The following is a 144,179-nucleotide window of genomic DNA, read 5'->3' as shown; positions in this document are numbered from 1 at the left end:
ACCATTTCTTCCCTCATGATGTAATCTAGTGGCGTAGAGTTTTAAATAAATTGATTCTTACCTTCTTTTTAAAATTTAATTTAAAAAAACCCAAACCCACCTATTCCCCGTTTTGCTCTAGGACCTTTTGGAAAAGTGCGATAATGATGTTAAAACAGACAAAACTTAATCTGCAGCTTTCTCACTCTTGGGTACAGGGATACAGAGTCTTTAGTTAATGAAAACATACATATATATATATATATATACACACACACACTATTTTTTTTTAATTTATTTTTCTGAAAGGACAGCATCAAAATGAAATTCATGTTGTGAACAGATTTTTCTTTACCTAGCTTATTATTATTGCTTTTAGTTACCAAAGGAAAGAAATAAAATAAATTGCGGTTTACTTACCAATAAGGTTTGTTTAAAGGGCTTCAGGTGGCTGATGTTATTTTAGGCATTACAGGTCTCTGATCAATTTTTAACATCAAGTTCCTACTAACCCTTTGTTTAGTTGTCCTTATTCTGCTGCTACTGGGAGAGTTAAGTTAAGGAGAGTTGAGAAACCCTGTTTTAAACTTTCCAATAGGGAAAACCAGTGCATTTAGTAGTAGAAAAGGGGGGGTGGGATGGTGTCATAAAACAGAGAGTGTGGTGTTTACGGCCTCTGAGTTTGGTTGTTTGCCGTGCACGCTTGACAACTTACTAATCCACTAAAAACAAACAAAAAAGCCTGAAAACGAATTCTCCAGCAACGAATTCTCCAGATACAAAACCAAGTATCCAAACAAAAAATGACCAGTTGAAAAGAAAACCACATTTCTTAGTGCTTGTTTGACCCAGAGCAGCTGCAGTGGTAATGGGAAGGCTCCGTGGAGGCTTGGCCTCTGACTTGCACGAATGTCATGCTGCACAGGGAGTAATATTGGAGGAAACCTGACCTCCTTTCTGTCTCGGAAATCTCTTGTTTAACTTTACGCTAGAGTTACTTATTTAGATATATATAATCTCAAACTCAAAGTTCATCCCAAAAAAATAAATCTAGTTTCATGTTGCTCCATGAATACCCCCCAACAATGTTGGGATTCCCAGGTAGAGCCCCTTGTGTGAGCTATATATGCTTTGAGTTATTTATTCTTATCTGAAGTAAACGTTTGATTTATATTGATTTACGAAAATCCCGCCCCTCCTCTCATATGCATGTGTAAGAATATTCTGAACTCTCTGTAATGGCTGAGCAGACTCAGCCCCACATGGCTCAGGGTCAATTATGTCGCTCAAATCCAGTATAGAAAAACCTTGTTAGCCAGCAAAATGAAATCTGAAACACGTACACGCAGTTGCACAACTGTTTGTTTTTTGTTTGTTTGTTTCTTTTCTTTTCTTTTCTTTTTTGTGGTGGGGTTTTTTTTTCCCTCAGGGAGACACACTGGCACAACTGTTGTGACACAAATTGTTTTGGCCCATTCCCATGTTGACCCTTTATTCTGGACTAATTGATCTGCTCTCACAGCAGAGTAATTATTCCCAAATGAAAATTTACTTCTGTTTTCCCAGAATAAAGTGCCTTTTCCCAGAACAAAGTGCTCACATGAATGGCTGGGGAGGCTGTCAGGGAGGCTGTCCTCTGATTGCTGAACTGTATTGGAATAAGCACTCTCCAGGGTGTATAGGTCCTTCCTATATGCTGGTTCTGTAGCAGCCCCCGAGTCCATGCAGCGACAGTGGATTACTAATGCTGTACATAAAGAGCTCCAACCTGTGAGTTTAAGGAACCAGCTTTGAAGAAAGCAGGTATTCAAAGGTCTTGGAGCTCTATTGAAAACATTAACCATAACACACCGTAAATGAATTTAAAATAATGCAATATCAAAAGTATGGAAAGGGAATGTATACATTGGACGAAACAGAGTTCAGATCCCTGTATTTCTAAAAATACATAAGTTATTATTCATATATGGCCATATTTGACATCTTTGCATCTTTGAGCTTGGATGGGATCAATTCTTGCATTGCAAAGACGTGAAGGCCTCACTAGTCTAGAATTGTATTAATAGAAATACAGAAATCAGCTGAATCTAAACTGTCTTCCTGTGTCTGGGAAGAGTAGAGATCCAGTTCTTCAAACTAATGTTGTTGCCTGTGTTTACCTGAGCCTGTCAGATCCTGTGCCTTGTACTTAGCTGCGGCTTTCAGGGGTGAGAATCCGCTGTGCCTTCTGTTTCTCAGTGTGAGCTCTTCTCTTGATTCTTTTCTTTCACTACCCTTTCTTTTTTTTGCCTTTTTTATGCTAAAAGATTTATTTTTCTAAAGCCTTTAGCTTAAAAGAACATACTTCATAGAGAATAAGTTGTTTTAAGGCCAGCTGAAAAGGTCTACAAAAGTCACGTGACTGCTACATCACCTCTGCCTTTCTTTATACATGATTACTATTTGGGAAAGATCAGCCCTTCTAATCTGCATTTGCAAAGCACCTGCGGGGTCTTAATGTGTGGCTGGGACTCCTAACTAGTGCGAGGTCTAGGCTGCTTATACCGAGCTTCTGTGCCTAGTGGGGGGATTGATGGACAGTTTGTGCTTTGCCTGCTTGTGGGGGAGCGTTCTTTGTGCTCACGTTTAACTTGTCAGTAGTGATCAGACGTCTTGTGGGATCTGAGCCACACATTTCTGTCACTACTGTGAATGTAACTACATAGAAATGTGAAGAAAAAAAAATCTTGTGGTGTTTGATTTGGGGATGACTTGATGAAAACTGATTAAAACAGAACTGATGCTGGGTTTTTGTTGTAAACTTCTGTGAACTGCTCACGATGTTATTTGGGAAACAGAATGCAACGCTGAGTGTGCCTGAAAAAAAACATAAAAAGGAAATGAGCTATTAATCCTAGAAAACAGAGAGAAAAGGGCACAAAATAGACACTTTTTTCCCATACTGCTTCTTCAAAGTGATTCTTCTTTAAGCCATTTGATGTAATTTTGGCGCTAGCTGAGGTGATGTTTCCAGCAAACCACTTCATTCTGTGTTTTGTTTTCCTCTTTTTCATCTCTGATTGACAGTCCCACCAAGAAATAACAATGAAAAATTCATGAGGTCAATCCCCAAGTGATTCAGAAAGGACTTTCATGGGATTAGATAGAGGCAGTTAAATTTCCTGGGGCACAAGTGTGTTTTGAGGAAAGGGATAAAAGTGTATTATTCTCTGGATAATCCTAGCTGAAATATAAAGGATCCTGGCTGAAATATAAAGGACCATTTTTGGTGAATAATTAGAGAAAATGTCCCCAAACTACCTTTAATTGATAGAGCATAAAAAACAGTATTAATAGAGATGAGAGAAATATTTTTGCTTTGGCTCCAGATAAGTGAACAATGTGTCTTCTCTCACTTGCATTGGATCGTAACTTGTATTATTGGTTCTCTTTAGTAAGAGTGGTGACCCAGTAACTATGACTGAATGAGTCAGAAGAGAACAGAACTATTAACTGAGTGTTAAGGTGCATTTTTATTTTATGGCGTAACTGTTAATTCTTGTATTTTCCTTCATTTTCTTCCTCTATAGGGAAAGGGTTTTTGTTTTGTTTTATTTGTTTTTTTTACTGCCAACAAGGAAATATCAAAATGATATGTATGACTGACATTAATTTGTGTTTATGATCTGAATTGCTAGGAGGTAAAAAGCTCTTTGTTCCTATCTGTTGGAAAGCATGCAGAAGTATAGCTACAGAAAAACTAAGCAGCATTCACTTCCTTCATATAAGTCAGTGTTTTGTGCTGGGAATCAACCATAGGGCTTGAACCAGGAGAAGGTAAACATGCTTCAGGAAACCAAATACTTTTTTGTGATGATCTGCTGGTACTTTTAGAGGGACTTCCTGAGGATGGCAGAGGCAACGGAAGTTCAACTCTTGTGATGACATATACCCAGAGAAAAGCTAGTTCATGAGCTCTGGAAATAACCATGCAATATTTCTCATGATGCATGGGGAAACTGATCTGTTTTCAGCCTCTTAGGATACTGAGAGAACATCAGCACCAAACCGTGTGTGCCCAAGGGGTCTGGCCAGGATCCGTGTGTGCAGCCCACAGGACAAAGGTGCTGGGTGTTGGATCCTCACTATATATTTTGGATTTCACTTGGATTGTGGTGATGAGCTGAGTTTTGGACAGGTCTTTTATGTCCTTTAGGTGTCAGCAGTTACACCATGAGACTTCTCAATCGTGCTTACTTTATCCTCCATGCATCTTACGCTGCCCATTTTCTTTGTTTCTCTGTTTTTTGGTAACTTTATGGTTGCAGTATGACCTTCTGTTGGGCTAAGAGGAAGAGAAATTAATAGTTCGCCTGATCTTGATGGAAACAACATGCTCTGGTGCTTACCAGTTTGATTGCTGTCAGTCAGGTCATCAGCACATGTCACTGTTCTGACTCATCTTCTGTTGTTTCTTCTGGTGCTTTTACACACAGATGTTTCCATTCATGCTTCATTCAGACCAGTCTTAATGTCTCTGTTGCAGATTTTTACATTAATGTTTGCTGCTCATTGATGCTATGTTCTGCTTTCTGTGATAAAATTACCGTTTTCCTCTCAGATGCAGTCACTGGAAGCAGGCAAATTATTGATTAAGAGTGATTTATTGGAGTGTTAGTTTAAGAAGGCATTTACCTCTTTGGGCATGATCCATGTTGTTAGTACCTGTTAGCAAAATTTTATTCGTTATTAGTATCGGTAGCTTTGGAGAAACTTTTTTCAAACTCTTGTAATGATTTGAGCAACTGCTGCCTTAGTCCCGGGGGTGTCTCTGCACCTTTAGCAGTAAGCTGCCGATGGTAGAAATGCTAGAAGAGTGAAGGAGCATTAGTAACTGTGAAGAATCACTTCAATGCTGACAAGTTCTTTTTCATCTTCTTGCTTTCATTTATCTCAGCGTCATATTTCATTTTTTACAGTGTGGATGAGAGCTTTTTAAACATGAGATTGAATTTGGTTCTTCAGAATCATTGTGCTTAGATAGTTTGTTACCATGATAGCAGTAAACCCTTCACAAACTGCTTTGCCCAAAGGAAAAATGTACATTTATATGGAGAATTCGTACGGAAAATTGGTATTTAAAAAAAAAAATCTGTAGTTTTTATGACAGTTGTTTAAAGTAATTTTGGGCAGTCTAGACAAGTTGTGGCAAAGTAATTACATGAAGGTTAGTGCTTTCTTTGTGGTTTACTTCTGTGTATGTATACATTTATCTTTGTGTTTGTTATGGCTGAAATAGGTTTTGTGTCTTTAAAGTTTTGGTTTTAATAAAGAAACAATGTGTCCCTCTGAAAAGATTATAAATATACTCCCTTCTGATATCTTCAGTGCACGTTCTCTATCCATCTACTTCTCACTGAGAATTGTCCCTGCTCTTCAGTGTGGCTATTTTGGTTCTGCTGAGATTGCCTTATTCGAATGAATGATTTATAAATAACACAGAGCAAGTTTGCAGGGTTTAACTTGTTTTGGGGAAATTTTTGGGTTATACTGAAAGAAAAAGTTACAAAGTAACTTCCCTGTTACCACTCATGTGGCACTTAGTTTCCACGATTGCTTAGTTTAATTAGATCTAAGATAACATATACAAAAATGAATCTTTTTCTGATTAGCGCATGATTCCTTAGTGCTCTCAGAATGTGTGGGTTGCCTGTTGCTGTTTTACCCAAACTCATTTTGCGCCTTTCAGCTTGTGCTTCAGCTCATTCATTACAGGGAGGAGCTGAATACATTTACCTTTCTTTAAAACGAGAGGCAGCTGAGGGTATGAGCACTTTGATACTTTGAGCATTAACTCAGCTATTTCACAGAAAGCCTCTGGAGAGGTGTTGGAAGGACTCTGAGTCTGCGAGGTTCCACAGTTGGGTGGTCTGCGAAACAGCCCACCTAGAGCCTGGGTGAGGTAGGAAAGGAAAGAATGCAATTACAGCCAAATTAGAAATCCAGATTCTCTTCTGCAAAATGTGAAGTTTCCTTTTCTGCCGCAGAAGTGAAACAGACCTTTCAAGCACTTGAAAACAAACTTGCCAGCAAAGAAATGACATAGTCCAAAATAGCCAGTAACCACTGGTTAGATTTTCTGCTCGATTCACGTCTGCAATCCCCAACCACTCGCCTATTGGCTACTCTGATGGGAAAATAGAGCCCAGTCATGACAAATCTCTCCCACAAAACCTCTTTGAGATGGGTATGTTCCAAGAAAAAGGTTCTTTTTCCCCTTTCTCCTCCCCCCACCCCTCAAGTGAGCATGTTCTGACTAAAAGACATTTTTTGGAATATCCCTAACACCTATAACTAACGCCTGCTGAGTACTTTTTTGCTGGTTTTGCTACACTGCTGAGGAGTGAAATAGCGTGCTCTGAGCAGTATGGGAACTGGCCTTTCTAGAGAAAAGGCAGTCTCTTATGAACGTGATTAATGACAAATCCATGCTGTGATGCTGACTTGGTACTTGCTTTGGGTGGTGTCTAAGGAATTTGTTAGTGGGTAAAAACAGTTTGCAGAAAGATCAGTTTACTAAATGGGTCTAGCAGAGGTTTTTCTTCAGATTTATTACATGTTTTAGGATTGTAGGAAAGCATCTCTCTTCAAATGTGTCATTAGATTCCTAGTGGAAATATTTGTCAGATGTTCACAGTCAAATTTCATTCTCAATTTAATGTCTACATAAATGTTAACTAAATTTTATTGATTATCTATGTTAATTATACAATCAATAACCTTTTAAAATGTCAATTCCCCAACTGCACAGTTCTCAGATCATTTAGAAGCTATATTGTTGTCCCATTAATTTGAAAATTTTTCCCTTGACTTAGTCATCTCTCTTGAATCTAACCAAGGAAAGCAGAAAGCTGCAGTATTGCATGGAGCTGTGTGAATCACAAACACCAAGCAAAATTTGACCTTGGGGTATCTTTCCTTCCCTTGCAATGTCTATTTCACTGTCAAGAGATGAATTATCTATGAGTCCTGTTAGAACCAAGTTGCGGATAATGAATTTCCAGAGCAGAGAATGACTCAATACTTTCCAACGGCTGATATAGGAAAGAGCAAAACAAATGAGAAAGATCTGCTGTAAGGCCCAGTCTCTCAAATCTGAGTCAGATATGTCTGGCTTGGGCTTCTATTTCAGTATCCTTTTAAAGCATCTGTTCCTCTGCTGAGCACCATCCAGTTGAGGTCGTTTACAGTGATGCAAGCAGATTTTGTGAGCTCTTAACTAAGCCGAGATGGGGAGAGTTTGCAGACTAAACTGGGACAGGGGTTCCACTTACCTGTGTTTCCTTCCCGGAAGATTTTGCAAGAGATAATGTGGATGAAATTAAGTTAAAAAATTTTTTACATAAACATGGGTATTTTGTCACCATGTCGGTGATTGGTGTACTCCATATTGGTAACTGACTGGTTTTGAAATAAAAATTGAACAGCTTAAAATATTTTAAGATGGTGAACGCACAAAGATGAGGATGCCATCTGAATGCCACTGGGGCAGATTGGGAACAGAGTAGGCAGCAATCCCGGGCAATAGTAGAATCATGGGAAACAGGGCTGCACAGGATTTTGCAAGGTCATCTAATCTACTTCCATGCTCTAGGGCAGGATTAATTTAATCTTGTGGAGTTTCAGATAAAATGGTGTATAAAATGTTCATTTACACTGCCCGGCAGAATTTTAGTTTGCCCAGGTTACTGAACTAGCTGGTGAATACAGCCTGAAGGAATGGAGGAACCTCTGCTCAGAGTGCTAGTCTGGGATTTGATACCTGCAAACCTAATTCTGCGGTCCATCCAGAACTTTTGGTCATTCTTTCTCTATTGTACTGCACGCAGCATTATAAAAAGGACTGAGCACCTCTTAGGCTCACACAGAACAGCGGGGCCATACAAAGATACTAGTTTTCATTCTTTGAAAGACGATGTAGCCTCAGTGGCAATGTATGTGACTTACTAAGCTCTGCTGATGTGACTGTGCTGCTTTGTTTTACCTACTTGTAGCTCAAGTGTCTTTTTGCTGTTCTTTATTACATGATGCAGGTATACTCTGTGCGGTAGCGGGAAGCTCAGTAGGACAAGGTTTATAAAGGATCCTAGGTCAACTCACACATATAGGCACCTATATGCAGAACTACTTGTTTGTCTTGTAGGTACTTACAGCCCACAGATACCTACGTGTGTTATATATGCCTCTGCCTACCTGAATGTATATATTTACCAGAGCGTTTGTCCCTGTTCTGCTGGATTTTTGTGTTTTATCCCAATAGGTGTCCCATCTGTGAAATAAAAATGGCTTTCTCCTGTCTCACTGTGGTGACTGTGAGGTACATGGTGACAAGGAGTTTAAAATACCCACAGCAGATGAAAGTTCGGGAAATCTATACCAGTGTAAGAAGTCTCTCGGGTCGTTTGTCCCTTTGCTTCTATGAAGTTATTCCCCATTTATATATAAACATGATAGAATGATCAAGTCTCGATTGAAAATAACAGGTGAGTCTAGCATGGCTGACAGAAGAGTTTTGAAAATTAGTTGCATATGTACACAAACTCTCACACAGTTAAATCACAGGCATAGTAATACAAATTATGCACAATGGCAGTGTCCTGTTTCACTGACGGCGTTGTTACTTCTCAACCCCATCACTGGTTTTACATTTTGAAATCTCACAGTCAGCTTTGAGGAGCGTTTGATCTTTGTTTTTTTCAGTGCGTGACACTTCCTAAGGGTATTGCCAGAAATACATAAAGGCATCTGCTCATCCGTAACACATCTGAGCGCAGCATGGTGCCTTCTAGTTACCACCTGTTAACAAGGACAATGCTCATTTGCATTTCTAAGGATAAATGTGAAGAGCTGTGTTTGAGTTTTGGGTGGTTTGGGGTGGTTTGTTTTGTTTTGAATTCTCTGCACATACTAGCCTGGTTTAGCTTCTTTATGTTGTTTTTTCAGCAAAGAAACTAAAACAATATTGAACCAGGGTACTTAAACTACTAAGTACCTTTCACTCCTTTTATTGAAGTCTGCTGGGTTTGACCTGAATCTGAGGCTCTTCTGCACTAATTCAGGTTATTTTTAATGAACACATTTTATTTCTCCTGTATTCACTTGCTGTTAAAGTATGTTTATATATGTGCTATGTCAGACCCTGTAAAAGCTCCTTTTAGAGAGTTTCAGAGATGACAGTACAGTATGAAACTGTTACCTATAGTACGGCTTAATCGCATTTTTCCCTTTTCTTTTTGATCAGCTGTTATGGGTTCTGCCAGACGGTCAGCTTAGTGTCACCATTCATCTAGAAATCTGCCTGTGTTGTTCTTTATCCTCTCTTCCTAAATCAGGGTACCCTAATGGAAGAGCTCTTCTTCTATTTCATATTTATGTAATCGTTGTCCTTTAGAAGTCTTTCATTTTCCAGCATTGTTGTCTGTCTTAAAAACAAACAGGAAAACCCCACCAGTGTTGGTGATGGCCCATTAAGCAGTATGGACACCAGTAAATTCAGCATATGCCAGCAGTTTGCTGCAGTTATTCCTCATTCTAATTATATCAGAGCTTGCCAGCCTAGTCAATACATGACAGAAACTCTTCCTGTTACTCACTAGTGCTGAATCTTTTCTCTCAAGCTGAATTTAGCTAGGTTCTTGTCTCTTCTCTCCTTTCATCCTTTTTAAACAGGCATCATAAGGTACATTAGTAAATGGCTCGCTTTACCACTTCCATCGTTAATGAGTACAAGGCGGATGGGGGTGGGTCCCCTAAAAGCTCAGTGGTGAATTGATTGATTTCAATCCCCTTCAAAAGAGACTGTTTTGTAACTATGCTAAGTGAGGCATCTCATTCTGACCAATTCATGTAAGCATAGTGCAGTTCATGCAAGAGACACGTTCTCAGCTTGGTATAGACTGGTAGTGGCAGTAGTATAGTAGGTTCATTTGAATTAACTTAGATGCTGATCCTATATACAACTCCCTGTGAGAGAATAGATTTTGCAGTGGACAGACAAGGATTATGTGTTGCAGCAGTAATTAATGTGGTCACCTGGGTTTTAAGAAAATATCCATGGGTGATGGGTATTGTTTTGGTTTGGTTTTTTACATAAGTCATCACTTATGAGCAACACATTTAGATATTCTTCAATATGCCTCCAGTCCCACAAAAAAAAACCCAAAACAAAAAAACCAAAACCAAGCCACAACAACAACAAAACACCACCAAAACCCAACAAACTAACTGATATAGAGTTTCAAGATATTTTGTACGCCTAGAAAAGGTGGGAAAGGTGGATTGTGGTGGGGTTTTTTTTTTTGGTTGGTTTTGTTTATTGGGTGGAGGGGTATTTTGTTTGGTTGGTTTTTTCAATCTGTCCAAAAACTGGGATGATAGTAGCACTTTAATTTTTTAACTATACACCAAAAGCAAATCTTGAAACTTGAAATCAAAGACAGAATTCCCACTGATTTTGCTAGTTGCCATTACATTCTAGGAGTTAAGCTAACCAGAGTAAGGTAGGGAAACCTATAGAGAGCACTGTGCAAATCCTAGCTCTCAATGTGTCTGAGTGAGATGTAAAATATTAAACCTGATTTTTTTTTTTTTTTAATTGATGAGTAAGACTTCAAGACTAGTTTACAATAGACAAAGGTTTACTTTTTTCTATGCTCATAATATCTTTATTTCTAATATTGGCACAATCTTGACAGTTTTCTTCACTTCAGTTATTTCCCCTTAACTCAGTATTGGCGATTCATATCTCATTTGTTTGCTTGCAAGCCTCAGGAATTTACATACTTTTCTGGAAAACAAAAAAGCTCCAGGCTAATAAGAGTTTGTAGACCTTACATTAATTAAAAAACAGATGATAGAAAATAAAAGTAAAAGAAAAACTCCAACTTGGCTGCTTCTCTATAAGATCTCATGGAATTTGTGGCCTGACTCATCGTCTTTGAACACTTGGATTTGGTAGTACTGCATCATCTAGAACTTGTCAGCAAATCAAAAGATGACAGTTAAGAAAAACAAACAAACAAAACCCCATAAACTGTTCATTTAATTTGCACTCCATGTTTAAATTTTAAAATTCACTTTTGTAGTGGTAAAGAAAGTGGTCAGGAAACTTTTGAGAGCGTAGTGGGTCTTGGCGAAAACAGTACTGCTCTCTCTAATAGACATTGATCCCAAAAAAGGCTAAAACCAATGTAAGCAGTTTTAGGTTATGAGCAGGGTTCTTGCTTCCTTTACAGCACTTACTAGCAGAGTGCCTTTTGCCACTCCATGGAAATCCTCCAGCAATATTCAGATTAGTAAAGAGTTTAATAAAGGATGAGCTCTCCTGCCTAGAAGGCAATGTGTTAGCAGTAGAAATTTTACCGATAGCAAATATTTTGAAAATTTAAATTCATGCAAACACATGGAGCAGGTAAAAAAATGTTATTAAATTTTTTTTCATGTGCTGTTCTTTTTCATGTATAGTTTTTCCTGTACAACTTCTGACATTCTTTCACTTTTTTTAAAGCATTTTCTAAAAGGAGAGCAAATAGAGACCTTTTTCCTCCCGGATTTCTACCCTAAACATTTTGATGTGCAGTTTACTATAGGTTAAACCAAACTAGCTACCCTTTGTGTGAACTTTCACTGGACTCAGATACAATCAGGAGGAACAATTAAGTTCCTGTAAACTACATATTAATTCTTATTGATTGCTCTAGTTTGAGAGCCCCTAAGGATTTACAGTCTTATCCTACAGACAGATATGTCCACATATATCTTCACCTTCCGTGAGAAGTCATTTTGTCCTGTGGCTGGAAACAGTGGTGATGCTCCTCACCAGCTGTAGCAGTGGCCCCTGTGGCTTCATTTTATCTCTATATATATTTTATCTATAATTTAGCAGAGTCTAGGTTCTGTTCTCTGAACTGGCAAAGGAAGCAGGGGAGGAAAGGGTTAAGAAATGAGCTTTAACCAGGCCACACACAAGCTGTAGGCATTCACACCTCCCTGTTAGTCTGATCCAGATAGTGGAGAGACAGGGAGAGGTGTCAGCCTCCTGCCAGGGTTAAACCACAAAATCCTCCCACACTCTTGTTGACAGGCTTCAAAGGTGGCTGAGACCCAAGCCAAAAAAACACAGAGGAGAGACAACCTGCAGACCTAGACTGGGCAAGTTGGAGGAAGTTTAGGAAGAAGCTAAGGCTAGACTTATTTAGATTAAGACCTGTGGAGCAGAATAAGGTGTTTTGGGTGTACTGAGGCAGAGCTTGCTAGTTGGTATTTCTTCATTACGTTCTCTCAATGGTTCTAATATTGCAAGGTGATAAGTAAAGTAGCAAAAATGTAACCATCTGCGTTAAAGCAAATCATCTTAATTACTCATCCCTTTTTCAGCGTGACACACTTGCAGATGGCTGCTAGTGGTGGCTGCAGTATGATTAGTTAGCAAATTGGCTGTCCGTATGCAGTTAGGTTTGACATGCTGGTCACTGAAGGAATGCTACCATGGACTGCTCATGTGTCATAGGAAAATATATATGTTTAATGGGAAGTTTCCAGAATTACAGAATTTTGTCTTAATAATATGTAAGGAGATTTTGAATCCCTCACAGGGTTTGCAACTGTTACTTCCTAGAAAGTTTTAACTGCAGTTCAAGTCATGAGATATATAAACCAAGGAAAGAAAATAAAGAAATAGGTGAGGGGAAGGTAGGAATTCTTAAAGTAAGGGAAAAATTGTCTTTTTTTGTGTACAAACTCTTTATTTTGTTTTATTGCTAGTCATTTTTGTGACAAGCAGTTTTATAAGCAGCTCATCAGTGACATGTTGTGCTGCAGGAATTGAGATGCTCAAGATGTTAGTAAGTAATTAAACACAGTGCAGCCCTGCAGCTGAATCTTACTGGCAGGTAAAAAACTGAGCTGTAGTAGCTGTGTGTGTTCAGATGCTTCTCCTGGACTGGCCATGTGGATGGTTCGGTGGTTATTAACACCGGCCTAGCCATCAGATAGGACATGCCACATAGCTTGTTCCTTGTTTATGCTGCTTTCTCCATCAAAGTAGTGTCTGTAGTGGTGAATAATGACTTCCAAATTAATCTCACTGACCAGTTTGTCCAGATGTTTATCTGAAAAAAGGGCCAACGCTTCGGTAATTTTTCTGTTACTACAACAGAGCATGGAGTGGTTCCTGGTTTACTCAGTGTTAGGCTGCTTACAGAATTTTCCATGCAGAAGGAACTCAAAGAAAGTAATGCTTTTTTTTCTTTTTCTAACACCTGTCTTAATAGCCTTTTATGATTAGGAACCACATATTAATCGGAAATAAACGCTAGGGACAAATCTAAGTTTAAGATTGTTTTCAATAATACTTTTGCAGACATTGAGAATAAATACAAATTCTCCCTGAAAGAGTTTTAAATCTTCATATTAAATTACTTGGGAATTCTAATTGCTGTAAATGCATAATTGCAGTTGGCTGTGCAATCTGCAACTGATTGACAGTGCATTTAGAGACTCTAAAAACGGTAATGGCCACATGCACTTCTTTATGCATGTAAAAGATGTATAATTATGAACAGTTAGTGTGAACACTGGGTTTCTTGCTTTCTGAGAGGACTCGAGAATAAATTTTATGGTAAACATATGATGTTTCTATGAATTTTTACAGTAATTGTTAACAGGAAATACCACAAAATTAAATAATGCTTGAAATATCAGAACTACTAATGTGTACATCTTTCAATACAAATTTTTATACTCTTAGTGTTTGTACTTAGGCGGTACGCATGTTCTCAGTTTCCTTCTTAATTCCTTTATCTTCATGGGTTGATTGATTGTGTGTCAGATGATGAGTTATGGCATGGGAAACTAATTCTTACGCAGGTTTCTTTCAGAGAAGTCCTACAGAAATTGTTTTTTTCAATGAAATCATTATAATGGGGTTGACATTTAGTAGTAATGTCTTATAAATTTAGAATAAGTGTTATTCTTTCCTAGACATTTTAAACTTTTCTGAAGAAAATGCATTCATGCAACAGAATCCATAGGATAGTTTTGCATAAAAAGTAATGCATAAAAACTACTCTATTTTTATTATACTATTTTTTATTAAGTTTTGATAGCATACAACCCTCCGGGGTTTCTACTGAAAAATTAAGAAAATTCAGAATTAACTATGTGTGTGATTGCTGGTCTGCTTGTCTTTTGAATTTAATTTAGTATCTAATGTCTTTCTTGCCTTTTAGTGAAAGTAGCAGTATAAGAGCATGTTGCTTCAGCCTTAATTTTAACTAATATTAACAGAAAGGAAGGATTCTGTAAATATGTATGCACTTGAGTCCCACTGGAAATTCATTTGTGTAGAATTACTCAGGTAATGTTAGTGTATGAAAAATTCCATGGAAGGGAAAAACAAATTAACTCCAGTCAGCAATTGTGCCAACAGCGCACTCTTTTTTTTTTTTTTTTTTAACAGCACATGGTAAACTTAAAAATTGTGGGTATATAGTTACATGACATCATTTATTTATTTAAATACATTTTTAAAGGAATCTTGTAAACCTTTGTTTTTATGCTATGGACTTCTTAATTTGTTTATACAAATGTTGAAAGTTTAGGCTCAGTTCAACTCAGTTCAGCTGAAGGTGATGAAAGTTGTGGGTCTCTTGTAAAGAGCTTCCTTAATGGCCTCTTTTTTTATATGAATTAGATATCTTTAAATTATTTAAGAATTCAATTTAAAATGTTTCTTTAAAAAATTTGGAATGAGTTACTGTAGCACTGATTGTCTAATCTGGGATGCTATTGATTGTACTCTGACGCTGACAGAATTGTTTTTCTTCCCTTTGTGGCTTTTTTACCTTCAGAACTTGCACAAGGTGACTCTGATATCCACAGCCACATTCAGTGATATGTAAAATGGATGAATTCAAAATCTCCAAGTAGAGTCTTAAGTTATAATTAAAAAGAAATGGTTTTTTCACCCAAAGTTTGTAGATATTCATAGGTAGTCAAACATGTAGAAGTTAAGTTCTCTGAGGTTTGCAATCCAAAGGTCTGCCTGTGCCGTGGTTCAGAGTTCACAAAGTAGGATCCCTTCCTTTATTATTAAGATACAAAATGAATATAAAAAAATCCAATCACATTTTTCTTAGTCTTAGTTGAACCCAATTTTCCCCTGGCTCCCTCTTCTTCTTTTGTCCAAAATAACTACCTTAAACTGGTTCCTAATTTTATAGCAGGACCTTGCGATTCATGTTACTCACCACCATCCTGATTTGAATAATCCCATGAATTTTCTTGTTTTTAAAGAACAAGCAAGGAAGTAAGCAAATGTTCAAACTTTTTCTTAGCCTGGGAGCAGTTAGAGATACTGTTGCCTGAACAGTCCTCATTTGGATTTCTTTATATGTCAGAAGTGAGAAGAGTTATTTTTAGCATTCCCATGTAGCTGTATGTTCTTTATTTCCATGATTCCTGCACTGTTAAAGATACTGTTGAGCAGGTGTTTTATCCATCAAAATAGCTTATGTCTGTCAGGCCATTTCTGTGCCATCAAGACGGTGTCAGCAGCATCTCCTGACTCTAGCTTAGAGTGGCCCCTCCAAAGAGATGGGGAAGCAGGACGCGCTCCTGGACTCGCCGAATATCGCTTCCAGCCCTGGAGGAGTGTGGTGCAGAGCTGGACCTGGCCGGGCTCACGTTGGCCCTTGTGAGCTGGCCAGAGGTGCTGATCCTCCAATGCACCCTTGCAGCCCAGCATGGAAATGGGAGCTGCTGCCATCACTGTCAGCAGGTAACCAACCCTGCTGCCCTATTTGAGAACTTTTGTCTCATATAGGAAGGTTATGCCACCAGTTTAGCTGGGTGCTTAGACCGTCGTATCAACTGCCCTTCAAGACGCTAACTCATTCTAAAGATTTTTTTTTTTTTCTATTTTTTTAACTGTCTTAGATTTTACAGGAACTTGCGGTTCACAGAAATGCGAGGTATGGTATAATATAGAGTATACATAACTTAAAAAACCCCCAACTTCTAATGTTTATTTTGAGGCTTATGCTAATTACTATATGACATAAATATATGCACTGTTATTAGCACAGACTGCAAATACACAACTGAAAATCCCCTATCTAGTTGCACTTTTGTGCTTGGGTAGGAATTGGTCCAAATTTAAAAACAACAAGCAAGTGGACGAAGTAAACAAGAAAATGATCCAAACTCCTACAGCCATCTGCTTGGAATACTATATTTGAAATCTATGTAATGGGAACTGCCAGTATTTGCTTTTCAGACTAAAATGCCATTGTAACTCAGTGAATAAATTAGTAGTTGTGAATTAGTGAATGAGTTGTGGCTTTTCTATCTTTCTTTTTACCCATTGTTCTCAGGTAGATTGTGGAGAAGTTTTTGTTTATTTTGGTTTTTGTTTGTTATTCACAGGTTATTTCAGCAAATCATTGCTGGTTGGCAAATCATTTGAGTCCTTTGCTGTGAAAATTTGCTGTTCCTTTTATGATGGTTTGGGATTGTGTTCCACAATATGTTTCATATGTATAGGGTCTTCTTTACTTTGATGCTCTTATGTGAAAATTTAGGAAGAGTCATATAGCGAAGTGAGAGTAGAAAAAGAAATTAACATCTCAAAACTGTCAGAATCGAGGTATATTTTAATGTATGTTAAGGGACCTTATATACCTATATATATACCTATATATAGTTCTTGAAAGAACTGTACAAAATCAGAGATAGAAGTTGTTAGAGCAAAGGAAATGATGCAGTAATTTTTCCTATGTATAATTTTCATTCACTAATAGTCTGAACTACTTTGGAATCATAGGTTATTTTTAAACTGCAGAAATAAATAATACAAGTGAAAATGCAGAAATCTTGTCACACAACTTTTTTTTCTGATAATTTTCTATTTAGAAATAGCAAGGGAAACTTTAGTGTGGCACAGATTTTACCCAGCATGTCAGCAAAGAGTGGGACAGTTGGTACTAGAGGTGTAACATAATGCTCCTTATTTCATAGTTACTGCTGCATATTTGGGGATTTGGAGGGGGAAGGAAAGAATTTGTACAGCTTGATGGAGCGTTACTAAGCATTACAGTCTATGTTTTGTACTGTACTTATAATCAATAGATTTCTTTTTTCTATAGCAGATGGTCAATGGTCTCTACCTCTTTCAGGAATTCGTATTTTATGTTTTGATTTGCATTCTGCTTGCATGAAGCAGAGGAGTTTCTATCGTTTACTTTTTAGACAGAAAAATGTGATTTAAATACTGTCTTGGGTTTTTCCTTCTTTGTAGAAGGTGCAATTAAGACGTAGCTTGCTTTTTTTTTTGTTTAATTTTTTTGCCAACTTATTGCCACCGCTTTCAAAAGCCATCTGAATTCCTGGGGAATTAAAAATTGACCTCTCTTTAGTGCTAAGACAAAGTCTTTTAAATTAGTGGAGGCCTTATAATCCAACCACTGGAGATGTTAGGAAAACACCAGTGTTACACTGCAGTGGAACTTGACATAGGGCTTATCGGTTATACATGAAACATCAAATGAAAAAAAGGATCACATGAGTCTTGCACTAACTTGCATGTCTCACTGCTTTGAAACCATTTTTAGACTTTTCCATCCTCTACTCGGAGATTGGCCGATATAGAGTGTTTTACTGACAGCATGTTTTCACTGTGTAGGCGGCTGTGTAACTTGCTTTTAATTGTACTCTGATTATGCTCTGCAGAGCTGGCATGCTATTTGTTTTACTGCCGAGCTGTCATAGAGCTAAATCCCGTGTTTGCCTTTCTGAACTAACCAGCAGTAAGATATCCTTTGGGCGGTATCTTCTTGCATAGCTACTCTAGGTTTCACACTCTTATCTGGGGTGTAACTGGTAGCGGAGTTCGCATGCAAACTATGAAAATGTTTGCATTTTTGCCGACTGAAAAATTGCTTAAGACTAAGTGGCAGAAAAAGAAACTGGTTAATGCCTCTGCAAAGAGTCCTACGCTTTCTAAATGTTTGAGAAATCAGGATTGTCAGCACTCGCACAGATGTTAAATAACATGTATGATTCACTGGGAGATCACTATCGGAGGCAAAGCAGAAACTCAGTTATTCAGCTAGACTTTTGCTCTGCCCTTTAGACTCATCTGTTCAGACGGAGCGGCCATTGAATCCTTCATCACTGATACTCACACTTGCTTACAAATATGAAATTTATTTCCTTAAGATGAAACATCATGGTAATGTTTTAGAATATTATCTTGTTATATAGAGTCTTAGTGGTCAGTAGTTAACAGTTAGTACTACTACTTATTAGTATTTAGTCTTACAGTCTTAGTGTATGTGTGCTGTTTTTTATAGTGTGGATATTTAATACATGATCCAGAAATAACATTTATTAAATGTATTTACACTGGTGACTAGCCTCTCTAGAGAGTAACAAACAGTCATTAATTTTCCATTCCACGTAGAACTGCAGAAGCATCAGGTTATAAGAAATACCTTTGGAGTAAAAGTAATCCTCTCTCTATGTCTGTCTTGATATTATGGAAATTAGCTTACTTGGGGCTGGCTTTGTGTGCTGGTTTTGGCTGGGATAGAGTTAATTTTTTTCATAGTAGCTGGTATGGGGCTGCGTTTTGGATTTTGCTGGAAACAGTGTTGACAATTCCGGGATGTTCTCATTACTGCCGAGCAGTGCTTACACAGAGTCAAGGCCTTTGCTGCTCCTCACCCCACCCCACCAGCGAGGAGGCTGGGGCTGCACAAGGAGTTGGGAGAGGACACGGCTGGGACAGCTGACCCCAACTGACCGAAGGGATATCCCATGCCATATGACGTCATGCTCAGCGTATAAAGCTGGGGGAAGAAGAAGGAAAAGGGGGATGTTCGGAGTGATGGCGTTTGTCTTCCCAAGTAACCGTTATGTGTGATGGAGCCCTGCTTTCCTGGAGATGGCTGAACACCTGCCTGCCGATGGGAAGGAGTGAGTGAATTCCTTGTTTTGCTTTGCGTGCGTGCGTGCACGGCTTTTGCTTTACCTATTAAACTGTCTTTATCTCAACCCACGAGTTTTCTCATTTTTACTCTTCTGATTCTCTCTCCCATCCCACCGGGGGGAGCGAGTGAGCGGCTGGATAGTGCTGAATTGCCGGTTGGGGTTAACCCACGACATTTTGCATTAAAAAAAAAAAACAACCCTTTAGTCTGCTAGAAATGCCCATTATTTGCATATACTATTGATTTAAAATCTCTCAGTAGAATAACATGGATAGATTCTTGAGGAAACACAAATACCTGCCTGTGACAAGTTCACAAAGTCATGATGGTGAAGGTGAAACATTTGTCCATAGTATCTGCAAATGCTTCCCTCGCCTGCAGGTTGTGTTACTATCACCAGGTGTGGCCAAATACCATGAAACTGCTTTGTTTTCTCCTCTTTTGGTGTTGATATGGTATCTGTCCCATGTGTGAGGAGTATCTGTCAGCAGCAAGTGTGGCACACAGAGGACTCATTTACTTCTAAAGTAAACTAGATTGCCAGGTCTAACCTACGTGTGACTTTTACTTGATATGTCGGTTGTACATGTTATATTCTCAAAAACTCTTGTGCGATTATGTGTTCTTGAGCGGAGGGTTAGATGAAGATTAGGGAGAACATCAAAGCTGCAGTTAAAATGAAGAAAGATGAGTTAAAGCCAAGTCATTAGAGATCCCTTTGAAGTGTTTACAGATTAAGCCCTGTCTCTTTTAAGTGGGATACTTATCTGCGTTTCAATATTTAAATAATAAGACATGACAGGCAGTGCTTTTCTGAAGGATTATTGTATGCCTATGCTGCGTTGTAAGGCATCAAGCCAAAGGCAAGTGCCTTCAGTTGTGGAAAAACTGTAGTAATCCTTTAAATTCACTGCTGGAATATCTTTCTGCCAACGTTAAGCAGACATTTCGAAGGTGAGAAGACCACACAGTAATGCACTTTCAGAGGAGTGTTGTGGATGATAATGTAACACTGGCATTGGGTAAAGTTGGGTATGGCTTTGAATGTGGTGTTTACGTTTTAGGATAGATAACAGATCTTCCTGTAAGATGTTTTAATGACGTTTTACAAGAAACAAATTTATTATCCCTTTATCAAATTGAAACGCTGCCTATTCCTGCTACCTGTGCTAGTCCATTTTGGCCCGCCAATCTTAATAAAGTTGTTAGAACAAGCACAGGAGACCTGGTGGACTATAACCATGTATATGTTAATGCAAACGAAGGCAAACTGAGTCTGCGAGTGCTTTTCTGCATAGAAAGTGACAGCTGGCTTTTCCTGTGTGTATCTACACATTCAGAAAACTGTTAACATTTCCACAAATAATTCTACATAATCTGAGCCATACCCAGAATTATTATTTTTGTAGTGTGAAATAAAAAATAGTTTTTTGGTTTGCTCTCTGTGCAAAGTACTTTTTCCCCAGAGAACCTGCAGTACAAAAGTTCATGGAATCACGGAATAATTTATGTTGGAAGGGACTTTTGCAGGTCATCTGGTCTAGCTTCCTGAGATGAAATGTAACAAGAGAGACAAACGGGAAGCAGGGATGGAATAATCAATATAAATACAAAAAGTGTGCAGTTCTCATCCAGGTCCGTATAGGTCCAGTCACTGCCTATGAGCCGGTGGATGCAGTCTGTGTATTAACAAGTAGGGGTGAGTTTTGACAAGTCCTTTGAGGGACAGCTTGATCGGTAGGTGCACTGATAAATGAATGGCACTGATGGAGAAGGGGAGGGAAAGGTAGACCTGTTTCTGCTTTCCACTGTAAAAAAAATATTCACCATTTTATAAAATTAAACTTACATTGTATTGAAAGGTTTCTGTGCTTGGTTTTAAAAGCAAGATACTACCTGTATGTACTGGAATGAGATATACAGTTCTGTCAAGTAATGACATTTATTAGGAAAAAATAATCATAATAATGGCTTTGCATAATTGCAACTGCATTTCATGTAAACATGGTACCCTAGACAAATATCTTCTGTGCAGTCTTATTACAGCGTGTGTATTCATCCTTTCCCTTGAGAGCTGTTGCCTGTAATTTCTATTGAGTCACCTCACAGACTGTTGTAGATGGGAGTGTGTTAATGGCTGGTAGTAGTTGGTCTTTCAGTAGGAGATTGGCATTAGATAGGACGTTACCTTAATCTGAGCTGGGGGGAACATGTTTCAAAAATAGTAATTGTAAAGTAAAGCTTCCTTTGTTTGAAAGGATCTTGAATACGTACATGAGCCTGTGGTGGGTACGAATCCATCCTGGCTGCTTGTCAGCAGAATCTCCTCTCCTAAGGATCAAAAACTCTTCTTCCTGATGATGCGAAGACCGAGACCTGATAACTGAGATGTTGCTAAGCAGCTGGCATGCTCACTTGGTTCCAGAAGTCTTTTTCAAGAGGATGAATACAACAAAACGATTACCTGTTCTGAGAAGCTGAATATTTTCCTTGCTTGACAGGATATAAATATATCCTGATATAAAGGTATCTGATATAAAGAAAAACTAAAAAAGATGTTACACAGCAACATGACTAGCAAATTCGTATTAAATTTAATATGTATCTCTGATAATGCTAGAGCTCTCTAGGAAAAAGTGGTTCTTGATTTCCCAGACCTCACAGTCCCGTCAGAGCAACAGCCCCTGTGACCTAAAGCAGTGGCTGAAACGTGCGGGCAGTGCTGCTGCACGCGCACAGGTTGAGTTGGTCGTGCTGAAGCAGGACCGGTGGTACCAGTCCCACCCTGGGAATCGCTCCCTAGGGATGCGTCAGTCTCCCTGTGCATGTGGAAGCTGTTATATAGCTTGTGTGTGCGTTTCCGCTTGTGCCGGGGCTCTGAGCCTGTGTGGCTGTAGCCATGGCAGTGTGGGTGTTTTTCCTTTTTGGAGGATATTTCAGTTTTTCTTAGAAGTAATATTTTCAGTTTAGCAAATACTCTTTGCTGAAAGGTTCAAGTTAAATTCCAAATAAAATTGCTGTATCATAACAAAATCTCCTGAGATTTATCCTGGCATAACAGTAGCTGCACAACTGGCAAATACTTTCCTCTATGCAGAAGGTAATTTTTCGGTAATATGCACATGACACACAATTTTCAAGTTAATGCAGCCTTCTACTTGCAACAATTAAAAGCACAATATTTGGCAGTATTCCTGCTAAGAAATACAACCTGCTCTTTAATATTTTTGTTTTAAAATTCAAAGATGTATTTGGATCACAAGTTAAAGAAAATGATAACTTTATAACATACCTTTGGAAACTATACCCAGACACAAACTTCTAGCTTCTCCCTGTCAAACACAAAGGTGCCATGCAAGAGGTTCTTTTATGTCAGGGAAATAGATACAAAGAAATTAGAGAATTCTCACAGATGTTTAAAGGGGAATTGAAAAGTCTCTGCTGTTTCAGAGCCTTATGGGTATCAGATGTTTTACTATATCTTGTGTAAAATGTTTTCCCCAAACGTGGAGATAACCATCAGTATCACATAATATGAAAGCTTATTAATCATTCATGAATCTTGTATTGACTATTTCTAAATGTACCTTAATATATTATCAAGAAGACACAGGCAAAATAATTCTGAAGAAGGCAGTAATTTATGGCGAGAATTCCTATTTTTGTCAACTGCAGGTTTTAAGCCTGCTGTAAGCTCTCCTTGCTTAGGGGACAGCTGAGTGTCTCTCAAGCAGTTTCCTGACGAGTAGCATTTTCAGTTTCCATTCTTTTTGCCGTTTGTCTCCAAAATTATCAATATGTTAATTTTTTTTTTTTTTTTCCCCTCAGTGGAAAGCAGGAGAGTGCTTGTGTTTCATTGCTAGGTTAGGTGGATTGGTAGATGAGTTGCTTATTATGTGTCAGGTGAGAGAAGTCCACACACCGTCTTCCTGGGCAACAAACCCGGAGAAGGAGCCTCCTGCTCTCGGGACAGGGGTCAATAACAGCTCAGCCTGAGAAGAGAAGGAAATAATTGCTTGATGAGAGTAGCTGTACCGCAGGGTGGGACAAGAGGGGCTTCCAAGTTGGTCTGCCCAAGGTGTTTGGGTGGGAGACCACTTCCTTGGAACAGTTATTAAAAGCTGTGGGACTGTTGAGTTGGATTTAACACAGAGCTTCTATTTTAACTTGCTCTGTTTTACTGTTCAGCTCTGTAACAGGATGTAAGTGAGGAATGCTGTCTGTCTGTATTCCAGTTCCCAATCTGTTCGGGATTTAGCTGTTAGGGGAACGTACAGGAGATGATCTTGTTTAAATAGAAAGTTTTCCTCTTTTGGTGCCTTGTGTTACTCTCGTTTTGGAACTAATGGAGGATGCCGCTTACCCGTCTGGAGCTTTCTCTTCCAATTATATTTCTAAAAATGAGTTTCACAAACATGTCAGACTTATTATATACACAGTAAAACTGTTCCCTCAAATTATAACTCATACTACTAAAATCTGTGGCTCTCAGATATACTTCGTCTGCCTGCTCTTTTTGTTTCACTTGGCAGATAGAAGGTGGTAAGAAAAGTCTTTAGGATAAATCTTTAGATTGGAGTTGTCAGAGCAGCCTAAGGGAATTCAGGTGTCCAAATCCCTGCCCCAGCCAGAGGCTTTAGAACAGTATTTTATTCCTGCCTATCAGCTCATCAGCAATGATGGGGCCAGATTAAGTCTTCCCATTCAAGCAGTTTTTGTGGGCTAATGTTTACTAAGTGGTTGACACTGAGCCACTGGCTTTTTTCTGCAGCACCTGCTGTTACACCCCAGGGGTTTCCCTTTCAACCCAAGTGATGGTCAGGCCCACGTTGGCTTCGCTGTAAGGTCAGGTACGGCCAGCACAGTATGCTGGGCTGTGTGTCTGTAAAATATCATTTGCCAGAAATACACTTTTTTTGTAAGATTGAATTTTCCACTATTGATTTTTATTGTAAAGAGGGATTATAGTACCTAAACAAAAACTGGTAGTGGTTAAAATAAACTATCGCTGAGGATTGTGCCTATAAAGATTTTTATTGACTACAGCATTGTGGATGTCTCATTAAAAACCTTCATCATTGCACGCTGGCATCTTTTATTATGTCTTAAAACTGCAATGCTACATAATGTCTGATTTTTCACCCTACCGTGGTATAAAGTTAAACCCTGCTTTCTTTTCAAAAGGTAGGTAGGTAGGTAGGTAGTTTTATACTAGCAAGATTAGTGCTAAATGTTACCAACCTCAGCCATATTCCACAGGGGAAGATGAAACAAAATTCAGTGAGATGGTTTTGAGGTGGAATTCTTCGTTTTAATCATAGTCTCTACCATTCCATAGATAGTGTAAGGCAGGAAGTCTGTTAACGGACTTAAAGAAAAAGAGCTGCCTGGTTTAAATTTAAATTGTATTGTTTAACAATGTCGTGTAATTAGATGGGAAAGCAGGGAAGTCCTTTTATTAGAGATGTCTTTGTAGACAGTAGCCATGAAAGCCACAGTGGTTGATGCTAATTACCATATTTTGTTTAAACTTCCATCTAAATGAAAGGATCATTCAATTCAGAAGCTGCAGCCATACAAAAACCACAAGTGCAGTTGAATTGCTGCTGCCAAGCAGATGGGGCTTTGATCAGAATAAGTTATTTGCAACTTTATTGTCTGGCTGCCAGGGTGGGGCTTGTATTGAACCACCTCGCTCAGAAGAAGGGAAAGGGGTGAAATAGGTCTTGCTGATCTGAGATTAAGTTAATGGGAGAATTTTTCCATTCTTAGATTATTTTTGCGGATGAAAATCGAGGCTTGAAAAGAACAGCAGTAAGGTACTCGATATTGGGCTACTCTAACATGTAAGATGGTTTTGGTAGGAATACGTTGGTATGTTTATTTTTGTTTTAGTATGGGAAGAGGGGGAACAGAGAATGTTGAGCACAGCTGACTGCATATTTTTCCTGGGATCTATAGGGGGACCTTTGATTACAGCAATTTGCTGATACAAAAACTGATTTCCAACAATGAGTGGAGAAGGTAGGAAACATTACCTGGCACTGTGTGGATATGAGGTGGGAAATCTGTGTAGATGGAATATACTAAAGTACAAAAGTAGAAACTAAAGTATAAAAGTAGAAAAGTGTAGAACAGGACTAGCCTGAGCAATACATAGCAAGCTTATTTTCTGTTTTTAAATTGTATTGATTGTCCTCAGTCTTGCCTTCCGGTGAAAGTGAAAGCCTAAAAGTGAGAATTAAGAATTGCTTCTGTGATCTTGTTAGTCAAAAAGGATAACTATGAACATGGTCTTATTTTGACCTGTACTATAACTATTGACATTCAGGCATTGAAGCTTTCTCAAGTATAGAAAGTCTTTCACATGCAAAGACAGAAAGGAGAGGAGTGAGGGGTGGGGGAAAAGCCAAACCCAAACCTGATAACTCTGAATTTCTTCAGTGTTGCACTACAAATACTGTGGCAGAATAGTAGCATTTCCAGGCAATTACAATTGGGAATATTTGGAGGCCACTTCAGAATTATGTTTTTTTTTACTTTTTTCTGAGATGATAATCCTGTTTGTGTGCATGTTAGTACATGCTGGTGCTCAGAGTCTTTGGGATTTGGCCTTCACCATGTGTATGAAGCTTGATAATGGTTTACCCCCAAATAACAGTGCATGGTCTTAAGTGGTCTAGATGTTGAGATCTGTGTAATTAGTACAGTTGAAGTGGATTCGAGATGAAACTGTAGACTTGCTGAGACTGACTTCCATTTTCACTTAGTCAGTACAAAACCCAAACAAAACAATAACCACAAAAAACCCCCAAAACCTCCAAACCCAATCGTTTTGATATATTTTGCTTTTTTTCCTAAAGTTCTTTCTCCTTCTTTTACAATTTCATTTCTTGTCATCCCTCTGAAAAAAGATCTCCATGGTGCTTTACACATAAGAGGGTTTCAAAAGAAAACCTTATAACAATCTAGTCTTTGTGTCAGACTATCTTTAAAAAAAAGCATGAGACAGTTTAAAGTCAAAGGGTAGTTCTTAGCACTTAGAAATTTTAATCACATTTTATAAGTCAAGCTTTGTTTTAGAAGCACGGCAACACAGATGTCTTTGTTCTAACTAAATTGAGTGCTCTTCCTAAAATAAATAAATATGAAAACTATTTTCGTAGCAAAAAGAAACCCAGATTTGAGATGCTGTGTTAAATCAACCAGATTTTGGATGCAAATTCCTATGCTTGTTTCAGAATTTTTACCCCCCCACCCCCCCTTGTCTCCCAAATGAAACCATAGTAGAGAATATGTTTCAGTAGCTTATGCGGTAGAGTGTTATCATTAACATCAGCAATCTGCTTTTTTAAGTGTAGTGAACATAGAGTTAAAGGAATTTGAAAGGATGTCCCACTGTCATAAGTGGTATGGTAACACATGAATGAGACACCCAACAAATCTCCAGCTCTTCTGCAGAGGTGACATGCCGTAACTATACACTTATGAGTAAGGCATTCAAATACCTGGTCCAAGATTGTATTAATCTGATTTTCTGAAAGATCTTAGAGGAATTTGAAACCTCCCAGGAAAGTCTGTTAAACTGTAGGACAGGCTTTTTTTTTTTTCTTCCTCTCCCTCCACGAGTGGTAGTGGATAAGCAAAACCTTTTTGTCATATTTTTGGCAGTAATATAACTTTTAAAAAAAAGGGGGGGAGAGGGGAAATCCTTTAAAACCTACTTTCTCTAAGTTTTGGCTTTTCTCCAGGTACAGAAGGCTTCAGCGGTGGTGGAGAGGGAAGGCACTGGTGGCAGGCAGAGAGCAGAGACTTTGGAGGTTTTGGTTGGTTTTTTTCATCATGATGGGAGAGTTTTGATTTCACTCATCTGTAGAATTTGGTCTAACGAGAAGGTATGGATAAAAGGCTCATGTTTTGATCATACACAGCTTGAATTCAGTGTGCTGCCAGCATAATGAAAGAGTTTTATTCTCTTGCTCTAGAGAAACGTATGGTAGACTACATAGATAAGGGGAATCCGGTGTCTGCTGAACTCTCATGCTCAGGGTTGGATAGTAGGACACATATGAATTGCTCCAAGAGATGAGCCTGCTGCTTCTCACTCTGTTACTGCCTCATACCAGTGAAATAATTGGTGTAGACTGGGGTATATGTAGACAATCGTGGTTGTTGGCTCTTCAGGATTTCAGCACAATGTCAGAGAGCATTTCTTTGATCAGTAAAAACTTTTTATCAGTAAAATGCTCAGATCAGTCCTCAAACTGAATTTGCAGGTTACATGTTACTGCATAATTGAAATACTTTTTGCTATTGAAATAATCCTTGACATATAGTAAGATGCAGTTCTGAACTTCTCAAAAGTGAGATCGAAAATTTTTTAATGTCGAACTTGTTGTGGTAAAGAGTAATATGTCTCCATATACTTTATTGTTTAAAGACCTGTGCAGATGGCTAGCCTTTCCACTGATCCTGCGCATGACACTAAGGGCAGACGTTGCAATTTGTTATCTTGACAGTACAATGAGTGTTGCAGTCTAATTTGCAGTGATAAGAGGTGATAAAGATCATAATCTGTGTGAAGTAACAAGGACCAGGACAGAGTTGTGTCATTTACTTTGATGCAAATAAGGTATTTGTTCGGCATTGCTCTGGTGGTTCAAATGAGGTGAAACGAATGCAGAAAATCTGGGAAAGCATGTTTATAAACAAGAGTATTTACCATAGATGTCCATTTATCACCAAGTTATGCTAGAGACCAATATATTTCTTGGCTGGTTTGTATCTTTATATTTGGATATTTTTACAAGAATAAAATAAAAAATTCTTAGCTAAAGAGCACTATACTTATGTAGTTTGTTTTCTTTTTGCTTTCTTTGTTGAAACTTCAAGGTATTTCATGAACCGTTATCATAATGACGTTTTGATTCACAAGTTCCTGTTCTTATTAGTGGTTAATTAAAAAATATAAGGTGATAGCTTTGTGGCTGCTCTAGTGATGGTTTGAAAATAAGAAATGCAGCCTTTTTTTAACCAGGAAGGAGTAAAAAGCAAACCAAATTCCTGATCATGTGTAAATAATCTAAAACTGGCAGCAATTCGGACAATAACTTCCCAAATTGTTAAGCGTGGATTACAGCCATTTGGCATGTTTTTCTCAGTTGTGCAATGTCATGTAATACAGTAGCTGGATGATTTTACCATATTTTGGGAGACTATGTAAGTACTTGAAAGCTTTCATGTAGTGACTTCAGTCTTTTCAGCCTCTCAGGAAATAGTTCTATTTTTGAGTATTCGAGTTTAATCGGTGTCTGTGAAAAGCATTAAGGATTACTAAAGCAAAAAGCTCTCTGGGTTACGGATTTCTGTTCCTTAGTGTCTGCAAAGCTGGTGGTGGATTTTGGGACTTTTTCTGGTTTATTGGGGAAATGAGTGTTCCATAGGTTGAGGGTGAAATTACAGTGTACTCATGCTGTTGTACAGAGCTTCTATCTTTAGACTCTTCATAGAGGCTCAGAGGATTCCTATATAGCTAAAGGTAAGACATAGGTACCCCCAGCAGGTGATTTATAACATAACTATAATTATAACATAACTCTAATTGCTCTCTAGAGGAGTACGCCCATATCCATATAGGAGACACCCTGCACATGTCTCAGTATGGGGTTGTGAGGAGAGGAGACTCCTAACTTAGGTACATAAAGTTAAACATCTGAAGTAAGCACCGTGAGTATCCCCCTTTGTGTCTAGTGGGTATGGCTATACAGGGGCATACAAACCAATCCCACGCTGTAAATTCACACCGTTACCTATTATGCGCTGTCTTCCATGGGCGAGCGCTCAGAAAAAGGACGGGAGCGCTGGCTGTCCTGGTTTTGAACACGCTCAAACCTTGTGGGCTCTGGACTTTCAACCACCCCTCGGCAGTTACGCTTCTTCAGACTTTCAGAGCTTTTGATGATCTCATTTTATAAACGTACTTGTTAACGCCTCTGAATCACGACAATCTGAGAACCTGTTGATGTGGAAAGGTTGCTCCATACAAGATTTTTATCTCAATGACGTACTTTAATGTAGATTTTGTTTATTCAATGACTGTCAGTTGCCCCATGTGTAGTGAGTTATGATTAACTTCTGTTTTCTGCTAGTAGAATTTTCATTACATAATGTTTAAAGAACAATACTTGTGCAAACTAATGTTCCTCATATTCATGGCAACTCATTTCAAAGTGAGCCTACTTATAAAACAAGTCTAGGAAACAATTAAGGAAATAGTTTTAAAAATACCTCTCCTGACAGCTCGTAATAGTTTCGTAAACTTTCACCAAAACTTGAAAATTTTACAGGGAAAACTTGAATAGGGCATCAGTAGAGCATTTAATCTGGATGTATGGTTGTGTGATAGTTGTGTGAAAATGCATGTTAATCTAACTTTTTAAAAATAAGAAATAAAACTTAAAATAACAGATCCTAATCTAAGAAGAAGATTTTCCTGCATATAACTAAAACTAATCTGTTTCAGAGTAGGTTCACTAGAACACTGAATAGTTTTAGTAAATGGATCCTTTTTGCTCTGCTAAAAGAAAATCTACATGGCGAGTTGCTTAAAGAATTGTAGTTAACTCATACATTGAGAATTACTTTCTTCTAGAGAGAACCTAATTGTGCATTTAACCAATTTCAGGACAATTTCCTTATTTAGAGCAGAACTTTACTTTTGCAGAAGAGGCCTGGAGGGACAGACTGCAAAGGAAACGGGGAGAGCTTCCTCTGGGTTGTTTTGTTAAGATGGTTTTTCTCTTACAAGACTTTCTCCTCTCTATTGGCTCAAGGTCAGCAGTGACTTTCCTGGCTCGCTTGAAGCTCCGCAGTAATGAGAACACACTTCTGGAAATGTCTTTGTTGTCTGTTGCCCTTGGAACTAGTCCTTAAAAAGCGGTTTGTCCTTAAAAGTGTGGAGAAGCAACATTCAGCCTTAGCTAAATTACTTTCCGTTAGATTCATAGTTTGTAGGTTGGGAGACTGCATACCTTACTTATGCTCCCTGAAGATTTCTTCCTCCTCTATCCCCTCCCTTGCTGACCTTGCAGAAGTATTTGGCTGGAGCCAGAGCCGCAGTGGGGCTGGCTGACACATGTGAATGGAAGAGGGGGAGACCCGAGCCTGAACCGCACCACTATTAAAGCTGCTCTTCAGTATTTCCACTGGAGTTTTACATGAATTAAGACTTTGGTACATTGTCTTGAAGATTAGTTAATCCCATCATTGTTTTAGTGCTGCTTACTGATACAATTAACAGATATTAATCCCTATGCTTTTTAAGAAATGAGCAATAATAGAATTTCCATATCAGCTTGTTTTTCGCAAGCATCTTTTCGCATGCATTTATGGCAAGATAGTATTAAATGTAGCTATCTGCAGTTCTACTAGGTTCAATTTGAAATGGTTTAAGGGGCCCTAAAAATCCATTTTAGTTACAGGCAGCTTCATAACTTCATATTTCAGGTACCACATCTCATTTCTTTTTTTTTTTTTTTTTTAATTTCCATATTCTCAAAGCAACACTACTTCAAATTACAAGTTCAGTTGTCAACAGCAGGAATTAATGTTATCAATCAATCTTCCTTCCTCCAGATAGTAATTTTCTAGAGCCTGCATTTTGCTATGTTGTAATGAAAATAAAGTTGATGCCTTATTTGGCTAAATGATGGTTGAGATTTTGTTATGTATATGGTTTGGCTATTTTTCTATTTCTGGTGACTCAAATCGGTTATAATGGGTCCTACACTTAATGTTCTTTAATTATTTCCCATCAACATTTTAAGCTACATGTCTCATGGTCTCAATGTTATATTAAATATTATAATAATGTTATATTAAATGTTATATTAAATATAATGTTATATTAAATCAGATCTTAATATAAATGGGATCTTAAAATTATTTAATTCAATTTTTAATAGATATATTTAGCATCTTCATTTTAGTAATCCCATAAAGAGATTATCTTTTACTAAGGAATCAAAAATGTTTCTGTTATCTTGTTGGTAAAAGTCTGTAGATCTGAATTGGGCTTTTTCTTAGCTGGAATTTTTTGAGGGTGTCATTTTTTATTCTTAGGATAATTCTTTTTTTAATGAGAAGTATCAACGCTTCTTTTGTGTAGTGAACAAACTTTTTTGCTGTAGTGAAAATCTGTAAATATATATAGTTTAACTAACATTTTGAAATGTTGGTTGAATTGTTTTTAATTTTTTCAGTTATCTGGATCCACTTTCCGGAAAAAACTAAGAACCTTCTCAAAAGTTCCGTATTCAAAGTCGAGTGTAACTACCTAGCAGTCCAGAGAGAGAAACGCATTCACATGGAACCATGTCTCAATAGCAAGATTTCAAATGTTTCAAAAGCAAACAAGCAGTTATTTAAATAATAAAACAAACACCTGCTCCTTAAAAACCAAAAGCAAAGAAAATCCAACCCCCCCCGGCAAAAACCCAAATCCAGAAGCACACTCTCTGGAAGAAAATGAGTTAGTGCCTTAGGAGTTTGCTGAAGTGAAAGGTGATTCTAAGCTCACCAGTTGAACAATATAGTCATGTTTATAGCGTTCACTTTAAATAAATGTTCTTTGGGGAATGCCTCCTTTACTGAACATGCTTTTTGTTGGTTTTAGTTTTTCTGTAGCATCCTCCTCCTTTCATCTTCTAGATTTTGAGTCCATTTTTGACAAAGTGTGATTTATGTTTATTTTAAAAAAAGAAAAAAGAAAAAAGAAGCTTTATGTATCTCATACATGGGACTTTTTTTTAAGCTAAGAAAATTGTGAAGGTTCTTGTCAAAGTTGATTTCTTTGTGTTGATCTAAAGAACTCGAGTTAAAAGCTTTTTGAAGTGTGTAGCAACTGCAGCAGCAATTTATATGGATGGGAGATCAGAGCTATATAATAAATAGCTAGCTGCATATATATAACTTCTAAAAGCCTGCTATCTTGTCCATTAAATAACTTTTTTTTTTTTTTAATTAAAAAAAGCCTCTAATTAACCATGTGGTAATATTGTGGTATGATTAAGGGAAGTTTAATTTGAACTAGAATTCATTTATTTGCCAATGTGAACACAGTTTGGCAACATACTATTTAACTCCATCTCTGAATCGAGCTTTCTGCATCGTAGTAATATTATTACAGTTTAATGATAGAGCTGCTGACTTACAATTTAACTAGCATGCAATTACAAAGCTTCTTGAGCAGCCTGTTCTCATCCGCAGCTCTGCTTCCATGGATGACAGCCCCAGAGATGGCTGACGCTCTGCGGCCATGGTTCGCTTCAGCATCCCACTGCAAAATATCTGGGGGAGAGAGGCCCATGTTCCTGAATTATTTCTGGAGGGAAGGATTGAATAGCCCACGCCTGCACTGTTGTATCAGGTTTTAACAGGGAACACTGAAGTTCTAAAACTAACAGACCATAGCGAAATCTTCCTCCACGCCCTCCACCATTGCCTCCTGTGACCGTGTGCTCAAGCTTTGCTTTGCTTTCCTCCTGTGTAGCTGAGGGAAAGGGCATCCGTGTAAGATCATTCCCCGTTTAGGAACAGACGGGTGGTGAATGTGGTTTCATGCTCCTCTGACGTGCCTCACGGGGCTCTCTCGAGTACCAGCCACCCAGCGAGGTACTCGTAGTGCGGCTGGCAAGGTTGGTTTTCCTTCCTGCTTTGTTTTCTCTGGGCCGGTGGAAGGGAGGAGCTGCACTGACTTACTAAAGCCCACTGGAGGTTAGAGCCTCATCGGAAGCAAGGGTCCATTTGTGCCTGCTCCTGCTGGAGGCACCTGGATGTTCATGCCCAGCCAGTACCAAAAATATTGAGGACGTGTGCTAGGACGATCCCTCAAACTGTCTCTGATGTCTAATGTTATGCTGCTGAACGTGATTATTTCAAGTCATATTGGAACGCGAGCTGATTTTGTGATAAAGTACCTGTGTAGTAGACGTCTGAGCATGATCTGAAATTTAGAAGCCACAGAAATTCTCTAATCATGTGTTTTGGGATTGGACTGATCGCTGCAGGATATGAGAGGGAACAAAATTCATTTGAACCCTCCTTCCAGACCTAAGTCTCCTAAACCTAAGTTTCCTAACCCGTGATTGAAATAGTTGTCTTTAATGCTTTCTTCATGTGAAAACTCTATGGCGAAAGTAGTTAAGCATATGATCTCCAGTAACATATGGGTTATATAATTTTGATTTGGCTCATGCTGATGGTGTTCTGTCTACTGTGTGAAAACAAGGAGAGGTGACAAGATGACAATCTTTCCTTCCCTTTTTCTGAACAAAGAGGATAGTTTTTCCATACGTGTTTCATACTAAACATTTTAGGTCCCATGTCTTTTCTCATCAAATGTTCAGTCCTGCTTTTTTGTACACCTGAAATAGACTGCGTCTTTTGTTTGTAAGGGATGCAGCTGACTGTACAGAAGGGGTAAGAAAATGTCTTTCTGGCAAAAATGTCCTAGAAATTGGGCTTAAAACAGGAAAGTGCAGTTTTATATGTCTGTGTATATATATATTTAAGTATCATCACTGATGTATATGTGTGCTTTGAAAGATCTGCTGTTTTGTTTTTCAAGTATATGATACGGTGGGTAGGTCACGTAAGAAATGCACGTGGCCTCGCTGGCTGAGAGGGCTATGTCGGGCGATGGCAGGACAGGGCAGAGCCAGGTAAGCCAGCACCCGCTGTGGCACTGAATTGTAACTTGCTCTGTTCAGATCAAAACCCAGCAAACGAATGTTTGGGAGCATATTAGCATTTTTGGTGCTGAGTTTTTTTCTAAATGGTACTTCATAGGCTTCTAATAAAACAGAAGGTTTTATTAGAAGGGAAACTGTACGTAGTATCAGTTATCCCCAAATATGTTGCAGAGTGAGTGAGTTTGCTTTTTTGGAAGGCGATTCTGATGAGTTTTAGTATTCTGTGTGTCTTCAAGACAGGTTTTATTGTTCTGGCAAACCACCGGCATGTCTGACTGCTTGAATATGCTGTTATTATCAGTTAACTTTCTGAACTCAGACAGTAATAACATAAGATTGCTGTTACATTTTCTTTTTCTTTCTTGGCCAAATTGTTCTTCTGTCATGTGACAGAATTGGGAAGAAGTTACCGTTCAAACATATCCATTTTTCTTGACAGAACAATCTGCACATGTAGATATTAAATGTTCCACCTCATAACATCTATATAGAATGCATAAGATTTTATAATATATTTTGGAGTATACCCGGAGGATATAGTTTATTAATAGAGCTAAACAATGACTAATTTGTTTCCATTAAAGATGTCTTTTGATAGGTTTCTGATTAAAAGGAAGAAAAAAAAAAAGAGTAGCTTTCTCTAAAAAAGTGAAAACAGCTGAAGTGCATGCAATTCAGCATTATGAAATGCATAATACCGTGCAATTATTATTTTAGATACAAACCAGTTAATCTTTCAAAGGAAAGGAGTTCTTGGCATATCCAATTTCACGTACTGGCTGCGTTTCCTGGTGTCACCGAGCGAGGTGCGTGACAGCACTTCTTCCAAACAAGCGGTTCTCCTGTTAAAATGTTTGGATCGTGGCATCCAGGAAGGAATCAGTTAGAAGTTAATAGCTTGTAGGCAGGAATGCTGTGTTGTAGACAATGTGTTGATCCAATTAACTGGGAAGAAAATCAGAGTTTATGAAGTCCTTGTTTGACTTCCAGCACAGAAATGTGTTAATTTTTCCTCTCTCTCTCTCCACAGTTTCCATTAAATGTCCTTTTCTCCCAGTGAATTCAAGGAAACTCAGGCTTTTAACTAGCTTATAGGATGGTGTTTGTAGCATGATGGAGTTTGTCTCAAGCTAAATGCAGGCTAAAATTTGGGAAGCAGACTCACCTTAGAGATTAAATATACAGTAGCATTAACGCCTAAGAAAAATAGGTTGATATAATGGAAATTCTACCTAGCTCTTAGCTACATCAATATGAACAGGACCATTTGATTTATGACTTCATGTATAACTCCAAAGGTGGAAAAAAAAGCACGTTTCCAACTGCACATGCACTTCATTTTCATTTTTGAGGGCTGCAGCTCTGCCGTGATAGAGATAAAAAAAAGAAATCCAGGGTCTTAAGGTTTAGGGGCTTTTACACCAAAATTGCAGATAACAAAGGAGACTCTATATTAGTCCTGAATAGCTTTTCCTTCTTTCCCTAAATAAATGAACATAGTCTTGTTTGATTTCTTTTTTACATCTTTAAACTTGCATTGTGTCTTCTCTGGGCTGATATGGCAGTGACACATTCCTATATTTGCTCATCTCGATCTCATTCAAAATTCACACGCTTCCTGAATATTAGCTCTCCTCATCCTTATTCTGTGACCCCCTGTACTTGTCGGAGCAGCTGTTACTACGATACTACCTTTTCCCCCATCTGGAAGGCAGATGGGCTAATCCACAAAGAGCCACTATTTGTTCATGGATCAATTTTCAGAGAGTCTAAAGTGAGCAACTGACAACCTTCCCAAAGATGCTGAACATGTCCATGCCTGGGCAATGTTCCACAAAACAAGAAAAGTCTTTCAAGACTTTTATATATTCCTCTCTCTATATATAGGAGTAGGAAGAAAGACAGACCATGGTAATTTTTCTTAAATTAGGAGTCTGTTTTGCACACGCCCTTATGCAAGTGCCTCTGCATTTTTTTTTCCATTCAATTTTTTAAGAGAGAAAATATTACAAAACAAAAAAAGAAGGACTTATTCTCCTCTCCTGGACAACAGCAACTGCAATAGTTTAAGTATTTTACAAATCCAGCAAGGATTCTGTCATATCAGAAGACTAATGCTCATTTGTATTGACCTATGATCTCTCAGATTTTTCAGTTTTCCTGCTGGCATCCTGCTCTTTATTTAAATATTTGGGCTTTGTTGCCTGGAAATTCACTATATCCTTGCTGTTTAAATATGATATAAAACTATTCTCTGTTTTTGGAAATTTTGGAGAAGTACAAGACGGGCTAGAAGTACACTTACTCTGTCAGAGTTTAGTTAGCAGTGGCATGTATGCCATAGTATATCTGACATCACGTAGACTGCATATACATTACCATAAGAAAAAGCTCTGTTGGAGGGCAACTTGTTACTTTATAAATCCTACTTTTAAATCAATCATGACAGATTGAAAAATAAGTGAATAATGGTTTTCAGGTGTATTTTTGGGGTAAGTTAAATGATGAGATTGTTTTCTTTGTCTCCTCAGACCTTGAGTTTCTATTCTAAAAGACAAGCAGTGAGATGCGTTCCCCTTGACAAACAATTATGCCAGACCAGTATCTCTACTGCAGTCAATGTTGTTTTCCTGCACAGAGATTGCGTCTCTCGTGAGCCCTGTGCATTGTCCCAGGTAGGGTAGGTAATACTTCGAGAAAATATTAACAGAGAGCCTGCATATACTGTAAGTTGCTGGAAAGTGGCCCTGTAGGTGTGACAGTCCCATAAAGAAAATGATACATTTTCACTTCACAACACAGGATGTCACAAGAGTTGTAACACATTTTAATTGACGAGTGGAACTGCTTTCTTGTATAAGCTGGCCCATGCGCATTGTGTGCTTTTCACCTTTGTTCACCATCTGTCCTGGCTGGAGCTGACGTCTGCCATCTGAGGGCTGCCTCCCTGATGCTTAATTCTCTGATTAGATGCTTATGGCACCCTCAAAAAAACCCCCAGAAAACCAAAGACAATCGGGTGTCTTTGTATGGTACACACTTCCATATCCCCATGGTGCTTTTGTGCGTACACCCTTACGAACAGCCTTTTGTGTGTCCAGACCCCAGATGGTTGCCTGCAGTCACAGCCTTTAGTAGAAGAATCATATTCAAATTGTCTAATGGATAATAAACTGTACTGACTTTGCTTTTGATGTGAATGGATGTTTTCAAGTTGAAGAAACAAAAGATCTCCTGGGGAAAATTGCCGAAGATATGTATCATTGTAAAGCTTGAAGAGGGGGGGCAAGCTGAATAAATTACAACTACTTACTGGGTTTGCTGAGGAAACAGGCACTGCAGAAGTTGAAGATTAAAACCCAGAAAATATGGTAGAGTTAGTAGAATATCTCTTAAATCCTGTTGTCTAGATTATTGCAGCTAAGCAACTAACACAGACTTTTTTTGTATGTTCTGAATTCACACAGGCTATATTTGATATCTGGAATACTTAGCAGTTTCATTTTACTGAAACAAAATGCTTTCAAGAAGACGACTTTACAGTTGCTAGAGTATTTCCAGAAATTTGCAATGGCAATAACTGTAAACCTTTAAGGCTCTCTCCCCTCCCGTGTGGCCTTCAAATCAGGGAACAGAAAAATGTGACACATCCTGAGAGTTTCAGATGGAGTTTCCTGGAGTTTCAGATGTTGGTAATCAGTCTGAGCAAAAAAGAGCCCACATGGATATTAATCAGACTTAAGGGGTATCTTTGAGTAAGTATTCCAGGGCTGGGAAAACAAAGTTGTGGGGTTTTTTTGTTTGTTTTTTTTGTTGGTTGTTTGGTTTTTTTAACATGATGAAAAATGTATTAATGTAAATTTCTTTTTAGCTCTCTGAGGCATGTTGCTAAAACATGTTTTCCTAACAACTAAAGAGTATTTTCTATCTTTTTAGAAGTAGTAATTAGCACTGGACTTTTTTTTAACATAGAAAGTAAGATTATGAAACAGTAAAACTCTTAGATACATCTAATATTCCTGGAATATTATATGTATATATAAAAAACCCCCTATAAACCAAAGGTGAGTGTCTGGAATATGCTGGCTAACAGCAGTAGTGTATTTTTATAGAGAGGATGTGAATAAATCCATCTTTGATACAGTTTCCACAAGTTTTGGAAAATGCGGGGTTTTTCTTCCAGAAGCAAGGCAGAATGCAGGGTAAATTCTGCCTGTTCAAAGAGGAGGATCTTTTTTGGACCTACCTCTTAATTTGTGATAGTTATATTTTGAAATCTCATGGAAATTATCCACTAAGTAGTTTAGGAAAGCAGTTTTGAAACAAAAAGCAGTCTGTTTCGGTTAAAAAATTTCTGGGCACTGTGTATGAGAGATACATTATTACTTATATTTCCAGAAATACATTGTGGGGAAATCTGGGTGACAGATCTACCCACATTAGCTCCTCATGACAGGATTTGAAAGAACAGTTAATGTGCTATGGTTTTGCACGCTCAAGTTGCCTGTGATCCAAAGTATGCGTCTTGTGGCTTTCCGCAAGTAATTATTTTGGGATGTCGTATTCACGTTGCAAGAAAAAGATAGGAGAGAATGGTCATCACAGTCACTTCTTGCTAACTATAAAGTCAAAAGTTTTCCGATGGGAGGCCATAAAGACCTATTATCTCACTTGACTGGCTCAATGTACAAATACCAATATTATCAAAAGCATCATTAATATCTAATCTGAGTTTCCTTCACATGTGTAGTAGCTGATGTAACAGAATGAATACACAGTGACCTAATGATCCAGGGGGTTGGATCAGTCATGATTCAGTCTAAATCAAGCTAAGGTGATATTGATGCATTGAGAAGACTTAAGTGAGCTAGTGAGGAATCCACTTGCACCCCAGACTCATCATGTCACTGTCCTGTTGCAAAACAAGCACATTATGTACTGCAGCATCAGCAGTCTTCTATACTGACTTGGTTTGAGGTGTTCCTGTGACAGCCGTTGTCCCAGACTCTATATCCCTTTCTTCCTACTGAAAATTTTGTGTTTGATTTCTCTCCTGAAATGGACCTTCCTATAGTTGCATTTGATTGCTATAATATACTCTGGGAAGTGCTATGTAGTAATAGCACTTAAAAATTAAAGCTAGTGCAAAATACGATCATGTGCATTATTAGATTTCCAAGTGGAGACCACAATGCCAGAGTCTTGTGATGTGGACTAGCTGCCAGTCAGGTTCTGATGGGGTTTGTGGCATTGTAATGACTTGAAAGGGTCTAATGTAGTTTCAAAGCAAGTTCTAAGAAAATGCCTCTTTGTACTGGACTGCAGCAGCCAGTGGAGGTACGGGCTCTCTGGGCTTCCCAAGCAGGAACTACCTCCTCAGAGATCATTCTCAGACAGAGGTTTCTGTGTTGGAATCTAACCACTGCAGTTTGCCCTTTAGGTTGTGCAGAACCCAAAGTAAGTAAGTAGGATGAGTTTTGGATAGTTTTCAGTGCTGTAGTAACTATTGCTGTTGTTTATCAATTTATTCTGTTGCATCTTCTGAGATGTCCCTATCTTGTTTACTGCTGGCACAGGCCAAGTAGTCATTACGGTGTTTCAGAAAAAACCCTTCCCTAAAAACCTTGGACTGTCTTGTTTCTGTGTTCGTGAGAACTTATGGCTGTCTATGTCCAACTAAATTTTGCATGAAGGGAAGACTTGAATACCAACTCCACAGAGCAATCAGTCACTTCAGACAGCCCTTGAGACCATGAGCTCTAGTGAAGATAATACACAAGCAAAACCAAAGGGGACTTGAGCTGCTCTCTTCTTACCTGAGAGTATCGTGTGTGTATAGTCTGAGTATTTTTTCCCTTATCTGATGTGTTTGGGGAAAAGACTTGACTATGTTATAGGATGTGAAGTATATAGTAAGCTTTGGAAATACATCTGAGAGTGTGGGTAGCTCTGCTTTTGGATAGGCGTATTTTTGACATTTTAAAATACGCTAGTTTTGCAATGTTAAGTATTTCTGAATGTCATCCTTATTTCTCAAATGGGGCATGCAGAATCTTTATCCTCTGTTTAGAATCTTTTAACTAGTGAAACATTTATGCAAGTGCTGATTTCCTAATCTCTGTGGGTTTTCCTTGTTGTGCTTGTAGGGGGATGTACTCCAAGAAGGTAAATTCTAACTTCTGCCCAATGGCTTATGGGAGCAGATCTCGGTCTCAGTAGCAATTTGTCAATTCATTAAGAGATGCACGTATCCTAGATTCCTGGTTAACAGTTTTGGTAGACTCCAAGTATCAGTGATAAAGTCTGAATTCAAGTTACAAGTACGTGGCCGGGTCAGAATGAAAACACCCATGTAGAGAAGCTCTGTCACCAGATGGTGCTTTGAATGGTTAGAGGAAGGTGTATGCTTCTGTGTTTCTCTGGATCCTTTGATACAAATGTCCAGCATTCATGGAAGCAGAGCTTTGGGACTGGTGTACTCCTAAGATTTAAACATCTTGTGTGGGAATTCTGTGAACTTTAGACAACTATAGGTAAGGTCAAGTGGGTATCTAAAATGCGTGAAAACAAAGATTTTCATCATAATTCTCAACTTTGGTTCCTCTATAAGAATGATGATTGTAGTTTTGCTGTACCTAAGAGGGCTGTTAGAAATAACATGGGTTCTTCAGCACCTAAAATGGAAAATATGGTGCAAGAAAACATAGTTCTTTACAATCCATAAATCTTAGTTATGTATTTGTGCTGTCTTGTGGACTTCAAAGTGGGCTTTGTCCATACTGTCCATTCTGCTGATAACCTTTTGTTCGTGGTCTCGCTCAACTCTCCCCTCTGCCCTTACCTAGAGCTTGCGCAAAACTCAGACCTGCATGCAGGCCTGCATCCAAACAGGGAGAATTCCAGGGATGTAGATACACGTGATATAGAAGCAGTGCCTAAATGGTCTTCTGTTGCGAGCTCCTTCTGCCTGTGCTGCGAGGCAGCTACGGGAAAGCCGTCAGCAGAGCAGCTGGGCCTGGTACTAAAAACCAGAGTAGACGTTGACACCCCGAGTATAGCAATACTCAGAAACCAAGTGGATAAAATAATAGTAATTAATTTGTTATTTAGACAGATTGTAGGGTCAGGGCTCAGTACTTATTGCATGTGTGTAGGAGATGTTTCCTAATTACTTTTGAGCAGAGTTGAGGGTGGATGAAGGTTCACCATGAGGTAAATGTGGAACTTACCTTGAAAGTGAGTATGTACGGGAAGAACAAATTTGGGCATTTAATTCTTTTTGGTCCGTTTGCCAAGCTCAGATGCCAAGATACAACTTCAAACTATTGATTCTCATGTGTGATACAAGTAGAAAGCAGATTATTGCCTTCTCTCTCTTGATCTAAATAAATTTCCTTTTTTCTCTTTTTTTCTTAACTGCACTTACTCCTTCCTGGGCAGCTTTTACTCTCAACTGTCTGCCCAGCAATTCCAAGCAGATAGGAGAGGCAGAAGATTTCTCACCTGCCCCTCATCACCTAAACGTGGTGTTTCCCAGTCACGTAGAGAAATGTATATTATTCTTAAGATTTCCCTTCTGACTGTGATTTTTATTTCGTGAGGTCAATCAAACCAGTGGAAGACTTGGGGAATCTGAGTAATGCACAATGCTTATGATACAGCCTGGGTTCTGGCCCTGGTGGTGTGTGGCTCCAGGAACTGTACCAAATGGTTCATTTTGTTGATTTTGTGTCACAGTGTATCCTGAAAGGTTCGTAATGTTATACAAACGTGTGCCTCTTCCTCACCTCCCCAGGTATTGTATTAGATCAGCTCAAAAGAACCGGCTGTATCTATACCATGCTCGAAGTCTGTTTTAAAATCATGTTAATATTTTAAAATGTGATTGTTTCCTATTCTTTTAATTAGCCCTGTGGAGAGGTGTATATACATTCTCATTTATATACAAATAGCCTGTTCTAGTCCTCATTAATCAAAATGACACTTTCTACACCCTCAAGTGTTTTCACATTTGCACATGAAGTGTGTTCCCAAAACTCTGTGCTGCCTGATTGATCTCTGCATTGTTCAATTTTCAGACCTACGTGTCTAAAGCTGGCTGAAAAGATACAAAAGTTGACTTCTAATGTGATTTCTTTAATCTTCTTTTGAAGAATTAGTATTACAAACCATGTAAAAAGTCTTTCCAAGTTCGCTTTTTGCATCAAGCTTGGCACAGGCACGAAGGACCACATCCCATCTTACACTGGAAAACATACTGCTTACTGCCAAAAAAAGTGTTAGGAGACGCTGCTGCTTTGGGAAAGTGTATAAGAGAAATAAGTCTGCTAAAAACCGAGGAAAAGAAAGCAAAACATCCTTCAAGGCACAGGCTTGCCCCACTTACTGTGTTCAAACATTGCCCGTTCTAGGGCTCCTCTCCCAAACGAGTGCCGCAGAACAGATACTAGCCGGTGCTCCCATCCGAGAGGAGGATTTAAATTCAGTAACTTGTCTCCTAGTAAAGAGCACAGATGACTACTCCTTTCAAGACTTCCACGTGTATATATAAACCAGACAAAGAGCGCCTGAGGGAATGGGAAGCAGTAGAAAGCCTTTTCTAGGCTTAAAGAACTGTGGAGCATATAGAAAACTCCCATTCGTCCTTTGTTTTCTACTGTACTTCTACCAGTTATCCCAAAGGCTGGGGGGAGAGAGTGTATGCAGGGCCTGGAGAGGAACTTGAGTTTAGTGCTCTTTCTAAAATATTTCGGTAGGGTTCTGGAGTGCCTGACCCCTGGAGGCACCTCGAGGTCTCCACAGAAGGGGCACTGCCGTTTTCTGACACTTTTTCTGTGAAACACACGGCCAGTTTTACTGCAGCTTGTACTGAGGTTTTCTCAGCTGAAGACTCTCAAAGAATTTGCAGAATTTCCTCTCCATTTTTTTATGGTCTAAGCGTGGGTATTTCTCTTGTCTGGCTCAGTTCTTTGCTAAAAGCCTGTCTGAAGATTTTGGTAAAAGAAATAAAAATAATGTAGAAATAAAGATCACCATGAAAGAGCAGGGGAGGGAAATCTTGCCCTCTTCATCTCCAGAAGTATAAAGCTTAGGTAGAACAGCAGAATATGAGGAAAAATACTTCCTAATGTAAGTGCTTCACCTTTGTAAGTTTTTATTGTCTCATCCTGTAAGAGACAGTTATTTTATGTCACCTTTACGGACTGCTCTAAAGTCTCTGAGAGAGGTTAATCCAGTTTTTGGGTGGGAAGTGCAGAGGCAGTGTGAGGAGAAGCGGCAGCTGCCCTTTCTTGTCTCGAGCTCTGACCCAAGCACTGTGTGTGTGAGAGGGAAAACGCAACATGGGTGTAAACCTGTGCTGGTGTTCCTGGTGGTGGGGGATTTAGAGCCAGAGATTGTTAGGATTAAAAAACACTGATTTTCAGGTTGGTATTTACTGATATTAATGAGTAGTGATGGAAGCACTCGCCTTTTGACTGTTTTATAACCTGCACTGGTTTGACAGGACTTGCCTTGCCTGTAGCCCTGTAGAAGACTAGAAGTGCGTGTTTGGTTTTGGCATCCAAAAGTGTAATTAGAGCTTCACCTGCATGTATATGGCCTAGAGAGATCAAACAATGCAAAAAACCCCCACGAATATACATGCTTTGTTTATACTAAGCCCACATGCAGTCTCTGCCCAGTCCCCAGCTCTGGCTCTCCCTTGCAGACCCGGAGGTGCCAGCAGGAACCCACTAGCAGCGTTTTTGGCATTTTCCCGTCGCTTCCTCTTCAGAGAGGCGAGCTGGGAGCCTGACCGCGGTGGTGGCTCTTCCCGGAGGTGCCAAGCAGCCTCCCGGGCCGCGCAGCGCCGCGCACCTCGCCCGCGCCCTCTCGCCCGACGGGCTGCGGCGGCGGCGCGGGAGGAGGAGAAGGAGGGCGGAGGCGCCGCGTGCTGGCTTCTAAGAAAAGTTTGTAGGTGCCCGAGGGCGAGTTTCACGCGTGGGCGGCGGGGTCTCGCGGGGCGGCCCGGCCGCGCTGCGGGGAGCGGGCGGGCGCTGCCCGGCTCGGGGGGCGGCGGGCGCCGGCGCGGGGGCCGCTCTGCGTGCGCGGGGGCCGGGCCGGGCCGGGCGGGGGGAAGGGGCGTCGCCATCTGTTGTTAATTCCCCGGTCATTGGATTAGTAACCCGCGGTGATGAGATCAGCGGGATCGGCTTTCGCGAGGGGGCACGGCGCTGGCCGCGCTCCCCAGCTGCGCCGGCTCTCGCATGAGGCGGCGGCGGGCGGCCCGGGGGGAGGCAGCGCGCACAAAGCCCGGTAGCCGCCACAGGCCGCCCTCCCGCCTCACCGCCGCCCCCGGGCTCCGGGCGGGGCTCCCGGGCGGGCCGGCCCAGCCGAGCGGAGCCGAGCAGAGCGGGGCTGCGCCGCCCCGAGCCCCGGAGCCGCCCGCAGCCCCCCGGGCGCGGCGCCCGCCTCGGTGCCGGGCCGCGGCGCCTGCCGGCTCCCCCCGCCTCCCCGGGGCAGCGGCTCGCCCTGGCGCGGCGGCAGTTGCTGGAAGCCGGCGGCTGGGATCAGTCTGCCTCGCGGGGAGGTACCGTGCGAAGGGGACGCTCCCGCGAGTCGCGGCGGCTGGGGTTTTTGAGTTTGTTTGCTGGTGATTGGCGTCTCTCCCTCTGGATTCTCTTTCTGCTCGCATAACGGATCGATAGAGGTGCTTTGATGGGCTTTTATGGTAAGTTTGCCATGGGTGGGTTTTTCTGTTCGCGGGAATTCTGTGTTTTGTTGCACCGTGTGTAGAGACGAGGGGTTTTCTTATGGAACAGTGCTGGTTTTTAAGCTGGTGTTTAAAGAAATACATTTCTGAAACGTCTTCTGGTTTATAATGAAATGTTTTACAATAGAAATTAGTTTCCTGAGCTATAAAAGAGAATTATTTCTGGATGTTAGATAGCTAAAGGTTTACGTTTCTTATAAACTGAGTTTATTTGACTTTGCGCTGGTGAAAGCAAAGCCTCCTGCCAAAGGATTGCCACAAGCTAATATTTTACAGTGGTTACTTGGTGCTTTTTCCGGCAGTAAAAGCCCAGACCTCAGTTCAACTGTTCAGACAGATCTGAAATACTAAACTGTCTTCCTAGCAAGGGTAAGAGGCAAGCTGAGCCTTTGTCAAGTCAAGCCCAAATTTGTATGCGAGTCTTGGGTTTCAACAAAGAAAGGTATTGACTGAATGTGCCCTCACGTTACTTCTGAAAACTGCCGGCCGGGCAGCGGGGTTTGCTGTGGTTGGTGGGTGGCTGTGCCTGCAGGACCGAGGGCTGGGGAGCTGCACGCTGCCCTCGCAGTCCCATTCGTTCCCGAGGAGAGGCTTCGGTGTAAGGGCAGCCGAGGAAGTTGATGTGGCAGCGTCCATGCTGGCAGCAAATCATTTTTATTTCTTTGTGTTTAGGACTTAGAGTGTAGACTGCTACAGGGGGGGAAAGCGTCCTATATAGAGAGATGGCCAGCTACTACTTCAGTCTCTGGTTTGATGTTGGCTACAGCCCTTCGGTGCTTAAGTCATAGCTGATATTTTCACAGCGCTCTGTTTGCCTTCGGTGGCAGAAGCAATCGCTGATAAGGTATCTCCACGTTGCGAAAGAGCTTATCCTCCGGGGAAAAAACAGCCCCAAAGAGTTACTCTTGGTGCTTGTGGCTGAAACTGGCCTGGCTTGCGCAGCGTATCTCAAAGGATGCTACATTTTTAATGTTGTTTCTGTAACTAAAGCAGCCCATCAGGGACGTGAATATCAAATTGCCTTTAGGTTATTTGGTGCTGCTGACAGAGGAATGCCAGATACTGTACGTTCTCTTAAGAACAAGCGGAAGTGTTATAGCTGGCCTTGGTAATGGAAGTCTGGGGTTTTTTGGTAGCTAATATGCCTCAGTCTCTTGCTGTTGATTCTGGATGTCCTTGGATGACTGTCCTGTGCCTCAGTGTCCCTGCCAGGGCTGAAGGGAGGCCCGGTACTTCCCTGCGTCACAAGGATGATAAAACTTCACAGCTCCGTGCCTTGCTGAGGCCCTCATGTGGGTGTTGCTCTGGAAGCACATACTGGCGCTCCTAGGCTTGGAGAGCCCTGTACTCACACCGATACCATCCTGCCAGTGTGCTCACTGGACTTCTGTTTGTCTTTGCAAATGTCACTTCAGCCAGCTTTGAAACACCAGGCTTCCTGTTCGACAGGCTTTGGGGCTTGGGGGTAATAAAACAGTGCCACCTTTTTGCAAGGGGCTTTTCAGAGTTGTGAGGTTTTGGGGTTTTTTGCATAGAAGCACAACCCTCCCCTACTGAAGTACTAATTGAGTATTTTGCTTCTTGAAAGAACCAGAACTTCTGATTTTTGGTTTGACAAAATTATAGTCATCTTTATGACTCGCGTTTGCACAGCACAGGAATTTCTGAATGATGGGCCACCTCTCCTGCGACTCCACAAGCAGCAGCTCATTAACTTGTCAGGCTTCATTGTTGCTGTGTAAACTTCTGTAATGGATTTTCCATGTACCAAGAAAAATCGAGCAAGCTATTTTTGTCTCGTTTTCCTTTACAATCACTGTTTGCTCCTCTTCTGTATATAGGTCCCTGTCCTCTTTTTGTGGGGAAGGAAAATAATTTTCACAGTGGAACTTGATGCCATATCGCAGGACTCCGTGTGATGGTTACTTTGAGTTGGCTTTTCTTAATTCGGACAGCTGCAGACTTTTCCTTTGAGAAGCTGTTTTGCCTACACATTTGAGGCATAGTGATAGCAATCAAGGAAGAAAGCAGAGCATGGTTTTCTGAGATGTTAATTGATAAAAATACTTGGTTAAACTGATTAGCAACATCATCTTAGGTACCCAGCTGTCCCATCCCCATAATTCTTCTTGGCCAAGAAGAGGAGGGTAGAAAGAGGATGCCTTTTCCAGATTCAAGTTCTGTAAGCCATGCTGCGTTTTAGCTGTCTTCTCTCTTCAGCCTGCTTGGCTGCTCATACTGCTGTACTGACATCCTTTACTCGATTCTTTTTGTGCTGGGACATCACCACTTCAGTGTGAATTTGAGGCTTTCAAAGTGCTTCCAGGCGTGGTAAATCCCAGCTTTAATAATGGTAACGCAGAGTGGCCTTGATATTCACTTCCATTTCCTCCCTCGGTTAGTGAGGATAAATGCACTCTTCTTCTTAATAGAATAACTGTATAAAGGAAATCTAGATGTATTTTCATTTTAGCAGGTTTCCCAGGATAGAGGTTTGACGTAAATGTTGTTGGACTTCATAAATCCTGGCTTAAGGCCAAGGCAAGACCGATGGTAGAGAAGAGCGGAGGCTGGTATCGCAGGGGTGCCTGCCTTCCCGATGCCATCCAGGAGGCAAACCTGGGCTTGTGACTCGAGCAGTGGAGGGCTCCATGCTGGCAAAACTCTGTTTAGATGGACGCAGCTGATTTAGTGTAGGCTTGCTGAGCTATGTTAATACAGTACACAACTTGAGGCTAATGGAGATGTAGGCCACACATGTTGTCCTGGGGTCTTAAAGTATTTATTATGCCATTTTCTGTGATGAAGGCAATGCTTAAGGCTGCCCACTGAACAACTAACCAATTTTTTGAAGTCAAAACTCAATGTAAGGTTGCTATGTGTAGCTAAATATTTGCTAATAATTCTGGAAGTTACCCTTGTTGGACTTAACTGTTTGAAAATAAACACAGGCTGTGGATTGAACCTTGCCAGATCAGATAGCTACCTCGCCCACGTGTATCTTTTGTGGAATTGTGTACATGCTAGTGAATCTGTGTCACTCTCTGCAGCACACACATCCTTCAGGGATGGCTTAAAGCTGTCTTTTTAACATGCAGTTGAGGCGATTGAGAACTCTGTTAGCTGATGTACGGTTGTCTGCAGGACTGGATGTTAATGCATCACGCGCTTCCTGGAAGAGTAGTTTGTCGTCAGACTTCTTTCACTTTACTCAACCTATGCTCAGGTTGGTTGTGGCGGCGGTTGATTAGTTGGGACGTTTTGCTTATTTGCTTTTTTGCTTTGAAAGGGCGTGTGTGGATCACTAATGCGGCTGGTAGGCCATATCCTACAAATATACCAGGGTGCGCCACTCCAAAAGGGCTGGATCCAGAGTTTACTAATAACAATCAATCAACTGTCCCCCTTTACTTCGAGAAGGTTATTTTGTTACACTATCCAAGCTACTGTTGCTTGAAAACAGCTGTGTACTTGACCTGTGCTCTCCCCAGAATAGAAGTATTTGAAATGGTGGGTGCTATCTGAATCCCCCTTTAAGATGATGTCTGGTGTGATGTCAGGAAATGCCTTTGCCTTGCCTCAGCTGCTTGCACTGCTTTACAGCCCACGGTCCTTAGATTGTATAGTGATAAAATTGGGGTTTGGGGTTTTTTGTGTGTGTGGAAAGCTCGCAGTATAATGGATACCGTGACGTAGCAAGGAAAAATCCCTGCCCTGAAGAGATTTAATTTTAAAGCAAAGCTTAAAGAAAACAGTGTGCCCCGGTAGCCTTGGTGGCAGCATGGAAAAATGCATCAGAGGAGAGCGAGAAAAATGTGGCTTATGTTTCTGGAGCAGTGCTGCGTAACAGAGAGCAGTGCTTGTGGGGTGCCACGACTTTGAGCGAAGAACTGCAGTTGCCATTTGACTGGCAATATTTGATTAAAACCTGATGGCTATATTTTGGCTACCTCTGCTCTGTCAAAGACTGGGCCTGTCCGTCAGGAGTGTTGGGTGGAGCTCACTTCTTTCCTTCCTTTGGTTCCTTTTTGACCAAAAATGGCATAGTGACAGGTACTAGCCTATTTAGGTATGTGTATGTGTATATATATTTACATTTGGGATGTGTGTATGTCTTTTTTTAAAGGAATGTCATCTTTGCCTCAGAGGCCAATGCGGTGCAGCTCCTAATGTGTGTAGTGATTGAAGTGCAGAAATTTAACACAATTTGATGTGTTTTGTCCATAGCAAAAAAAACCCAAAACAAACATGAGGGAGTTTATATCTGTTTTTCTTCCTTAGTAAGAAGTGAAGTACCTAGGCTAAACATGGGTGCTCAGCTTTGACCTAAATCTGTTCATACTGAGATCACTTGAACTTAGACCAATACTGAGCATTATTTTGTTTAATTTTTTGTTTCTCTTTGTATCTTTGGTTGAACATCACTGACTAATCCTGCTCATGACTGGTATCAAATGACAGGTTTTATTGTGTTGCAGTGCAGAGCGCGGGTGACTTAGCAACTTTAACTCAGAAGCTTTGTCAGAGGCTGACGTGACAAGTACGCTTTGGTGTTCAGCACGAAGTGTGGCAATGTATGAAATCCATCTTTGAGCTGATTGCAAACTAATTCTTTCAGAGCCGTACAGCAGACTCTTCAGTTGAGTTTGCTTTCTTGATTTAACTATGTGCATTTCCGAAAGCTCATTCTAATACCGCCTTTCTCATTTTACCCTCTTGCTAAAGTCTGGTGTGCACTTGTCTTCTGTTAGACTAGGTTGTTCCCTAACAACAATTGTGATTAACAATTCCCAAAGAAGATCTCGCAAAGGGCTTTTTTAGAGAGAGAAAAGATTGCCCGCGTTTACACTGTCTTGTCAGAAGAATGAGGATTTCCTTCCTGCCGAAAACAGCCCTGGATCCGAACCAGGGTCTGAACTGCAATAGCTCTGTCTCCCCAAAGCCCCCCTTGGCGGGGTGGCTGCTGCGTCCTGCAGCCTGCAACAACTCTGTCTTGAGGCTGCAGTGAAGGACTGCTGACTTGCACTTTGCTACTGTATTTGTTGAGTGGTTTTTCTGCTTGGTACCTGAATGCAGCAAAGCTCTGTTCGAGGGGGGAAAAGTGAGGCTGGTACCTAGAGACCATTCAAGCACCTTCCACACCTAGCAGCAGCGGCTACCTCGTGTGACTTTCAGTTTTTCTCGTGATTAGACTGCAATATTCAGTGGTCTGAGCAACGCTGTTTCCATTTCTTTTTAAATTCAGTAGCCTTTGTTAAAAGTGGTGTTTCTTGAATATTTAAAAATTGGCTTATTTAGAATTGCTCTTTCAAGGGGGCGTTAATCATGTGAGAGCACTTGCATAGCTTTAGGCATGGAAAAAGATAGGATTTTTCAAAACTGCCGAAAGGTTTGGATACTCAATTGTCATTTAATTTTTACTGGTTCTCCTCCATCTCTTCTTCAATGAATGCAGAAATAAATTCCCTCCAGGGGAGGGCTACATTTTTCATTAGATATTGGAGGTCATAATTTTAAAAGAAAGCCTTGTTGCACAAAGTATTTACGTCAGTGGTACATTTCATACTGAGAACGTGCTGTCCACAGAAATCCCTAAATGGTGATCGTAGGCATGGTCATGACCTATGAGTTTGGTTTTTTTGTTTTTCTTTAAAAATATTTTGAAAAATGGTTTTACTAGGGAGGGCCAGGAATGGCTTGGAAGAAAGTTGGCTGTTGTTGTCTTTGAACACTGATTCCCCAAAATCTTGAGCTTATTTCATAATTAAACTATTTTTAATAGAAGCCACACAATGCACAATTTTGTCAATGATGACTGTATTACTCCCCAAGTGAAAAAATGCTGTGACAGTCAAACCTATGCGTAGCCAAGGTAATAGTTGGATTAAGTTTGGGTAAAGAGAATTTTTAATTCAGAGCTTTAACTATTTTGTAAGTTATTAGCTAAATTATAAAAGGCTCCTTGTTTTGAGAATTACTTTAAGGGTAGCTTGGACATATAGAACACTCTGGGGGCCAGTACTGATACTTTTGAAACTTTGTTTTCCAAGTTAAATATTTTAGACTCTGTTTCCAGAATAAGCTCTGCTGTGTTCCTCGCCAAAGGTTGTCATGTGCTTTTGGCAGCAGAATCACTGTAGTGTTTTGAAGAGAATAGTTGCTTTAAAATAAAGTTCAAATATTAATTTGTTCATACTAGTATTCCTTGCTCAGTGATGTCATTACATATAATTTTGTAGTGTATCCTGTATTTGACTTCATTTAGGTGAATTGTTGGCTCAAGTTAAAAATGATCCCAAAATTCAGTGTAACTAATCTGGGGATTTAAGAGTTAAAATTGAAATCTGGTCTTTGTGGCATTGTTTTGTTGTATTGTTTGCTTTTCTGACTAAAAGAGGCACTTAGTTGAGGTTAGAAAAAGCCCATTAAAATTAAAATTTAACTACTCCATTTGTTTGGTTATCTTCAAAGTTTATCCTTATTTAACCTGTAAAAATATTGACTCGTGGATATTTTTTCAGATTTGTGTGACATATTTGCACAGGGAATTGAGTATCTGTTCCCCATGGTTTATCACTGGTCTACTTGGACTTAAATTGAGGACCTCAGTGTGTGATACTAGCACGTGCTGAACTCTTTCAAGGCCCTGGGAATATTTTGGGGCTCCACCTAGTTCGCTTGAGCAGGGTCATTATTTTATCCTTTGCATAGGAAAGAAGCAGCAGCGTGCCCTTGGGCCTGTGTTAAAGCTGAGACTGTGGATAAATTAAATTCTGAGCTTTGATGGTTTCATCCCATGCTTTAGCGAGGGCCCTGTCTGTGGAGCACAGCAGCTGGGTGGTTGTTTTGGGGGTGTGACCCCGCAAGGAGGTTTAGGTGCATTATGTCGTCTTGCTTTCCTAAATTGTGATGCAGCATAAAGAAGCCAAAATACTCCTTTCCCCGTTGTTGTTGAAAGCTGTTGTCAAGCATGTCAGAGATGACAGAAGTTGTTTGAACTAAAGGTGATGACACATCAAAGTGTATAAAAGGCAGCAAACATTGCCATCCCGACCTCATTTTGCCTGCGTTGCTGCATATTAGTATTACACCTGGTTTGTGCCACTATTGACTGTGTCCCTGCATTTCAGTATTGTCAGTCTCTGATGCTGGTAACACCTGGGTAATACTTACTGTGATATTCTCACTTCTAATTCAGAGTGACTGATCATTCACTAAATATTTATATAGTCCTTGGTTTTGATGTTGCAAGATAAAACGGGTGTGTTTTCTATCATCTTTGGTATTCAAAGGCAAATAATGCATTGAGGCTGCTGATTATTTAAAATGATTAAAACATTAAATAAAGAAGTTCCTTTGTACTTTGGTCACTGCTGACGTAACTGTTTCCAGGAGTCTAGAAAAACTTACACGTAGTTCATTGATGGCTTGTTTAGACTAAGATGCGGTGTTGTAAGTGCAATCATCATCTACCAAAGATGTGAGAATGTGCTCAGGAAGGATTTGTTACAACATGTATCATATCTTATCCTTTGAGGTTTAAATATAACAAGATATATTAAACAAGCATGAGCATGAGACCTGGAATATGTACTGGTTGTTCTTAAGTTTCTTAACGTTCATATTAATGGTATGTGAAGCAAAATGTGTGGGTGGAGAGAAAGAAGGGAAGAGAGGCTCGCTCGCCTGTACAGTAACTCTCCCGGTAGCCGTCTACTGAAGCGTGGACGTAGCGGGAGGAGGGAAGGAGAAGAACAGTCAACAGCACAAGTTCATGGAGGTGCACCTGGAGAAAAGGTGATCTGTTTGTCAGAGGGACTAAGCTTAAGTATTCATCAGGATTTAAAAATGAAATGGGGAGTGAAAATAGACTTCATCGGCAGGGCGCACAAATGAAACTGTCAGTGTTGCTGCACGATACTTCTGTGATGCTCAGACTCCTGTGAGAAGTCAGCACTGACGTGGTAACATACCTTCCCTCGCCTCGATAAGCTGCAGTGGTACGGGAGAAAGTGCATGAGGCTGCTGCCTTGAATTCACGTCTAGGGATACAGTGGTCATTCAGTTTACATTTTCTGGTTTTTTTTTTTTTTAGTGAGCCACCTACAGCATTGATAATTGGCTTGTGTTTCCTACTCTTAGACCCTGTAACAAGAACCAATAGTTTATTTTTACTCATATGCACCTCTTTCTAGCAATGTTGAATGCTAGTGCAAGAGAAGAAAAAATCCATACGTGCCAGGCCATCTCAGTTTGGCTGCTGGAAGAAGACACCAAAGGGAAATTCAAGCTGAAGTGTATCAACACTCCAGGGACATGAGGCTGACTGAGAGCTAGCTTTTAGTGCTGTACTCCATCCACATCCTGCTAATAGAGGACGTTGAAGCAGGAAGTCTTAATGAATACAGAAGCCAATGCTCTCCGTTTACTCCCCTTATTTTTAGACTTTGTGTTTTCCCCTGTGGTAAAATAGTTTGGAACTTGGGGGAGCTATGCCCGAGGTTGGGCAGCAATGTAACTTAGTAGTGAACGCTGCCTGGTGTGCAATTGTTCAGGAGATGAGGGGGGAGAGTATTTCTCTTTCCCTGTAGCTAGAGGTTGCTGAGATTGATTGATTGTTGGTGTAATGTAATCCCAGTGTGTAGAGGCCTGACATCCTGTTTGCTTCTGCAAATGGATGAAGATAGTGAATTAATGTAGAAGTATTTTTCATTTTGGGTGTTGGAAAGAGTGGGAAAACCACTGCCTAAATCTGGCATCTAAATTTAGATGTCTGTATTAGCAATGCAGGAAACATAGTAGTGAGTGTAGCAAGCAGCTCAGTTCCTCTGGAGCAGTGCTGGCAGTACAGACAACTTGGGCGCTTAACTCATTCAGGCATCTAAACTGTGCAGAGCAGGTATCCCTTTGCACCCGTTGTGAAAAGCGTGTGTGGGATGCTTCCTCTGGATATCCTTACACCAAGGCATAACTGGCACTTTAATACAATTGGTCTTCAGAATGGATTTTCTGCTTGTACTTTTTTTGATCTGAATATTTGCATATAGTGGTTTCTGCTTCCACAGCTGTTCTGTGTTTGGTTTCCGAAGTGGTAAGAAATGTGGTATGCTGAAATCAAAGCTGAGCCTGGTAGTCTATTGTATAAATAGAATTGTAAGGGAAAATTCAAGCAGTTACTGTATTACAGCAAAGATGTGTGGGTTGATGGTCTTGGTAGAATTCAGTTCTTGTGTTTAGATCTCTTATGGTGCAAGAAGAAATTTTTATGACATGTAATAATTGGCTTTTGAAATAAAGGGGATTATCTTTCATTTTAATCACGCTGCCTTAGTAGCAGGGAAGAAAAATCATCATTTTGTAAGAGTCCCAACTCTGTTCTCAGTGTTTTCTAGAATGACATGTTAATTGAATTTTATATTTATGGGACTGACACTTAAAAATTATCATTCTCGTGGGTTACTTGTTCCCCCACTGTATATTAATCGGTTGTATTTTTAAAGAATGTAAGCTTCTGTCCTTCTCGTCTTACCAAACAAAAATTCAGTAAACAATTTTTTGTGAAGGGAGTTATTACTTCTACTGGTCATTTTTAATGTGTAGCTCTAATATTCAGCTACGCTTCTCTTGTTAACACGAAGCATTATATAGTTGCTTCATATCCAGTACGTGAATAGCTTGTAAATAAATAACAAAAATAGGTTTAAATTTCATGCTTGTACTTAGCAAAAGTAATGGATGGTAATCAGCGTAATGGCTGATGATGGATTGTACTGTGCCAGCAGGGGAACTTGCACCCAGAAAAAGTAACACAAGATCAGGAATGGCTAGAGACTGGTTGGTGAATGTGTTCTTCTCCAGATGCTTTCTTAATTCCTTCAATTAACTTGATTAAGCAGCTTAGCTTAAATAAGCAGAATTTGTGACTTGGAAGTTCTCCCATGTAGTATTTTCCCATTGCCTTAGGAATTAATTCCTTTAATATTTTGTCTGTGTAAAGCAGGCAGCCTTGGTTGCTCCTGTGTCTTGCACAGACATGAGATGGTGTATGCTTAGTATGAGAGGCACACACAGGGGTGGTTTTTTTCCTCTCTGCAATTGGATCTAGGCAGAAGTCATAAATCATAGTGATTTCTGCACAGTGCAATTGAATGGAGACTGACTACCTTATTTTTTATTAGTATTGAAAGTTCCCCCCCGCTTAGGTCAGTACGAATCCTTCCTCAACAGAGAAGAGCATGCCCTTTTTTCCCTTTGCCTTTTACTCTACTTCAGAGCTGTGTTTCGTGGTGCAAGGTGAGCTCCGAATGCCATCCTCTGACACCCGGGCTAGGTAGCTGGTGTACCTATGGTAGAGCCTGGCCAAAGCAGTGACTGAGAAGATTTTATACATGGGATTCTTTGTTCAAGAATGCTGTGGGCTGTGTTCCAGTTACAGCACTTGAAGGTGTGTTTCCTCATTGCTCGTGGGTGTCTGTGTTGGCTGCAGCTGTGGCACAGTTCACCAAATGTTTTTCCTCCTACACTCGCTGGTCAAGTGGCTGCTCTTGTATTCTTCTGACCACCGTTTTAAGGCAGTGGCTCCCAAGCAAGGGAATTGCTCTCAGGGACCACTTTGGAATATAATTAAAACTTCCTAGTTGTACCACCAGTGTCCTTACCAGCTAACCTGGTACATCCTGTTTCCTACCCAAGGCTTTATCCTTACAGTGTTAGATAGGGAATAGGGATAGGGAAGTTAGATGGCAGCACAGGGTTCCTGTCCAGCTCTCTCTGTTTGCTTTCCTCAAGGATGTTTTCTCCCTTTCTGCTAATAATGGTGTTATGTTATAGTGTCCTCTATTTTTCAGAGCACAGAAAAGTGGACTGAGATGAAACCTGATGGTACTGGAGAACTCAGCCATTAGTAACTACTGCAGCGCAAACCTAGGGTTGACTTTTGGGTATTGTGGTAGCCTGGAGCTCTGTGTGGCTTATCTTCCATGTTTTCAGCTGCTGGCCCAACAAATTGTTGATTTCCAAATTATAGGTCTTTCCATCTGGTTCTGGCTTGCCCTCCCAGCAGGAATATGCCCTCAGTTCCACTGGTACATGACCACAGATTATTTTGAAGTGTTTTCCTAAATAAATACAAGTATTTTTTTCAGTATTAGAAGTGGCGGTGTCTCACATAGGTTGTCTTGAAATAGATGCAGTAGCTTTGGAAATGGGGATCTGTGTTTATAAATATCTTTTTTTTCCTCGCAAGCATTTCATAGAGGACCCTGACACTACTGCTACCTCTTTTCCTCCCCTTGATTATACTGTGCTAATCAAAATCATGACATAAACGTTTCGGTAATTACTGGTGAGTCTGTAGATTGGGATTGAACCAGGTATCTGCTACCTAATGGAAGATGGTGATTGAGTGTGCTTGTGTGATCTTTCTCTTTCCAGCAGTGCCAGGTGGGCTGCACTAGCCTTAAGAACCTTTTGCTGTGGAGTTGGAGGTAAATGTCTTAAAAAGATACTAAAATATGAGAAGAATGTCCGAGTATTTTTTGGTGGTCTTATATATGCATATACATAATCAATGTTGATTATGAGGGGAACATTAAATGAGTTGTTATGTTGGTTCTAGAGGTGTATGAGATGATTTCCTTCCTCTTCTTTCTCCTCTAATTTTGGAGAAGATTTACTTTTATGTTCATTGCAAAATGGGCATTTACAGGCCTTAATTTCATCCCAGTGATGAGCTCATCTGCATCATAGAATCTAAATTTAGTCAGGTGAATCCCACCTGTGGGGTCTGGTTAATATTTGCATCTGATTTTTATAATTTGGAAACAAGTGGTCTTTCAGGAATTGGAGTGGGCCAGTGCCTGTGAGGAAAATAGGAGCAGCATCCACTAGCGATTAGTTGTGACGATGAAGCCTCTGGAGTGAGGTCAAGACAACTCACATGGAAGAGAGCTCTGAAGTTGGGGGAGAATCAAAGCCTTAATTCTTAAGAAGAAGAGAAAACCCAAGAGGGACACACAAACAAAGTCTTTCCTTCTGTTATGCAATGAGATGAGTTTGGTGTTGAATCTTGCGTCTCAGTGACTAATGAAAGCCAGTTAGCTTTTATAAACCAGTCTTGCCTAATTGTAATTATTTTGGGGATGTTTCAGCTTTTTGTGAATAGTTGAGTCCTAATATGACAGCAGATTTAAGTCCATCAGGAAGGCTGCATGATTAAGCAAGCCACATGTGGCTTCCCAGTATTAAAGAAGTTGATGATGGGATGCGTGGGGAAAGGAGGAGGGGAAGAGGTGGAAAGGAGAGGGAGACTCAAAAGACCGGGATTGTAACATAATATATTGCCGTAAATCTGTGATGAAGATGATATGCAGGGGAATTGAAAATACCTGGTTTTCATGAGAGGGATTCTTCAGGTAGTTAGCGTTTGTAAACTTCCAGATTTAACGTTCCGTTTAACTTACGTACTGTGTAAATTACTTCAAACTTGGCTCTGTTTTCGATCTGTCTTTACTGTAAACTGTAACAGTGTTAATGATAAATATAAAAATGCACAACTGCTCTTGTTCCCATGATTCTGGTAGCAATTTCCGTGTCTGCACAATGCTTCTGGGAAAAGTGTTTGTCAGTTTGTCTTTTGAAAGAATGGTTGGAACTTAAAACCCCTCAGATTTCTAGTATCTTTAGATACTCTTTTTTTCTTAACCTGTTGGCCAAAGGGTTTGCTTTCCTCTGCTAAAGCAATTGATAGTGTTTGTGCAGTATCCAACATGGTTTTACATTCAGCAGAGTGGGGTGGTTTGTATGTGACTTCCAAGTCTTTTGCAATAGTAAACCATAGTTTGATAAATGCAAATTTGCATTTATGCTGATGTGAATACCTTGGTTAGATGTCAAATGATTCTGGAAGGACGTTTGTATTAATCAGCTCCATTCTATCCTGCCTGTGCTGTTCTTGAGGAGGTGGTAACCAAAACCAAATCTAGCTCTGATAAAGTTGAAAAAAGAATAATTTTCCCAGTATTTGTTTGGGAATGCAGGCCATATTGAGTGTGTTACGGTTTTATAACTCAATGGGAAAATGATTTTCCATGCCCCCCCCTCCCCGCCCCGAGGTAGTCTCTTACTTTTAAAGACATTTCTAAATGTTGCTTTTATTCTTTTATTACGCTGGAAATCAAGGTGGAACTTGCATCCTGGTACAATTTTCTTCCATCTAATTTTCAATCTTTTTTTTTTTTCCCCCTTTTCCCCAATGCATTAAAGAATCAAATATGATTAGTAATTAATTGTTACAAATACAATGCCATTTGAAAGAAAATTCTTAGCAGTGGGAACTTCAGTGTGAAGTTATTTTGAGAAATACAGACCTTGCACTTGAGCTTATAGATCATAGCCTGTGTTGAGACTCCTGTAGGCAGGCACAAAGCTGATTTATTTTTATCCATACCTCTATGAGGAAGTCTAGTGTGGGTTTTTTAAAGTACTTTCCTGTGGTCAAAAATACCTGGAATTGTTGGCACTTGTAACATGAAATTCTTCTAGGATGTACACTGTTAGGTCAGTAGTAGAGAGATGTAAATGCTACTCAGGGTAGTAGCTTTTCACCATGGCTTTTCTTAGTTGGAGGCCCTCTCCAATTATAACACTGGAAACAGTCTGGGATACTTTTTGTCTGTAAAACAGTATTTGTTGGAAAAGGCAGCCTTTCCGCTTAATCTGGCTCTAGGACAATGAAAGATCCAGAAAGAAAATAACATTCCACATAGCCTTCATCACTGCGAGACCCATCCTGGGTTCTCACCAGGGTATCCCTTGTGTCTTCAGGAGGAGTCACAGACTCTTGACATGGGGACATAACTGGCTGTAAATCTTTAACTCCTTAAATCCCTGTGGCCTTTCCCAGCCTCTCCTGCATTACCAAGTGCCCTATTTCCTAAATTAATAGCAAACGCAAGTGAAAATACTACTTTGTAAAATGGCAAAGCTTTTGCGTGCATCAGGAAAATCAATTTTGTTGCTTGCCGCTCAGGCGGTTTGTTTCTATGATGTTACGTTCTCCATCATCCTCATTTGTCTGTGCAATTGTTCTCTACTGACAGATGGGCTTTAGCAGAGGCGTGTGTTTAAGACAGATGAAATTCATTGCTTTTGCTTGAAAAATGTGTTGAGGTTTTTTTTGAGAAAACATTTATCAGGACGTTGATTTGTCTTTTTGTTAGCGCTCAAAAGCTGTATGTAACTTCATTTGTCACCTCACCTGGGAAATACAAAATCATCCACATAATCTGAATTTGTGATGATGCTTCCTTAAGATATATAAAGTCGGTTTGTTTAAAAGAAGTCACTTTAGAAACTGCAGGACTAATGAAGCATTGCTTCCTGGATTTGCGTCTTGTGGCTGACTTAACTTGAAATCTTTAGGACACTTTGCCTGCAGTTACAGCTTTGAAGTGAGCTCATTCTCTTCTGGGTTCCTTGGCAAGACACAAACTCGCAGCCAGCCTGATCTCCCATGGGGTCACTTCCAAGCTGTCTGCCCTCTCCCCAGCTGCCCCTCCTGTATGACCATAGTTATCTTCGCGCCTGCTGTAGTGTCAAATTTGGCTGATGGTGGCTGTTGACTGAAATAGTTAAGAGGGAAGGGTTAGCAGGGATGCAGATGGTGTGATTGTGTAAGCCTATTTTCCTATTAAACAAAAGAATACGCTTTTGTTCAGGATCGAACTTGTTCTCGTGTATTCATCTTCTACATGTTTGTGCAAGTACAATGGCTGGGTTCCCTCCAATGCTGCCCTCCCCCTTTCCCAGCGCAATCCTGAGCGGAGGGAATGGGCCTCAGCCCTGTGTGCGTTTGTGACTCCCTGACAACAGATCACCCGCGGTTTGTCCGAGACGGCCTTTTTGGGCACCGTCGTCTTCCAAGTCTGCTAAACTTGCTGCAGGGGGGGCAATATCTTCAGCTCTTGTCTGTTGTGTTTGGCCAGAGGCACAATATGTTTTTGTCACTGGAGTTTGACAGCACTGTTAGAAGTATTAAAGCCATCCAGGTCAGATCAGGAACTGCCTCTAATGGGCTGCGTCAGCTGGAGCATCTGATGGATTTGCTTCTGGCCCACCATCAGTGAGAGCATCTGACAGGTATTGTTTGTATGCTGCCACTTCAAGTCAACTGAGAATTAAACAAAGTAAGGCTTAGAAGCAAAAGAAGACAAAAGTATCTCAGCCATTCCAAGAGCACTGCAAATTTTAAGCTGTTAGTGAATGTCTTTTTGTAGACAAAAAGGTAGAGGGGCTAAGCACTTGACTCATCCATTGACTGCAAAACATTTAGACAGGCACTGTGAGAGTGGAGCCATCTCTTGTAGAGTCTGGTAAGCCTACAGCAGCCTTGTGATTAAAAAAGAAGAGCTGCTATTAGTGGGTGTTCTTCCTTACCCCATCCTCATCATGGCATTGCCCCTAGAACACCAGTTGGAGACCTAGGCTCCATGATGATTTATGAAGACTCACCAGGCTTGGAATACATTGACGTGTATAACACTATGACTGAACCTTGAGCTAAGGGGCCAGATTTTCACAGGGCATGTTATTACAGTTTCTGCAGTTGCAGTAAAGTTCTGGTGAACAATTGTGTTAAGCTAGAGGAGCTCTCATCTGTCTGATTGTCACTTTCTACCACCTTTGGTCCTCCCCTCAGTCTACTCAGGGATCATCTCTGGCACATCCCCTGGGATTTGCTGCTGGCTAGAATAAGGAATCATGCTTTCCAGGAGTCTTTTTCTCATCTATGACTTTCTAACTTTTCTTTCATTTTGAAGGCCAGCTGGCTCCACTGTTCATTACAGCAAAAGAAAGGTAGTGGGAAGGTATTCAGCCATCGTGGTCATCGTTTAATGAATGTTCTGGTTTTGAAAGTGAAGCTGTAGGGGTATTGATCCTCTATAAAGCTGTAGAGGCAAGAGTAAAATAAATCGTCTAAAAAGCGTTAGGCTGGTGAAAAGTAGTAATGACTGGAGAGAAATTGCAATATTAAAACTTAATTATTCTTTGGGCTTTAAATCTCATGTGGTCTGACACCTATGACTTATTTAGTGAAGCACGGCTGACTAGAAATGTAAAATGGCAAATGATCCTGTAAAGTGCAAAGTAGAGCTGAAAACATAATTCTCAATTTAGTGTTAAGCCTTCTTCATGTGTTAATTTGCTCTTTTAATATAACCCTTTTAATATAACTTGAATATTCAAAATGGCTACATCAGGCATTCGGGAAAGACCGGAAGGTATTTACTGTAACAGGGGGGTGGCTGAAGGATGAAAGATGCATCATTTCATGCCAGAAGGGTGAGGAAGATGTAAGCAGAAGCTCATGACTGTACTGCATTTAGACATGAAGTTCAGCTGTGCCCCTAAGGGCAGCTTGAAGTGACTGTGGAAATTCACTCCACAATTTGGGCTGCTGCTTAAATAGATGGTTCTGCCTTTCGGCTTTTTTTTTTTTTTCTCTCCCTTTGCTTACGCCAGAGCAAGTGTTTACGTGACTGTCTGATGTGCCAGATCAGAGGGCTTATCCACCTGAAAATAGCCTGGCAAAATAAAATACTAGATTTTACCCACTTTAATTTTCTGAGGCAGACCCATCTCAAGGCCATTTGAATGCAGGTGGCTGCAAGACAAAAGGGAAGAATGAATAGAAAGGGGTGGTAGAAGGGATGTAGCAGCTTGAACATCTGTAAGCTTATGGTAATTGTGGAATCACATGGGTGTTCCTGTTAAATACCCTGAAAAGAAAGTACATGTTTCCTTTCAGTAACTTTAGAACTGGAATGTTGCTGTTTAAAAAGTACTTGCATAGTAAAAAAAGTAACTTTTATTGTATTGTGTTACTATATTTGTTTTTCAAATTACATTGCTGTACTCTAACTGAGAAGTCATTATGCAAAATCCTGTCTACAGAATAGAAGTGGCTTCTTGTAATCTTTCATGTTTCTTCAGAATATAAATGTTTGCATTTAAAACCAACTTTCAGTACCAGAGAGGCAAATTCCAGAAACACATGCAGAGAGATGGAAGGCATAAAACCAACCCAAAACCTCAAATCAGTTCGGTTCCAAAGTACAGTAGATGGAAGTATTTAAAAATATACATTCCGCTGTATTCATAGCTACTCAAGATTCTTTCTGAATTCTTCATCATATGACTAAACTGCTTCTAACTCTGGTGGTACAGATGGTGTGGTATTTCAGATTATTCTAATTCCAAGTGGCTAAATGCACAGTCTATTTTAATAACAAGCTTATCGTGAATTTTGAAACAATTACATTTTTTGTGACATTACAAAACAAGTTACCCTTTACGGAGGAATGTCCTTGAGATTTGCAGGATTTGCATTCTTTTCAGGAATTGAAGAAGTCATGACTTACTGCTGCATTGTTCATCCCACATGTTAAATGTCATTTGCTAAGTGTGCATGCAGCATAAAATCTTATCTGTAGCACAGGATAGTTTAGAGTATCCAAGCATTTTTGGCTGGTTGCATTGTTACTGTATATTCCCAGTTTGACAAAGAAAGCCAACATTGTTCAAAATGGGCAATAAATCAACAATGTTGGATACCAGGATCTATAGTTGAATCCAAGCCGGCCAATTTTTTTAGGGTGCCAAAAATGTGCTTAATTCATTGTCACCCTCAAAACAGTGTTGTCATGGTTACGTAGCTGTTTGCACACTGGGAACATAGATGATAGACACTGGGCCTCATGCCTTTACATTGTCTGGGTGGAGGTGAAAGTCCTTGTTCTTGAACTTATAAACCCTTCTTCATCAACTTGCCCAGCACAGCAGAGCTGGTGTTTTTCTTCTTCGTATTCCTCCTGTAGAGACGGGAGGACCAGGGTTAGATTCAGAGTGCTCAAACACTTAGGGTATCGGTTCTGTTCAGGCATCTGGGGAACAAACAGTTTTGGTGCTTGGAGAAGAGGCCTTGGTTCAGAGCCTCCTGTAGCAACACTCTTAGCTGTCCAGGAGTCCTTGCTTGCTGGGACAAAGCCCGGGTCGGCAGGGGAGGTGGCAGTGAGGTCTGGCTGCAGGACGGAAAAAACCCAATAGCAAAAAGAGTGGGAACTGCTGTGTAGAAGTTTGAAATGCTGGTAGAGAGATCACCTTCCCTGCTTTTTGTGATAGAGTTTCACCAATTAGTATCGTTAGCTGGGACTCGCCTAGCTTCTCACTTTTTTGGTAAGTATCAATTTAGCAGAATTAACCTAAGCCTTAGCACGTTCTTACTGTAGTTTTGAATTGCATTTATGTGGTATCATTTCTCATGCACGTTTTTCGAGCTTTCTGCATGTCTAGTTCATGATAATCCAGAGGGAAATATAACTATGAATGCTGAAAGCTGACTTTACAGAAAGCATGTTTCTTTTATCAGCAGTTATGTTCTACTGATGCCAACATACTGAATTGTTAAAAAATGCAGCCTATTTAATTATAGTAAAGTGATGTCCCAGCAAGCCTTTCTCTGGTTAAGTATAATTTGTGTTTTTGTTGTGAATAATTTCCCTAAATATTTTGGCAGCCTGCATGAGGACACTGCTAAGCGACGTTGACACACTTTTCCTGTTTGGAGTTGGCTTGTTCTTGTACAGTACGTTTAATCTAATCATCATATCCTGACAAAGCGTGGCATGAATGTGAAACTGTGAGACAGAAATAATTTAGGTAACAAAAACTAACAGTCTGCTCAACCAGAGATTTCTAGTTGCCACAGGAGTGTACTAATGTGTGGTTCTTCTCTTCCCATGAAAACACTACTTTCTTTTCCACAAAATACCTTTTATCCCAGGGATAACGGATGAAATTTAGTGTTTCAGTTGTAATCACTGAACAGGTATAATTGAGAGGTCATATATATTAAGCCAGATTGAAATATTTTCTTATTTCCTAACTCCTGCAATGGTTTAAAATTACTAGAAGAGCAAAGTTTGGGAAAAAATTCAAAGCAAAACCATACATGTTCTTTTAATTTCAGCGTATTTATGTCTAGTGAGAAGATACAGGCAAGGAAATCTAAGTTTCTCTAAGTAGTATAAGATTACAAAAAGTCACAGGAGTTGAATGATGGTGCTGTGCTTTGGCAAGTTTTTATTAATTAAGGAGATGGTGAGAAGGTTTTACAACCAAATATTTCTGTAAATGGATTGAATAGTACATAATCTGAAAGGAATAATCTTCCATCCTTTCAAGTCGACCCACAACTTTTACTAATCCTGTGTGGTGTAGCCATCCAGTCCTGCAGGCAGGGAGCCAGGTTGGAGTACTTCTGCCAGACGAATTGATAGTCACTCCGCTTCCCCTTGTGGGCACCTTGTGCTCGGCTTTCCCAGCAGCCGCCGGTGTGTGATAATTGCATCGCTCCGTGGGGAGAAGCTGCCTGGAGATCCTGACTGCAATGGTGTGAGTGTGATGTTTCCGAGGCTTCTGCGTTGGAAGTATGATATTACCTGTGGAAGCAGGGAGGGGATGTCCATCAGTGGAGACAGGCTGGGCCCTGGTAAGCTGAGCTCCTCAACAGCAGCTTCTGGCAGAGTGAGGGACAAGGTGGTGCCTCTGCTGCCGTTCCTCGCCTCAGTGTGGGTCTCTGCCATCTGCTTGGTGTAAATGGACAGGATGCAGACAAGAAAAAGGAATAGATGGTCTTGGCTTTGAGACAGGTTGCTCCTGCAAGCAAGCAGCAGGACCGTTGCGAGCTGCCAGGAGGGCTTTCTGCATGAGTTGCTCGCTGTAGAGCTCGTGTTAATGTTGCGTGGGTTGTGAGCAGGAGGCATGCATTGCAGCCCCTCACTGCCTCCTTGTATAAAATTCTCATGTCAGCTACTACTAAACACCAGCAATCAGAGGTGTTAGATCACAGCCAGCACCTTTATTGCTGTACTGGTACAAATGATTAAATGTTGACTTTTTTTTTTTTGCATTTACTTGTTCAAGTCCACTGATACTTGAATGAGATTAGTGTGGCTATAGATGGCCTTCTCACAGAAGCTGAGAACAACCACCAGCTACACAGAACCGGGATGCAAGGGAGTCTACTATGTTACAGTGGGTGGGAGAAAGCATTTGATGAAAGGTAGCTTTTGAGCTGTACTGCTGCTTAGGAACTGCTGCATCTTGAACGCATGAGTAACTGTAAGATTTTATTCAGACTGATTATTATTCAGTCCTATGTCCACACAAAGCTGTTTGGCAAAATGTTACGTTATATAATTAAATTGTGTGGTAGTGTCCGTATATGATGAAAGGCCTAATATTATAAGATATAGTTACAAACTGAAGTACTTACTAAGCACATCCCAGAGTAAAAGCACAGTTGTGCACGTATCAAGGTACTTATAATGATGCAGTTTACTCCTCTGAATTACCGATCTATCTATTAGCAGTCTATTTATGTTACAGTTTGGGGCACATTAGGAAGAATGTTTGTCTGTGGCTTGCCAAGTGAGTCACTTTGGTGTTTATAATCTCTTGGTGACTTGCCAGGTAAACCTCCGTGCCAAATTTAGTTTTTCATGTGATCAGGAAGTGATACAGGAGGATGCACTGAGGACTTCCCCGACCATCTCCCCTCAGCACCCTGATGGGAACGTCGCAATTGTCTTGTGCTTTAATGAGGAAACTTTCAAAGGCATGTAGGGCTAAATCTCATACAGAAATCACCAGGGTTCCCTTCGAACATCTGACCTTTTCCATATCCTTCTTTCAAGCTCAAATAGTCAAGCACCTTTTTTAAAGGAATTACCCAATCCCTGAGCATGTGTCTTCCTAGGAAAGCTTACTTACCTGATGACATTTACTCTCTGTTGCTTCCCTGTGTGTATATTAGTGTCAGTATTTCATTTCCCCCAGGATTATTAGTGTGGAATCAAGTATTGCTTCGGTGGGCAAAATTTGCCATCCTGCCTTTGAAATAACCTATGAGTGCTTCTGCAATAGTGGAAATGGCAAGCGTCAAGTTAAATGTAATTGCTGTTTAAACTTTCAGATTCTTTTTACGTGGTTTGGAAAGAAGTAAGGGGGATCATTCAAGCTGATTTCACGTGGGGTAATTTTCAAGTTGTGGTGCTGTTTCAGTGAGAAGAAGCTCCCGTGAATTGTTCTGAATCCTCCTGTAAGCGCGATCTGAGGGGCTCGGGCGCTTATATTTAATTTTGATTTTAAAGATTAAAATTAGGTGTAAAGAGGTTGTTGTTTTCTGCTCAGGTGTGCTCACACACCCATGTGGGACCAGCCACTAGGAAATAATATTTTTATGAAGTAACTTAACTGTCACATGGATTTGCAAATCAACTTTTTACTTCTTCTTTTTTTTTTTTTGGAAAGAAAGCTTTCACATAACACAGGTGGTGTTTCATTTCTGTATTTAATACATGCAGAAAACACTTTACATGGTATTGGCCATTGTAAATAATATTAGAACTTCGTTCACTTCTAAAACACGGTTGGATGGTAAATTTTACAGGTGTTTTTCTCCTAGACTTCTCTTTTTATTTCCTTTCATTGTGAGTGCATGTTTCTTACTCGTCTTCTTTCAGAAATGATCTTTGCAATGGGACAGTATCTCTGGGGTAGAAGTTCTTTAAAAGGAAGAACATGGACTTGTGACTTACCAAGTAAAGTCTTGCAAGATGTTTTTTGCAAGACATCTATGCCTCTGTCTGCTGTTTGGTACTTTATGAAAACCAGCTGTCACCTAGGCTCCTTCAGGCTTTTGAGAGTCTGGTGATTTTTGCTTCTTCTTGAAACACTTCATCACTCTGTAAACAAACAGAGTGGGTCTCCTCAGCTATATTTGAGCATTCCTGGACTTGGCACTTATTTTACTAGAAGACAGAAGTATGTCTGCTGGTGCAGATACTTTATTTGATCCCATGTCAATCATCTACTTGAGTTTATAGGACTTTGTCTTCATTTTTATCCCTTTAGTACTTTTAGAGGTTCTTGGCTTCCCTTTGCACTCTACCTGAGCTCTAAAAGGTGAATGAATCGAACTTATCCAGGCTGCAGAGAATCTTTCCTGGGTACTTTTGACCACTTTCAGCTACATTATCATGTTTCTCTATGGAAGCACAGAAAGAATAAATTTCAAAATCATGTATTCCCTTTAATGTGTCTTACTGTGTTCCACTCCTTCGCATCAGCCTAATACTGCAGTATAGAAAATGTGGATTAGCCTGTTGTCCAGCAGCATGAAGAAGTACCTGGTTATAGTAGCTGCCCAGATAGAAAAGTCTGCTGAAGAACTGAAATTGCCATTCTTCATTTGTCCTTCCATGCCTCCTCTTCCCCCATTACTTCTTCCCCCCCCACCCCCCCGCCAGCTCCTTTATAAAAAAACTAAAACTTGATGAATTTTTGCTTTTTCTTTTATTTAAGGACAGGGTATGTTAAAAGTAAACATTTAAAATTTGCAGCCATTTGCTGTTGGCTGCCTTTGTTTCAATAACGGCACGGAAGCTGAAGCCCTGTGTCGCCAGGGCCCAGGGAAGAGAACAGCTAGAAATGAAAGGAGATCGTGACACAGTGTGTATTTCTAAGACTATGAAACAAAAGCACAAGTGAAAGTGAAGCTACCGCTGAACTTAAACTTTATCGCTGTTGCTGGGGAATAGTGTACGCCTTCTTCAGCACCGCTGTGAACTCGGCCAGACAAAATGGGTGGAAGGGCAGAAGGTGGGGAATGTCTGCATCCTATTATGAATTGGAGGAAATGGCTGTCTGCGCTCTGTGCGCTGGTGGGCTCAGAGTATCCTGCCGGCAGGCTGGGTAGCTGTAGGATACTGAACAAAAAGTGGTGAATTGTCAGCTTTGGTGTTTAAAATAACTAGTAGGGATGAGAAGAAGTTCTTTAAAAATATGCTGTGGGTTTTCTGTTGGCTTTCTTAAACTAACTGGAAACTTTCTGCTTTCTTTCAGGAGCATTTTTTCTCTGAAAACATTGCTGCTAAAAAGCTCCAAACAGGAGAAGTAAATCCAGTCAGCTTGTCAGGTCACTGGCTCAGTGTAAAAGTGCTTTCATGAGGTAACGTTGGGCCAAAGTCAACTTTTCTTTCTCCTTTGTAAATCTGCAGCCAAGCAATGGGCCAGAAAATCTCAGGGAGCATAAAGTCTGTGGATGTGAGGGACCCCCCTTATAGACCTGTTAAACGAGAGCTGAGAGGCCCGGATTTTTGCAAGCCGGCACGACTGGACATGCTGTTGGATATGCCCCCTGCCAAGCTGGAGGTCCAGTATAAACATGCTTGGAACAATGAAGATCGGTCATTAAATATATTTGTAAAGGAAGATGATAAACTGACTTTTCATAGACACCCAGTTGCCCAAAGCACAGATTGCATCCGGGGCAAAGTCGGCTACACGAGAGGCCTGCACGTCTGGCAAATCCACTGGCCCACGAGGCAACGGGGAACTCACGCTGTGGTGGGCGTCTCCACAGCCGAAGCGCCGCTGCACTCGGTGGGATACACATCGTTGGTTGGTAGCAATAGTGAATCGTGGGGCTGGGATCTGGGACGGAACAAACTCTACCACAATTGTAAAAACCAGCCTGGGGTCACGTATCCTGTCTTTTTGGAACCGGATGAGTCTTTTGTACTCCCAGACTCCTTACTGGTGGTTTTGGATATGGATGAAGGGACGCTTAGCTTCATGGTAGATGGACAGTATCTTGGAGTGGCCTTCAGGGGACTAAAAGGGAAAAAACTTTACCCCATAGTCAGCGCAGTTTGGGGGCACTGTGAAATTACAATGAGATACGTCAACGGACTTGACCGTAAGTGTTACCGTATTTCTTCATTACACTGTCTTTTAGCTTTTCTCATGTAGGATTTTTTTTTCTTTAGCCTTTTGTTGTGAACAGTGTGTGCTGGTGGGGAGGGGACTCTGTGAGTACATTGCATCCCGTGGTTACTGCCCACAACTAGTATCTATCAATTGTGTCTTGTAATGATGGTATGGATTATATAAAAATATTTTCCCTTTTGGCAAGCAGACTGGCAAGAAATCTGCGTCTAAAGAAAGTGAACAGACTGAGAAAAAAGATCTTGAGAAACTTCCTGGGTATATTTAACAGTAAAACTCTTGTTTACTGGAGGATATGTTTTAAATCTGTGGTTTTCAAATAGGGTTTGTGGATCCTGTAAAAATTTCCTCTAGTAGTGGGAACTCTTACATGGCGTGCATAAACATACTTGAATTCAGGCTATTAGGCTTTCTTTTCGTAGTTGCCTTTCCAGGACCCTCAGAAGCAGCTGTGGATCCCCAAGAATCTGGGAGCTCAGGTCAAATACTGCTTTCAGGAGGTTTTCTGAAAGAGAACTCTGTTCCCCAGTTCATTTCAGAAGGTGCTCTCTCAGGGTATTTTCTTCTCCAGAAATACGGGGTTCGGATAAGCATTATCTATTTCTGATCTAAAGAGGTAATATCAAATTAAATTGTTATGTAGTAAGGAGCAGCATGTTACTGCTGTGACCTTGAAGTAATAGCCCATCAGAAGATGTGTTGCAGAAATGGGTCTTGTCCACTTCTTCTCACTGCTCAGGAAGACGTGTTCTCTGCCAGGACCGCACACAGCACAGCGTACGTTTGGTCATGCCCAGTTATCTACAGTCAGCTTATCGGCTGCTGTGAATTGGGGAATGGAAGGCTGACCGAGGTAGTAAGTGGAACTTTGTTCTTGTTTAAGACTGTATTATCTGAGCCATAGGAGGAACCACGAATATAAATATATAGATTTAACAAAAATAGATGACTGAACAAAATTTTCATGGGTTTTGGGCTTTATGACTGGAACTTGGTCTTGTAAAAAGAGAACAATAGCAAGTGTACATCATCTGCCTTTCAATTAGTAATTTCTAAAGGAATTTACTATTCTTCTCAATTAGGATGGGGTGGTCTGATTTTTTTTCTGTCAAAAATTAATTCTCTGCTCATTAGCCTTACATCTGACATACAAAGTAGAAACATAATTAAATAATTTGACCCTGTTTAAGATTACCTTTTCATAAACATCTGTAATAAGCACTGGGGGAAAAAAGCTTTATCCACAGAAGCCTTGCAGGTTATTACAGCCAGATGCTAAATGGCAGCTTCCTGAGCGCTTTCATACAGGGGAATATCGGAGGATCGTAAGTGTTTTGCAATTACTCAGACATTGCAAAGAGTGGTGTGCTGACAGCTTTTTTTTTTTTTTTTTTTGGAGGGTGGTGGGGGAGAGATACTTTTGCAAACTGAATATTTGTGTGCAAAAGCAGTTTTTATAATACTGGGAATATCTGCCAAACTAAGCAAAGTACAGCTCGGCCTGGTCCACCACGTCCACACAAGGAATTGTTCTGCATTCCTTTTGTAGCCTTCACAGGGCTGCTCAAGGGAGCTCTAGAAAGATGAAAACACAGGAGGAGGATGTGAATGAGTTTGATAGAAATTATAAAATAAAAGGGGCTAAGCAGAGAAGGATAACTGTGGTCTGTGAGATGGCAGAGAGAAAAATTCCCATCCGGTTTCTCGTGGGATAATTTTGCTGGAAGAGGCAGGATAGCTTCCTAAACTATCCCTGAGAAAGTCAAAGTAGTCTCTTTTTTTTTTTTTTTTTTTTTAGCATGAACCCATGGCTAAAAGTAAACTTTTATGTAGGCCCGAGTGTTAATCTGATCATGTGAAGAGGAAGTTTAAAGCCACTTTGCCGTGGGGCAGTTTGACATCCTGGAATCACATCATTTGTTATCGCGTGTTCACTGGTCCGTTACTGTCCTGCAACAAAAACAGCATTCAAGAAACCAAAGTAGCTTGTTTAGGTGGTGCTCTAAAGCAAACACCTCTTCTCTGCTAAAAGTGTTTCTGTCCAGCCAGCCCTTCTGTAGCAGTGTAAGTCTGGTTGTGGCACTCTTCATGTTCACTCTCGTACCACTTAATATTACAGGTTTTTATAATTGTTTGTTCTTTTGAAAATCGGAGTAGATCTTGAAGAACAATTGCATTCACAAATTTAAACACATTTGAACATACATATGTGTATAGGTTTTTTTGTTGTTGTTTGCTTGCTTTTTAACCTTACAAATTCTCTTTTTTTAAAAATTTTCTTCCCTGGAAGTATCTCATAACTGCTGATTGCAGCTTTTAGTAGATCTGGCAATAGTAACTTAGCTGTTCTTGAAACTGTGCTGTCGAACAGTGACTTGTAACTTGCCGTTTAATAATTCATTGTTACTGCTGGGAACGCATACCACAGCTTGCAATGGTTGTTTATATGGTGTTTTGCAGAGCAAATGGAGACCTCAACTGCAGGGATTTCTAGTGTTTTCAATACTCGCTGTTTAAATAGAAGACCTCTAAATACTTTAAAGGCCTGTGCATTTCAGTTGCCTGGCAAAGAGTGAAAGGATCAAATGGTGGGCCTGTGCAGCTGCAATGAACTTAAACATATGTCATAGTGGTATAGAGACGATGCAGACTTTGAAGTGTGTTAATTACTGCATAGATGGCAGAATCATAGAAGGATAAGGCTGCAGGTCAAAGATCAAGAACCTGTGTGCCCTCTGGACTCTGGATATTGCTCCTAGAATAATGCTGTAGTTAAATCAATCGCAGTTCTTCCAGCTGCATCTGATACCCAGAGCATTCTGCTTTCAGAAGCTACTTTGAGCATCACGTGATGATGTGCTGTGACTTTCACAAGTCGGACTTTCACTCACATTTGAGAGACTCAGGGTTGCAAATATTTGTCAGGGTTTGGGAGGGGAGGCAGGGAGACAGGATGGAGAGTGCTCATCATAAGCACATTGAGTTCTTCCAGGGACAAACTTCTTTGATCAAATGCTATCAGTATTTACCACACTGATGTTTGCCCAGTGCCTAAGTTTTACAGAATTTTACATCAGACTTCTGACTCATTGCCTATTGCAATAATTAAAAAACCCAAATAACATAAATGCAGTATATGTTATTTTTCAGATGCTCTTTTCATCAGGGTACGTGCATGCTTAAAAAAAGCTAGGCTATTTATATCTGTTGTCTGATGAGGAGTCCTGAAGACTATTTATAGACTGGTACAGAGAAATAGCGAAACACTTTTGTATAAATGTGCATTGTAGATCATGACCGATACATTAGTACTTGTGTGTTTAAACAAAGTGGTGGGAGGACAATATAACAGTGCTGTGGTGGAAAACTTGGTCATTGAGAGGTGAGTTCAACACAGTGATTTATTTTGATCCTTAAAAATACCTGACAGAATAGTCAGTATTTTGACTTCCAGAAGTCAGAACACTTCTTATAAGCGTGCATTGCAGGTCCAGCTCTGCCTGTTCTGAATTGGTGTAGAAGAGCAAAGCAGATGGTCTGTATTCTGTATATAATAATAGGTGATCCATAGACAAAGAATTTGATAATGCAACTCATAGGTACAAAATTTAGAATTTAATATCTTCCTAGGTGGGGAGAAGGCAGGAGGAGGCTACAGAAAGGTTTTCCAGCCATCCTTGCGTGATAGTGTAGAGTTGGTTGAAATGAAATACTGAGTGCTGGCAGGAGGGTTTGTGGGGCTCTGCTGGTCTTGGGAACCGTCCCACGTGCGTATGTCAGCACAGCACGTTCTCACTAGTGCCATGAAGAAACGTCTGCAGGTGTGCATCAGCACTGGCCTTCTTGCCACCTCTAAAAATGCCCGCTGGTAGCGCTTTCAAATTTCTTCATCCCGTAACATGCACTCTCGCTGAAAGTGCTGTGCTGGCTGCTACAGCTGCTACCTTGGAGTGAAGCAGCTGTTTGGGATATGCTGTGTTTGGGATACGCTGTGGGATGCGTCCTAATTAGAGACACTGTCTCCATGTGTTCGTGACAGTTTTAAAGAAAGCTACAACTTGCCAAACTCTTGCCTAAACTTTTGACTGTTGTGCATTTGCATGAAGGAGGGATAAGTCAATGTTTAAATGAGGTCTAAACGTCTTGGAATTGCATGTGAAAGGAAAGAACTCTGTATTACGACATGTTGAGTAGACTACAGTAACTGAAGATTAAAAAGTCGCACCCCACTACTGCCGATTTATGTGTTTCTGGTTATAAATCCCCGAACTATTTCATAGAGATGAGTAAATTTGGCAAGATTTTGGGGTAATGCTGCCCAACCAACTTTTCGATAATAATATCTGATGTCCAGCATAGCCATGTTTTACTCTTAGAATTTCTTTTGCCTTTTTAAGTTCCAAACAGAATACTCCTGTTTTGGTTGTAAATAGATTGTAAGACTTTTTAAGATAAACAGTAGTATCCCATTAGCTTCCTTATTCTCTTCCATTCAGAATTTAGCCATCTTATCTTAAAGTGATGTTTTCTTAGATCCAAGAATTACATTTATGAGACATTTGGGACATTGGCTGATCTTTATGCCTGAATCTTCTCCTCCTAAAATTAGGAATGTTGATTTCAAAATAATAACTTTCAATTTCCTTTATATAATAGTACAACTACTTTGAAATATTCTATAGCAGACTGTTTATTTCCTTTTGTGTGGTATTTATGGTTCTTTCTGCCATTTAGGTGCGAAAGAATGCTTCTTGAGCTTGATACTGATAGCCCATTGCGGTTCTTGTGCTAAACCTTGCGTAGCCCTTACACAATTTTGAAAATAAGTCTAATTGTGGAGTTCAGGGGGCTGGAAGCATTTGTCTCAGAAGATGGCTTTACTTACAAATGTAATTTATGGAAAACATTTGTGTGTACCAGTTCATATTTTAACCTACAGATCCTTCTTGTAGTATTTGGTACGTATCGACAAGGGTCCCTAGGCTCTCTGTCAGCTGTACTGGCCACTGCCCTGCAGCACGGCCCACTTTTAGCATCTGTAGCTATTTACGTCCCCAGATGAAACAGAAGTATTATTCAAAGTACATGCTTTGAACTTAGCTACAATGAATGAATAGGTGGATTAAAGCAATCATCCAAACAGAAGTTCTGGGGTCCTGTTTTTACGTGCCAGCAGCCTGTTTGCTGTGTCTGCAGTGAGCTGGTGCAAACATAAAACTGAGGATGTTTGGAGAACGTTGGCTCAGTTCAGGGAGCCGTGTCCGCTCCCGCGAAGAGGCCCAGGAACAGTAGTTCATGCGTCTGGATCCTGCACTCCTTCTCCGCCCCTGGGTTGCCTGGGGGAAGGGTGATCCCTTTGGCTCCTGCCTCTGCGAGGTTTGGCTGCTGCTGCTGAGGCTGGCCGTGCACCTGCAGCCCAGCGGGAAGAAGCCTTGGGGTTGTTCTGCGTGTGGGGTGAGGAAGGAGGGAGGAGGGGGCTCAGGGCGTGTCCCTTCTGTTTGCTGAAGCTACAGAAGTTTTGGGATGTGGGGTCTGTTTGAACCTTTTGCTCTCAGCCTTGCAGAAGACCTTGCAGAAGGCCAGCTTAACCCTTGAATCACTTTCAGACCTTAGGTTGCCTGTGCCTAACATTGTGAAATAAGGATAATGTTTCTAAGCTAAAATAACAAATTTGGAGCTATGGAGCTAAGCACAACTTCTTTCTTCTTTCCTGCTGTTCTCAGTTTATTTTAATTTGCATTGGTCTGTCTCTAACATACCACAAATGCTAATTATAAATATGGACTCTTCCCCTTGGAGGCCTTTTTACCATAAAGAAATCTAAGTCAAAATTGCAGAATTGTTAACTGCCAGGAGGAATACTCAGACTCTCTGGGTTTTCCCCCAAATGGTTTTCAATTAAAACCTTTAAATGGATATGTGTTTTTGTTTAGATAAACATGTTTGTTTTATATATTTATATAATACATTACTCTGGAGGTTGCAATGGAAATAATGTACTCTGAAAATCCAGTATTGCTAAACCTTAGGAAGAATTTTCCCTACAGACATGCAATCAGAGGATGAAGCAGTAGTAATTAAGCAGCTAATGCTGTGAAGAAGCAATCTTTAGCTTTTGAGAGAATTTAACAGGAAACAGCGTTTTCAGTTCCTACTTCAGCAATCAGATAGCTCATTGTTGGGATTTTTTTGTCTTCCTCCACATGCACTCCCCTTCCCTGGGTTAAGTGCATTTCTTGTCCTTTAATCTTAATTTGTCGACACTTTGTAATTAATTCTCAGCCTTTTGTTAGCAGGTTGAAACCGCTACATTGTCACTAGAATATGCCACTTGGTTAATTGGCTTTTTGCCCCAGCCACCTCCTGCCTCTTCCTGGTGGTCTCTGCATTACATCTCTCTCCAAGATGCTCTCCTTTTTTTCAGTTCTTCTGCTTCTTTCCTCTCTTCGCCAGCTGAGTTTTTCTTTTATTAATAAAAATTTCTTGCCTCACTCTTTTTTTTTTTTTCCCCCTTGTCCCTAACTTCAGATAGGGCAGTTGTTGTTACTGGTAACAGTAGAACATTAGGTGCAGTGTCACTCTTCCAGAGGAAGGACATTTCAGATTTAAGGGTGTGACTTTAGCTGTAATGGTGAATGGTCTTTGTAATGGTCTTTTTGGGTGAATGTTGGATATTTATATTTTTCATTGTATAAATTAATTGTAATCATGCAGAGAATCATCTGATTACTTCAGATTGGTAGCAAATAGTTGCTTATGAAAGTATGTAGCTAGACAGAGCTTCTCAAGCTCCTACGCTTGTAAGATTAGCCTTGTCTTGTTTTATACAACTTCTGCCTATTAAGACCTCCAGCAATAGAGACTCCTCAGGCCATCTAAGTCAATCATTAGCTTTACAGATAACAGGGTTTTTTTCCCTTACAACCTAGTCTAGTTTATTTAGCAGGGAATCCAATTATCATTGACCTAAAACATAAGAAGGTGCTGGCATACTTTAAGTTCAGTAGCTCCTAAGGCTAAGAACGAGTGTCAGTAGTCCACAGCTGTGTTGTGGTTTATTTGCATCCTGACATACCTGTGCTTTTTCTTTCTGCTCTGGTTCATAAAGGTGCCATGGCAACTGCCAAATCTGACAGTTTTAAGGAAAAAACACGTTAGTGTGTTCTGATCATGTTTCCACTGATTTCCCCCGTATTGTGTTCTTAAGAAATAAGAACCTTGAAGAGCAAGGACTATACCTTTGTTCTCAAAATTGAAGTGAATGTTGTGATCTAAAGTTACGCTTTGAATATTGTATTTATTACTCTAAAATAGCAATTAGAAATTTGATAGCCTTGCTTAATCCTTTTATGAATTTGCTTGAGCTATGATGCTGGAATTGCTTAGCGATGTGAACTAATTCTCACAGGTTTGTATTAGAAGTGGAAATTTGTAAAGGGTATTTATTTTTGGATTTGCTCTATCTGTATTGCTGTTGGGCATTGTACAGCGTGAATCCAAGCTTCAGTGCAAATAATGATGCTTCTGCATTACATTATCTAGTGATATATTTACTTTATTGCAAAAAATGTGTGAGCTTTGTCCATTTTGAGTATGATTTCATACAAGTTTCCTCATAAGTTACATTTCTCCTTAAGATACTACTTTATTTGTCTCTCTAGCCATGGAAGTTTCTTCCCCTTCTCTAATCACAAGCTCTTTCTGCAGATGGCCTCTTTTTCTTCCCTAGAGGCAGTGTAGCTTCTCTAGTAGGAGAGGCAGATAGCAACCTAATTTCTTTTTTGGGCTCAGAGCAAATTCCACTTTAAAAAGATAAACATGAGAAGACCCTCATCTTCCTAGAGTATATTGTGGTGAGTGGCAATTTATATACCAGTCTTCAGATTACAGCAAAAACCATGTTTTTGTAGTAAATCTACAGGCAATGTGCCTGAAAACGAGCACATCCAGAAATGCTGCTGTGTTCTGCGGATGGTTCCACTGAAAGTAGTGACGGTGCTGTCTACTCCCCTGCGTGACCGAGAGGAAAGCTGCCCCAGTAGTAACACGGTGTTAAAGTAATGCTGAGGCTGTGAAGTCAAACGCTCAGCAGTTGGCAAGTGGCTTTTTGCAGCTGTAATTCTGAGCTCGGCAGCCTTCAGCTGCGCTGTGTCCCACTTTCTCCCAGATAGTGTTTCGCTCTGGTGAAAGATGGCAAGTTCTGCTGCAAGTCATCCTTTTGTGTTCCTGTTCTGCCAGCATTTTTTCCTTGAATCTTTTCTCCCCAGTCCTCTGTGTTTGTGAGCTGGTGTATTTTGTAGTTTCCCCGGGATAGCCAACGGGGAAACCTGACGGAGCATGACAGTCCCTGTGTTCTCAGGTTCAGTTTTGTGTTGCCCTTTGAAGATAACAAATGAAGAGTCCTGCTAGTGAGGACGGGACTGGATCAAAGCTCCCCCTCATCTTGTTTGATTCTTGCATAGGCAGAGAATTTAAATAACTTTAGTCTTTCACTTTAAACTGCTTTGGGGTAGGACTGATGATCAGATCTGTCTTCAGGCCTGTTATCAAACCTGATTTTTGCTAAAAAACCTCCAACACTAGAAGTGTGAGATGGGGCATTTCAGTCTTCAGCGCTGAACCTCAGGGTTGAGACAGAGATGTTATGTTAGAAGTTATTGACACAACTGAACGTCATGTACAAGAACTATGAGGATTCTTTCAGTTCTTTAAACATTATTTTTAAATATTAGTTGGTGGTGAAATACAGAAGATAAAATGATGACACTCCTGAGAAGATTTCTGTTGGTAATTTGAAACAAACTGAGCATTTCGTATAGCCTTCTGCGCATTGGCCAGGATTCTGCGTGACTGGTTTGCAGTTGCATATCTTCAGCGTTGGTGCTAAGAGTTTCTGTTGCAATGGGGAGATTTGTTCTCTAGGAGCATTGGATACAATATTTTTGGTAATGCTTGTTTGGAGAGGACTCAGCAGGCAGTAACTGAGTGAGGCAGGTGTCCAGTGTTACCTCAGATCACTTAGTCAAAGCTATACCTGTATTTTCCATGGACATGCCTAAGAAAACACAAATTGTGTAGATGTGTCTAACTCAAATGATGAATAACAATATAAGAGTATCTCTCTGCCTTATGTGAACATTTCTTTCTGAAAATAATGAACTTCCAGACCTGGCATATCTTTGGGCTGGTTTGGTTTTTTTCTTTTTAAAAGAGAAGATTACTTATTAGCTCTGTCTCTGCCAATTTCTTATCACTGGTTGGCCAAACAAATTATCTTATTCCAGAGTAGTGATTTGTATGAAACCAAAATGTGTTTTGAGAAAGAAAGTGGGTAACATTAAAAAAGGATAATTTTTGTTTGAGATTCACGGTTGCATTTTCTCACAACAGACATTTTTATTTCTACAGCATGCTGCATCTCCATTGCAAATGCGAATTCATGTCTGCATGTATTGTTTGGACATGAAATTTAAAGAAGATGTGCTTCTGCTTTTCAATAAAAAGTAACTATAAATGTTTAATAGTATTCTTCTTGTGTATGCCACATATCTGTATGCCTATTCGATACGCCACTGAATAGGCTACAAAGTCTTGATACAGCATCTTGAAGCTAAAAAGAATTGCTTCCTCTTCTCTGTGGTTTCAGCAAGCTTGACAGCTAGCTACAGTGTATTTAACCAAGACAAAGTGATTAGTTTCTTTTAGATCCTGGTGCTTTTCCTCATTTCTTGTAGTGTTTACCTTTTGTTTTTTGGCATTCTCATAAGCAGAGAGCCTGTAATTGCTCTCAAAAATACGTTCCTCTGTCCATCAAAACAAAACAGAGTGTGGGGTTATATTAGTACCCTCTTCCCACTTTCAAAATTGAAATGCTTTATGCTTCTGAAAATGCCTCGTTTCCAAGTATATGCTGTTTGGAGAGGCTTTTTAAAAGATCTCTCTCTATAAAGGTTAAAATAATTTTTAAAGGCTTAGGAATTAGGTTTTTTTAAGCACTTAATGATTTTTTTAAATAGCAAATTTTAGTTTTAAAGCTAGCATAAGTATTATGAAAAGAATGCATTTTCACTGAACAAAGAACTCCTCCCCAGTAAGTTGCCTCTGGTGAAATGCATCACCCAGCCATGGGCACCATATCGGAATCTGGTGTTCAAACAAACACAGCCTTTGTAAACTATTATATTCTTTGCAGTATTAACTGCCACAGTGTTGAATTAGCACTTGCACTTAAAAATTTGTATAATTTTGACACTGATGTCAAAGGCTGCCACTTCTTATGAAACAAGCACTGTTCCAGTAGTGACTGGGGTTAGACTGGACTGGAACATGTGCATTGGCTTCTGAAGAAATGCCAATTAATTTCTTAGTTCGTACTGAGTTTCATTGTGCTGGAAGGTCTCCTCATCACGTATGTGGACTCACTGTATCTTTGTTGTTTTAACTGAAGCAATTGCTTAATGTGCTGTGTGTGGTTGTAGCCATGACTACATTACTGCTCCATGCGTGCTTGCCATATGTGTAAACAATTTGCTGATTTTAGTGGTATGACCTATTGACCTCTGCCTGTATAAACAAATGAAGGCCAAAGTTCAGAGAGATCAGAGGGGGAACTTTAAACATCCTGCAAAATCTGCAGTCCATTAAGTGTACGTTAGTATTTGGTTACAGCTAATCCTTTTGTACTTCTAAATAATTTGTTCATGACACATTTGGGAAAGGAGGATAACTTCACCTGGTGCATGGAGACTTCAGGGAATGTAATTGCATTGGTTTTAGGTTAAGAAACCAGCTTCAGTGGTGCCTTCTTGTCTTGGGAAGGGAAGTAATGCTAACGCATGCTTTACTTTTCATTTAGATTGAGATTTAAATGTTAAAGTTGTGGGGACAGGCCATTGGGAAAAGGGCTATGGTGTACAAAGAATGAACGATATCATGAGAGACAGATGACCCACAGGCAACAGAATAAAATGTGTGTCAAGGGAGGAGGGAAAGTAAGAGTTAAAGTGAGAAGTGCCAGCAAGATCTAGGGAGATATATTTGAAAGAGCAAATGTGGAGAAGGCACTAGTGCTTAAAAGGAAGAGAGAAGGCAGAGAAGAGTGGTAAGAGGGTTGAAAAAGGAAAGATGCTGAGGTTTTCACAGAAGGAGATAAGCCTTGATGTAGTAAGCCAAGTAGCACACGGAAAAGAAAGGTCAGGACTATCCAAGCTCCTGAATGACCAAACATCCCTACTTTACTTTCTTTACTTTCATCAGCAGTTTTTCTGGCAGGAGCACATGAGCTCAGATTCCAACCCCCAGCTGTATGGTAGGGAGCGAAAATTCACCTGGCTCCTCCTGGTGTTAAGCACAGCCGTGCTGGGCTTTCCTGACCGCTGTAACTGCTTGTTTTTGTAAGTCACACTAAGAGCGTATATAAGTCAAAGAACTTGACAAATGTTTGCTGTGTTTTCAGTACAAACTTTACAGGAATCACTGTGATGCTATTGGCTTTTCTCATTCGTTACTTCACAGCTGAACTTCTCAATTTGAGTAGAAGAGAGTGAACTGTTAATATTTCTGGATCCGAGAGGCAGAATTAACCCTGCAGATTTTTCTGACTGTGAGATATTCTTAATTAATTTCTGATGGACTTTCATGTTTCTAAAATTCTTTTTCTCTTAATTTTCTGAAGACTTAGTAAAATTTTAAATCTGTTATTTCTACATAACAGATCTTGTATCCTCTAAAAGAATTTATTAACTTCCAGGTATAACTGATCACAAGAAGTTTAAGCCATTTTATAATTTCATTGACCAAGAATAAAGCAGAAGCTAAATCGTCTATGATGCAAACATTTTCAAAATGCAGCATGTAACTTGATGTACTTGAAATACTGGAGTTACAGCCTTTTATCATCATCCTGGGCAACATTTCCAAAATGAAACTGATACATTGGCAGCGTGTACGATGAACAATACTAGCATCTGTATGCAAACAGGAGCTTCCTGAGAATGCAATTTTTTTTCTAAATCACTTGTGCAGGGGAACTTCCAGGCTTCCTCTGGCCCATTTTTTCAAACACCTTTAATACATAATGCATCTATAAGCTATAATCTTAAAATATTATTGAAAATAAGTTTGTTTTTAAAACAGAATGGAGAGGGAACAAAACAGAATGACGGTTTGGACTTTGTACCAAAGGGGGTTACGTCTTCAGCAGCTTCTCTGGCTGTGGAGCAGCAGCAGTTCTGTACTTCTGCTTCTTACCCACATACTGCTGCTCGGGTTCTCCAGAGTCCAGGGTCTGGTGTGGTGTTGAGGTACTAGATGTGAGAACCTACCCGGGGGGGGGTGTATATGAGATGCGGCACACGAGTCGTTAGCGGGTGAAAGCTCACTGCTGAGAAGGAGTTGCAGTAGAAATTGGGTAGAGAGTGACTATTTCCAAAACTGTCTAAAAAAGCGTGCCTTTTGGGGCGGGGGAGAGTGTCTGTCCACTTAGAGGGGCCTGCAGTGTTTCGCTGTTGTCGTTAAGAGATTTTCTGCTGGGGAATTGTGGAAGTGGCCCATCATTTCGTGTATAGTGCTACTTTCAGAGCAAGAAAAACCATTACTCTGTTGTGGCGGATGGGTTTCTCAGCAACCGACTTGAACGTGCTGGTCAACAAATCCCAGAGCTCCAAGTAACTTCCCATCAGGCTAGTCTGCTGGAACCACCATCTGCTTTCTGTTCCCCAGATTTCTGTGTTGAAGAAACTTCCTTAAAATGCAAGTATCGAGAAACATTCTGTGTATGAAACATGAGTGAGCATAAAATCTAAACATCACTTTTACCATAGTGTACTAAATCACTTATTTCCCCATTATTCTGAATTATTGGCATTTTTGTTTAACAGAAATTCACTTTAAGTGTACCTGTTTAATTTATAAGACATCTTAATAAGCTGTTAGAGTAAGCATGTTACATTAAATAGGGAAAAGGTTTGCTTTCCTAGGTGGAAAATAACAAAATATTGTATCTGGTAATGATGTCAGTTTTCCTTCATAAACTCTGAAGAAAACAACTTACTTGCAAATGTAAACATTCAGAACTCAGTACGAGCTCTACCATTAGGTGGTATTTACATATGTGCATTTTATATTCACAGACCCTAACTGACCCACAGATAGCATTTGGATTTTAAGGATTTTTGGTAGTGTCTTGAGGATGAAGTCCTTTGCAGGTGGAGGAAGACTACTAAATGAAAGTAGAAAAAGCATGTTAATAATCATTAGGCAGGAGGGAGCTGAATTAACATTTTGTACCAGTGTTTGTTTTTCTATCGTCAACAATTACTTGCAATAACAAATGTCATTATTTGCTATTTTTCCCCTGTTGTATGTTTAGTCACTCTTAGAAACAGGATAAGCTGTAGATCCACAGCCCATTAATTTTAACATTTTCTAGGTACATTCTCTCCTCAATGCACAACTGCCTTTGCAGTGTTAATTTTTAAAAAAGAGGTTAGGCTTTTAAATTAGAGCTTTTGGCTAACTCTGCATGGTTAGTATTTGAATTAATACATGAAAGTAGCTGTCTGATAGGAACCGACCCGCTCTTAGCGCAGGTGAAAATGGTAAGCAAATGTTCTCTGTACTTGGGAAGTTGCTCAGTACTAAGAAAAGAAGAAAACCACATTTATATAACCAATATGAGAATACACATTAAGTGTAAAATAAACCTTGTTTTTTAAGCTTTTAGGATTAAGATTTTGAGCCAAAAAGGCAGATGGTAAATCCATTCCCCAATGCTAATCTGACAATAATGTTCTGATCCTCTGTGGAGCTCAGTAATGCTATGTGCTTGTCTGAAATCCACAGGCTGCCGGTAAACGGTATCTCCTTGTGCAAAAAGTCTTCTCTGTTGATTTAGCTGGTGATGGAGGAGTGCCTCCTGCTAGCGAGCAGGTACGGGCAATGCTGTTTCTCCAGTTTCTCTGCAGTGAGTATCATAAAATACTGTTTTTTCAAGAGGCAGGGAAGAAGAGCGCTATGTTGTCCTTTTCTGAGTGGAAGGCTGTAAGCCATCTTTTACTCATTCTTTTTTTTTTTTTCTTTAATCTGCAAATGGTACTGTCTCTATTCCTACAGATTTGAAAACTGGGCTCTGTTCAGCTGATTCTGCCAGTTATTTTGTGGAAACAGTATTTAAAAATAGTCTTTTGAGGTAAAAAGAAAGAAATTACCTTTGGAGAAATTGGGGTAAGCCAAGTCAGTGAGTCATAAAAATGCAGTTGTGCAAAGCTGTCTCGATGTGTCTTGAACACATCTAAATTTGAATTCATTCCCTGAATAAACTCAAAAAATTTTGATTTTTTTTTTTAAAAAGAACAAGACTATCAAGAAATCATTAGTTTTGTTTAATGTTGAAAATCACGATAAAACGGATTCAGTTGTAGCGCATTTCTTTAGCCTTAACCTTGCAAAATAAGAAGCCACCAAAGAGGTGGATTTTCAGCTGGTAGGTGGGGGAGGCACTGACTCAAGGCCCTTCTGGACCTCCTGCCTGCCAATGCTGGAAAGGGCCTGTTTTGCTTCTGTTTCTATGTCAAAGTTGCTCTCAGTCGCAGGGTTACTTAAGGGCTCTTTGACTTGGTTTGGCAACTTGCTTTCCTGTTTTATCAGGAATGCAATAAACTGGTAAGCAAATGGAGCCTTTTTCACATAAGGGCCGATGTTCGGTATTACATGACACTTTCAAAGAATGAAATGTTCTGGATTAAGCAAGATTAGACCTGTAATTTTTCCAGATCTTTATCTGTTTTTTAGGTAATGACTTCCACATTTGGCTGCATTATAATTTTACAAATAAGCTTCTGCAGACAGAGCCGAAGTATCCATGCCCCATATGGGCCATCCAAGATGAATTAATACATAGATTTCATTCTTATCCATTTTAGGGCCTGTCTTGAAATTTCTCATAAAACACATTCAGCTATTTTTGAAAAAATGAAACCAACTGCTTCATTAAACACATAATTGTGTGGTGCAGACAGCAGTCTCTGAAGATGTTACTACCCTTTTTGCTAGGTAATTGTAGTAGGAAATTCATTGCTCTCTGGGGCGCTTCTCCTGCCATCAGTCTCCGGTTGTTTCCTGCCTCACAGGAAAAACAGCGAACAGTAAATGATTTCTGGTTTTAATTAGGCTGACAAAGATGCATGCCCTGAAGTACATCAGAAGGTGTAGTCATTAAGTGTAGTGTCCCTATCGGCATTTCCTGGATGTCCCTTACAGTTGCGTGCGTCCAGGGATTTGCTGCTCAGCACGCTCTGAGGGTACGCGTGCATCTCTTTCGGCTTGTTTCTCAAACTCGCACCAAACCGCCGTCGCTGGTGGTCGGTATTGCCCGGTGCTGGCTGCCGCTCTGATTGCCGAACCTCCCGGCGTGCCACCGGCTGGGTCGCTCTTGGCCTCCGCTCCTGCGTGTGTCCAGCCGCGGCCGGCCGAGCCTCCGAGTCCAGCGCAGCTACAGGGAAGCGGCGAGTGTGTGACACACGGCTCTGACGGGCTCTGCAGTGCGAGACTTGGTTAGCAGCAGCGTGCTGTTGGTCCCGAAAGCCCTGTTAAATTGACCTCCTTTTGGCTATTGAGAGACCAGGATTCATTTTTATTGCCTATTTGCTGCTAAAATTTGTACTCGGATGATAGTTTTGAACAAAATAACTGGCAGCAGTGGTGGACTTGATGAATGCTTATTTAGACGACTCATACAAAGGGATTTAGGTGTTGTCAGACATTGCAATTCAGTCCCTTTTTAATAATAAGTGTATGAAACTAGGACTTCCACCACTGGAATGGTGATTCTGCAGCACTTCAACTGGCATTTTTTGCTCAGACTACAGAAATTTTCATATTGCTCTCATTGAGGCCTCAGACCTGCTTCTGCAGTGCTTTTCAATTTATCTAGATGTTCCAGTTGAGAAAATAAGTATATTTTCAATTATCTAGTCAACATTATGTACAATACAGAGGGAAACTATAGTTTTTGCTTCTCATTGATCCAGGCTGGAGATCTAGTGTTCAGATAAAGAATAAATTAAAAATCTAAGAAGAATTTTGGCTTCTGCTATTAGAAACTGTAATAAAGAATAGAATTATTAGGCAGGTGAATATATATGATGATGATTGTGGTCGCTTCATGGAAGGGAGTTAGTGTAATGCTTTTCAGAGTTCTCTGAAGGTGGGAGTAAGGGCAATCCACTAGGTTTTGAAATTCCAGGTACTTCAGAGAACCTGACAAAAGCATCCCCTCTAAGAAACTTGTACGTTGTTAAAGTTGGACAGTTCTTTAGGGAACTTTTTTAAAAGACGGGCAACAAAAGATAGAAGCAAATGGTCAGATTTTAAGTTGGAAGGAGATTATTAGTAGGATCTCTGCTGGGATCTACTCTGCTCAGTACATTAATGATGAACTGGAAAATAAGGTGAAGTAAGAATTTACACAAAATTTTTCAAGGTGGATAAATCTAAATTGGACTCCAAGAAGAGTTGTAGAAGAGTCCCACAGTACTTAACAACTGGATAATAAAGTGGTAGGTGAAATTCAGCGCTGTTATGTGCCCGGTAGTGGAGGACAGGGGTGAGGGGAGCAAACCTGCCTGTACGTATTGTGTGAAGAGCTCCTCTGCACAATGAACTGTTGCCACCTGGAAGGAGATCCTGGAGGCATTGTGCATAGTATTATTAAAATATCGATCATGAGTGATCCAAAGGGTGAATATGATGTTGTGAATTGGAACAGAACAGGAAACCTGGTTACGTTACTGTTGCCAGCTTGTATCTTGAGTACTGTGTGCTCTTGTGGTCCGTACCTGTCCTCCTCTACCCCTTCTCCCCAGCTGTAAAAATAAGTACATAAATACTAAACTAAATAAATACTAAAACTTAATAGGCTGGATAAGAAGGAAAGTATGGCTTCTGCGCAAGGAAAGAATAAATAAACCTGGATCTGACCAATGGTCCACCTAGCTCGGTATCCAGTCTGCAGTAATGGCAATTAATAGCTGGCTAAGGGAGAATATGGGAACTGGGTAAGCTTACAGGGTGATCCCTATTCTTTCCCTGATTCCTATGAAGCTTATTTTGTCTGGGTGATCCCTTAGCCTCTAATCATCTGGATTTCAGTGACTGACTTAGCCAGATGTATACGTGTTTAGTAACCCTTAATAGTTAGTTTCCTAAACTCTCTCCTAGTCTCCTTTTGTGGAGTTGTGTAAGCTTTTTGCATCCAGAGCATGTTGTGGCAGCTTACATATGTGTTATGTGACAAACTACCTCCTTTGGTTTGTTTTGGCTGAACTCTTCAGCCTGAAAAAGAAATAACTGCAGAGAATATTAAAAAAATGTCTATGCATTCATAAATGGCACAGAAAAAGTGACTATGGAAGGTCTTGTGTCAAAATCTGATCACTGAGGTGTTCCAGTGAAATATCAGGTGCCATATTCTAAAAAAAAAAAAAAAAAAAAAAAAAAAAAAAAAAACCACAAAAACCCCAAAACAAAACCCAAGAAAAAACCAACCCAAAAACTTTGAAAAAAATCAGTCCTATGAATCATTGCAGTGAGATTATGTGGAAATCAAAAGTATAAATGGATTTGAAAAGGGATTAAATATATTCATAAGGGATCTACTGATATTGGTTGAATGTGGCAGTCCAGTTACATCCTGCATTACAGGAAATGTCAGAAAATGGAAAACAAAATAGCATTAGGTAAACTATAATAAAATTACATGCTCATAAAAAACGTTGAAATTTCATACGGTGCTTCTTTGTATATTAAAATAAATACAAGATTTAGCTGTATGTTTATTAAAACTAAAATGCCAAAAGGTAACAGAAGTGAATTTGTGGCTCCACATATAATGATCTATGATAGGAGAAAGAGCATAACTTGATTTTTAGTAAAATGTCAAGTAATTTTGAAGAGCACTGAAGCTGTTATACGAGTTGCAGCAGGGGTTACAGGACTGGTTTGTCTGGTCATACAAGGTGAATTTCATTTCCACTTCACCTCTATGAATAAGATTAAAATAAAATATGGAAATACTACTGTTAGAATTATTTGATATTCTGTTTCTCACATGTGTTTTCCATTACCAACTAAATGCTTAAAATAGTTCCAGGAGACTAAAAACAAGTTTTTGTCAGACACAGTTTATAAAATAGTTTCAACAATTTAAAATGGAAACAGCTTAAAACGGATTATTACAGGTAAGCCTAAAAACTGCCCTCAATATAAGATTAGACCATGGCAGAATTCCTGCTGTTGCTCGATAGTGGAGTTAATTCCACCTTTTTTCTTGAGCTGAATATGGGCATCTGTTCATATTTAGGTAACCTTTAAACGTAAAAGCAAGCTGTACATGTTGTTTGCAGGTATCCTTGTAGCCACTCACCGATCGTTCATTCAGAACTGGTCATCACAAACACATTGTACATGTAAAACCTTCCCTGCTGAGGAAAAGCAGCGATTACTTTGCCTTCTCTCTCTCTCTGTAGAAAGTAGATGCAGCCCAGCCTGTGAAGAAGGAAAATGTTCTATTTAGAATGAAGTATCTTATTAGGTCTTATCTAAAAATCCAACTGTTACTGAAACCGTTCTTCAGGATAGCAAGGGAGGCAAATGCTGCCTCCTGACTGATTTTATATCTGCTTGATTAGACACAACTTTGAGAGGTATGTTAGCAGGTTGGCACTGATCAAGTAACTGGTACAGTATCTGAAATAGGAATTGTATTCGAAAAATGGGTAAAAACCAATATTGCTAAAATTGTTGATATGTACCCTTGAAATGGTTGACTTTAAGTGAGTATTGTCCAAGTTCAGGACAAATTTGCACTTTCTGGTTTGCTTCCACTATATATAATGTGGATCGATTCCTTTTAAAGATCGTGTATTTATATCCTAAACGTTTGGTGAGTGAAACTAGCCTGTTCTGTCTTGTTTCTGCTTACATTTGGAGATTGATGCTCTATAATATATCCTTAAAGCATTATGCAGCATGTGACAAAAGCTGCCTCTTGCCTCATGTTCCTGCATGCTGTTACTGTAAGTGTTGGTGCAAGTTTGGTCTCAGTGGTCTGGCTGTGGAACATAATTGCTACTGAATCTGAAGGCAGGGATGGTCTCTTATGTTAAAATAACCTTGGAAGAAAAGAGACACAAAAATAATAAAATAGAAAAGGTATGGAGTTCAGGATACCTTTTGGCCATCGGTGAAGTTGGTATGACTCTTTGTTGCAAATCTTGACCTCCCCCAAAACATCGCTAACAAATAATCACCGAAATAGTGTTCCAGTCAAGCTGTCTATTAGCAACACTTAGCTATCTAAAAATGTGAATTATAAGAAGAAAAAAACATTCCTTTTTAACGTCTCTCTTTTTTAACCCTGAGAAGTTTATTTAAAAAGATACCGAGTTTTGAGAAAAATCAGTTGCGGGTACCTTGAATCATTGAACAACCTTGGAGTAGTTCATTTGCAGATTGACTTATCTGCCAGCAAGCTTAATCTATTTGACATGCATTGATCCAGTCCATTAAAGAAGGTCACCTTCTCATTATTCCCTGAATTGGAGCTTAAGATCCCAAACTGCCCAAATTTGGCAAGGTCTTATATTAGGTAACCAAGTCTTCTTCCAGCCCAGAATGACACCACCACCACCACCTCGCCTTGTTTCTTCCATGTTTTATCCTTCAATAGCACCAGATGTCCAAGAAGCTTATGTTTTCAGCAAACCTCCTGGGCCTGTTTATTGTCGGACAGTTGCACTGGAGAGTGTTGGGGAGGTCAGCAGTTGACCTATTAAAAAAAAAAAGTAATTTATTTCGGAGGAAAATTAAATGCCTGAAGTGACACATGAAAGCAGTGTGCATTTTTAATGTTTAATTTTGCATGAGAGAGTGAGTGACCAGGGCTGTTTTGTTGTTGGCACCTAGGGATAAGTTCTTTATGGTTTAAAACCATACTAGAAGCTTGGTTTTTTTGTTGTTTTTTTTTTTTTTTTAAATTCAGTGCTCTGTTCACTTTCACTTAGGAGGTTTTCTGTTTCTGACATACAGATGCAGTGGGCCACCCCCTCGGTTGCTGTAAATCAGTGCTGTGCCGATGCAGCCAGTGCACTGGGCAGCCTGTGTGTTAGGTGAGAATTTGAGCAGCTCTCTGTCCTCTCTGACTAGTTTCTCTGTTTGCTGAGGTTTGCAGGGCGTTATCCAGGCCAATACAGCAAGACAAATTCTACTTGGTATCTGGTTCACGCTTCTGGCTTTTCCGCCCTTCAGTTAAACTCATAATTTCAGCATTAAGATCTATTTTGGTGCTAAGTGTGTGTTCTTCTAAAGGAGTTACCTGAACTCCATACCTTTTCTATTTTATTATTTTTGTGTCTCTTTTCTTCCAAGTGTTATTTTAAATATGGAGCATAACTTGACAGTATGGTCTGCGCAACCCTCCCTCTACACTCCCTGCTGCTCTTTTACTGAGGGGAATTGACCTCTTCAAAAATTATAACTTAACAGTGCTGGGATGGTGTTAGGGCTTTGAAACACTTTGTGTTCTTCCCTGATATTAAGGTGCCCTTAAAGTGCCAAAAATACCAAGGAAGGGAATTGATAACACGGTGTGCACATCACGCAAAGGACTTCACCATGGAAAACTTTGCTTTCCTTTTAATGTTGATGTTTTGGGCTTATTGTCAGTTGTCTTAGTAATCATCTTTAGTAGCCTTGGTTATAAGCCCGGGAGGGGTGCATCTGAAGAAAACAGTGATCTTCCTCTTTTTTCCCCCTTCCCCCCCTCACCCCATCTGTGCTACGTGTACTTTGGGATCAGTTTTGGTGTTCTTCATTCTTCGCAAGCGTAGAATTTGCTTCCCTTTGGGAAGATGAAAATAATGAAAGTAAGCAAACTTTGGCTGCCGTCACAAGACAAGACGAGACTTACTGGGTCAGTCTTGTCCAATGACATTTAATACTTGACTAGATTGCTTACGGGGCACGGGAGCTAAGTTTAGTTACCGATGCGGTATTGAGCATACTGATTAAGCTTCAAGGGGGAAGAGCAGCATGTAAAATTGCACAGCATAATTCTTTGCCTTATTTATAAAGCTCTTGTTCTGAAGTATCTGGGTGGTGTAATGTATAATATTTTATTGAAACTCTTGTGAATCCTGGACTGAAAAGAGAGCAGAGTAACTTGATAGTATGGTCACTTTTGGGTATAGGATGATTTTGAGGATAGGCTTATTAAATGTGATTTCATTAAGAAAACTATTTGAGCTTCATATTGGGATTGACTGCCATTCAAATGGACATCAGCATATTTAAAAAATAAGTCCTATAAGAAACACGGAAAATGGACATAAGAGGCTTTTGTATAAGCATCAGTTTTATCAGATGCTTCTTTTTGTTGGTGTGCATGCATGTACTTTTTTATTTTTGAAGCATTTGTTTGTTGCATATAAGCTCTTAGTGAAAATTTTTATTTGCTATTAAATTTTATTACAAAAATCTTTTGACTAGACTACTACTGTATTAGAAACACAGACCCTATTATTTCACTTCCTGCTTGACGTTGCTTTATTACAAAGAAACTTTTTGTGGAGAAAACGGTTCTGTCTGTCTTGCTTTAGGTAGCTGCGATTACTGTCGAGTTAACGTGGTCACGTGCTCCTAGAAAGTTCGTAAGGCAAGGAAAGAAGCTTGGCACTCCTTTAGCCAAAGAGCTTGTGTTGGGATGAGGCCAAACTAAACACCGGTACCTCTCCGGGTTTATGATTTGCATCTCTCTCTTCAGCTGTTGGGGCTCCTTGGGATCCGTATCACCGCTCAGGGTCTGCCTGCAGGCACTATGGATCCCATTATTGTACAGAACAAATATATGGAGTGCATCTAGGGAGAAATAAAATTTCTATTCTTTGACTTTTTTAACAGAAATTTTACTGCATCGGCCTTGACAAACAGTTCCTGTAGGTGAGTGATTACCGTTTTCCATGAGGGGAAATGTTGAAAAATGTGTGGGTGAATCCACACGTTTTTCCAGTACGGTTTAAATGTGTGCCTTCAATGTTAGATTTTAAAGGTATGTGTAAACCAACCGGCAAACCATAAATCCTCATTAAAACTTACTGAAATTATTGAAATGCGTATTTTTCTTAAAATCATGCTCAGGTCTTGTTTGTTTGTTTTTGTTTAGAAAAGTTCAGAAACATTTGTTATTCAGAAAACTCCACATAAACTACTATATTAGATTTTTCTCTCTCTCCATACATATACATATCTGTATAGATATGAATAAATGAAAAAGAAAGCAACATTCTTAAGCTTGAAAGAACCGTCTTCTGTCTTTGTCCATCAGAGACGAGGTTGCCCTCTGTCCCGCAGCTGTCAGCTGCCTCGCTCCCTTCCCTGCCTGTTCCCTTCTCCTCGCCGAATGCTCCTTCAGCCAGAAACTGCATCGTGGTTCGGGAGTTTGTATTCAAGGAGAAAAATGGTGAGAAAGAGCTCTTGCAGTTAACGTGCGCAGGGCCCAGAAGGATCTGCTGGTTAGAAGGAAAATATGAATGGAAGTAAGTTGTATGATTTAATAGTGAGGGCAATTTATTATCCTTTGGAACACTTTATCAGGTGATATGCAGTAAATTTTCCTAGTTGTGGATTTTTTTTTTAGTTTAAGTTCAGCTACCCTGATAAAACTCTATTCCGTTTATTGGATCTGATGGGGAGGTCGCAGGGTGAGATTGTGGCTGTCGCTATTCAGGGTTAAAGTTGGGTGGTTTTGATTCTTCTGGCTGAACAGGAGCTGCTGAGATTCACGGAGTCTCAGCAGAAGCAAATGCTGATTTGGCTTTGTTCTGCCACAGCCAGGGCAGCTCCGCTCCTGATTTTTCAGTGGGAGCACAATTGAGTACCTCTGAAAATGCCACCCATAGTCACTTGGGTTGTTTGTAGCTGTGGCAGCCAAGGTTACGCCCCTGTTGCTGCTCAGAGCAGGTTTAGGACTGTGACAAGTAACATAACGTGGCCATTGCATTCTCCATTTTAGAAATGGAAGATCAGCACAGGCGGGCGTTCCTTTGGCTCTCGGGCACAGCGAGGCAGCCACTAGTCTTTCCCTCCGTATGAGATCTGGAAGTTAAAGGTTTTTGAGAACATATGTTGCAAAGTAGCCTTTAATACTGGGTGGTTTACATGGATGGCTGGATAAGGCACACAAGATGTGACAGTTTTTTGGTCTGCAAAGCCTATGGGCCCTTGAGTGGTGCATGGCTGGCTGACCACAGCCGCTTTGATAGACTCCTTGTCAGGAGTAGGGCTTGGCTGTTGTGAGCGGGCTCGCCCCCGAGAGTGGCACCACAGGATTCTTGTCTCTTTGTCATTACATATCATGTACTTACTAACATTTCTTTTAGATAGCAGCTAATGGAATTATGGATATTTTATGTCATCTCTACATCAACCATGCAATATGGGCCACACAAAGAATTGATTTTTTTGTTTGTTTGGGGAGTGAAGCGGAAAGATAATTTAACTCTTGGCAGTAAGAGATTTCTTTTAGTAATTCCAGTTTGGTGTAGATTCTAGTTGTGACCTTGGAGTCACATCTAGAAGCAAGGAGGCTAATTAGTAAAATTTTATAATTACTTTGGATGACTCCCTAAATTATAGCCATGCAATAAAATCAGTATCCGCTGGAGCAAAGCAAGTTGTACTGCAAAGACAGGTTAGTGCTTAGGACTATACTGGTTGTATTGCTATGCTAAATAGGTTGTAATGTCAGTAATTTGTTGTCTCTGGAAACTAGGTTGTTGGTTGGTTTTTGTTGGGTTTTCCTCCCCTATCCCCTTCCATGGGGTAGCCTGTGAGAAGAATTGTTAATTCTTCTATGTGCTACTTCCACGCCTGTTCTCCTTCAGTCAGAGAAAATCAACACTTCTGTTTGCTGGTGCCAGGTTTGCTGTGTCCTTTGGGAGGATCGGTGGAGTCCTCTAAGCTGCCTTCAGAAAGGAGAAATAACTTTAGCTTGCCTGCGCCTTTGCAGATGGCAAGGAAGTGCCGTGACGTAGCAGAAATGATCCAGTCAGGAGCATATTCAAAAGGAGATGGTGCTGTAGAAAGCGTTGGGAATGTTTGCCACCTGTAGATAAGCAAGGAATGGACTTTATAAGCTGCAATTTTGGTTGACAAAACTTCCCCTGAAGGCTGACAGTAAGCGTTTAATTCAGTATTCAAAATTTCAGAAGTCTGGATTTTGTATGCATGAGTTAACATACACCTGCTTGGTTTTGTTTACCCTGGGTATTAAGTATTGAAAAAACAGTATTGATGTGTTTATTTCTACAGTTTGATTTTTTTTTTTTCTTTTGCACACTGTAAATATATACTCAAGCATTTGTAGCAAACATGCATTTGGGGAGGTGATGTGCAAGAACTGAGTTTTTAACATATAATTGCATTTTTTTTAAAAAAGAGAAAAAGATTTCAGATGAAGTTTCTACTTCAGTAGTATTTACAGTAGCAAATACTTCAAAAGTGTTATTGCTGTTACTGTTAATCCATAGTTCTAATAAAGATTAATCTGGATGTTGGTATTCCTAACAAAAATTGGATAGTGATTTGTACGTAAGGAATAAGGATTTATAGACGTGGTCTTCACCCAAAACTGCTAAAGAGAAGCCCTTTGGACACTTATTCTCTTCAATTTATTAATTTTGATAATTTTTTTTTCCTTAGACTCAAGATTAACCCTTTTCCTTACATTGTGAAGGAAAGTAACACATTTATGAAATCTTTTATTTTAGGCTTCTAGGCTGACTGAGGCAATGTTCATTTATCAAATCACCCATCACATGGTAGGATTCCTACAACTGATGAAATATGAGTGTAGCTTTGTCCAACAAAACACAGGGCCAAGTGAATAATTACTTGGGAAAAAGTTGGAGCATGTCATTCTACCCAGCAGGTCATTATGGAGTGCATGAAAGAATGTGAGATGGATAAATAGGTTTTTAAACTCCCATTTTGTTGATGGAAGGTATGCTTCAGGTAGCATTTCCAGATTAAATACCTTGCTTCTTTCTTTGTTTTATACGGCAAGGTGATAAAGATAAGTGAGATTTCTCTTCCATGTTGTTTTCTAGTGGTTTCTGAGTAATTCCATGAACTGGCAAATGAGGTACTAAGAAATGAGGAAAGCCATTTTGGTGCTGAAAATCCCCCCCCCATACATAATTCATTTCAAGAGAAGTTTTTTTTGGTAGGCTAAATCTTGTGTCTTGACGGAGTACCTTAGCAGCTCCATTTTGACTTCAGACAAGGGCTTAAACCATAAACAAGCAAACTTTATAACTGAAGACCCATGCAATCAATATGAATGTGTTGGATGCCTCTTACATAGCACACAATGTTGTATTTTATTCAGTATTAAAGATTCTAGTTCCATGTTATGCTACAAACCACTCCAGGGCTTCCTTGTATTGCTCAAGAAGTTCACACAGAAACTCTTTGTATGTTTGTATGTAGCCAGGATACGGAGAAGGCTGAGGTACTCAATGACTTTTTTGCCTTGGTCTTCACCGGCAAGTGCTCAAGCCTCACTGCCCCAGCCACAGAAGGCAAAGGGAGGGACTGGGAGAATGAAGAGCCGCCCACTGTCGGAGAAGATCAGGTTCGAGACCATCTAAGGAACCTGAAGGTGCACAAGTCCTTGGGACCTGATGAGATCCATCCACAGGTGCTGAGGGAACTGGCAGATGAAGTTGCTAAGCCGCTCTCCATCATATTTGAGAAGTCGTGGCAGTTCAGGGAAGTTCCCACTGACTGGAAAAGGGGAAACATAACCCCCATTTTTAAAAAGGGAAAAAAGGAAGACCCGGGGAACTACAGGCCAGTCAGTCTCACCTCTGTGCCTGGGAAGATCATGGAGCAGATCCTCCTGGAAGCTATGCTAAGGCACATGGAGGACAGGGAGGTGATTCGAGACAGCCAGCATGGCTTCACCAAGGGCAAGTCCTGCCTGATCAACCTAGTGTCCTTCTGTGACAGAGTGACTACATCAGTGGACATGGGAAGGGCTACAGATGTCGTCTATCTGGACCTCTGTAAGGCCTTTGACATTGTCCCCCACAACATCCTTCTCTCTAAACTGGAGAGGTATGGATTTGATGGGTGGACTGTCCGGTGGATGAGGAATTGGTTGGATGGTCATATCTAGAGGGTACTGGTCAATGGCTCAATGTCCAGACGGAGATCAGTGACAAGTGGTGTCCCGCAGGGGTCCATATTGGGACCAGTACTGTTTAATATCTTCATCAGTGACATAGTGGGATCGAGTGCACCCTCAGCAAGTTTGCAGACGACACCAAGCTGAGTGGTGCGGTCGACACGCCTGAGGGACGGGACGCCATCCAGAGGGACCTGGACAAGCTCGAGAAGTGGGCCCATGTGAACCTCATGAAGTTCAACAAGGCCAAGTGCAAGGTCCTGCACCTGGATTGGGGCAGCCCCTGGTATCAATACAGGCTGGGGCATGAAGGGATTGAGAGCAACCCTGCCCAGAAGGACTTGGGGGTGCTGGTGGATGAAAAGCTGGACGTGAGCCGACAATGTGCGCTCGCAGCCCAGAAGGCAACCGTATCCTGGGCTGCATCAAAAGAAGCATGGCCAGCAGGTCGAGGGAGGTGATTCTGCCCCTCTGCTCTGCTCTGGTGAGACCCCACCTGCAGTGCTGCGTCCAGCTCTGGAGCCCTCAGCACAAGACAGACATGGACCTGTTGGAGCGGGTCCAGAGGAGGCCACGAAAATGATCAGGGGGATGGAACACCTCTGCTATGAAGAAAGGCTGAGAGAGTTGGGGTTGTTCAGCCTGGAGAAGAGAAGGCTCTGGGGAGACCTTATTGCAGCCTTCCAGTACTTAAAAGGGGCTCATACGAAAGATGGGGACAAACTTTTTAGCAGGGCCTGTTGCGACAGGACAAGGGGGAATGGTTTTAAACTAAAAGAGGGTAGATTCAGACTAGATATAAGGAAGGAATTTTTACAAGGAGGATGGTGAAACACTGGCACAGGTTGCCCAGAGAGGTGGTGGATGCCTCATCCCTGCAAACGCTCAGGGTCAGGTTGGACGGGGCTCTGAGCAACCTGATCTAGTTGAGGATGTCCCTGCCCATGGCAGGGGGGTTGGACTAAAGGACCTTTAAAGGTCTCTTCCAACCCAAACTATTCTATGATTCTCTGTTTACTCACCCAATGCTCATGGACACCAGTATAGTACAGACGTCAAACTTCAGTGCCCTCGTAGTTCAGCAAAGGCATGTTTAGATAGTGAGAAAAGCTGAAAGTGCTGATGCTGTGGCTGTGTACTGAGCACCAATCCCAGTTCAGGGCATCATCTCTATTTAGCAAATCCTTCAAATGTGTGCCTAAATTCATTTGAAGTCAGTGGCATGTAGGCACATGCTTAACTGTACTTGAGGACTTCCCAGTGCCTGGCCCAAATCTGTAGAAGGAGACCAACCTACCAGTGGCAGAAGTTGGTTACATGCATGTCTTACTGAGCCAGCTGATTCATTAGTGCTGACGGAGCTTAGGGAAGACTTGCTCTTCTGTTGGTACAGCATACATTAAGATAACCAGCTGTGATTATAAACTGACTTACCCGGTTTTAAAAAAAACAAACCCACAAACTCTTTTCAGTCTTTAATCAAATATTATTTTGCTGATGCTGACAGAAATGAGGCAGGCATGCTATGAATACACTTACCCTCTTTTAAATTTGTCTGTGATAATGAAGACTCACATCCTTCCCCATTGACACAAAGAGCAGACGTGCTTTTTGCCTGCAGACTTGCTGAGTTGACAGTCTCTGTCACTCAGTCACTATCACCCCATCATCTGGTCATATTTTTATTCTGCTGGCAAATCTGCACCATCTATAGTTGATGGAGAAAGTCCAGTTTTTGTTTCTACTGACACTTCATCTTCCTGTGATATATTTATGTTTATAATCATTGCTTTGTAATTTCTTGTATTCTGCTCAATGTGCACAGCAAGGGGACGTGCACTCGTGGCGCTGGGATATTAGCCTGTGCAAGCACACGGGTACTGGAACTTCGAAATAAGTGCCTGCTTATTGGTGGGGTTACATACACTGAAATCTGAAAAACGATAAATTTTCTAGGGCTATTTTTTGTCATTGCATACACAGGTAAAGACTTATGTTCTGATGTGTTTTAAACACAGGGCAAGATCTTTGCAGCTCACCCATCCTGGTGCAGGAGTCTCCTGCGGCAGGAGAGGGGAGCAGGGGCAGGAAGGGATCCAGCTGACTTTTAGTGATTTCAGCTGAAGGGGGAAAAGGGATGAGTCATCCATCAGCTTATTGTAAGACAGTGTAGACAGCTGTAAATACATCCTGTCTGGAGATTTGATTCCAGTAATCAGCACAAAATAACCGTTGACATCACACAGGGTAACTCTGAGCCCGTCTCGCTGGAAAAAAGCTGGGGGGGAGGGAAGGGATTAATGGTACCGAAATGGCAAAGGGTAATATTCCTTCTTGTGTAGGCTGTGTGTGTGTTCTTGTGGTGTTTGTTGCCTCCACAAACTACATGGGAACAATTAACTTGTAGACTGTTGCTCTGGGCTAGTATCTTAATATGTCTTTCTTTTAAAAAATAGTAATAATAAAAATCTAAACATGAGGGTACAGCAGTTTCTGTGCCTGGGGCTAAACTGGTGGCGTGGGGAATGGGTTTCTCATAGTACATTTCTTAACTGTAGACAGCTTGGGTTGAAATCTTGAATTTAGCTTGCAGAAATGTTGGAGAAGGATGTGGCCAAAATAGGATGTGTATTTCATTTTTATGAGCATGGCTTTTGTATTTCTGTGGTTAAAGGCTTATGAATTACATGTCTCCATTTGAACTTTGAAATAAGTGGAAGCGTGTGAAGTGAACCAGTTTCCCCTGTGTGTACCTTGCATTTGTTTATTTGGAGTGCTTAAATCTACCAGGGTGTTAAAGCAATATAGCTGCTTCCAAAGGCAGATTAGAAACATGGCCAAAAGCAAGGAATAGGATGAAGGTTTGACATTATTTTCTGTCTACCTGCACAACAGCCATACAGACAACAAATATCCAGGACAGACTGAGTGAGGAATAGATTGTACTCTCTCAGTGTAGCTATGGCCAGCTGTAGTTTTCCTTCAGGAATAGTATTTTAGCAGTATGAGTGTTTATTAAAGCCCCTTTTTCTTTCTGAACTACTAGTGTGGTTAGGATCGCTCTGTAATAACCCTGTCCAAAACAGCAGTTACAATTGATACATTTTCTTTTATCCAATATTATGAATTTCATAATCTGTTAAATATGTGCACAGAGTAAATTAGGGATTTTGCATTCATTTGAAAAAGGCTAATTTGTAATGCCTCATGCAAATCAACTCTTTAGCAGAAAGCCCCAGGGAGCATACGTATACTTTGTTTTCATGCCTTTATCAAATGGATCTGTAGGTTGGAAGCTTTCACAGTACAGAACAGAAGCAGCAGGTTACTTCTCTGCTTGGCATATGGAAATGAGATTTAAGAAATCATTCAAACAGCGATGTCTAGATTTGCTGCTTTGAAATGGAAATTGGGTGCAAAACAAAGATGATGTTTTTACATGGGTCCGTGGTAGTCTTGCTAGTGCTGCTACAGGAGGCAGGAATGAAGTGTAAGGTATTAAAATAGCAAAACCACCAAATCCTCTTTTTTCCTTTCAACCTAGCTGTATGTAGTCCGTGTTCAAAGAGTTGTTGCTTCTGTCAAAAACTTCTCAAATTAACATAAAGTCTATAATTCTGCTAAACAAATGTTTAAAATGTTCACATCAAATGTACGCGCGGTAGGATCGACACAGGCGGGTCTGGAAGTGGGTAGCCTGAAAATCCTGCCTGGCTGGTGGCTCGCAGGCTCCCGCGCCTTCACCAGCCCCTGAACTCAGCGTGCAAGTGCTGACGGTCCTGGGCCCAGGTGCTGCGTGTGGTTCAAGACAAGCAGGAAACTGAGGTCCTAGACTGGGGTTTTAAGATGCTTAATGTCCTGGAAATAATTAGTGTCTCTATGGGAGCATACATGAGTTAATCAGTGCTACTATGTTTTTTTTTTTTCCTTTGTGTTTTCCTCCAAGTTTTTGGAACCTAATATTATAAAACGTAATTTTAGGTATTGTAGTGTGTGCATTCCTCCATGAGGCAGGAGCAGGTCTGAAGCGGCCCTGCCGTCCATGCTGTTGCTGGGGACAAAGTACAGGTGACTGCAGCCAACACAACGCTGTTATTAAAGAACAAGACTCGAACTGGTTAGAGCAGTCCTCTCGTATACATAAAATACAAATAATGAAAAGTTTCCTCTTCTGACTCATGACTGAGTATTTTTCATGCATTAAAAACTTAAGAGGAGGGTGGTGATTGTGTGTGATCTGAGGAAAGAGATTCACCAGTTTAATATTGAAGTATGTGCGTTAACTGCTGAATCATCTCCTCAAAGGGGATCCTTTGAACTTTAATGTAGCTGAAAAGAAGTGGACATACTTTTTCTGTGCAGTATAGCATAAACATGGTATCTTTCTCTAAGGGCTTAGCATTTAACAGGAATCTTGTTATTTGCTTTTAAAAAATTATTTAGAAGCGTATAAATAAGCAGCACCTACCGGTTAATTGTTGGAATTAGCATGTGAAAAATGCGTGCTCTTTCCCAGAGAGAACTCTGGACGAGCACTTTGAAGTTTATTCTTTGTGCAGCTACCTAATTTTTTTCGGATGACTTGCAAGGCTGCCAGCTTCTCTGCTGATTTGGAACAAGCTGATAGTGTTCTCACTTTCTGCTGCAGAGATATCTGTGTCTTTGGTGACTGGCCTGAATGAATTAATGCAATGTTTGTGGGGCAGAGTCCGTGAAGCCAGTGCGGAGTAATTTTTAGAGAGCCGTGGTCTCTCTTTTCATGTAAAATCAAACAAACAAAATAGAAGTGTATTTCATATACTTGTAACGAGGAAATTTCAGTGGGGTGTGTGGTGAGCGTTACTGCTAAGAAAGATCATAACCAGGCGGAGATTAAGAGCTTAGTATTTCTGTGTGCTTTCCAGTAATTCGTACATCAGCTTGAGCTGTCAGCGTAGTAGGTGGTGTCGTGGTGTGTGCTTCCTATGGCTGTTGATAGAATTGGTATTCTTGTATCAAGGTCTCGTTTTATTTTGGAAAAATCTTTGACTTGAATGCTATTACGTTTATTGAAGATAATGGAGAATATGCAAAAAGTTATTGTAAACAATTGTATGCAATTTGAAACATTCAATTCTTCTTTATTCTTATTTCTTTTTCTGGGCTGAGATGACTGTTCTACTGTATTGTGGTCTATTTATTGTTTTAAAAACCTGGGTATGAGTTGCAGTCAAAAGCACAGCAAAATTTGTGTGCTTTTGATTCCTCGTGGTGTAATGTGGGAGGTAATCCTGCTCTCGCTGGGGTCAGTAGGATTTGCAGTAGGTGCTGTGGACTTGTTTGAAAGCTGCTTCCATTAGTTATTTCACCAGCTCTGGGCTCGGCATCTCCTCTTCCTTGAGGGCACACTGCCCTTTTTCTTAATGTTTCCAACCCCTCGGTTTCAGCTATGTGTTGTAGCTCTATCTCTCCAGGTGTGTTGCTGTAACTGTGGGTAACTTTCATTCTTCTGACAACCAAGGAAACAAGTTCAGAAACTTGAAATTGTATCACCTTGCAACTTGAAAAAGAGAAAGTATCAGATTAGGATTTACAGAATGTTTTTTGAAACATATTTCTTTCAGCTTTATTTCTCCTTTATTAAAAGCCAATTTATGACCATAAGATTTTTATTGATAGCTTTGCATTTAATTGTTGTAGGTCTTGAAATTTATGTTTAGACAGCTTGCATTAAAATGCCTAGTGTTTAATTTGATGTCAGGGTGCAATTGTGTGAATGCAATATAGGTGGTACATATTTAGTATTGTTTTTGGATGTTTAGTATTGCAAAACAACGTTTGCTTCAACAGTAGAGCTATGCCCTACAAAATGCTTTTGTATAGATACAGTGATAGAGGTTTTGCCAAATTTGTGTTCTGCTTTTTTCTATTAAAATGCAGCCCTTCACATTGTATCAACATAGTCTGATAATGATTCAGGATACTTTTGCAGCAAATTTGAGGAAAGAAATAAAGACGGGGAAATGCAACAGATGAAGCAGCAGGTGCAGTCTGTGCAGAGAAGACGTGCTGGTTTCCAGGGACAGTGGTGTTCCTGGAGACTGGGTCCATCCCTGGCTACTCGTGATCCAAGATGTTGAAAGCCCATTGGCATATGGTTGCAGACTATCAGATTTTTTTTTTTCCTAAAATCCTGGGAATGAGTATGAGGAGAAGGAATCCAATCCCGGGCACATGTGTATCTGTGGATAATGGTCCTCAGGAAGATAGTCCCAGAGAATAAATCTGGTTTTTATGAAGGAGCACCTGTTGCTTTTCATGGAAGTGATAAGCCTGGAGCAGCTGCTGGTTGGGACTAGTGGTATCAGCTCTCGGGCCCCGCTGTTTAAGACCCGGCGTGTGGACTCGCTGATCTGCTTTGTGATGAACACAGGCGGTACTTGGACTGCGAGGACTGACAGATGGAAAGTTACACAAGGCTCCTTGTTGCAGCCCGGCATAAGTTTCTTTGCCCACTTCAAGAAGCAACATTAGTCATCGGCAAGTGTTAGATGCCATGGGTCCGTGCTCGCTGTTCGTCGGCGCTGCAGGCTGCAGCAGCTCTCCCACACTGCCCTCGACACTGCCTACTTCTGTCTTTCCCTTCCAGCCTCTCTAGAGGACCATAAGCCCCACAGTGTTTTGAAGTGAATAAATGTGTATATTTCCGTTTCTTGAATCTAATTTTAAAAATGTCACAGCATAGAAAATTGCCAAATTGTGAAAGGCTTCATGTTGCAAGTTGTGCTGCTTCTCTTGTGGGCTGAACTGGCACTGGCAGGAAGACAGGACTTCAGGAGGTCCTGATTTAACAGGGGCTTGGAAGCCTGGTGGCACTGATAAGCCCTTTAAAACCTATTTTTAGACTAGAAGTACTGAGGAAAGACTGGCACTGTAGTCTTTTGGGATCAGCCTTTTCACATCTTTCTCTTTATGCCAGCCCAAGGCAGTTTGCAGAATGATTGCATAAAATGAGGAAAAAACCAAACCCACAACATTTTAAGCTTTTATGAAATCTAATAAAAGCACAAAGTTTTTTCTGTGTAATCATGGGGAGCATGCTTCTGAAACGAGTCACATTTTTTCCTGTATCTTTTTTTCCTCCCCTTAAAGTGCCTGAAGATGACATTCTAGAGATGCAATTATCCTTACAAGGGTTGTGCAACTCCTTGTTAATGTCATTTGTATAAACTCACGTGGCTGCTATCTTTCGGTTATTTTATTTTAAAGAATTGGACTGGTAAATCCCAGGTGGATCCGCCAGCCAGGATCAACCCTGGTCAGCTTCTCATGGTCACTGCTCCTTAGCAAAATACAATGGGGGAAAGAGGCAGCGGGTCATAATGTCTCTGCTGCCACAGTTTGCCTGGGTTTCTGTTCTTATAGCTGCAGCAACATGTTCTGTCTCTCTTCCATTCCTATACCTGTGCAGAGGTCTAAAATTGTGTGGCTTATGTTAGCAGACGTGTATTTATAAGCAGAAAATCAGAGGATACTACTTCATAATTGACCACTGCCTTCTTTTATGTGCCTTTTGAAGAAAATTCCATATACATATGTATATATGCAAATGTACACACACAGAGTATATATGTGTATGTATGCATGCATATGCATGCCCTCTCAGTATGGGTATTGTAAAACTTTAGTTGAGGCACAGGATGAGCAGAGATATCCTGCAGTGCCCGCAGAAGAGACACTTTATTCTCGGAAAAGTCTTCCCAGCCCTGGTGTAGCTCGCAAGGAAGCAGTTCTTATCGGTAAGAGAGCTGTGGCTTTCTCAGTCATCTAAAGATCACAAAGCATGTCATAGTCATGTGAAAGAAGAGATTAAAAATCCCTTTCCCCTCTTCCTTCTCTCCCCGCTATCTCTACTTCTCTTTTTTGTCTGTTTCGGTGCGTGTCTGTGTAACTAAGAGCTATTTAAAACTTTTGAAGGGCGGGGAAGTTTGGGGTTTTTAATCAGTCAGGATACTCCTTTAATGTATTAGAAATCACCTTTTTTTATCTACATTTATCGCAGTGTTTCTTGGAAGCTGGGAGGAGGAAAAGACAAGAGGAACAGGAGTTGCTTGTTAGATAGTTACAGCCTATAGCACACAACTAGCCTTGAAATGACCAGACATTTATTCATGCTTCAACTTCTTTCTGCTTAAAATACAAAAGACAATTTTTTAAATTCTTTTTGTTATGGCTGCTGTTGTTGTTGTTAAGGTATCTTTTGTCAAGGTCAAGCAAGTGTGGTAAATCCATTGGCAGAGGCTTGTACTGGATGCTGTGCAGTGCCTGCAGCACGCTTAGCCCTGGGCCCAGGCGAGGCGCTTGGCCAACCCGAAGTTGATAAATCTTGGTAACGCAGTGGACAGTGGGTCAGCTTGCTGTGTTTGTCAAGGCATTAAATATGTTTATGGCAGAAAATGTAATTACAGTATTTTTAGGCATGCAATACAAGCTACCAGTTGTACTAATGTTCTTATTATGCCGCATTTACACGTTTTGGGGTTTATTTGCAAACTGTCAGAAGAAAACGTGCTAGGTTGCACAGCCGTGTAAATTGGGCTTTCAGGGTGCAATTTAAAATTGATGCATGTCTAAATTCCCTATATTGCTCTGAAAATGGGGTGATCAACAATCTGTTCATTGGTTAGCAAGCGTCAGGCACCATAAATAAAACTGTGTAAATGCTATTTAGATAGCTAAGGAATACATAGCAGCTCCGGAAATAAATACACTTCACTCTTATTTGCAAATGTTAGATTTCTTTTGGTTATGTTTCATGTGATGACCTTCTGACATGCAGACGTTGTATGGCTCAGAGGAGGATCGTTTATTGATCCAACATTTAAAGAATGTTGTGACTGTTCCACTGCGAGAACGGGGATCAGCATTCAAAAAAACCCAGAGCAGCGTGTGGCTTTCCTACAGAGATCACGGCGGTGTTTCCTTCCACGTTGGAACATGTCAGTGACATCGACTCGGAAGGCTCCTCTTTTTGTAAAACATGAGCTGAAAGCTGTTGCCTGCCCAGGTCTATCCCAAAGGATGGGTTGTGTCCTAGCAGAGCTAAGTGCTGTAGACTCTGCAATAGTCTCTACCACTGATGTGTCTTGAAGTGAAGAGTGTTTTCCGTGGGAGTTTTCTTTCGCCCAAGGTCAGTTATTACTCTGAAGCATAAGCAGAAGGTATCTAAGTACTGTTAGAAATAAATACAGTTTCTTCAGTCTAGGTTAGATGGAAATCCTCATGTGGAGGTTTTCCATTATTCCTCTTTCAGAAGTTCTGGTGAACCGCAGTGTTTCTGTAACTTGAGATATAATGTATTTGTTAGTTTTTACAAGATAAAACATTTATCACGGTATCATTAGCCCCAGTGATTGAAACAATACACTTTGGAATGTTTATAGATGGATAATTGTAAGCAATGCTCTGATTATATCAACAAAAAATAAAATAAGATTAATAGTTCAGAAAATGGAGTACCCATTACACAGCATGCAGTCTTTCAGGAGCGATCTGTGTGTCTCGTACTGCCCAGCATGAGAACACTGGGCCTTGACAGAGAGGACACCTCTTGTTGGACAGAGCAAGGTAAGCTGGTGGATGCATCTCCTGAGCCTGAGAAGTGATAGAAAGATGAGGCCACGTTCCAGAGAGCTTTTTTTAGGGCATTCTGGATGTTTGCTTGCAGAGGGTAAGCCTTTGTCAGTAGGCGTCGACTGTCACGAAATGCAGTGGCGTTCTTCCGCTGACTTCAATGGCAGCAGATCAATCCCCGTCATGTTCCTAACAGCTGAAGCTCCGTTTTCTACCTCACTTCCCGGTCTGGCAGCATCTGGTGAGCATCTGTGTGCTTTGGGTTGGAGCCGCAACAATGAGGCTTTTGTTGCATTGAGTATTTTGGGAGAGGAGGAGGCTGTGTGAAAGTTAGGTTTGGGATAGCATGTTTCCTGTCGCCCTTTGGTTGATGCTGCCGATGCAGTGATATGTTGCCTGGTAAGGAAAACGTGAGCAACTTTTTCGCAATGGAAATTAAATTGCGTAGAGGAAATAATTCTCTGGAGCTGTTTGTGGTCTCCTTAATGAGTGGGAGTTGGGATTTGGGCAAACTATAGAAATAGGGCTGATGAAGTGGAACTCTTCCTGCCTCTCATCTCTGGTAGCTTATGAGTCAACTATTGGTTTTTGCATTCAGTTATCTCATTTGGTCTCCTACGGCAGCCAGGTTTGGAGACGCATGCTGATTAAATTATTTAGTAGTAATAGGTCTGAAGCACTCGCATATAAATTTACAAGAATAATAAAGAAGTCAAATGCTATTCCAGGTGGGAAATAATATGTTGAGTAGATGATTCATAATAACATGAGCTCTTAAAACGTTCTCAGAACTGGGGGAGGGGAAGTAGTTTGGAGACGCAAACTCTAAATGTCAAGTTTATTGCTTGTTGTTGTTAATATTTATATATTATTGATAGTAATGTATCCCATAACGGTGCTATGCAGCCAAGTTCTTTTTTCCAGTTAAACGAAAGGGTTTAGTGTCTGTAGGTATCAAAAAGCAGGGCATAAAAGCAAACCATTAAAAGTCCATGTTTGTGTTTGCTCTCGGCCTGTTCCTTATTACAGAGATGGCCCAAAGCTGTGATGGTACCAGTTTGGGGGGGGAGGTTAGGTGGTTCTTTTTTCCAGGTCTTATAGTGGAAGTGTCTTACGACTGAGAGCGGGGACTCCTGTCGCTGGATTGCCAGAGGGCCTTTCTGCGGTCACGCTGCCGTCCCCCATCCTCCCTCGGTGTCCCTGCACGTGATACGGGAGTGGGCACAGTCCGTGCCCACCTGATCTCCTCCTAGACCAGTGCTTGGTTACAGATTTCCTTTTTTGTGCATGTCGAAACTTACTCTACTTTAATTCAGCTTTTAAGCAGTCAATAAGATTTGTACATTGAAATGTTTTTAACAAAGTCAGAACAGACAAATATTGTTTTTATGGTGAAGGCTTTGCAAATTCTACCAAAAACGAAGAAGGTACGATGTATGATAAAACTGCATAATGCATTTATTCCCTGTTTACTGAATGTTAACAGTTGTTGTGTTTTTTTTTTTAAAAAAGGGAGTGACTGGGCAGCCAGCGGGAGGACTGTTTTGTTTGATCCTGGGGTTGCGCCCCGCCACCACGCGGGACCCCGGGGAGGAAAGGAGTGACGGTTCCTTCCTAGAAAGCAGCCGTGTCTGCTCAGCCAAGGGGTGGAAGGCAGCGGGAGACACAAGCCCCGAGGTGAGCTCGAGCTCTGCGGGACTCGGGCAGCTGCTCGGAGGAGCAGGAAGCTGGTGCGTGGCCAAGGTCTGTGTCTCCGAGGTAGTGGAAGAAATACCTTCTCTGTGGACGTGCTAGGGGGAATTTGTTCCAACCCAGAAAACTGCCGAGGTGATTACCAAAAGGCAAGACAGAAAAAAAGGACCTCCGCTGCCAGACCACGGCAGGAGGTTTCTTTACAAACCTTTTAACTTGAATTGTTTTACCTATGGGAGCCAAATTTCTTTATTTAACATTTTCTTGTTCTAGTTCGTTCTGATGAAACGAGGCTTTGAGAATGAGTTTTCCTGTGGTGTTTCTGGAATGTTTACTTTAGGGTAAAGGTTTGGGAAGATTTTTCCCAAAATATTTGCAGACTTGCACATCCTTTTCTGTGGGTGACTGTACCTATTCTAGTGTACCTGTCCAAGGGTTTTTTCCATTTAGTTTTGAAGTTAATGTTCCTAGTGGAGGGGGAACTTCTGGGTTCTATTTGAAAATTGCCTGGATGAAGTCCTCATACTGTTAAGTTCTGGGGGGTTATCTTGGGACTATAATTTGTCCCCTTGTTTTGTTTTTTATAAGACTTTTTTCTCTTTCACATCCTGCGTTCTCACACAACCCAGTATGTTGGTAGTGCAAAGAGCCTTTTCCTGAGATAAACTGAAGAATTATTTTCCTATAATTTTTTTTTTTTCTAAATAGTGGAAGATAAACTCTCCGTGGGAGCTAATCATGGATATTACCATTCAGTTTAGAATATGCTATACTGCCTTTCCACTCCTTTTAACATTGCATCACCTGAGACTAGAACAGGCATCCAAGAGAAAAACTTGAGATATAAGCAGGAAGAGATGAGGGGGTGGTTGTAGTTCTGTAATTCTTGCAGAAAGGATGAGAATATACTGCCTGCTAAGCTATACAATATGTGGCCGTTAAGTTTTATCTAGAGGTAAAGATGACAGCAATGTACCCATAGTTAATTTTACTCCATTTTACGATTTGGCTCCATTACCACTTCAGTGGGACCATGCTAGCACATAGTATTTATCATGCGATAAAAGCAGAGCTTAACAAAAAAAAAAGAGGCTGTAAAAATATTTCACAGTAAGTAACAAACAAAACTTAGGAATGACTGGTGTTTATGCTTCTGTTCTTATGACTAGTTATTTTTGAGAGAAAAGCTTCTAGTGAGGAACCAGTTAGTATTTTCATTCCTCCAAAAATAGAGGGGTTTTTTTCAAGCTTGGTTGCTAATATTTGGACATTAGGTATTACTCAGAGTCTATATGGAACCTATTCTTTCCTTAATCATCCTAAGTCTCCAAGTATTAAGGAACGAGTAATTTTTTTAAACTAGAATGCAATTTGAAAAAGAATGCTTTTGTAAGTGTCACCAACCTTAGCAACTTCTTGTTTCATACTTAAACTCTATTATTTCCATAAATAGAATAACAAGCCAAAGATAAAGGATTAAGTCCAAATATTTGAGATCTGCAGAACTGGTGTGTGTATGTGATGAAGCAGTTGGCTTCAGTTCGTTTATGGTGAGTATTACAGAAGATACTGCAAGTCAGGTATTTGACTGAGGTCACACTCGCTAACGCGTTCAAAGCAGAGCTTTGTCATGGGATGTAATGTCTGTATCCTCCAGAGAGGAGGGCAGGGATCTGTGAAAGAAAGGTAGGCTGCATAGAGCGATGAAAAGGTCTGTGGTGGTGCTGTAATGAAGTAGTAATTCATCAGCCTGCTGGCCAGCAAAGAGGGGGGTGGGTGGGAAAACTCTTGGCTGAAATGGTGTTTGACAGATAAGTGCAGCTTTTCCATACATTTAGAGAATAATAGAAAAATTTTACTTGAAAATTGACTCTTTACTTTTATAGTCTTAGTTAAACTTTTGTTACGGCAGATCTTCTGGAACAGCCAAGTCCATTGCTCTTCTCTGTCCCCATCTCCGCGCTGTGCGGGGCTGGGGGGACTCTCTCCTCACTTGCCCTGCCTGCAGAGAAGCTGTCAACAGTGAAGGGAAGGATTCAGTGGGGGAAAGTACAGCTAAATCTCTTGTAAACAGTGAAACTGCAAATACCTCTGTCTTTCTCATGAGGTTCTGGAGGTTAAAGCCGTACCCTGGCCTGGGAAGCAGCAGCCGGGGCTGGTGGCTGGCTGTGTTGTGCCTCGGTGCGGCTGCGCTGTGCAGGACGGTCTGTGGGGCTGGAGCTGTGGGGAACTTGCAGCACCCTGGCAGCCTTCGTAGCGGGAGGAGGAGGGAGCTGTTATGGATAGAAAGATGAACAAGCAAAGAGATTTGGACAGTCTCAGTGAGCATTAAATATTTTCCTCACGGGAAGGATTGGGCTCATAGTTTTTGCTTTTTAAGGAATCGGAGAAATCACTTGGAGGCTATTTGCAGAGCACAGTAAGTACTACCATTGACTTAAAAAAGCAAGAACTGGGACGAAGTTTTCCACTGCAACTGGGCTTTCTCTGGGGCACCTGGGTTGTGCCAACCCCCTCAGAAAGCAGGGAGGATCCTCTGGTGTTGAACTGTGCGGAGGGGATGGGGAGGATGGAGTGAGCAGAGGCAGCTCTCCCACCTCGCTTCACTGGCAGCGTTGCCCCCAGGGTGGTACGGGGTTTTCATGGCTGCAGGATCAGGCCTCGCGGAGGGCAGGAGGTGACAGGTATGTACTGCAGCAGCTCCAGCGTGCCGCAGGACCACAGACAGTGGGGTGGAGAACCCAGCTCCTTTGCAGTGCTCTTCCATTGCTGAGCACAGCTCAACATCCAGTCCTGTATTTCTGTCTTGAGAGTTTTGCTGTCGGATACCCACCGCGGGACAGACCGGCAGCTATTCAGATGCAGAAAGGCATGGCTGAAATGGAGAAGAAGGATGAGCTCGTGCCCTGCCTATGGCTGTACAGAAAACATGTAGACAGTGGAGGAGGGGCACGCATAGCCAAAGCGGAAAATGGGGGAAGGAGGAAAGAATCAATAATTCATTAGATTTGTAGAGTAGAAGAAGGAGAAAAAGGATTGATAGTTCATCAGATCTGGAGAGTCAGCTTGTAGATGTGGTTGGTTAACACAAGAATATTTTAGTGGAGTCATTGTTAATGTTCCGTGTTTTAACTAGTGCACATCATGTAACAGCTCATATCTCTATATGTAAAAGAATAAAGGAGAAGTAGAAATTAAGGCTAGTCAGCTTGCAAAGCCTAGTTTAGGGGAAGGCACCCCCTTAAAGAGAGCTTGTTGACAAATATGAAATTATTCATTGAGGTTCTTTGGCCCTCCTTCACCAACACTGTCTTCACCATGAATAGCATTGCTCAAAATTCTGCAGTTTTCAGTTAGGATTTCAGTGAATGTGAGTTTTGTCCGCAAGATTTGGCGTTGTGGTTTTAAAAGTTTACAGCCCAGGTGAAAAGTAAATACTGTATTATAACAGACAGATTTCAGACATGGGTGTGAGATTTTCTACAAAATGAGCTCACTTATTTAACACATACGGGCTAGAAGTAATGCAGTCATGCAGTTTCCATGATTATACTGTAGACAAATAATAGCTACTGTACTATAAAGGTGTATTTTTAGAAAGAAGGTTGCAAACATGCAATATTAGTTTGGACTGGCACTTCATAGTGGATGTAAATAGTTTAAGTGAAAAGGCTAGTTTTAGTACAAAGTAGCTGTTTTCTGTGTTTTTATTAATTTAAAATTAATTAAATGCTGCTGGTCTCATTAGAGCCCATGAAAGCATGCTGTATAATAGCCACATGCTCTGACATCTTATAGTAACCCAAGAATTCTTTCTTGCATTTAGGAATGTCAGTTGGCTTAAATACTTCTCCATGTTCCCTTACTGCATCCAGGGGAGAACAGTCAGGTTCTCGTGTTAGCTCTGCAATAGGAGCTCCGGCATGTCTGCGAGACCTGGAAGCAATCCCTTTGCCTACATGTGGCTCTGTAAGAAATGCAGCAGTTAACTATCATTTCCTTTCAGATAAAATAATGCAGCTAGCCTTTTTAATGGCTACAAATTATGAGAGCTTCAGATTCAGAGTTCCCTATAGCTCTCTAAGGTGATGAGTGTACTTCTGTCCTCCATGCATGAATAATGCATGACCTTGCTAGCTTTAGTAAGATACAGTTAATTCTCTTAGCCTTTAAGGATTTTTTCTCCCCCTATTATTACTTAGCTGCCATCCTGTTTGAAGGGAACGAATTAACCGCAAGACTACAAACGCTGGTGAATTTAGGAGACAATTACGTTATATGCATAAAGCAGCTCCAGTGTTCAAATTCTGCAGCAGAGATCTGTCTCTCTAGACTTACTAAACATCTCCCTTGTGCCATGGGCATAGTTGGTATACCAATATTCAGATAATTTTGTCTGTAAAGCTTTATTAGATCTCAGTGAAACCCCCGGGCGTTGCTGTAGGAGGGAGGGGAGCACCCGGCGCCGTAGGCAGGGCAGAGCCTGGAAGCTGCACGCTTTGGGGCAGGCGACACGTCGGGAAGGGTCTGCAGCTGGGTCCACGTGTGCTCCCCCTCAGGCCTGACCTGCCAAGTGAGCGCGGCACAGGGGTCCGGGCAGGGTGGCCGTTTGCAGTCCTTTTTGTATTTGCATTTTGTATGTTTGGTACCATTTCTGAAGGTCAGAAGACTCTCTTGAAACACTGATGAAACCCTTCCTAGGATGGCTAGGGAATAGAGACTTGCCTTTCTGTCTTTGTTTATCCGGATGGAATATCCTTTTGAATGTCTTAATTAAAGCTTAAATCTGTTCTTCTCCGCTTTACCCAGCACAGCTGCGGAGAGATTTTTGGCGTGCTCTGTTAATTTTAGCAACATATTCTCTCAATGTTGAGTAGGTAGGGCAAAACTTGAGAATGGCAGGGATTGACAGTGCACCTGCTAAAACAGACTGCTCTTTACAGTCTGTAATTCAAATGTTTATTTTAAAAGGAAATACTTTGGTTGGCAGGCTATGAAATGTGTGATGATAGCTGAGTAAGCCTATGTGGATAGCAGGAGGTAGAACCAGGTTGTGACACATTGTGCTTTTTCTCAAAGGTGCTATGTTCAACAATTTTTCAGCTGTTTAACTTGATTTGCTGACCCCTGTAAAGAATAACTGAACTCTAACAAAATGATTTTTGATTCATGGAAAGCTGTAGCTGGACTGGAGAATCAGGAACATCAAAATTCTTTTGTAGTATCTAGTGACATTTACATACAGTCCTAAAATAGTTGAGAGTAGGTGAGATTTATTGGTATAACATGCTAACAGCTCAATGCTGGATCTTAGTTTTTATTCATTATATACTATATTGCATCAGTTTATCATTATTGCTGTTATTGGCAGGCTGGAGGTGGAGGGCTGTATTCTCTGCTGGTGTGCAACAGCCCAGCTTTGGCTTGATCACATTGCTACAACAGATGCTTAGGGAGTAAAACTGAGGAGTTTGTGCCATGTAGTCAGAGCCTCTCTGTTGCATCCCATCAGTCTGAATAGTTTTCTTGCTAAGAAATTCTTTTGCCTGCATTGCTGCTGCCTTCCCTTCCACTGCCGCATTTCCATTACCTCCAAGATCAAATCGCTCATTTCCACTGTTTGCTCTCAAGTTGAGAAGTATTTATAGACATTGCTCCATGCAGAAAGACCGCGTAACATCAGGAGTGCACGCCGGTTTTTATTAAGAGCACTGGATGGGATGAATTGGCATTGAGGGGTGCTGTGCTGCCTAAACTGCCCTTACCTGCGTGGTGCCAGGGGTCTGTGCAGGCAGAAAGCAGATACGATAACCAGCTGAAATGGGACTACGCTGTTGGATTCCTTAGTTTGTTGTTTTTCAGGTTGGAAACAGTCATGTTTCTTCCAGACTCATTTCATGTTGAGCTTCAAAAATATTTATTATCTGCTTCTCTCTCAGCATTTGTATGTTTTTCTATGTATACATATACATACATGCATATATATATTTCAATCATAGTTATCAAAATAAGTTTCTAAATGTGGTACATAATTCAGTCACTTTGTAATGTTCATCACTATCATGCTAAAAGCATGTAAATGGCAATAAATTATGGCACCAGCTAATTTAATAGTTCGTAGCTGGTTTATTCCTTGGATATCAGGCTCACTTTATTAAGCATTGCCATAGATAAAAGGAGAAAGGGAGGCCGCTTACATTATTTCATAGCACAGGAGGAACATTGGAGAAAGACATTTGGTGGTGGTGGAAACGGTAATTTAGACTGACAAAATTGTGTGTTATTTGCTATGCTTAACTTAATTGATGTTTTCTTATAGAAGAAAAGTGGTATTGTTAGATAAGATTATAAATCCACAGGTGCTGCATGTTATGTGCCATATTTGTATGTCTGGTTTAAATTTTTGCAAGTTCTAACAATTGTTTAATTGTAGTGCATAAATTACTTACGTTTCTTGTTCTTTTCCCTGATGATGTTCCACTGAATTTTGTAAAGACTAATTACTCTGGTCCCCACTAGAGTTGCTCTTTTACATCAATAATCATTCACAACTCGGTAGATGCCTGCAGCTACAAATCAGTCATTTAAGCAACCCTGGGAAGTGTTTTGTAATTTATTTTTCACATTATACAGCCCATTTGGTAATGGAAGGAGCTAATAGTTATAAGCATATTATCAACTTGAAATCAAACAATTTCTGAAACATTGTGGTTACCAGTTACTTCAGCTGCTGCCACTGACCCCAAGCATGCACACGTGTGCCGCTGTGTGCGTATAGATGACGGGGGCTTTTTCCCTCTTTCTTTTTTGCTGTGTAAAAGACTTCCAGGAGAACAAAAAGCCTCCCAGTAGTGGCCTTCCTACTCTCAGGCAGTGCCATTTTCTCGCCGTGCCAGCAGCACTTTGTAGATGCAGCCGCTCGTGCACCGCTGACGGTGCCTCGCGGCGGGGTTTGGCATCGGTCTGTACCCCCGCGGGCGGGCAGGGGCTGCCGCCGGGCTCACGCGCGGAGGGGCTGCGCTACGTGATGTGCCAGCACCCGGTGCCGCACAGCGCTGCTGCAGCCTGGCCTTTCAGAGGAAGAGAAACGGTAGTTTGGGAGCTGACCTGAAGAGGGTAATACGGACAAAATTTAAACCGAAAGCCATAGCTTTGTCTAACTGACCAGGCAATTTCTGAAGGGATTTAAAGGTTCCCAAGAAAAACAGTTTATACCTGAGACCTGCTGCCTTTTAACGACCTTCCTTCCTGGAACAGGGTAGTGGCAAGCTTTATTTCAGGAGTTAGCCACTCATCCGTAAGCTTAAGAGCCAGGGGAAGGGCACAGGAGTGGGAGAGGGATCTGGCCGGGAGGAGGAGCCGCCTCCCGGGGCGGCCCTGCGTCGCCCACCCTGCGTCGCCCACCCTGCGTCGCCCACCACGCTCTGCCCTCACCACAGCGCTCTTGCCTGCGCTCCGGTCGGGTGTGCTTAGGTGCTGCGAACCAACACAACACAAAACCTGCTTTAAAGGCACATTTTGCATTGGTCCATGGTAATAGCAGGTACATTGTACAGCAAGAGTAAATTTAAAGAAAAAAAAAATTAAAAAGATGATGTGTTTTGTTAGGTTCCACTGCTTATCAGCAATCTTTTAAAAAAGTTTAATTTAAATAGACTTTGAACAGAAGCCAACCAAAAGTTCACTGCGGAAATGCAGAATAACTTTTCTGTAGGTAAATGATACTTCTGTTTATATTATAGCTGTATATTTGGTGTTTCATTTTCCGGTGCCTGTTGAGTGATAAAAGAGGATGGAAACCCAGAATTTTTTACTTATCTGTTTTCCAGTTTACCCAATCTGATTATAGATGTTTATATGTGACCCTTTTCTGCTCTTTCTAATAGTTGTTACAAGGGAAAGAAACTTGGGCTGCTCTAAGATAGGGCTCGATCAGTTAATGAAATAGTCTATATTGCATTATTTACAGTAGCAAGATTAAACTCAATGACCCAGTCCTTTTTTTCTTTCTTTCTTTTTTTTTTTTTTTTAAATGTCTTCTGTTCATCTGCCAGAAGACTTAGTTGTTCTGGGCTGAATGGTTTTAACATCTTTCCTCTCCACCCTTCCTCTTATACAAGAATCAAATGATGAAACTTCCATGCTCTGGCTCGGGAGGTTATTCCACAGCTCATTTCTTATATTCATCTTAGACCACTTTTATTTCCAAAGTGGTATGATTTCCTAAGCAGTTGCTCTTCGTGCTGAGAGTTACAACCATCTCCCCATTACTGCTTTCATTTTAACAAGTTCTGTGGTGTAAGTTCTTTTAATCTCTCCTTCCAAGCTAAATTCAGTCGATCTTAAATCAGGCTTAAATGTTGAATTATTGCATACAAATGTTAGAAACATTAGAAGTGTACTAATGTAATCCATTCATTTACCATATACTACAGTGTAGTGGTTCTGTACTAGGAAACTGTATTAGGGATTGCATTTTACAACAAATCTGAGAACTTGATCTTCTTGTTACAAACTGGAAGGAACTAGGGGTATGGCTGAGCTTTGCCTTTGACTCAGGTGCTGTAATTCCCTGCTGAAATCACTTTGTGTGGCCATCTCCTTGACATGTTTTGCTGCCATCTGTTATGCTCTCAGTATATTTCACAGTCAGTTTTATTCAAATACTCTGAAAGCTGCTGAAGGAAGAGATTTTTTTTCAGGCACTGAAGTCTGACTAAGTGGAATGAATGATGTCTAGCTTCGCTCCTCAAGACTGAACGGTTTAATAATGGAATTAGGCTGAGCACATCTGAACTGGAGCGCTCCGATGTCGTTCCTGCCTGCATGAAAAGCCACCGTGATTCTTTCCAGCTTGTCATGATAGACCAAACTAGGAAGGGTAATCATCATATGAAGAATTAATTTGACAGGCATTTTTGCCACTAAGTTAGCACTAAAAACTTTGCCAGCAGTACTCAGGCTAGCTCTTGGTGCTGGCAAGTGAGTAACCTTGTCTCTCCTTTTTTTTTTTTTTTTTTTTTTTTAAATTTGGTGATTGTGAATCAAAGGCAGGGATGCTGACAGAGCAATGGAGCACTGTTGGTAAATAATTTAGACCGTGGCTGCCACTGGCTTGTTAAAAGGTAAAATATGAAGAGAGTATTCCTGAGCAGTGATTGAGCGTAAGTGAAGGTGAAGCTTTAGTTTAGATTAGAGAAACTTGCAGTGAGCCAAGCTGTGGTGGTTTCTAGTTGCTGTTCCCAGCTTTCCATTACCGCTCTGCAGCAGGATGGGCAGGGAGGGCACGTGGGTGGCTGGGGGAGGTGGGAGCGGGGTGTTCCCAGGGTTCGCAGCCCGGGGTGCTCCCGAAGCCCTCGCTCCCTCCCTCTGTGCAGAACGAGGTGGTTCCACAGTGTGGTCACCATGGGCATGTCACTTCTGCCCCAGTCACGGGCGTTACGTGTAACCCCTGTGAACGGCCACACAGGATAAACATAGTAAACTCTGCAGCTCTTCAAGTGGCAATCAGATGTTACAGTTCATTTATCCAGCTTAGATGTTGTAGCATCTCTCTTCTATATTCTTGAAAAATACAGAAGTATTTGGGTCTCATCACTTTTACTGGTAAAAAAAAAAAATCACTCATTTTTATTGGTAAAAAGAAACAAACATGCGGCTTAATGCATTAAGTGCTTCCCGAGTGGCACAGCTGTTTTCTTTTCAGAACTTCTTTCCTTGGTGTTGTTTTTAACTGAGCAAACTTCATTTCATGGAGGAGGCACTGCAAGTGCTCGTTCTGTTAATATCTTTAAAGATTTTTCTCACAGTGTGAATGTGAAAACTGCTGTGATGGAAGCCAGTCTGGCAGAAAGGTCATCTCCTTTTAATGACTTGTTTTTTACTTTCCTTTCTCAGTAACAGCAATAGGAGAACCTAAAAGTCTTTGGATATTGGTCTTTGACATATGTGCTTTGGAAAGGAAATGTTGTGGGTTTTTTTCCCAATGAGGAAGGCAGATAATGGCAATGCATTGTCAAATTTTGCTAACAGGACAGAGGTCCACTCCGAGCTGTGCTTGTCTCCTGCCAGAATCTGTTTTACTACATTGCTGTACCAAAGTGCGAATTTTCTGCAAAAAAAAACCCTCTAAAATTGAAAGTACAAGATTTCATTCATTAAAATGTGGCTTTGTGAAGTAAAAATTGTGTTAAAAACAAAATCAGGGGTGTAAATACTAGTACACCTCTCATGTTGTCATCTGACCATCTCTTCACTGTTGTAGTTCATCAGCAAAAGACGCCCCTTGAAGGCAGAGCCCCCGGGCACGTGGCTGTGGGCTTGCCTGCACCAAACAGGTTGCCAAAGCTAAAGACAAATTCCCGTTTCCCTTTGGCCTGGAGTGGCTCAGTGCGTTGGGCCAAAGATCCGCCAAACTCCTTGCGTGGTTCTGTGAGGGCGTTTGCTTCTGGGCAAGACTCTGGATCTATTTCATGTCGGCTGAGTTTATTGTGGTAATATGTACTTGTGGCCTTTCATGCACACGGGCATTTCTCGGCTGTTCAGGCCTGTATTATGCACACGCAATATTTGGCAGGGTTGTCTGCCAGTTTTTACCACATCTCATGTCCAGCATGTTCCAAACATGAGCAGTGGAAAGACAAACATTATACCTAGCTCGCCTCTTGAGCTGGATCTTTGCTGCTTCAGCAGTTGAAAGAGAGGGCATAGGCTTCTGTCTGTGTAGGCTTCTGTATCTCAATATTCTCTTACAAAATGCTTTTAAGACACAGCAAAGCAATGTAGCGCTCCTCTAAATTCCAAAGAGAAGGCCCTCCAGGGACATGTCAGGTCTAAGTGCAACACAAGTATGTCAGTTCAGAAATGCTGGATGTTGCTGTGCAGCGTGATGAACGCGGCTCCTCGCCGTTCGTACGTGCAGTAGAGCTAGCTCGGTTACGCTAACCTAAGTGGTTTGGCCAACGTCGTGTAGGAAATGTGTCAAAGCTAGGAGTAAGTCCTCTGTGACTGCCATGTTTTCACGTGTGTGGTGGTTTGGTATTCACAAAGCCTTCAGATTCCCCAAAAACACTGTGGTTCTTTTTACAGTGTTGAAATAATGATTTCTGTAGTGTTTTGTAGGCCCTGGCTAACCAACCCTGACATGTGCATTTACACCAGATGCCCATTTTAAAGTGATGCAAGATGATAATTTCTTGCTCTGATGTTGGTTTTTATTAGTTAGATGTACAGTATTGAGTTGATGACGCTGTATTTTGTTCTCCCTACAGATGTGAGCGATAACTTCTCAGCGCTATTTCATTATACATCTAATATCCAAAGTTAGATACCTGAAAGTTTGCTGAAGTGCAAATAAAATGATCACTGGACCTGAGTGAACGTGGTGTGCTCTGTCCCGTGCCTTTCATGTTACTATCTTAGTTTCTGTCACCACTTACAGGAAACTGAAATGTCCCTTGGATGTGTAAATCATCCTTTAGCGGTAAAGAAAACCAGTCCATCCGTTGATGCCAGGTGAAAGCATTTACCGCTGGCCGGTACTTCTGGTTGCGTCCCTACTGGTTTAGGAACTCTGCTCCCAGGCTGAGGTCCTGTCAAAATGCTCAACTACTGCAGAAACTTGCACTAGTGATGCACAGTCTCGGTTGTACTTCTACAACATCTTTCTATAAATATTTTGAAAGCATTTTCATGCATTATTCTTAACCTGCAGTGACCTTCCTGGAACAAAAGATTTGATTAGGAGATTGTAATAAAGGAATGAATACTCACAGGCCAAAATTGGAGGACGTATGTGTAGGAGAAGCTCTTGCAGGGGAGAAGGCGTACCTGCTGTCTTGCACCAAAGCTCCAGCATTTTGGAAGGTACTGCCTGTTGTCGGACCACGGGTCAGATTCGAGTTTAAAAAAATATCTTGCTGTTATTTGAAAGCCATTTTGGAGCCCAGTGAACTAATCTTTGCATAGCGTTTTGATGCATTCCCCAAAGCTTTGTTCAACCCTTGTGGTATTTGTTCTGTTTCAGATACAGCAGTTTTCCATAATAAGGGCTAGTTTAACTTCCTGTTACTATGGCCCTTAATCCGTGTAACATATAATTAATATAGAAAAAGCAATACATAATTTGCTTTTGCAGATAGACCGCACTATTTTATTTTAAAGAGGCTAGTAAAACTTGATGGTTTACCACTTAAGAACATAACTTAAACGTTCAGAGTCCATGGTATTTCCCCAGAGTGATTTATAATACAGCAAGAAATGGAAAGCTTAAGAAAAGGGAGGAGGGTTTGGATGGGAACACTTAACGTTTCTTGGCAGATGCTTACTGCTAGGGAAGCTTAGGTTTTTTTCTCTTTCCTTTTGGGAATGAGAGGTTTCAAGGAGGAAATGGCTGATCTGGGTTCCTGAGAGTGCTTTCTGAAGGCAAGCTTAGAGAGCAACCTCATTTACATCGCAGACCACATCCCGGTGAAAAATGTGGCATGCGCTCTTAACCTGCTGAGGTTGGCTGGTACTTTTGGGAAGAGAGCCACAGCTGTCTGACAAAGGCAGCTGGCACCACTGCCCGACCGGGGCTCCCTGCACTGCAGAAAGCTCGTAGTTGAGCGGTAATAAATAGCCTTTTTCCGCTGGAGAGAATGGAGTCACATGGGTGCAACTAGAAACTTGCGTTCTTCTTTCCAGAAGCCAAGGTTAAAGACTTGTGTAAGATTTAAAGTGTTCTGACATTGGTTTTTGAAGTGATCTTTTAAATTCTCGCAAATGGTAGATGCTGAGGGGGCATCATAATTGTTACATTTTAAAAAAATACTGAATTTCCAGCATCATGAATCGTTTATGGCACTTGGGGGTAATCGTTATTATTTAAATTTCTGATAACAGCTCTTAGTTTTACCTTCTTTTGAGTAGAGCTTCCCAAACACCTGGTTTCATGCTGTGGTAGGTAAAGCTTTACCGAGGCTCTGCGGGACTAAGATCATGCACTGCGTTAGGTCTGCAGAGCACAACTTGCACAGAGCGAGGGGCAGCTTTCAGGGATCCTGAAAAGAGCCGGAGGCATTAGAGAGCTGCTGGTTTGCTTACTTTTTCTATTCTGTGTCATTCCTTCGTCTTCCCTGCTTCATGGGCTCTAGATTATGTCGTGCATACAAATATAGTAAGTTGGGACATCAATACTAAAGTTTTAGTGGTGGATTGGAAATTTATTACGGGTGTGTTTCATCTGTATGGCAATGGGTTTAGCTGTATAGTAGCAGTGTATTTGCAGCCCTCGTTGTTGTAATTATTGTATGTCTAATGTTGCCCAGGAGGCGTGTTTGAAAAAACAGGAAAGCCAAAGACATGGCAGGTGTCAGTATGACTACCTTTCAACCAAAAATAAATTTGGCATTGCCCTCTAAGGACTTTCTGGGTGGTGATGTTTGCCTTCATTTTCTCTGAAGCTCAGCTTTGGCCAGGATAGGCAATGGAAAACAAATGCAGAAAATCAGAACTTTGACTCTGAAATGGGTTTTCAGGAGTGAGACAGGCAGTAGCTATTTGGAAGAACAGCACTGAAACGCAGAAGTCTGTTTAGACTCGTCAGCACCGAGGGTCACTAGGCATTGGGAACTTATGGAAGACAGAAATGCATGTAGGCTTGCTCTAAAGTCCTTTTTCTCTAAATGTTTTGTTACTACTGATAAATCCCCTACTGTCCCTCTTTCCCCCTCTGGTGCATTTGTCCTAAGAGGAACCTCAAGCCCCAGGTTGGTCAGAATTCTGGTAAGAAGTGGTTTAACTCCGGTAGCTTGGGGAAGAACTGTGTCACTGCTGCCAAAAGCATGATGAAGCCTGGAAAGAGGAAAAAGTCCATGCATATTAGTATTTTAGTGTGAACAATTGGAAATACCTTGCTTTTATGAAGCAAAAAAGTATTTTTAAAAGTTAGGTGCATAGCTTTTAGAAATGAAATTTGCAGAGACAAAATTTCAGCGCAGGCTTTTAAAAGAGATATGGTAGTCACCAGAAGGTGGCAGCTGTATATGAAGACAACTCTGGTCTGTTCTATGTTCTCGTTTCGTGATTAACAGGCAACTCAACCTTTTGAACTTTCTAGATTTGGGGGGGGGGTTTAGTCCATGTGTTATTATTTGGGATCATGTTCTCATTTCAGGACTTTTTGAAAATGGTTTTCCATTAACAAAATTCTGTAACTAGGATGTCTCCATAAAGTACTTCCCAAAAGTAAGAGAGATTTCATTCAGATATTCCGAATAGCCTCAAAGGAAATAATTTTTTGTGAGACATCCATGTTTGAATGGAGCAAGATAATCTTTCATCAAAATTAGCCAAAGTCCATAAGGAAAAATGCACATATAAAATTAATTGAGCTTTACGTATTTGAAAGCAAGGATTCAGCCCTGCTGTGACTACTGAGCACATAATAGGAACAGGCGGTTTTGGAACAGGGAAAACTTTGTGACCTTTTTTGTCAATGGTAATTGCTAAATCCATATGGATCATCCCAAGCATGAATTTGATGAAACGAGAAGTATTATGCACAAGTGGCTTCTAAAAAATGTGATGCATCTAAGAAACAAGTAAATGAAACATTTCTATTGGGAATGTCATCACATTGTGCTGGAAGGTTACAAACGCAGTGTGCCGAGTCCTAGTTCATACTGGAAATCCGCACACAAGAGCTGTGGTCTGCTTTCGCCGCAGGGTGACTTTTGTTCTACTGTGAGATCTTCAAGCAATGATACAAGTAGCTCTCTGTGATGTTTGCTTTTGCTTAAGCATAGAAGTTCTGTTCAAAGCTGTATGAGAGAGAGGTCCAGAAGTTTTGAACAATTGACATCTGGCTTTGATGTTTTAAAGGGAAGAAGGTCAGTTCTAATTGACGTTACCTAACAAGGGAAAGGCAGTGATGAATAATATATAATCCTGCTTTTGTCTTTGGAAGGTATATCAATAAAGCAAATCATATGAAAACATTGCCCTTTTTTACGAAGCTGGAAAGTTACCTTAGAGACAGTGAAATGCCTGTTTCAATCAGTACCAGGAACCTGAATATACAAACCCCAGAATTCTGATTTTGTGTTAGTAAATAAAATTGAAGTATATACTATAAAAAGGTTTCATTCAGAATATGAAATGTATGACATCAACATACAAATGTCATTAATAGCAGAGATGATGTAAAGTATAAGGTTTGTACTGAAAACAATACGCTAAACCGTAACACAGAGAAAGGAAAGAAGCCTTTATTTTTCTTTTTCCTTAGTTCATTGACATTTTTCTACTCATCTTGGTGTAGTGCTTACCGCTCCCAAGTTGCTTTTGTCTTTGTCAATTAGTGACGTTTTCCTTAGTTTGATGGCTTCTGCCTCACAACTCTGAAGGAAAGCATCTTCCTTGGTTTATTAACCCTGCTCTTTGAAGAAGTTTTTCTGATTTTTGAAAGGACAAGAAGGAGATGCAAAACAAGTATCAGCACTTTGGGAAATGGGATACATGAGTGGGTCAGGTTACCCTAAACTCTTAAGTTTTCTTGCCCCTAGTGCTTGACTACAGGCTTCTTTGGGGTTGCGGTTTTGATTCTACGTATGGTTGAATAAGATTTAAAACAAGCACAAGGTCTTGATCTCTCTTCCTGGACAGGGGAGTAAAAGCATCACTAAAGTAAACAACTACTAATGTGATGGGTTTAGAGGATGGGTTAAATTGAACACTCCCTAGGAAGTCTGGTCTGGGTTGTGGTTCCCACCCCTACGAAGGATCATTTTGGAAGGCTGCGTGTAACTTTTTACTCAGTCATTGTTTACGTGATTAACTTAATTAGTTAAGAAATTTCCAAGACATCAAAATGACATGGGCATATTCTTATGCCTGAGAGGTCAGTGCTTATCTCAAAACTGTGAGTACTTGGAAAAAAAAATCCATTTCATCTTATAGGCAGATTGACATCAGAAATGACTTGGCAACAGGGGAAAAGCAAAGTATCTACGGATGGGGGACTCCATTTAGCAGTATTTACCCTGGCAAAATTCCCTTTGGCTTTGCTGACAATGCTGGTGGGGTGAAAAAGGCTGAGTCGACAGGGAGCAGAAGGAATCCGGTGGGAAGCATTGTTTTGTGCTGTGTGTAATTCTGAATATGCTTTTAATATTTTGGGGGTTTGTACTTTGGATTAAGTACTGAGTTAAAGAATTTGTTTTAATAATTCAGCATTTCATCTGTTGCACCAATGTCACCTAGATTTTAGATTAAAAAAAGCAAAATATACTGTGCCTGATGTTTACAGACCCACAGGTAGAAGGGCTTTTCATTTTTAAACCCCAGTTCACTGAGTGACAGGGTTTGCTTTGAGAGTAGGAGCACAGCAGAAAGGGAAGGAGACTGCTGATAAGAGGAGAAAATAAGGCAGACTTAAATGGTTTAATAGGTCAGAAGATTTGGTTGAAAAGAAAAGTCATAGTGGAGTTTTTTATATATATATATATATATATATAAACAAAAATTATATATATGTTTATACATGCCACACAAGCATAAAATGGGATTGACATTTGTCTCTTACCTTTTTTCTTTTTCTTTTTGTAATTATATTAAGAAAGATAAAAATTAGTGTTCAAAATATGAGGCTGATAGTAAAGGAGTCTGTTCAGAATCTATTAAAACATGATGGGAATCTAGCATCAAACTGATATTCCAGAAATTAAAGAACAAAACCAAAACAAAAACCCCCACAATTCTTCCCATTAAAGAACTTAATATGTAATTTTGGAATTGTCATATCCCAAACTGTTAGTAAAATATCAAAGAAAAAGTTGACAAAAAATGCCATCCCTTTTTTTTGGGCTGGAAATGGCCTTATTGTCTTCACTAAGCTCTGCTGCCTGCTTGACACTGTAATGAATCAAGTCATTTATTGTGGTATCTAGGTATGAGCTTGCATAAACTCACTTATTTTTGAAAACCTTACCCTGCATATTTACCAATGCCCAGATAAGAAAGTGTATCCTCTTATAGTCAAACCATGTTGAAATTAATTTATATTTTGTACTAAGAAATTATTAAAATCTGCCCAAATTGTAGAATTCTAGAAATAATTTTTTCTGTGCTATTAATCACAGCATTGTTCTTAATATAAGTAGAATAATATTAATTCCAGCTCATAGTTTCATCTGTTTTGTCTCTTTCCCTTTGTTTAAATCTAAAATCAAATAGTAATAACTATTTTGTGTCACTAAATTCCACTGCCACTAAAATAAACAAGTAAAGTATGCGTGTAGGAAGGAGGAGAGGGTGGTTCAAATGTTTCCCTCGTATTTGTACCTTTTTATGTTCTTGTGCCTGTGTGTGTATTTGTATGTTTTATATATATACATGTGTATACACACACACACATACTAGTGAGCTGAGTGCCTCAAGCTGCCTCCTGAATCTCTTCAGGAATCTGAAAACACAAACATGTAGAAATTGTTATAAGGATTTTAGTACATATTCAATTTCTTTCATTCTCGTTTTTTATTTTAAATCAGCTGTATTAGTGGGTTGATAGGATTCTCTTTCCTACAGAAATAAGGCGTGCAAGTACATTAAAGAGGTGAGTTAATTGCTCAGCTTTGCCTTGTTGTTCCTAGATGCAATTTTTTAATTGCCAGCCTTACAGATTGACTTTGGGATCTGAAAATTGAGATAAATCTTTGTTCATAATAGCTTTTCTGCAGGCCAAATGATGCTTTCATTTACACCTGTGCAACTGCATTAGCCAGCTGGCAGCGGGGGGCAGAGGGAGCTGGAGAAGGCTGTTTATGGACAAAGTGTATTTGGTAATGAATCAGTAAGAAGCAATAAACCCAGACCCTTCGTGGTGTGTTATAGTTCCTTCCAGAGCACAGCCACACTGCTCGGTGGTTCAGCTACGCTTGGTTTTCTTCTCATCTTGTTTGACATCAATGATGTCCTGTGCAGGTGGGCATAAAACCACGAGTGGGTAACACAAAGCACGAGGACAGAAGGCCCAAGCATGAAGCTGGGAGGTGTGTGAGGAGGAGAGGGCTGGGGTAAACCCCCCCCCTTGCTGTCCTCCCCTTTGTGTCTAAATTGATTGGAACAGCAAGCGAGTGCCATCAGGGGAAGAGTCGTCATGTGTAGTTTGAGAGGTCCAAAGAAAATGTGTTAGCTGGATCTGGTGAGCTGGAGGAGGACAGGGAAGAAGCCATGACTGGTATGCTGCTGCAGGCCTAGTTCTCCAAATACATAAAGCAGTGTTGTGAGGAGTAGGATGATGGATGGATGGAGAATGCCAGCTCCCCTTTCAGCCGTTCAGGCCAGAGAAGACAGCTCATAGAGGGCTCTCGCTGTCCATGTATCCAGTAGGACCAAGTACAGGAAAGTTTTGCCCAGTGATGCTGCCCTGGAGGTGAAGAAATTCAGTGTGAGCAAAGCTGGGGTTAGCTATCAGATTCTAGTAATCCCATGTGAAATTCCAGGGGATTTTTTTTGAGTTTTAATGTTTGCTGTCATGTTAGATCCCCCTCTCACGTGCCCAGGAACAGGAAAAGTCCCTTTAGTGGCAAACCACTCTCCCTGACCCACCTACCCCCTCACCTCTCCCTCCCCATCAGTTGGTTTTATGCTGGTGCTTCAGAGGCTCGGGGCATGATAACACATCACACACGGTAGCTGTAGGAATGCGTAATATGGAAATCATCTTTCCACACTCTATTTCTTACAAAATGAGCAGACCATATGTAAGACAACATGCCAGGAGTGCCAGTTGTAGGTGGTGGCACAGCAGTGTGACATTTTAGAGCTTTGCCAAGGTTGAAAGATGGTAACAGGAGCTTGTGATGAGACGAGCAGAGCAATGGTGAGCAAAGGCAGCCCTGTGAGCTCTACCTGTGACATGAGAGTGCATTTGTGTTCAAAATGAATGCTTTAGAAGTGTCTTCAGAGAGCATCAGCTGTGTTTGCATACCAGGAACGATGACAAATCCTAAATTCCGTATGAAAATAATTCCGATCATCTCCCAGTACCCATTTTCTGCTGATAAAGATTATGGTACTTAAGAAAAAAGTCACTTTCAAGAAATCGAAAATATAAATGGTGCTAAACTAGCAGGATCAAATTCATTATATTGAGCCTAATTGCAACTTCACTGCTCCAGATTTATTCCAATGTTATTCCGTTAATATCAAAACTAGAGTAACAAAGTGATGAGTCGGGCCTGTTGTTTGCAGATCTCCCCTACAGATCATTAGCTTGTACACAAGCATTAAAATTTAAATGACATGCTGCTGCCATTTTTTCGCTTTCTTTGAGGAAAACTGCATATGTTGGAGGCTCTGGGTAATTTAAATTGAAGCAGTTGAGAAAATGTTGTGTAACAGTGATATGAGGAATGTAGTCAAATATTTATTGTCTTAAATAGCTCAGCAGAATTTTTATAAATTTAAGTAGGAGAGTCATCAGTTCTGTCGCCTTGAAACTTCGAAGAAAGCTGCAATGTGGTGCAGTGTGATGCAGAAAATGCTTTGAATCAAATTAATTGCTAACTAGAATAAATAACTTTATTATTTAATATAGTACTAAACACCCATACAGAAAACTACTGTGATAGGTTCCAGCTGAGAATATATGAGTTGTAAGCAATGGAAATCTTGAATGAGCGCGTGCTATTTAGTATGGTAGTATTTAGAAAGTCTTGTGAGGCTCCAGCGTGCTGGGCACAGTAGAATAAAAGATGCCAGGGTCTACTTCATGATCCCACATAATAAGTATGTTGTACAAAATACAACAGGTAGATAAGAGGCCAGTGGGAGAAGGGCAGAAGGGACAGTGGGGCAACCGGGTGGGTGCAGCACAGAGTTCCAACGTTTTGTCTTTTTGTATGCACCTCTCTCATTCAGACACTGTCTCTCAAAAGAAGTGTACTTGATTAGTGTAACCCAAAACACAGAATGTGCTTAAGAACAACTATGAAAAATTACAATTTTGAACTTTAGAACTTTTTAGTACACGTGATTAGGTTTCCCACCAAGAAATCTAATTTCCTGCTGTAATGCTACTAAGACAGAAATGTGCCAATGAATTGAAGGGTAGGGAAGAGAAAAGATTCACTTAAAAACTTTCTGATCCCTTCCCCCACACCGGCCCCTGGACAATAAACACGTGTTCACAGTGGTAAATGTTGTTATAGGTCTGTACCTGTGCATGGGTGTTTTTGGTTTATTTGCCCATTTCTGAAGCACATCTCAGGAAGAGAGAAAACGCAGGAAATTGTTTCCTTATATTTCAGTCGTCGTGTTGCATATTGTTTGCAGCGTGAACTCCTGTTGCAATGGTTGTATGCGGTGGTTCGTCCTTGAAACCTGAACTTTCCTTCAACTTTCTCCGTTATTACTTTGCCTATAAATCTGTCCATAACCCTTGAACAACATTGTCTTTGAACTCCAGTGCATCTACTCAGTGAAATTCTCATCCAAGCTTTAATCTTCTCTCACCTTGATATATTTTAACTTCCCTTTTTATGGCCTGGCACACAAGCTGAATTTAATGGTGATAAATGTGTTTCTAAGAGTAAAAGCTATAAAGTATACATTAGAGATTAATCTAAGCCAAATCTTCGTTCCCAACATGTTAAACTTGGGGAAGTTTGAGCTGGGAGGAGCTAAGGAGCCAACGGCTGTAGCTTAGGCTCGTCTCTAACATCAAGCACTTCATTTTTTAAAGAGTGTGTGTTTATGTTAGGTGTCTTTTCTGCTACAGAACGTTTAGATCATCACTGAAGCAACTGTCTCAATTTACCTTCATACTGTGTTCAAGAACAAAGCAAAGAGTTGTTTTGTGGAAGCATTTGAGGGGAGGGGAAGAACAAACAGATCAAGGCCAGAAAGCAAATCTTTCAGCTCATCCTTCCTATTTACGTTTTCTCGACGCACACAGGGAATGAAATCATACGTGCGCTTCCTCTTTCAGAAGGGAAGTGGCCACCACTCACGCTCTCTGGCAGCATGCAAATCTATCAAGCTATAACAAAACCAGCTTATTACAGGGCTTTGCTCCTTTTTAAAAAAGCCACTCGTTTGCTGGTAAAATTCATTATTATCTGGCTCTGTTTTGCAGCTTCTGCATTATGTAGAGCAGTAAAATTAGTAATCTGTACATTGGAGGAATAGCGTGCTTAAAATGTTTTCAAATATGAATCATACTTGTGATTTTTTTTTTGTTTTGTTATTGGAAATTGAATTATTATAATGCATACGTACATTTAAATTAGCTGGTTTAATTCAGAAAAATGAAGGTTTTCAGATGAGTTTCCACAGTGAAGTTTGCTTATAGATTTGGCCTAGGCCAGACTTCGTATTGCTTCTATTCTACATATTAAATGTGCTTGATCTAGAGCCCTTTTTAGGTGGATCATAAACCCACCTAGAGGGCAAGAACTGTAAAGCACATTGAGCCTGTCAGAAGAGGGTTTCTGCAGACATATATGTATATGACCCTATAGACATACAATCTTCCTACAAATGTACACAGGCAAATTACTTTTCTAGGAAAAACACTCCTATAACCCATATGATTCACAAAAAAAGTGTGTAGGCATATGCTTAAGTCTACTAAATTGAAATCTTTAAGAATAAATTTTAAGCCTGTGTTGAATTCACTGGATTTAGGCACGTGCTTTCGTGCTTTTGGGTCAGGACCAGTTGTCTAGGTCTTGTGTCGTCTTCACAGGAGATTGCAAACACTGAAATGCAAAAAACAAATTGCAACGAGATATGTACTTGTGCTCAAATGACAGATTCTTTACAGAATCCCTAACAGGAGGCCACTGGCTTTTGGGATTGGTTTTGGTTTGTTTTCCTTCTGTTCTGCTTTTCAACTCTTCCTCTCAAGAAAGCACAGCTGGAGAGCATTAACTGAAAACAAATGATGCTGCAGCATATCTGCTTGTTCATTGCTGCTTTTTCAGCTTAATTCTGCTAAATGATGCCTGATTGAAGTTTTAAATTGTCCTTAGCTGCATTTAACACGTAAAAGCCAAAGGTATCTGTACAATCCCCCTTGCCCAGCAGAGGAGGAGGAAGGAGGTTTACCCCCGAGTCCTTCTCTCTATTCAAGCTTTCTTGCCTTCCTTTCTCCCTTTAACATATTTAATTTCAAGTACCAAATTTTTGTGGGATGTGGGTTATCTCAGATACAGGGGGGTGTTTGTAGTATTTTTGTGTTTTTACTTGCCCACCCTGTCTGCTGAGAGCAAGGTGCTGATGTGGTACTACATAAAGCTTTGTTTGTCCTAGTAGACAACTGCTGGAGACAGTGGCTGTTTATCAGCCTTGACTGATAACAAAAAGTCTCACCATCTGCCACCCGTTATGCTTTTGAAGAAGCGAGCGCGATAGCTTCCAGCTGTGTATGAACAAACTGCGTGGGTGGGAGGGCGATGTCGGAGGGGCTGGAGGAGGGTGTGCGTGTGCTCTGCCTGCGGTAACGGCGTCAGCTGCTACGGGGGAGCTCGGAGCTTTGTAGAAGGCGACTTTTGCAAAACCAGCGTAAGTTTGGTAGTAGTCTGCCAGAGCCCAGTGCTCTCGGGTGGATAAACATGGGAGTTGGAGAAAAATGGCAATGCTCTTTTGAAAAACCATGGTGTTCCCTTTTGAATTGCAGAATTCTTGGGAGTGGTGATTCCTCTGGATCACCTGGGCTGTAATTAAAATGTGATGTTCTAAGGTGCGTCGTTTGTACGGTTTGCTGGGTTAGGCTGCAGAGCTTAAAGACATCTGTGGGAAAAATAGATAAGTGACTCCTTTTATCCTGTTATCCTTTGACTGAATTTTCATTGCTGTTAGGAGATTTATTAGCATTTTTTGTGACTGGTCATACCCTGTGTTCTTTAATATATTATTTGCAATTTCCTTTCTCTAGATTGTGCCATTTAAGGAACATGACTCAAATTTTCCATCAGTTGCATCAGGGAAGCCATAAATATGTCACAGAGGGTGTATTTATGTACCATATTATGTGGGGGAAAGAATTTGGTCTCTACTGAGTAAAATTAAAACAATAATTAAGCTTTGGCAGAAGGGTTGGAAGGAAAACTCCCGGCTTACATATATTTGTATGTTTTTATTGTGCATGATAATTAAATGGTAGTTACAAATTTCTGTATGTGCTAAATCACCCTAACAGTAATACTTAGGCCACGTTACCCCATAGCAGGTGTTTTAATACCTGGAGGAAAGAGGAAAAATTCAAGAAAAAGGATTTAAAGAAAAAAAAAAAAAAGAGTGCTGCAGTCTGGAGTATGGTGGGCACTCAGGTGCCCTGATGGGGACAGAGGATTGTCCATCAGAACAGGTAGGCGTCAGGTAGCAGAGTGGTGACAAGCCGTGGAGAGAGCTTTCCCTTCCCACCTGGTTTATGGGAGGCCCACCAGAACAGGGACAGAATAAGAATGTCATCTCGTGTCTGTATTGGATCCCCTTTCCATGACAAAGGGTTAATCTTTTGGGGACATCATCCCTCTAAAGATGATGATGATCGTTTATCTTGGCAAAGTACGAGATTAAAATTGAGCGGTGAGAAGAAGTGCAGGGCAGGAACCTGAGTGATGCCGACTTACTGGTGGCAAAGAGGAGAGGGCAGAAAAGGGAACCAAGCGATGGCCACCAAGTACGTAACGTGTAGAAAACCTGCCTAATTAGGATACGAGCAAAGGCATCATCTATTTTTCTAGTTTCCAAGACTCTTCTCTGTGCACCAGGCGTGCATTACTTTCGCAAGAGGTTACTTTCTTTCCCGTTCTTGAGGCGGTGCTGCTTCCCCTCGCGCCTCTGCCAGGTGATGGGCATTCTGGGAGAAGGAAGGTCACGCTGCCGTTGCCTCATTAATGAGCTGGTTCTTCTCTCATGGCCCTGTTGTTAGCACAAGAAAGTTAGGACTGGGGAGATGTCATCCACTTATTTAATGGTGTGCGATTGCATCTCTGTCTTGAAACACTGTGGTGTGTTTTTTTTTTTTTTCTTCTCCCCCCAAATCTGACTTTAAAGCTGCCCTACAGCTGTTGGAAACAGTAACATGAATCACTGAACACGAGTGCTTTTTAATAAGTTTAAGGCCAGAAATATCAAAATATAAGATAATTTGGTATCTTAGGTAGACCTATAAAATAATTTTTTAAAAATTCTTAATTTTTGATGATGATGATTCTCACAAAAACTTCCTTTGTTTTTCAACCAACTTTAATTTTTCTTTGATTCTGGGGGGTTTTTGGGGGGGTTTTTTGGGTGGGTTTTTTTTTTTTCCCCCAGGCAACTCTGATTTTATAAAATAAGATAAGAATATGTTCTTCATAGATTAATGAAAGCCGTGAACATTATGTGCTGTTGGAGCTTTAAAAATTTCTTTTAAAAACGAGTATTTTCATTTGGCAAATAACTGTTGTGTGCTAAAAGCTGCTCTTTTGTATGAGCCTTATGTAACATTGCAGTTAATAACATTTAGTGTTATCGGATGCTAAATGACTTTAGTATCTCAACTATAAAAGCCTGTTTACAAAGATGAGGCAGTCTTGTTGGAGTGCCAGATTGTTAAATAACTACAGGTTGCCAAAACTAAATGAACTTTTCAGCTGGTAATGATGTGCAAATTGCTATTGCAGATGCATATTTATTGGAGAAATGCTCACAAGCACATAGTTGTTTCTAGTTACAAATGTTTCTTTGCCTTTGTCCTTAAACCATCAGAGATACCATTAGAATGAATATATCTAGATATATACACACAGCTATTTTGTGTTATTAATAGCTAAATAACTACGAAATAGCTATTTTTATTGAATTAATTTAATTTATTTAATTTATGGAATAGCTATTTAAGCCATTTTTAAGCTATTAGCTATTATATTAAAGAGCTGTTCAAGCTATTTCATATACCACGTGGTGAGATGCAGCTCTGCGTAGAACAGCAGCTGTTGTTGGCCCCTACCCCCAGCTCCCAGGTTCTCAGGTGGAGGCACGCATGTAGCTGGAGCGTAGGGGAGGAAGGTTTGCGATGGAGCACCCTGTGCTGTGACCCATGGTGGGCCTGTTGCAGATACAATTCTGAAAAGGAGTGGAAACAAAGGCCTGTTTCCTGGCTGGTTTTTTTTTTTAACGGGCCTTCTTGGAAACTACTGGTACAAAATTGGGAGACACGGGAATTAAACTCTGACACGGAAATTAAGCAGTATTATTTTTTCACTCTTGTTTTCTCTTGAAAAATAGTTTTCTGTAATGTGGCGGCTATGAGGAGCTACCTCTGGGTGAAGAGGTTTCATAGTAGACTTTAAACAAGAAGGTGATTCCTTAAAGTACGTTCAGGAAGGTGACGGAGTTGGCCCGAGGCTCAGCGCGTGTGTTACCCGACAAGCTGCAGCCGCACGTTTCTCTGAGCTCTGCTGGAGCCTGAGAGGAAGCGCTGGGTTTCCTGTGCAAAGCTTGCTCCCTTGCCCTGCAGTGTCTTGCTCTGAATTTCTTAGCCTGGTTGGAAATTTAATACAAAGAGCCATTCTTGTGAATCATGTTTTCTTTACAATTTTGCATTCCAGCTCAGCAATTCATTCCTCCTTTTTCTAATGGCAAGAGCATTACTGGAGTTCACATAACTTTAGCAAAATGGCTGGTTCATGTTCTTCTGGGGGGCTTGAATGTTCCAGTTCCATTCTGTGGTGGGTTATTCAAAAAATACAGCACTTGTTTAAAGAAAGGATAAAAAATAATGCATATTAGGTGTACTAAATAGTGTGATATTCCGATTTGTCATTTTTTGCCCTTGCTAGGGACGTCAACTAGTTAATATCCCTGAATGTAAAAGTTTTTCAAAGGTAAATATTTACTGTTGTGAAAGAAAGACTTTCACTCGCCAAATTTACAGATGTCCACGTGGCTTCAGAGTATTCATCTCCCCATCTCTTGCGTCATTAGAATATTCTCTTCTCAGCATTATTTGTATGATATCAATAATCTTTTTAGTGTCAAAGATTTAGGTTAGATTTAGGTGGATTTAGATTAGCTATAAGGAAGAAATTCTTCACTATGAGGGTGGTGAGGCACTGGAACAGGTTGCCCAGAGAAGTTGTGGATGCCCCATCCCTGGAAGTGTTCAAGGCCAGGTTGGATGGGGCTTTGAGCAACCTGGTCTAGTGGAAGGTGTCCCTGCCCATGGCAGGGGGGTTGGAACTAGGTGATCTTTAAGGTCCCTTCCAACCCAAACCATTCTATGGTTCTATGATAAATGGAAATACCATTTTGGAAATACTGTTTTGAACATTTGAACGCGCTATTGAGTGTTTGCGTAAATCAAGTCTGTATGGGTGTTTTAGGTGGGGCGCGTAGCAATATATACTCAGGGTGGTCGAACTTTCCTTTCTGAAAGGACTGGGTTACTTGTGACACACTTATTTCTGACTGAATTTCTGTGAAAACCTGAAGCACTTCTGGTGTTTGCATGTGTGTGAAAGAGGCGGTTCAGCCATTACAGCAGATGATGAGCAACCGCTTTGCAGCAGTCCATTTCCTCGCCGGCATGCTGTGCTGTGCTGACATCATCCCAATTCCCTCTCCCCAAGCTCCAGCGCAGGAAAGCCTCGCAACTGGTGAATCCTCGGAGCTGCGATGGGGGCGCGGCAGAGCCTGGGCTTGGCACCAGCGTGAATGCCAGATGTTGGCAGCCAGGCTGTACGCCAGATACTGGCACCTGATGAACATTAAAGCATCTCTGAAATTACCACTCGCTGATGTCTAGACTGGCGGGCAGTGGCACTCTGGCATGCCTTTGCTCTGCCAGTTCCCAAGGCGGGAACATGGTGGGGAACACGGTGGCACCCATCTAGCCCAGGACCTGGTGTGCTGGAGAAGGGTGCACAGCTGAGTCTGTCTTCTCAGCTTCAGGGCAGGGTGCGGCTGAGGGGTGCACCCAGATGCCAGAGTCGAGACGCGCTCCCAGCTGCCGTACAGCACAGGATCAAAGGTCTGCACAGTCCTTATACAAGCTTTCTTCTGCCGCTTCCCCATATGACTACAAATGCCTCCCCTTGAAACTCGCCCAATTTTCAGAACTGAACTTGTGCTTCTTAAAACCCAAACTTTTTTCCACATGATCCTCGTTTGTAAAATATGTAGTAAAAATGTGAGCTGTGGTGGATGGGAGAGTGCTTGCATTAAGGTGCATACCAAATGTTTAATAATGGTTCTGTTGAGTTACACTGTCTGAAAATTGTCGGTCTTTAATTTTAAACAGTTTTACATTTATCCCATAAACTATTTTGAAACCCAAAGTGATTTGTTTTCCTGAATTTACTTTTTGATCGTTTAGGACTATTCATAGCTGCCAAAAGTTTTTACTTAAAATCCTATTATTACAATTTTTCATCAAGTTCTTACAGCTAGCACCCCAGAAAAATATAACTTTTACTTAGTATTGTAGGACAAACCTCTTCTAATTTTGTTGTAGGTTTGAACTGCTGTTGGATAGAAGGGAGAATAAAAAGAGTATAGTTAAATTTTCAAGTTGCAAAACCACATTCAGTATGTGTAATTTAGCAGCTGTTGCAAACACTTGGGGGCATTTTCTTTAGCATTTGAAAATTCCCTGTAGAAGTGAGACAGGAGACATTCATTTAGCATTTCAAGCTTGAAAAATATTTTAACCTTTCCTTAAATTGTGTTTTGAAGTTTAGGATTAACTCTGCCTGGCTGCACAGATGGCTACGTTTTACATATTCCTTTGTCTAGGGAAAAAAAGAGACCACATGGTCAGTTAATGGCTTTAAACACTTGTAGTCTTTATTTTACATCTTCTTAATGGGACCGCAGGGATTCTGGGAAGATACTCAGAAAATTGTTGTTTATGGTGTAAGACTTGTAAGATGTGTTGTATTCTGTGTCTTGGAACTCATGAGCTATTTTTGCTCCTACTTATTAATCCTGGTTAATGAATTTTACAGCTTCATCCCTTAAGATTTAACGTTCATAATTCAAAATAAAAACTAAGATCACCAATGTATAGAAAATATTACTTTATTACTGGAATGTGTGGGCTCTTATTTTTTGATCTTTTAATAGCCAAGATTATAGATGAAGTGGATTTTTAAGGAGAAGTAGACTCCATATCCAAGTCACTGAAGTGGTTATAAAGTTAAATAAGATATTTAGTCTTTCAGCATACGACAGAATGCTTTCTAAGCTTTTTCCCTAGATGCTTTTGGGAAACACCATAGTGAACCGTGGACTATACAAATCAAATGTGATGCTGGGATAACTGATGGAAAATCCATTAAGTCAGTGGTGTGTCACCAGAGCAGACAATTATAGCATATAAAACCAATCCTTAAATTGGATATTTTGTGCTTTGTAATGATTTTTTCCAAGTAGGTTTTAAAATAGTATTAGCTAAAGGATTGGTAGATTAATGTAGTTTGTGTAAATCTATATGTGGCACGTAAAAGAACTCCTGATAAAACCAGAGTGCTGTACAATGTTGAGCACTTGTAAGTAATCTGTCAAGTTTATAAAAGGTTATCTATAATATGGGCACATGACATTATTTTTTTTTCTCCATTTGAAAGTACTAGTAAGGTTTTAAAGGCTACTACTGTTTTATCACATAAAGAGGAAGAGTTTCCTGTAGTCTTTCAAGCTCTTACCCTTTTAAACCAACACGTGCAATGAAATCCATCTGATTAAAGCTGTTCTTGAAGATAGCTGTAATTGGTTAAAGACTTTACAGCTTTATTCCATTTCCTGCTGCAAAAAGATTTCCATTGCAAACCCTGCAATCGCAGAGGTCGTTCATGCTACTATTGGATGGAAATGCTATGATGTTCCTGCAATTCTACGTGAGTCTTGCAGGGCAGGATGGGGATATAGGGAGACATGGTGTGAGGTGCTGCAGATCACTGTGTTTGGGTCTCCAATCTGAAGTGCTATCAGCCAGGCATTTATGACAGATACTTAATTCACTTCTGTTAAATTAAACTAACAGCATCTACAGATGTTTGTATATTTTGGGGGTGTTTGTGTGTATACATATGAAAATACAGACCCACCCTGCCTTCTAGTCAGCTGAATCCTCCACCCCTAATTTATTCATAGAGGAAAAGGTTAAATTTCCTCTAGAGTTTTGAGGGTGTTTTGTTTACATTTTTGCTTCCAATGAACTTCCTAGAAAGAAAGGCTAAGAGAGTGTTGCAGGAAAACCAGTGTTTGCTGGGAACTTTGATTACCCTTAAGTACCATTTCCAGTTCTGAAGATGCAGAAGAAACTGGTGTGTAAAGGTCAGAAGTTGCCAGTGTAGTTCACGTTAACACAACATGATGAATGTTGTGTTATAAACAGAGTATAAGCTCTCTGTCTTGTTAGAAATCTGGAAATGTAATAACTTCTTATGCTGCAAGTCAGTAAGCCTGAAGAGTGGTTTTGCATTATTATTTTAAGCCTTACAGATAAGGAAGCTCCATCTGAAACCTTGCAGTCACTTCTTATGGGTGAAATGCACAGAATTCTGTCTTTGCTTTTATTGATTATCTTAATTGCCTCATGGTTGTCAGGGTTTTCACAATACCACTACTATCTTTATGACCGTTTAATACAATACAGAATCTATGTTAATAAATAAAACATTGTCCATAAATGGAGATGCTGAAAAATTAACTCTATTATTTTTCTTCTATTTTTTTCAGCGGAACCCCTGCCTTTAATGGACTTGTGCCGAAGATCAATTCGTTTTGCTCTTGGCAGAGACCGCCTGCATGACATAGAAATTCTACCTTTGCCTCTGTCTCTGAAAAATTATTTACAGTACCAATAAGACGTCTAGAACCCTCTGGCCTCACATTGGACTACATCAATGCAAATGGCAGAAAATTGTTTACAGCAAAATAGAAATCTTCGTGATGGACACTTAAGTGTTATTTAATTTTTAATATATATTTTTTTCTGAACCAGTGAAAGCAGATCACTGTGGGGGACTACTAAAGAATGTGAAAACATTGATTTGATTGAGATTCGTGTATTATCTGTTGCCTGTTGTGTTTACAGTCCTGAAGGCTATTATTCTCATCTGTCACATATTGGTTTATCTTTGTTGCCTCTGGTAAATGCCAATAGAAAATCTGACCTGCAAGATCCACTGTCATGCAGGACAGAGCGTTCTTCAATAATGTGATTTTTTTTTTTTCCCCCCCTTCTTTCTCTCTCCTACACCTCACCCCAATAGATAAAAATAAATTAGCGAAGGAAAAATCTTGACAGTAACTTTTGAAAAATATTTAAACCTTGCCTTTGTTATCCAGAGTTGTTGAGAGCTTTGATTGTTCAGCACTCAACATAATCAGGCCTATAATATCTAAAAGTTCTAACATTTAAAATAAAGCAGATTACTGTCTAGAAGAAAAGTATGTGATTTAAAAACACTAGAGGAAAAAACTGATATATGTGTCAGAAAGATCATGTTTTGGACATGGTAACAGTAAGATGCAGCCCGTTGTTTTCAAGACCAAATCTAGTCCCTCCAAAGTTCTGCAGTTTATAACAAAATTTTCACTATCTCAAGAATTTAGGATATTCATATTTTAGAAAGCTTGTCACTTTTTTATTTGAACAAATTTATAATTTTTATGTGGTATGAACTCTAAGTACTTGGTTCTCTTTTTAATGTATGCGTGGTTATAATGTTTATTTATCTGTTTAGAGTCTGTGGAGTTCTCATTTAACTGTTTCCCATCTTGGGGTGACTGATTTTGTTTTTTTCCCCAACTCCACCTGAAATGTATTAATTTTTCAGGCTCATCCCATTTTTAAGATGCTGCTTTCTATTTGCATTTCTTACATGTTTCAAGTTATCTGCCTGATCAGTTATCTAGTTTTTAAACTGGAAGTTGTTGTTATGGCAGGATGTCAAATGTTTAGACTGAGCTGCCTTCAGCATATTTTAATGTGAATTTACTGATGAATGAGGAGAAAATTTCTAATAAAGTCTACTGTCCAAAATAAAACTCATGTCTCCTTTGATGAAGTGTTAAGTAACATAGCACTGCATACAGAGTTGAAGTTCCGTTCCTCCTGCAGCTTTGCAAATGTTTCTGTTCAGCACTCCTTTGGAATTGCTGCTTTGGGTTCACGTGCGAGTGACATTGCAGGCAATGTAATGTCCTGTTCCCAATTTATCCCACTCACTCTGAATATAGCTGTATTCTTGCTTTTAACACAATTCTGGCCAGATTCGTCTAAACAAAACCTCGGTTTTGTGCTAAGTTGCACTTTGAGACTCCATGCTTTTGAGGTAGGTTGAAGTTTGACCGTTGTGCACTGATGATACAGGCAAAACCACTGAACTGCAGATGGTTGCCCTTCTCTCAGTCACCCCAGGGAACAGAATTACAGTTTCAGCTGGAAAAGAGAAACATGAGATAAACAAGATACACCACCACGAGCAAGAGTGGAAGCAACAAGGGCAAGGTAACACAGGAATGTCAAAAATTAAATAACAAGTAATTGCTTCTCTGGGCTTAACTGTGTAAGTTGATGCTTGCTTCAGCATCAACTTACTTTCGGACTTGCTTTCACTTAAGGCGTGAGGTACGTACTGTATTCCTTACCTTAATCCTGTAAAGGGGAAGAAATTACAGCTGTGATCTGTATCTCTTACTTTTCCCACTTGCTTTGTTTAATCTAAACCTTTTGTCTCAATAGGTATGTAGGAAGAAGGAGATATAAAGGTGTAATAACTCACCCGAAAGGCAAAATGTAGCTGTGTCGAGTGTTCTTTCATAAGCAAGGTAAGCAGCTGTTAAGGAGTGGCATAGTAATCCTGGTAGAAGTTATTTTTCCACCACTGAAGTCCATTTTAGGTAAGCATTTCCTAAAATTAGTCTTTTACTGTGTGTAACTAGACTTCGTGTTCCTTTGAATAACTGCAGTGACACAAGCATTAAGTGTTGCCTTCTCTGTTCTTTAACTTGATCCAGGCTGACAGCTTTTTCATGTGACAGTGAAGTGGGAACTGATATCATGAAACAAATTAATGGTGCCTCTGTATGTTAATTAACCTAGTTATTTTACAGTTGGATTGGAATTTCAGTTGGTGCCCTTTCTGTGATGATTCCTCTAAACCAGATGTCCTTATTTTAACTTTCAAACATTCTTTTCTAACACTTAGTTGCCTTCCAGGAGTGCTAGTTTTACAGGAATTATAATTTTATTCTTTTACTGTTCCCTAGTTGAGTGTTGTGATGCTGTGGATGGTAGATACATCCCTTCATGTGGGAATTAGGGCCCTGTTTTCAGGTGTCAAAGTCTTTTTGATATAGTTTTCTTGGTCCACAGAAGTCTAGTAAGGAGGATATACCATGGAAAATATTAACGATACTTCAGTTTTCCTGCTAACCATCCCTTTGCAAATAGATTCTTTTCCAAGAGGGCGTATAGGGAAACCAGAGTGCCCATCTGTATTGCTAAGAATGGGCCAAGCATTGAGGCTAAGCAAGTAGTCAGAGTACCTCCTCACAAAATGTACCAAAAAAAGAGTCTCCTCTCTGTTGTTGAACTCCAGCCTGGGTGGTATGTTCCTCACATCGATTCTCAAGGCTTACTTTACAGCAGTGCAAACATTGTTTACTGTCTGCGTCAGGAGTGAATTTATAAGGTGTTGATGCATTGGATTTTGCCCAAAACAGAGGTCAAACACTAAGTTATGATCATTCTTCAACCAATGCAGTTGAAACTTCTCAGCCTTTCTATCCTGGAAGCCTAAATGCAGCAAGATACCTATCCAGAAGACCACTTTCAGGCATATTTAACAGAGAGGATGATTGCTTACTATAAAGCTGTACTACTTTGAGATTTGCAGTAAGATCTCTCTTGCTTCTGTCTCTTTAATTTCCACCCACTTTTGGCTCTCACCACATGAAGAAACATAGACAATAGATGTGATGGTTTTCAGCTTTGTGTCCCTGTGTCCGAGGAAAAGGAGTATAGTTTTTCTAGACATGACCTGGAAGTGTTCCCATGGCTGGTAAACTAAGGCTAATAGAAGCTCTTCAGAGCAAAACACATGAGTCTTTATTGTAGAATTTAAAGGAAAAGGGCACATGCCTGGGAGCTGCAACCAAATTGCAACCTTTGTGATGGGTGCATGCTAATTAGTGGGTTGCAATAGGAAGTATTTCACCTACTCTTTGGTATTTGGATCTCTAATACGGCCCCTTCCTAGGAAGTGTTGAAGGTGCAGAATCCCTTCTGTTAAAACTGTGGTTAAGACTTGTGGATACATGCATCATAGCTTCTCTGCATTATTTTCTCAGTATTGCCGTTCTTCATCCTTCTGCAATTCTTGGGGCGGGGGGGGGGGCTTGATTTAGCCATCTAGAGGTGCTGCGTTTGTGATCACGATTCACAAGTGCTATAACCTCAGTGATGTTTTGGACCGCCCTTAGCTTTTAGACTTACTAAAGCTGTAATTTTATAACACCTAAATTTGGGGTCAAATTTGAGAAGTCCATGTCCTTCGGTATAGCAGCTGTTATAGACACGTCCCTACTACTAGGCTGACAAAGTCAGTGCTGTGAAGGCTTTTTTTCTGCTTCAGATTGGACCAAGGCAAATGTATTGAAATGTCTGCATTCTCATCCAGAGGTAATGTAATACAATCTGTAGAGAAATTGTGAAGTCTTATTTTAGACTTCATATGTAGTCTTTCTGGTCTTCAAGTTTTTATCTCAACAGATTGACTCAAACTGTTCCTGTTGAGGTAGGATCTAACTTTCCAAGTTTCTCAGTGTTCACTTGAAGCTGGGAAAAACTGTTACAGAAGCAGATACGTACGAATCATTCGAGTGTTTCTGATAGTTATAAAAGAGCAGCAAGCCAGAAATGCTATAAAATCTCCTTCTCATCTCCGTTACAGTTGGTATTGTTAAACTATAACCATATGTTCTCACGTCAGTCAGCGGCAATCACTACGCAGCAAGCTTTGTATCAGATCCAGCAGTACTCATTCAGGTACAATTCCCACTGACATCAGCGGGAGATCTGCCTGAGTCAGCACTGCTGCTTTTGGTTCCCATGTAAAGATCTCCAAACATTTCCAATACATTGTATTGAGTGACACTTTATTATATGTAAGCAAAGTCAAGCAGATGGTTTCTGCAGCAGTTTTTCTAATTTGGCAAAACATGCTGGCAAGTGTAGCTAGGTAAATGTTGTGAGAAAGTTGAACGGAAAAATGCATCTAGTTGAGGCTGAGAGCGATATTCAAAGGGGAAGCTAGACTTTTTGGCTCCTTGATGATGATTTTCAAAAGCTTTTTAGTTTATAAACCTTTAAAATCTCACAGTGGTTTTTATTCTGTATACTTAAAGGAATGTAGGATCTTTATTCATTCCTGTTTATCTCACAAAAGAATGTCTGGTGATCGTGAAGTGGAAATCCTTTGTTTGCTTGATTCAAAAAGACACCAGAAAAACTCCCTCCTTGGGAAATGTTCTTTATAGACATAGAACCATGAGAAATATACAACACACATCAGCCTGATTCCCCGCACCCCCGCTTGTTTTTTTCCTTGAGATTGCAACTGTTCCTTCAGAGGAGAACTGCAGTGTGTTCTGCAGGCAGTGTTGAAAATAAAAATGTTTTGAAGCATCTGCTACAAAGCAGAACACCCTACTCAAGGTATATTAAAGCAAATTTTAATGTACTATGGTGGGGGCAGAGAACAAAGGACCAGAGCACTAGAAAATAGCATTTCCCTAAGGGTTTACCTTCTTTTCTTTTTTTAGACCTGCTATAGCGTACAGGTAAATTCAGGCGGGAAGAAAGAAAAGTTGTTCATGCTTCCACTGCCACCAGGTGTTTAGTGTTGATGTTTAAGCATTAGCATCTTTTTCCCCACTAAACTCTTGCTGCACAGCCTTAACATCCCAAAGCTCTCCCACTGACTGCATGTGCTTCAAAAGCTTCTGAAGGACTCTGGGCTCTGCTGTCGTATGAAGTAGCACCCTATTCCCAACTGTCCTGTTGGAACTTAATGAATTAACTTCTAGGCAAAGAGCACAGCTGCTCTGTCATTATTGCTATGACTGTAGTAACGTATGGGGGTACCCAGACTAGCTTAAATACTAGCCAAATGGAAGTCCAGTAATTGGCAGAACGGAGCCCAGTGTGGGGTAGTTCACTGTGCCAAGCAGCAGGGAGACAAGTAGTATCAGCTGTAGCTGCGAAAATTTGTAAGTTATATAGCCTCTAATCTCTCCAGGTGACAGTGGATGTAGAAGTAGAGCTCATGTTTTTAATAACTTTAACATGTTAGGGGGTACTTACAGTTGAGACAGCTATGTTCTTGGATTTTAATATATTGTTTCTTTGACTTTTGAAAGCTACAGCACAAACGGCAGGTGTCTTCAGACTTCTAAGGAAAAGCAAACAAAACACAGCAATGAGCTGATGTTTCTGACAGTCCTCATGTACAACGAATTCTACTGACAGTTTCAACTACCAGTCATAAGCCATCATTATAGAGGCACTTAGGTGAGGTTGGCATCTGTTCAGTGGTGCCTGGATCAGTTTCCTCCATATTTATTTTTTAAAAAAGAAAAAGGTATTAAATAAGGTTATTCAAATTGCCAGCTCCACTTGAAAAGGTAGTCTTTTAACAAATAAAGATTTTATTCATTACACTTAAGACTTTATTAACAGAGACACAAGTAACTGCTGCACACATACCTGTGAAACTAATGCATGTTTTTAATGGCAAAATGCTTCAGCCTTTTTTCTCTTCACTAAGAAAATCGGTTTGGCAAGTGCATGGCTTCTCATGTAGCAAAATGTGAACAACTGTAAGGCGTGGGGCCAGAATTTCAACATACATGTTTGAAAGTGACTTTTCAAGCACACTGAAGGTACTTGTGGCATTATTTTGGGGACTGGAGTTTTACCTTATTTATAGATAAATTTTAACTGCATGTCATTCTTAGGAATTAATAGGATATGGATCCTCCTGAGCTAAGGATTCTATCAGGGCTTGTCTAGAGATGGAACAAACCAAAACCAAACTCCCCCACAAATTAAGTTACCTGGGTAAACATAGCCTGGCGTCAGTGCTGCTGCTATTAAAATGTTTCCCAAGTCATACCATCTAATTGCATAAATAAACCTCCATTGGAAAAAGCCTTCTAAAAAAGGAAAGGATGTTTTGAGTATTAAATTGGCCTCAGAAGATCTAAGTTGAAATCCAGATTCTGCCAGAAACTCTTATCACCTTGATGATTTGCTGTTTTGTTTTGGTGGTTTTTTATCATTTCCTTCTGTACATCCAAAACAACAGTCATTTTCTTCCATCTTTTATAGCTGGTGTCTGTGTAGTTTCTAATTCCTTTGTAGGACTGTTGTTTTATATCTAATGCTCTAATTACTTCTGCGGTGCTGCTGTAATGCAGATACACATTGTGGACAACATCTCCAGTTGCATAGCCACTGGTACCAAATAGCTACAAACTTGTTGGTTTATTTGTGGCTGGCATAGCAGAACAAGGACTTCTCTTTCCATGACAGTTGTTATGTAGGAGCAGGCTCGTTGCTAGTCTTGCCTAACTCATGGGTAACAGTACTGAACTGTGGACAACATCATACTTGGCTCTTTCAGAAAACTTGCACCACAGTGTAAATGGCTTTGTCTGCAGGAAACAAATGTTGCCCATAACCCAGTTTAGTTTCTGTGGGTCTAATGCAGGAACTCGGATAACAGCCAGTACGTTACCCTTTAGGTGGAAGAGTTGGATCTCTTTTGTAGACAGATGCAGTTTAATCCACCAGCTGCCTCCTAGTCTATGATAAAGACTGATGTAAGCCCTGAAACATGGCTTCTTAGTTTTTCCAATTTTTCTTTGTCCCTAAGTTTTCATGATACAAATAAAAACATCCAATTAATTTATTCATTGTTTTTAATCTTACTGCATTTTTTGCCTTGCTGGTATTTGGGAATCAGACTGTGTATCCCAAGCTAAGCTTCATGAAAATACAATTTCTTGTAAAATGTTTGATATTTTCCAGTAGCAGTGTGTGCCATGCCATGTCTAAAGGAAAATGTTTCTTTTTGTTTATTTTGATTTTTCTACCTTGTAATTTCATTCCTTTCCTCACCATCCGCATTGGGGAGAGCATCTTTACTGTTGAACTTAACTGTTCATGACCGCAAGAGCCTACTCAAAAGCATGTTGAGACACATCGTGTTAATGGCTTTCTGTTGAACTGACCTCATTTTTTTTTAATTTAATAACTGTCCAGTTAAGTCCAGTGCCCCCAAATGGCCTCATTCTGCACATATACACAAGAGACCACTGCTAGTTTACAGTTTGCAGCTAACATGCCTTTCATCTTGTGCATCTTGTCTGCCTGTTATATGCAACTACTCTTGGCTCTTCTACTGGGACCTCACTCTGGGAGAACCACTGTGGGTGCTTTAACTTTCAGTGAGCTTAGTTTAATTTGTCTTCTCAGAAGGATCAGCAGTATTTCAAGTAAGAATTTGTTTTAGATCAAAGTTCTTCGAGCTATCTCAAGAGGATTGCAGAAGATTGGAATAAATACGAATTTCAATAATAGAGCTGCTTATTGTGGAGGTTTAAAACTCCACACTTTAGTTTCTCTCAGATCTTTAACTCGCCCCCATTAAGGAATGTTATACAGAACTTTAGTATCAATGATCACTCTGACATAAAAATAAAATTAATAAATCTGTAGTTGTAATTCAGAAACTTCCTGCTCTCTGAGATCCATGACCTCCAGCTTCCTGCTGAATCCGAGCTGGAAAATAGAGATCTGGAGAGCCTGTCTTCTTGCATTACTTGGTATTTCCAACCCCCACAGAAGTGGAAACAAAAGTTTTTAGTTGTCAAATAACGGGTGATAAATGGACAGCAGTGATACAAAGCTCTTCTAGGATGTTGTGTCTTCTGCACTGAAAGCTGAAATGAGTGATTTTTTTTTTTTTCAAAAACTTTGTCTCTCCAGAAATATCTCCTAAACATTTATCTTCTAAACATGTGCATCTCATTGAGCATAAGGAGATACTCCTAATCATTTTGAAATACTAGCCTTTTGGATCAGGGAACTTTTTGACTTGGAAAAAGGAAGGACACATTAAATCATGCCCTCTTTTTATTTCTTTGATTTTTAATTAAGGCTTTAAATTTTCGTTTGCTTTCTGGTTTTGGAATTTACTTGTAGAAATATTAAAGTACTCTTC

The 144,179-nt window shown here is 40.4% G+C and overlaps 1 protein-coding gene across 1 annotated transcript; it reads left to right on the top strand.

The window, feature by feature from the left end:
* The first annotated feature begins 67,475 nt into the window (after positions 1-67,475).
* On the top strand, positions 67,476-136,926 carry SPSB4 (splA/ryanodine receptor domain and SOCS box containing 4). The gene is made up of 2 exons (XM_075157622.1): positions 67,476-68,331; positions 135,622-136,926. Exons 1-2 carry the CDS (start codon positions 67,638-67,640, stop codon positions 135,747-135,749), a joined length of 822 nt encoding a protein of 273 aa, XP_075013723.1. The 5' UTR covers positions 67,476-67,637; the 3' UTR covers positions 135,750-136,926.
* Positions 136,927-144,179: the final 7,253 nt, after the last annotated feature.

This window comes from Calonectris borealis, chromosome 9 (assembly GCF_964195595.1).
Source record: "Calonectris borealis chromosome 9, bCalBor7.hap1.2, whole genome shotgun sequence".
Classification (NCBI taxonomy): domain Eukaryota; kingdom Metazoa; phylum Chordata; class Aves; order Procellariiformes; family Procellariidae; genus Calonectris; species Calonectris borealis.
The sequence above is the reverse complement of the archived record's forward strand: the minus strand, read 5'-3'. Positions and strand labels throughout refer to the sequence as shown.

Excerpts from the sequence above, each read along its gene's own strand:
- SPSB4 (XM_075157622.1), top strand. The coding sequence starts at position 67,638 with ATGGGCCAGAAAATCTCAGGGAGCATAAAGTCTGTGGATGTGAGGGAC. Across the intron at positions 68,332-135,621 it reads ATACGTCAACGGACTTGACC|CGGAACCCCTGCCTTTAATG; the intron begins GTAAGTGTTACC and ends TATTTTTTTCAG.